The 144,179-nt window shown below is 38.6% G+C and overlaps 1 protein-coding gene across 1 annotated transcript; it reads left to right on the top strand.

Moving 5' to 3' along the window:
• The first annotated feature begins 42,262 nt into the window (after positions 1–42,262).
• On the top strand, positions 42,263–100,757 carry LOC134650932 (transcription initiation factor TFIID subunit 1). Its single transcript, XM_063505887.1, has 36 exons — positions 42,263–42,598; positions 43,021–43,088; positions 46,749–47,014; positions 47,806–47,932; positions 48,758–48,939; positions 51,069–51,240; positions 51,696–51,872; positions 53,985–54,109; positions 56,321–56,389; positions 61,370–61,545; positions 65,789–65,948; positions 67,009–67,243; positions 68,357–68,542; positions 69,415–69,587; positions 71,149–71,269; positions 71,774–71,931; positions 74,092–74,287; positions 75,966–76,229; positions 77,404–77,537; positions 77,982–78,150; positions 80,048–80,159; positions 81,514–81,713; positions 82,941–83,025; positions 84,075–84,211; positions 85,230–85,415; positions 86,086–86,322; positions 87,979–88,123; positions 88,883–89,013; positions 89,728–89,890; positions 90,847–90,989; positions 92,668–92,836; positions 93,857–93,913; positions 94,600–94,686; positions 95,604–95,734; positions 98,661–98,762; positions 100,634–100,757. Exons 1-36 carry the CDS (start codon positions 42,379–42,381, stop codon positions 100,706–100,708), a joined length of 5,538 nt encoding a protein of 1,845 aa, XP_063361957.1. The 5' UTR covers positions 42,263–42,378; the 3' UTR covers positions 100,709–100,757.
• The last annotated feature ends 43,422 nt before the right edge of the window (positions 100,758–144,179 follow it).

Here is a 144,179-nt window from a genome sequence, read left to right as displayed (position 1 = left end):
TTAATTTAAAATAAAATTTGAACTCCATACAAACTTTCAACCCCCTTTTAAATGAGGGGATGAATTTTACAAAACGCTGAAATAACCTTTCCTGTCTTCTAATAATATCCTCAAATACAAAGATTCAAGTCCCGCACTATCAAAAATATCTGATCTCCGTACAAAATTTCAACCCCGTTTTTACCACCTCGGGGGATGAAGTTTTAAAAACGCTGAAATTAGTTTTCTTGTTTTTTTTTAATTTAATACCTTTTTACGAAGTTTTAAGGTCCTAGCTTAAAATAAAATTTGCACCCCAGGTCAAAGTTTCATCCCCTTTTTTACCCCCTTAGGGGTTGAATTACCTAAAACGTCGCAATTCCTGTTTTTTGTCATCGGCTATTATGTCTTTCTAAGAAGTTTCAAAGCATTTGTAATGGATTCAAACTTTCAACCCCTTTTTAACCCTGTTAGGGGATGAATTTTCAAAAACGCTGAAATTACTTTTCCCGTCTTATAATAATATCCCCATATACAAAGTTTCAAGCCCAACACTCACAAAAATATTTGATCTCCATACAAACTTTCAACCCCTTTTCACCACCTTGGGGGATGAATTTTCAAAAACGCTGAAATTACTTTTCCCGTCTTATAATAATATCCCCATATACAAAGTTTCAAGTCCAACACTCACAAAAATATTTGATCTCCATACAAACTTTCAACCCCTTTTTCACCACCTTGGGGGATGAATTTTCAAAAACGCTGAAATTACTTTTCCCGTCTTATAATAATATCCCCATATACAAAGTTTCAAGTCCAACACTCACAAAAATATTTGATCTCCATACAAACTTTCAACCCCTTTTCACCACCTTGGGGGATGAATTTTCAAAAACGCTGAAATTACTTTTCCCGTCTTATAATAATATCCCCATATACAAAGTTTCAAGTCCAACACTCACAAAAATATTTGATCTCCATACAAACTTTCAACCCCTTTTTCACCACCTTGGGGGATGAATTTTCAAAAACGCTGAAATTACTTTTCCCGTCTTATAATAATATCCCCATATACAAAGTTTCAAGTCCAACACTCACAAAAATATTTGATCTCCATACAAACTTTCAACCCCTTATTCACCACCTTGGGGGATGAATTTTCGAAAACGCAGAAATTAGTTTTCTTGTTTTTTAATTTAATACCTTTTTACGAAGTTTCAAGGTCCTAGCTTAAAATAAAATTTGCACCCCAGGACAAAGTTTCATCCCCTTTTTACCCCCTTAGGGGTTGAATTACCTAAAACGTCGCAATTCCTTTTTTTTTGTCATCGGCTATTATGTCTTTCTAAGAAGTTTCAAAGCATTTGTAATGGATTCAAACTTTCAACCCCTTTTTAACCCTGTTAGGGGATGAATTTTCAAAAACGCTGAAATTTTTTCCCGTCTTATAATAATATCCCCATATACAAAGTTTCAAGTCCAACACTCACAAAAATATTTGATCTCCATACAAACTTTCAACCCCTTTTTCACCACCTTGGGGGATGAATTTTCAAAAACGCTGAAATTACTTTTCCCGTCTTATAATAATATCCCCATATACAAAGTTTCAAGTCAAGTTTTTTGTCATCGGCTATTATGTCTTTCTAAGAAGTTTCAAAGCATTTGTAATGGATTCAAACTTTCAACCCCTTTTTAACCCTGTTAGGGGATGAATTTTCAAAAACGCTGAAATTACTTTTCCCGTCTTATAATAATATCCCCATATACAAAGTTTCAAGTCCAACACTTACAAAAATATTTGATCTCCATACAAACTTTCAACCCCTTATTCAGCACCTTGGGGGATGAATTTTCGAAAACGCAGAAATTAGTTGTCTTGTTTTTTAATTTAATACCTTTTTACGAAGTTTCAAGGTCCTAGCTTAAAATAAAATTTGCACCCCAGGACAAAGTTTCATCCCCTTTTTACCCCCTTAGGGGTTGAATTACCTAAAACGTCGCAATTCCTTTTTTTTTGTCATCGGCTATTATGTCTTTCTAAGAAGTTTCAAAGCATTTGTAATGGATTCAAACTTTCAACCCCTTTTGAACCCTGTTAGGGGATGAATTTTCAAAAACGCTGAAATTACTTTTCCCGTCTTATAATAATATCCCCATATACAAAGTTTCAAGTCCAACACTCACAAAAATATTTGATCTCCATACAAACTTTCAACCCCTTTTTCAGCACCTTGGGGGATGAATTTTCAAAAACGCTGAAATTACTTTTCCCGTCTTATAATAATATCCCCATATACAAAGTTTCAAGTCCAACACTCACAAAAATATTTGATCTCCATACAAACTTTCAACCCCTTTTTCACCACCTTGGGGGATGAATTTTCAAAAACGCTGAAATTACTTTTCCCGTCTTATAATAATATCCCCATATACAAAGTTTCAAGTCCAACACTCACAAAAATATTTGATCTCCATACAAACTTTCAACCCCTTATTCACCACCTTGGGGGATGAATTTTCGAAAACGCAGAAATTAGTTTTCTTGTTTTTTAATTTAATACCTTTTTACGAAGTTTCAAGGTCCTAGCTTAAAATAAAATTTGCACCCCGGGACAAAGTTTCATCCCCTTTTTACCCCCTTAGGGGTTGAATTACCTAAAACGTCGCAATTCCTTTTTTTTTGTCATCGGCTATTATGTCTTTCTAAGAAGTTTCAAAGCATTTGTAATGGATTCAAACTTTCAACCCCTTTTTAACCCTGTTAGGGGATGAATTTTCAAAAACGCTGAAATTACTTTTCCCGTCTTATAATAATATCCCCATATACAAAGTTTCAAGTCCAACACTCACAAAAATATTTGATCCCCATACAAACTTTCAACCCCTTTTTCACCACCTTGGGGGATGAATTTTCGAAAACGCAGAAATTAGTTTTCTTGTTTTTTAATATAGTACATTTTTACAAAGTTTCAAATTCCTAGCTTAAAATAAAACTTGCACCCCATACAACCTTTCATCCCCTTTTTAACCCCCTTAGGGGTTGAATTTTTCAAAATCGCTTCTTATCTCTTGTACACTTTATAAATTCAACCTAGTGTGCAAATTTCAACTTTCTAGCTTTTGTAGTTTCGGCTCTGCGTTGATGAATCAGTCAGTCAGTCAGTCAGTCAGTCAGTCAGTCAGGACACTTGCATTTATATATATAGATTATGTATGAATTTTACTTTGACAACAAAGGCTCACAATAAATACACTGAAACAGTGTTATTTCTCTAGAGTTAATTGGACCAAGCTAAGTCGGCAGCGATTTTGACAACCTAGTAGACTGTACAAATGTATTAAAAACGTCAAACTTCTATGAAATTATGACGTTTTAAATAACACTTGCACAGTCTGGGATATCAAAATCGCTGCCAACTTAGATCTATCCTCCGTTCCGTTCCGTTCTATCCTCCTAAGGATACAAACGAAACATCCAAAATATGCCACTGAAATTTGAACCTAAATAGTAGGAAATAGAGTTGATTTTGCGTTGTTTGAAAATTGAACGAAACAGCAAAAGTGACTGTTCTAATTGTACATGGTTTAAATTACATCGAGTAGGTACTATAGGTAGGACCTTGGGCCTTAGGAGGCTATCTAAAGTCTATTTATTGTCTCCACTAAAGTGTAATTCTATAGAACTTGCTAACTATGTAAACAATAAGTCCCTAGTAAATTGACATTTAGAGACAATTTTAATGTGGCGGTTTGTTTACATAGTTAGCAAGTTCCATAGAATTACACTTTATACAACATTGCGTGTTAATACTTTCAATAAAAAGATAAACCGATGTTTCGAGGCATTACGCGCACATCCTTATTTGACTTTCTTCTTGTTTAATTCGTTTTGGAGACGAACTTAATTTCACTTCAGTCAGTTACAAACTTTACTCGCGTGACCTTGTTTATCCTTTAGTACACTCATATCGAAGTTTTGCTCGCTAGGGAGTATTTACAACGTTATTTAATACCATACAAGTCTGCCTGTCGGGTTTTAATGTAGGGTTTTGTTTTATAAGCATCCATACCTCATTTTTAAGGCTAGGTTCACACGGAGTAAATTTTTCCCGTATACCGTATAGGGGATTTTATCGAATACCGTAGTGACAGCAAAATTTGTATGGCAACTTTCAAAATCGTTTACACGGCGTCTATGCGGAAAAGCCGTTAACGTATTAACGCCGTCTGAACTTGGTCTAATAAGTGCAATGGTCTGCCTCCAGAGGCATCACTAGCACAAACCGTAAACCATAGAGTAACTTTTTTTTTAGAATTACCCTATAATTCTTCTGAGTAACTTTTGTTCTACTGTATTCCAGTAACCAGAGGGTCTACCGCAAACCAAGTTCGACGTGTTGCCTCTCTGTCGCATTTGTAAATTCGTACGTAAGTGTGACAAGGAGGCAACACGTCGAACGTGGTTCACGGTAGGCCCTCTGTAGTCCCTTTATGTACAGAGTACGATTACAATGCTACTCAGTGCTATATTTGTCTATCGTTCTTCATCAATTCTCATCTACTCAAAGGTTAACTGGAAGAAATCCCTTAAACGGATAAGTTCGCCTTTGTACTGCCTATCCTGTGCCATATATTTGTGTTCTGTGTTTTGTACAATAAGGAGTTTATACATACATATCTACATACATACAATGGCAAGGCTCGTTAACCGCCGCAGCTAACTTAAATATTCAAGAGGTAAGGGCTTTTTGCACGAGAAATTATTTACAAATCCCGGAATAGACAATGCCTTCTAGTATTCTAGCTTTTGAAGTTTCTTCTGTGTCGGATGAACTTGGAATAAGCAGTGTTTTTAATTGGTTGCTAAAGTTTAACCCTTTAACGGGCAAGACTGACTATCTTCCGCTGTAAGTTAAGTTTAATTTCCTTCTTATTTCCCGACTTTACGCCCACTTTTTGTCATAATTTGCGTCAACAAATAATACATTGGCTAGGATAATTTTATTAGGCTGTGGCGTGCATTAGTCCCATTTTTGAGCGCCGTGTGTAGGTATATAATATTACAGCGCAGTCCGTCTGATTTATTCATACGGAGACCGCCGGGCCCGTGCTCACTCAGCGTGAAAGAATACACTGCTGTAGACGCGACATGTTTTAAATATCTACTAATAACCATTCATTTATTCAACTAAACTATTGTGTATCCTAGGGCACCCGGGAGGAGCATAGGGCCTCCACAAGATCCTTCCACGCCTTCCTGTCTTGAGCAACCGTCTTAGCCTCGTTCCAGCCATAGAGAAATAAAGACAAGAGTGCTCACTCCATACATCAGTTCAGACTATTAATTTCAGTGTCTACATCTAGCATCGAGTAGCGGAACTATCAGTACTGCTACTTGACAATAGATGGTAGCACCGACCGGAAAGTCTTATGCTGTTGAGTACTAATAGTTCCGCTACTCGATGCTAGATGCTAATAGTCTTTTTGTTACTAAAACTGATGTATGGTGTGAGCACTCTATGTATTTTTTTCTCTATGTTCCAGCTCAGTCCTTACGGCTGTCAGCTCGTTCTCTATGCTGCGCCTGTGTGCACAGGGCGTTTGCGGGCTCGCTTCCCGCTCTGAGGCCGCCACTCGAACGCGATACTGGCGTTGTTCGCATCTCCTCTTCGCAGGGTATGACCGATCCACCTCCACTTCCGCAACGCTACTTCTTGGGCGATCGGAGGTTGTCGGCACATACTCCACAAATCCTCATTTCTTATAGTCTTCGGCCAGAATACGCGGAGGATCGACCGGAGGAACTTATTTTATTAGTCAACTAAACTACTCAACCGCAAGTCTTCTAGAAAAAATCTGAATTGCGACCTGTAGGTGATATCCGGACATACACCGTGTCGACGAAATAATTCTAAGCTTGTAAGAGTTTTATTATTGTATGTATGTTAGTTTGTAAGGTAGATACATACCTTGGGCCTTAGTTGCCTAATAATAAATGATATGATAATAACCATGGTAACTCCAGGTCTAACATGTTAACCCCGGGTTAGTGAATGATGCAAGTGGCCCTAAGGCACCAACGCTTGACGTTATAATTTATAATATGGCTTTTTTCTTAAACTGTCAAAATGGCTTCTTTAAAGCATGACTCACCACTGTATCAAACTGTCGTTGATAATCATTTGTCCCTTTCCGTCATTTTGACAACTGTCTCTGTTAGAAAGAGATAAAATTTGACATAGGTGCGCTACTTTTTGTGGTTACCTACTATTTAGTTTCGCATCTGAAAATTCTTAATCTTGTGATAGCGGATCCCCACCTGAGGTAGGAAAACTTGTATATTAAATCTGTGACGAATCCAGGCTTCGAGGGATTCTCCGGGTTGGACGCAGCTCTCAGTCGACATTTAAAATGTATATTCTATATTTGGTACTCAGAATAATCTCAAGGCCTGTTAGAACAAGTACCAACGTAGTATAGGTACGTTAAAAATAACTTTCTGAACAAAAAAATTGACAGTTATACATACAAACTGAAATACCCAAGATAGTAATTTTTCCACTTTTAAATTTATTCTAAGCTTAATAGCATAGTTCGCAGACGTTTCTGCTTGTTAAAAATTAAAACTTAAATAAATGTCATATACTAAGAAAAAGTGACCAAGGCCTCCAGTGCCCAAGGCTGGAATGGAACCAGCGTCCTCTGCTATCGCGGCAGGTGCCTGAGCCATTCGGCCACCTGGGTCACGGCGGCATATTAGGTCGAATTTGTCCCTTCAGAATTTTTGGCCTTCAGTAAGAATAAGAAATGCAAAGAAATGCATATACCTAAAAAAAACGACCTATGCCCCCGTGACCCAGCTTTATCCGGGTTTAATTTAAACCCAGGTTCAGGGAGGACCCACTGTTTTGTATTTCTAACTAAACTAAACTAAACGAAGGCGACTAAAGCGGCCATTACCTTCAAAATCGTATCGTAAACTGTCTAAACAAGCCGTAAACAAAGAAAGTCATCATCACGGTATGCGTGTCGCGTGCGGCCAGTTAGTTTCGCTAATGTGTGTTGCCAACATTTTTATAGCGTATAACTGCCATAAATATCCGAACGTTGCCGCCTTCGGCCCGTAACGCCGAGGAGGGCTTACCGCTGACGTATATGGTGCCTTCGGTCTTACTATAGCACAGATATATTTTATAGTAGACCTTCTCAAGGCACAAAACATTACGGTGTAGTATCCTCATCCTCACAAACAGAAGCTCAATAGGCTCTTCGCTTGGGCTGCGATGTTTTGCTTATCGGTGTACTTCCGTTTGGCCCAAATACATTTCGCCAAATTTCACTTCCCAACAAACTTATCGCAATAGTTTCATTTCCCAAAGGAACCTTTAGCAAAGTTACACTTCGCATATAACTTATTTGGTTAAATTATCATTTGGCATGATTTTACTTTTTCAAATGTTATTAGGACAAAAACTTATTTAGCAAACGTTTTTTATTGGCTAATATTATATTCCAAAAAGATGTTTGCTCAAATTGTCACTTCGCAAATTTGGCAAATAGGCATCTCTATTTAAATTTGAACCTAATTTCATTCTGTTAGAATTTTGAATTGATATAATATTTCTACTCAGAATCAGTAGCTTTCTCCATTCTAACTGAGAAAAAATGTCCACAAGTTTTTGGTGAATTTGTATGAAATTTTGGGGACACTTTTTTTCTCGTATTAGGGTCGAAAGAGCTCGTGATTCTGACTGGAAATAATACAAAAAAATCACAGTTCTGTGAAATGCAGATTGGGGGTAATCTTCATAAATTAAGTTATAGTAGGTACAATGCAGTACCAAAAAAACCACTATGTTTTTTAAATTTTTAATCATCAAAATGTCAAAATCAAGTCAATCTCACTTCTGATCAAATCGATCGATTTGATCATCCCGTCTGGATACCGCTTTACCAGTTACACTACACTGAATAGGATTGGCAACTGTCAATGGTTTGCATAGATGGCACCATCATAGCTTGCCGGGGCTTGCCCCTTCTCTAGTTGAGTTCTGTGAGATTTGGCTTAAAGGGCTGGCATCTAGGGCATAAAATTCTATATAAAAAACAAGAATTTGACACAATTCTAGGGATTGACAGAGCAATCTATGCTGACGCCATCTGCTAAATACTTTGTCCGGCCAATCCCATTGATTACCGAATCTTAATTACTTAATTTTTATTTTAGGTCCTTATATAATTCTAGAAAATATTATTGCAGAAATATTTGAAACAGATTCCAATTAAAAACTTCAGTTTGTATTACTTAAAACAATTTAATTCTAATGCAATATGTATCGATACAATGAAACATGACAATTCCAAAATCAGTAGTGAAAAAACTTCAGCCTAACTTTTTAAACATTCCAAATTGGCGCCAAAGCAAACCGACTTTTTTTTAAAAAGTTAAACAGTTCTCGCTGGCAATAAAATAGCATAAGAAATAACAAACTTATAATAAAATTAAATCCACTGAAATAATAATATTAACAGTATTTTATACATTCTAACATTTAAGTATATCTATATTATTTAGTCAATCAATTAAATATTTTCAATTGTAACTTTTTTTTAAAGTCATACCATCATTGGCATAGACCAGAATATTGAGATTCTGCCGAAAAAAACATTGATTTCTATTTCCATGACATTAAGGTTGTTTTCACTTTGATAACAATAATGCTGTAATAAGTTGGTCGTTACTCGAATATAATATTAATTATATATATTTAATTGACAAAACATGCTATTTCATACATCAATAACATAAATTCCACCAATTTTTAACATATTATTTTTATGAATCTTACATATTATTGTTCATGGTTCAACAAATTACATCCGTTTGCGTAAAACATAACCAAAATGATAAAGTATTTCAAATGAAAGCAAAAATAAAAATACTGCAGGCCCTCTATTGGTATGTAAATGGTATGCCATGTAATATTTTGGGACATGTAAGTTATGCTTAATGATACATTTGACTAAATAATACTTGGTAAAATGAAACTTGACCAAGTAATTATTTGCTAAACAATAACTTGCCAAAAAAGACTATTGCTAACTGAAATATTGCGATAAGTTCTTTTGCCAAACATTTTTTTGGGAAATGATAATTTGGGAAACATAGTTTGGGATGTGATACTTTGGGAAACGTTTTTGGCCCATTCATTAGTAAACCTGCTTATCTCACAAATGCATCTGCGGCTCCACGGTGGAAGCTAATGGCCATCACGCATTGAGTTGCTGTCCCTGCTCAGGAAGATTTCCCAGACACCACGCGCTTAATGACATCGTCCGGAGGGCCCTCATATCCGCGAAAATACCGTGTGTTCTAGAGCCACCGGGCCTCTGTCGCACCGATGGCAAACGGCCGGACGGGTGTTAACCTTGGTGCCATGGCAGAAGGGGTGCCTCCTGTGGGACGCACGTGTGTCAGCACTTTCGCCGGCTCACACCTCAGCCGGACAGTGAAGACACCCGACGCTGCGGGAGAATCGGCAGCGTTGAGAAAGAGGGCAAAATATATATTCTTTCCTCGAGGATAATTATTATTTTGTACCCCTTGAGATGCTTGGTTTTCACACAACTGACGATTGCGGTACATGCGGCATCTATTAAGAATCATGTCTATGTCTCACTCGCCTAGAACAAGATTTCTAAACAAATAGCCCCAATGGGAATAGTTTTGGTTCGACGCTTTGCAAACGAAGTACCTAATCGGTCTAACTCTTGGTAGCACGTTCGCACTTATGTCTATGTTGTTCGTGTCGGTCCGTCAATGCGTGCTCCCGATGATGCTTCTCGGTGTGAATCATGTCGAGCAATTTTCACTTATAATGACCCGTAGCAATATTTAATCTATTCTCTGTTTTGATAAGACTGTATTTACGCCTCGGCATTTTACGAGTGAGCGTTTCTAACAGACATTTTATTAGTTTTCCGTTTACCGTCCACTGGGAATATTTGGGAAAAGGAAACGATCCAATGGAGACCGCCAATTCTCCACGTGAAATGTTATTGAAACATTTTCCAAAGTTTCGTTTGAGACGATAGTTTTCGTGCATCAAAAGAGAGTGCCACATTTGAACATGCCAAAAGAAAGGAAGAGAAATTTCGTAACATTGACCTATCTCTATTGCTCGCGCATAATTAAGTTATTAGGTATATCGCTGTCTCGCCCATGACGCCGGTGGTCGATGACGCTGTGCGAGCGAGGTAGCAATAGGTATAATGTGCGTGCGATAGAGATAGGAACAAACGGGTTAATGTAAGAAATTCCACGTGCTAAGCGTCCTTGTTTAGTGAACGTGTGAGCAAGCGCGGGGAGATCGGGCTCATTTTATTTATAGGTAAAAATGTACACCACTTCATTAATTTGGATTTTTTTTTATATTATGTCTACATAATAATCACCTTGTTTCTCATCGACGTCAATATTAAAAGTCGCATATTTAATACCGATTTTTTCACGTACCTACCTAAATAACCCCTCAAAATAAAATCATTTACAAAATCGTATATTCTAAGGCAATCTAAGGGATCCTCGCCATAATAATGTAAAAACACTTGTGTTTCTGTTTACCTGGATGTTTTGAGAGGATGATGGAGTTTTGTTATTATAATTAATTAACGTAATACTAAGCCGAATTCAGGGGTCCCAAAGTTGATGCAAGGTCGGTTTTGATAGAAAATATTTTTAAGTATAAACTTTTCGGCAAATTTAACTTTGCTGGTTAAAAATTAAGGGGTGAAGCGCTTAGTTAGGTGCCGTAAAACAAAAACTCTTATCTATGGAAATTATGGTCCAAATTTAACAAGAATAAAATCGTTCGTGGCAAGATATTTATACACAATGAAAGAAATAACTCGGACAAATCCAAAAAATGCAATATCTACTACTTATTTACAATCAAATAGAGCAAAAGCTGTTTGCACTGCTTTTTTACTATATTATTTTATATAGGTACAGTTTACAACATTAACATAGTTATTTTTAATCTCGAGGGACAGTTCCCCGAAGCTCCTCGGACTACATTAACCGGCGAAGTTAGGAAAAATTCGCAGAGTTCCGAATAATTAAAAGAGTTCGACTAAACAGTTTCCCGGCAGTAGCCATGTTTATCGTAAATTAATACATAACTTGCTTTAACAGGCCAATTCGAGTTTTAGTTAGGTATTCGATCTATTTCCGATATGATACTAATCATTCATTCAGTCTTTTAAAATTATGGCTTCAGCCCAGTGGGGCAATTCCACCAGTATCAAGGTCGTAGGAACAAGGTAATACGACTAAAATTGTACCGTTAATACAAGACAGTGTACGGTGATTTTATTAGCTCTTGTAAAGCGATAAGCTCGGTCTTTACAAGTAGCACGTGGACTGTGGACTACCGGCCGTTGACTCCAAAATGGTGGTTAATTGAACGCACTTCAAGATTAATTCTCCATTCACTGCACACCACCACATTAGTTAACTGTGTAATAAGCTATCGGTATTACAAATAATATTAATGAGCAAAAAACAAAGTAATTAATCACGAGGCTAACTAGAAGATCTGTCAGGGTCAAAAGTGACGTTTTTGTTTGAAGAAATGTCACTTTTGACACTGACAGATCAGTATGTATCATATCGGAAATAGATCGAATAACCAAAAGACGAATTGGCCTGTTAGTCTCGTTTTAGCTGGAGGCTCTTTTGCTATGTTAATTTAATGCATATCAGCTTAGTTATAAACTGAAGTGGATGTCACATAGACTAAAGGAAAGGTGATTAAGCCCTCCAGTAGAGGCCAATCCATCTATTACATTTATTTCTGTTTATAATTTATATACGCCGTGGGCCCGAATAGCCCGACAGTTTTTTTTGGATATTTTTTTTTATTCTTGACCGCATTTGCTTTTCTATATGATCTCAGGAATGCGAGGTAAAAATCTGTTGGGTTACTCGCGCCCACTGTGTATAGTAATAGTAATGAGACGACTTCAAAACACACAAAAAAAAATTGTTCCCTAAGTAGCATATATTTAAAACTTATCCTAACTAAATCGCCCATAGGCTTCAGTAACCGCTTCCCATCAGGCGAGCAACTTTGGCAAAAGGCAAAAAGATAAAAAAGTATCACGTATGTTGGTGATGACTTTGAACACTTTGTTACATATTTAATCACTATAGGTACACACCTAGTATAAAACAAAGCTTCCCGCTGTCTGTCTGTCCATATGTATCTTTAAAACTACGCAACGGATTTTGATGCGGATTTTAATAGATAGTGATTGATCAATTGATCATACACACATAAAGAGGAAGGTTTATGTATAATTTGTTAACCCGTGCGAAGCCGGGGCGGGTCGCTAGTACAAACTAAACGACGTGATTAAACTGCGAATAAGTCAACTCAACGACATAAAAGAAATAAAAGGCGAGATACAAAGGGAGCAAAGTGAGTAAACTCGCTTCATATAACACAAAGTATAAAACAAAGACTAATAAATAATAGACTGTCAATCATTTCCTACGCTTGACACTTTTGCTAGTTGCAAACGCCTGTAGGGTACACGGTATTTAAGGAGCCGTGTGCTTGTTTTTTCATAAAAAAATTGTTTATGTGTAAATATTTAAATATTAAATATCGTGTATCTTTGTCGTCGTCATGATATGAAAGTGTGAATTGGGGTGAACGTTGTCCTTGTTTGTGAAATATGGTCATCTTTGTAATCGTGTAAAAATACATGCAGCGATCGAAAGACTCATAAACAGAACTAGGTTTTTACAAGTGGCAGCAGGGTGAAACCAGTACATTGTATACTAGCGACCCGCCCCGGCTTCGCACGGGATACACAAAATCTTAACAAATTATACACCTACACAAAAATCATTATATTGATAGGTGAAACCGCATGAAAATGCGTTCAGTCGTTTTTGAGTTTATCGCGAACATACAGTTTAGGTACATATAGAAAGACGCGGCGGGGGACTTTGTTTTATATGTATAATGTAGTGATATTATGTTGACACAAAAAAATGGTATTAATGTTACATTCGGATGATGACTGCAGGAAAATTATTGACAGTTGAGTGATATCGTCATAATCTCCACGGTGTTAAGTTATAACGCCTTCAAAACTCCAAGGTACTGATTATGACGAACACTCAACAAAAGCGAGGTGCGTTTTTCTACGAACACCGTCTCTGTTAACAACTTGTCTCTGTACAAACTTTCCTAATGTTGCCCGAGCACGCAGTTAACCTCTCGAAACGATGTTTTCTCATAAAATATCCTAGCTCTGCGCCCTAGAGTATTTGCTATACACGCTACGTGCCACGCAATATTAGACTTGAAATAATAGAAGCTAGAATAGTATGTTCCTGTCGCAAGTTGTATTAAATTTTGTTATTAAAACAGAATTTTGTAATTTCAACGTATTAATTCAAGAGCAGAGAATTTAGGGAACGCAAATTTATATTATAAGTACCATTATTTAACTCGGATGACTATTTCATTGATATTGAGAGAACTCACCCTCTGCTAGCCCAACCCAATGCTTGTTTGCCACCGATGTAGTATAAAAAAGTCGTCATTTTTTTAATAATAATTATAATCTACACAATCGCACACCTGAGGATGCCGAAGACCGGGCGAAGTGGAGAAGATTGAGCAGGTGAGATGGACCCTGGCGCTAGGTCGGGAAAACGCTAGGATATCACAAATCTGTCATCCTAATTCAATTAATCTTAATTTTTTAGGTCATTCCAGATCAAACTATAGGTAAATTATCGTACGGCTTTAGGTATAGTTTTAAGCTATAATGCGTTAAAATGGCAAAAATATCTGAACTTAAAAAAAATCTTCACGTCATGCAATACTAGTAACAGTAGACTTAAAATAAGAGCAAGTACTAAGTAATTAAATTAAATTATTAAAACAGAGGATTGTGTGAATTCCACGTATGAAAGTTAGTTAATTTACCTCGACTATTTAACTTCCCTTAAAATATAAGGTCGTATATAAAAACACACGCTTTAGAACGAAAGTACGAGTAGGTAGTATGTATTACCTACTCGTACTTTCGTTCTAAAGCTTTACATACCTACTTTGTGACTGTACATTGTTTGTATTAAAATGTGGCTATTATAAAACAGACCGTTTTGTGAATTCAACGTATTTGTTCAAGCGGTGTATTCACTGCGCTATGCAATGCAAATATTTTACCGTTTTTGTCTAACTTGGACTACATAGCTATATTGCACAGCTGAACGAGATTAGTAAACTGTGGTTTGGAAGATTTTGAGTTTTGTGGAATATATGGGATTGTTTATAGATCAAAATTATTACCTACTCAAAACCAGTCAAAACAAAGTAATTCACACAAATCAATCTTTCAATCTCGTTCGAGATCTCGAAAACATTAATCGAGATCTCGACCGAGATTGCAAAAATCGAGATTTCCTGTCAACGTGATTGAATCTCGAAAACTCGTGCCGAGATCGAGATTGCATTCCCTTATAATGACCACAGAAAAGACTCATCGTCATCGCATAGGCAATACTAATTCATACTACCAAAAACTTTTTGACCAAACATAACTTTAGTTAGGCCTGAGATACACTTGTAAGTTTTACTTACGTAAGTAGGGACAAAGCTATTTGTTAGAATGAGATAACGATATTCATATATCTCTCATTCTGTAGTATAGCTGTGTCCCTACTTACGTAAGTAAAACTTACAAGTGTATCTTGGGCCTAAATACTGAAAACAACTGTCTAAACTTAATTAAATGGATTAATCAACTTTTTCTTGTCACACGTTGCTATGGTTACGGTCTCCTGAGTCACTCTTAAAATTCTAGGTTTTTCGTATTTGAATGAACCAAACTTGCATTTTATGGTAGTTATAAGACCTTTCCATAATGGGACATCTACTGAGCATGTTAGTAGAACATGGTACAGCAGTTCTTCTAACAATCTATGCTACTATTGTCTCCTCGCTGATGGGACAGAATAACAACAAGAAATAGTTGACTGACCCAAATCTCATATACTAAGAAAAAGTGACCAAGGCCTCTAGTGCTCCAGGCTGGACTGGAGGCCTTGGTCACTTTTTAGGGTTCCGTAGCCAAATGGCAAAAAACGGAACCCTTATGGATTCGTCATGTCTGTCTGTCTGTCTGTCCGTGTATGTCACAGCCACTTATTTTCCAAAACTATAAGAACTATACTGTTGAAACTTGGTAAGTAGATGTATTCTGTGAACCGCATTAAGATTTTCACACAAAAAAAAAAACAATCAATTTTGGAGGTTCAAATAACTTAATTTGTTCTAATACTTCTAACAACTGGCTACTTCCAAAGTACAGTTAGCAAAAACAACGCACAGCGCAGTTAATTAGAACATCCACCCCAGGGGTTGACACGTGACGAGTTGAACTGCACACTCTTAATGAATATGTCCCGTACAGGGAGATTGCCTCGACAATGTGTTTCTCGTGTTGAGTAAGTATAATAATGTTGGGAAAGACAGGAGTCACCTTTTTAGACTAGTATTAAAATTGTATGTATGTATGTGTATGCATGTTTGTATATATTTAAGTTTATATTGCTATTATTGTTATATGTGTAAGTGTATAATTAGAATATTGTTTAGAATACTTAACCTGATTTGTGTTTCATATTTCTTCTCTTTGTCTACAATCCTGCACTAAGTATAAGTTTTCTGTTTGACCCATTGGTTGATTGGTAGAGAATGCCTTAAGGCATTAAGTCCGCCATTTGTACAATTTTTATCGTGCAATAAAGTTTAAATAAATAAAATAAAATAAAACTATTAAATAAGGGCATTTTTACACAGTCTGATCTAGTCCCATCGTAAGCTTAATAAACGCCTTGCACCCCACTAACCCGGGGTTAACCGGTTAAACCGTTAACCCAGTGTCAAATTGTACTGGTAACTAAAGGTTTCACTGGTTAACCCCGGGTTAGTTGATGCTTGTGGCCCTAAGAGTTGTGTTGTGGGCAGTGCCGGCCCGAGCCCTTGATCAGGGTAGAGCGAACCCGGGTTTTGGCGCCCTTCGTTGAAGTTTTCCACCGTATTTTCCACCCCCCCCCCTCGCCACACTCGCATCTTTTAAAACTTTTCTTTTCTCATGTGCCATTTTGGCGCCCCCCTTGCCATCCGGCGCCTAGAGCGGCCGCTCCACTCGCTCTACCCTAGATCCGGCCCTGGTTGTGGGCCATACGAGTATAAAACTAACTTAGAAAAAAATATTTGTGATAAACACACAAATGCCCTTCCAATGATTCGAACCCGGGACCTGTAGCTCCGTAGGTAGGGTCACCATCGACTAGGCTAAGAGGCCGTCCGAACAAAACCAATGCAACAAAAAAAAAGGTTTATAAAACAAATCCTACGTAGGTACACAAAAATATTCCTGAAACTCTCTCCGTATCTTGTATTTCATGGAGTGGAAACGCTTGTTGTTTTTTGTGTCAAAATTTGTTCGGACGTAGGTATCTTGTGCCAAAAACCAACTTTTTTCGACGCCGGGAAAAATGCTTGTAAAAATTACAGGGAAGAGTTGAGATTTCTTTGAAGCGTTTTTGTAGCTTCATTTTACTGCCATAACGTAGCAGGTGCGTTGGGGTTATTGCGTAAACAGGATAATTTAAAAAGTAGGCACCATTTAATGGCTCTATGAGCTGTAGACCTCGCGAGAATAACTGAAAACTGAAAACATGTAGGTATAAAAATATTACTTATGCGAAACGAAATTTTGCGCAGTAATATTATGTGATTCGATAAAAAAAAAATTAATCATCGAACCTGCTCACAACATTTTAGGAGAATCGGTTGAGAATTGCGACCCGTCCAAATCAACTCAACGTGCATATATAAAAGCCTATCGGAATAACCCCGACGCACCACTTGCAAAAACAAAGCTGCATTTTGGAAAAGCAATGGATTTTGGAACAAAGTCGGTGCTAATTAGTAACCGGCTGAGCCAGCAAGTTTGCTCATTGGGCCTCAGATCACTTCTACTAGATGGGCCACGTTAATAAATGTACCAGTTTTCAGTGTTGCCCTTGAGTCATCCTATAGAATATTGCTTTTTGTGAAGGGCCATCTTTTGGGGACGACCGTCTGCCAGAAATAAAATTGCATACCATTTTATTAGGCATGCGTCCTGTTTTATATTCCATAGCTCAGTATTTAGATTTAGTCCATCGCTTTTACTCAATAGCTTAGTTCATTTTTTAAAATTACATCAATTTTACACCCAGGCGGGTGCTGCTTTTGCGTGCGTTTCATGACACGAGCGAGGGCAGCATCCGATTTCTGTGTAAAATGTCATTCTATGGAACTTGCGAACTATGTAAACAAAAGTTACTAGTAAATTGACATTTAGTGTCAATTTTAGTATGGCGGTTTGTTTACATAGTTAGCAAGTTCTATTGAATGACACTTTACCCCTTAATTACCCCATTAAAGTGTCAAAAGAGCCTTTACGTGTCAAAGATTTTCTTTCTTAAGATTACGAAGATAATAATACAAAAAAAACGTCATAACTTACAACATAAACTATAATGAAGAAAAAGAAGAAAGCATTTATTAGCATAATAACATAACCTTAAAATTAACAAAGAGTACACATAATGAGAGGTTGTGCTAAATGGTCCTCACTCAGCTAGGTGTCACGGTATGAGCAACAAGGCACATTCCGCGACGCTGATTTTCAGTAAGGCCCAGTGGATGGATAGAGTTTATGTTGTAATGCGCAGTCTATTAAAGTAGTCTATAACGGAATCACACAACTTCGCTCTGGCTTACCGACATTTAATTTTGCTGAGATTTCCGAGTGCAATTAATGATAACAAACTTCTAAAGTTAAAGCAGACAGGATTATGAAATATTCAAGCAATTGTTTCTATAATTATTTAACCAGAGTAATTGACATAGATCAGAGTAAAAAGGGTGGCAGTTGTAGGTAAAGTCAGACCAAGATAAGTCTGCAACAATTTTAATAGCACAAGCAGTGCAAGTGTTATTTTAAACATGCGTACAGTCAACAGCAGAAGTTGCTTAGCGGACCAGGTGTTCAAAATGATCTTGACGCGACTTTATTGTTAAGATAATAAGAGCGTGTCAAGGTAATTATGAACACCTTGCCCGCTTAGCAACTTCTGCTGCTGACTGTACCTACGTAATATTTGACTATTCTTTGTAATGATATAAAGCGAATTTATCCTATGGACGCAATTTCCCCGGTTAACTCATTAAGCTTCTGCATCAAACCATTAAAATAGTAAACTAAGGGATAAAGATAAGCTTTGAAATGTGCCCGTAATGAGCTCCCACGGCCTAACTACGAGGCGTATTCAGACTTTCAAAATAGATCCTGACCGAATTATAATTTTTTTTTTGCGTTGTTTTCCAAAACGATTTTTCTGATTATAAACCCTAATCGAGGTTTGTTTTGAACCCACCATTACTCACCACCACACACCAGTCACACCACGCACATTGAAAGATTAATCCTTTAACCGCCAGAGTCTGATATAATAAGACATCTTACATATCTAGCTCATTTCGCCACAGTCTGATAAATAAGACAAAGATCTGTCGCCACAGTCTGATAAATAAGGCGGTTAAAAGGTTAAAAGAGAGGGAGGTAGGGTTATTCGCCAGTAACTGGCCACATTTAGTAACTGCCCGCCCTAAACTAAAAATGAATTCTATTTACCTATAAACAGAATTCATTTTAGTACCTATAAGACGGCTAGTTATTGAAGGCTGGCCAGTTATTGAAACCTTATACTAAAATGAATTCTGTTTATTGGTGAATAGAATTCATTTGGTGGCCAATTACTAATAGTGGCGAGTTACTGGCGAATTACCTTACATCCCTCTCTTTTAATATTTCAATGTGTGTGGTGTGACTGGACTATTACCCTATACTGTATAATTTAACAAAAAACCTTAGTTTACAAAGCCTTTTAAAAGTTTTGCATTGTTAAATCCGAATGCGCCCCCAGTAGTATATTTAAAGGGATTTTTATTTTGTGTTTCAGCATTACGGATAATGAACTTACTCTCATTTGCATTGTGTTGTTAAATTCGTTAATATTAAGTAAACGACAAAAGCTTTTGCCGTATATTGTGATTCCACACTAACGTTGTTGCCTCTCTGTCACACTAACGTACAAATTCACAGGTGCAACAGAGAGGCAACACGTCGAACGTGGCTCGCGGTAGGCCTTCTGTTTTGGCAACATATGTATACGACTGTTAACTGGCAAATTAAAACCTTATTCCATTGACATAAGGTACACCGATGGTCATTTAAGTGTTGCTATTAGGTACGAAAGTAGACCCAAACCCGCTTTTTTAATACAAAAGTGCTTCCCATTTTCCTCTCAGAATATTATCATACGTTTGTTGTTAACATCCAGAGAGGAAAATGAGGACTACGTTTGTATAGAGAAGCACTCGTCCCCTTTCCTCATAAACCCATTTATGTACAGTCGGCATTAATGATAAAATTAAATGTAATGTAAAGTTTGTTAATTACATAATTAAATGAGATTTAGTTAGCTTTATCTATCGAATCATAACTAAATTACGTACAAAAATAAACACATATAATAAGGTTTTTTCTGTCTAACCAGTAATTTCAGTCCGTTTAGTACTAAGAGGAAAACTACTGCGCTAAAACCTCACGTTTCAATCCAGCAATAAGTAATAACTTCCATTTGACGTATGGCACGTGAGCGGGCATTTCTCAAAACCTAGCAATCCTCCATTAAATCACATAACTCTAAGATTAAACATCAGGTTGGTATAACTATGTAGAAATTATAAGAAAAGAAAAGAGATAAAATGAGAAATATTTACTTATGTGCATAAACAAAATTACACAGTGTACAAATTAGTACACTATTTAAAGGAACAGAGAATTTAACAAGAAATTGATGATATTGTCATCATTTTCTACGTGTCTTTTTAGTACCTACCTACTCGTACTTACATAACATATTGAAATCCGTTTTAATTGAAAACAAGTGTCTTATGAAAACGTTTCTATTACTCTGGATTCCAATTGCAGTATTGCTTGTTAGTATTTAACAATTTTAAACTTTCCCACAATTTCTGTAACTAAACCGAAAGCTCTTTCTATCTATTAAGCTTTGTTGAGCTTCCTCATTGTGTTCAGAAACTAAATCTCCAGTACTTAAAAAGACAATATCTACAGTACCTATACTTTACGCTGGAAGAAGTCACGATTTACTGCAGTGGATGTCACTGCGTTTGATATCGTTGAATTTATTTACTTTGTTCTGCTCTTTTCCTTGAATTTATAAACGAAAATGTGGAATTTTATTAAATTTTTCTCTGTGAATACTTTTCTTTTTACACGACTGCCCAAACAAAAGGAGTGTATTGTTTTCAGCGTTCATGTTTGTATGTATATATTTAAGTATTTATGTGAGTTTCTTTATTCAATATATAAATGTTCCGTCGTAACTTCGCAATGTATAAGCCTTATTGCATTGAACGTAATGGTCTGCGGATAATTAGTTAAAAGGAGTGCGTTGATGAACTTCGAATTGCAAACGTGCGAAGAACAATTGTACGACAGATTAGGTAGATTAAATACCTATTAGATAATAGTTTCACCGGTATCATACAGCCAAAAGGTTCTTTTAAAACTAGGTAACATTATTAAGACAGAGGAGTAATTCTAATTAAAGTACAAATACGTCTAATTTAATAATTAAAGGTATTAATTAATTCTACATGACATTAAAGCTCTCCAAGAGGCATCTACGTGTTAGATCTATATCCCCCGTAAGCCTATCAAAAGACCTGGATTTATAGGCCCGTGAAATCCAAGAATGTAATAATAATTAAGATTCAAAATAATCCTACACTACGATATTTCAATAAAAATGGAACTAAATTTTCCGACAGAACGAATAAAGATAATTTAGTTATTAATGCACCCAACTTCTTTTATTCAATTTATTTCAATTAAAACAGTACCTATGGTAAGTTCGCGCAAGTTGAGCGTCGGGGGAAGTTTGTGGAAAGGATTTATTCCTTTTGAGCAAAGTATTCCTGAACTTTGCTATATTCAAATCTTACACAATCTCGCTGCAATAAACCTAATGCTAAGATAGAACGATAGCTGGCGCTAAATTGATTTAAATATGAGGTGAACTGTACCCCTATTGTAAATTTCATTCGTAAGCGTAACGTGACGTTAAGTCTCATTTTGTATGGGATTTTGAGTTTCTAAAACGTAACTTGCGCGCTGTTCAAAATCCCATACAAAATGAGAATTAACGCAAACTCGTAAGTAACGGGAATTGATTCTATTCTGTGTCGAACTGTCGAATCAACCCTTGATTCGAATTAACTTTAAAAGTAAATTCTACGAAGTCGTACAAAATAAGGTCCAAATTAGGTTGGCTCTGGACACCTACCCCCGTCGGAATCAATAAGTAACGAAATAACAAAATACTTAGTTTAGTCCAGTTGATGGAATTAGTAGTAACTTACTTTAGAGGGTCGATGAAACGTGAGAACAGAGAAATTTAATTTTCTAGTTCATTTTATCAATGACAGATTACTTACGTTATAGATGAAACAAACACGACTGGCGGTTACCGCACATTGGCGCTCTCATACTAATAAAATTATCAGTTGCGCCCTCATTGCACTTGATGAGCATTAGGTAGATAATTAGGGTAATCATAAACTCTTACACTATGACAGCCTCCTTACCTAGTTCTTGGTTGGAAAATTGTAACTAACAAACCGATTTCACATGCTGTGAAGTATGTTCAACCTAAACATACTTTAGAAGACTAATCCTCTATGGCGTTCGTTGCCATGGTGGCAATCTTCTTAAAAACATACGTGTCAAATAAAAACGTGAATATACTCTCAATATATTTATTGTACTAAGACTTATTAAAAACAAATATAAAATGCTTCAGCGTTTCTATTACAAAATAAAGTTCTAACACACACGCCATCGTCATAGCTATGTTTGAGAACTTCACACATGCACACATATTCACTTATCGGTTGCCATTCACCGATAGCCGGCGATTTGTGAATGTGTCGTGCGTAAACATTAGTACATTACGATACAAGTGCGAAAAGTAAGAAATTCGCAACGAGTGGCGATAAATTTTAAATCAACACTAGTTAGTTGCGAATTACCTTTTCGCACGTGCATTGTACGTTTTACAGTACATGAATTTTCGACATAGGCACGTATTGTGCTAGTTACCGCACTAGGGCGGTAAAGTAAAACCAATTTTCGAAACACCAAAGTGAAATTTGCGCAATACTCGCTTTATTACTGGCGAAGCCAAGACTTTACTGCGTTTCCAAAGCAGAGGGGCTACCGCGAAAACTGAATTTCGCAAATTGCGGGGATCTTTCTCTTTTACTCCAATGAAGGCGAAATTAGAGTGACAGAGAAAAATGCCCGCAATTTGTGAAATTCGGTTTTCGCGGTAGCCCCTTAGATTTACGTCCTGTTATTATTGCTGAACTTTCCTCGCGTCTCGCGGTCCGAGTGAAAACTGTACGAATGCAATTTTATTATTTATGCGAGTTAGTTTTGTTTTAATGTGACTGTTCTGAGATAGAGTGGTTTGAAATTTTGTTAAAGGGTAAATTTTTGAAGAGGGTGTTTTTCGACATTTGTATGGCAATTTAATTTTGTGGCATTTGTAAGACCCTGACGACACTTGTATGACGCCTTTTCGACATTTGTATGGCACTATGTCGACATTTGTATGCCACAATCGACATCTGTACGGTCAAAATAGCCGTACAAATGTCGCTAATAATATTTTTTGGCGAAATTTCTTACACTATATAACCGATTCAGTTATTTATTTTAGTATATATTTTAACAATATATTTGAAACCATTATTATGAAATACACATTTTTATTTCGACTGTGTACCAACATATGAAGCGTCCAATACAAATGTCATTGTAGTCGTACCAAAATATATCGAATGAGATTCTTGCCTGTTTTTACATAAATAAAACTGTTTCCGCGTTCAAACTTAATGGTGATAGACGCCCAACTAACCGCACTATTGCGTCATAAAGTTAATCTAATCGTTATTCAATAGACCGAAGATGATTTTGGGGGGTATCTTTAAGTCATAACAAAACAAGTGCCGCGCGGGACAACGATAAAAAGGCTTCCCTTGTTTTATTAAATAACGCATTAAATTATCGAAATGATTAAATAAATTCTCTAGAAAATGCTCTTTATAAAAATATAAAGCTATAAATAATACGTTGCCTACATCCAAAGTTATACGAATTTTTTTATTGGGCTATGACGCCACTGGGACACGCGAAAAACGGCAAATTTCGCCGTTTTTGGACCTTCAAATGCGATTTTGTCAGAAACTAATAATATTTAAGGTACAGTTGTACATTATTTTTAAATTTTATAATACACTGAATGAAAATATATACATAATATATCTAGTCTAGTCTTTAAGTCCTATCGACTTCGAGTTTTAGCCGTGGGACAGCAAAAAATGCCTATTTGAAAATTTACCCTAAAATACTAGGTTAGACTTCACTTAGACTAGAGCAAATAAATATTTCTTATAGTTTCGCCATGTTCCTCTGTCTGTCTGCTGGTTTGTCAATCTAACCTTCTGCAGCTTTGCTCCGTAATTTTTAGAGCTAGAAAGCTGCAAATACACAATAGATACCTACATATAACAGGGTGTCCCAAGAAGTAGTGATATACTGAAGCTGGGAGGTAGAGGACCTAGAGGGCTATCTGAATCACCCCCATGTATGTTCGGCGATTTTTCGTATTTTCGGAGTTATGATTTTTTTTGTATCTTTCTTGGCATTAATTTTTTTTTTAATTCCATTCAAAGATCTACCGATAGTAAATGTTACCATACTGAATTGGCCTATCTATCAGCGTAGCACACAAAAAAAATCAAGCATCTACCGCAATAATTCACATCACCATAAATAAAAATCTCATCGTACTCGGCGATAGGTGAAAAATTAAAAAAAATCATAACTCCGAAAATACGAAAAATCGCGGAACATACATGGGGGTGATTCAGATAGCCCTCTAGGTCCTCTACCTCCCAGCTTCAGTATATCACTACTTCTTGGGACACCCTGTATATAACAAACAAGCAAAAGAAAAACAAGTATTAAAATAAAATATCATTTCATAGACATAGGTGTGGAGCGGGTTTTTGATGGCCTGCTAGAACGCGCTGTTGGTGCAGACAAGGCTAGGCTGATTGCGGTGTCTAGGCCTGAGGCTGGGGCATGGTTGCGTGCACTTCCCTCTCCACACATGGGTACCCTTCTCGACGACAACTCCATGCGGGTGGCTGTCGCTCTTCGCCTGGGCTGCGATGTTTGCGAACCTCACATATGCATCATGCGTTGAGTTGTTGTCGGTGTGTGGGGAGGTTTCCACGCCACCATGCCCTGAATGATATTGTGCGGAGGGCACTTTTATCAGCAAATGTGCCTTGCATGTTGGAACCTCCAGGCCTTAGTCGGTCCGACGGTAAAAGACCTGACGGGTTGACGCTTATTCCGTGGGAGAAGGGTAAGTATCTAATTTGGGATGCCACGTGTGTTAGCACTTTTGCCGCCTCGCACATTGGCCGAACGGCCCGGACGGCAGGAGCGGCGGCTGAATTTGCGACACTTCGGAAGCGCGATAAGTACTCGGCGCTGATAACCAAGTATATTTTTGTCCCGTTGGCAGTGGAGACGTCCGGGTGTTGGTGTGCTGAGGCCAAAATTTTCTTGGGTGAATTGGGCCAGCGTTTAAAGGAGAGAGGTGATGACCCTCGTTCCGGGTCTTTCCTGATGCAGAGGCTATCCATCGCGGTTCAGCGTGGCAATGCGGCGAGCGTGATGGGCACCTTTGCGTCTGGAAGGGCGCGGGACGAGTTGTTTGACTGAGTTATGGCCTTGTTGAGTTTAGTTTTAATTTAGTTTATAGTTAACTTTAATGTATTTTTAATGTAAATTTGTTAATTTTCTTTTCACCTCAGCAGCTCGAACAAGGGTACTTTGATTCTTAAAAACAGTGAGCAAAATGCGATTTTGCTCACTGAGTGAGACAAAATGACATTCAACTGACCTTTATAGTCAAATGTCATTTCAACATGCGGGGTCTAATAAAAGTTCGAAATACTTGGGTTCTATTATCTCTGTCCCTTTCACACTGTCACAAAAAGAAACAGACAAAAAAAGTTAAAACGACATTCAACAGTATATTCACGGTTTACAATAGACCCCCGAAAAACTTCAGACCGCATCGTTCCAAACCACGTACGAGTATGAATTCTTAATAATTAATAAATAAAAATAAAGTTTAAGATTTCATAAAAACTGATAAAATACTATATTTTAGGTATTTTATTGTACAATTAAAATAACGAACTCAAAAAATACACAGATCATCACGCAAAATTAATTATTTTACTTTTAAGAATTTCTACCATAGTTGACAAATAGTACGTATCCGCAATTCGGACCGTATCTTACAAAGATTTTTTTTGTTGTCAAAGTTAGTCAGTCAGTTAATGTTTGTTATTTCTATATTATTTTACTGGAATTTATTATTACGTTTTGTTTTTGTGTTCCATTGCGGTAATTAAACGTAATTGTTTGTAGGGGAAACTGGGGAGGGTTGATCACCCCTTTTGTTTTTAGCATACATTTTCTTAACTATTTGTAGTATTGAATAACTTTATAGACCATACGACTCAGAATTTATCTCTTCATTAATAGTTTGAATTAGAACAGATTTGTGCAATAAATTAGATCATTATTTAATGAAAACCCATACTGTTGACTTTTACCATGTGTCCCCTATGTAAGGGAGACTTGTTTACCCCTAGCCGGGAGCCTTGATCCTAGGGGGATCAAGTGACCCTGGTTCTTGGGACACATGGTAAACATATTTTTAGCATGTCTCCCCATACCAGATTCTCATTGATTATATAACTCTGATTGCTATTAGCAATGCATCTATAATTTGTAAAATACACAGCAAACATATATATATTGCATCTTCCATGCTTTGAAGTTGTATTTCCGGTAATCAGATGTCTAAGCCGAAGGGATCAAGTCTTCCAGATTTGGGGACACTTGGTAAAAAGATTTTAAGTGGCAATGTCATATTTCGAGGGTAGTATCTACATTAATTTATTCACTTTATCTACAGAAAATTAATATATGAAGATATCAAACACATATTAATCCATAATCTTATACTTTTAAAAAACAATGTAATCGTATTATCCATAAAACAACATAAAATAGGGAATCAATTTTTGTACCAAAAAAAAAAACAAAATCTAAGTTATTAACATAAAATTTCTTGTAACAAGCTAATTTTTTTAAAGTTCTTATGTAGGTATTTTTAGCGTCAGATACCTACAGCAATTTTATTTTTTTTACCCATCACTGGTAGTTATTGTTTAATATAATAAATAAGTTTAGAAATTTACTGCTCACGTTTCGAGGACGGTGTTTGAGCTGCATAATCCTAAAATGCTTTCTATGGACCGTCGGTTCTATAGTACATGAGGTCGGAAAGCCATTGAAATAGCCTTTCATCCATAAAAACAAATATCGCCGGTTGAAAACCAAATATCGTTATAAGTGTTTTTTGTCGACCGAGTAACATCCCCTGTGTGTAAAACGTTTAACTTGATAAAAAAGACCAAGTACGGGTAGTTCGTAAAATGTTGATGTCAACTTTAGTCAGTCTTCAAAGGCCACGGGGATAATTCCGTTTTCGGAGTCGGTTGTATAATTAAAAACTGAATTATACGCCATTAAATTCCGTTTTAATAAACAATAATGAGTCAAAAACCTTGAAAGTTTAAATCAGTGTTTCTCTGGTCGTACTTTCGCGGCATGATTTACTAAAGAAAAGAAAATATTTATGATAGCTCTATGAATCATTTTGTAAGTAAATTTATTATAATGTATACTTGATCGCTTTGGGGGTGACATGATCCCGGAATCATATCTCCCCTGAAGAAAAAGACAAAGTCTCCCCATACATAGTAAGATTATAAAACGTGCCGTACTCGAAACATGTGTTCGCGTATATCAATGTAATCTAAGTTAATCATCACCTCAATAAACAACAAATAAAATAAGCACACTCACTAACATCATTTCCATCTCATATTATAAAATAAATCCAGTTAAAGCTTACCGAAAATTGAATATAGTACGCAGAAAATCTTTCACCGTCCGCCATTTTTGAACCACTGACTTTTCCGATACAGTGCCATGACAGAACGTGAAGTTAGGAACGAATGAATGAGTGTTACCAGCGCAAAAAATTGTATCTCGTTTGGTTTGATTAAAAATGAAGTTTACCAAGTGTCCCCTAGGGATCGACCCTCCCCACCCTCACCTATATCTTAAGAAAACATGAGTGCAGGTATTAAGTGATGAAGAAGGATTACATTTTTCAAGTTGTCTAATAGGTATGTTCTCACTGCGCTGAGGTGAAAAATGTTGTGTACTACACGAGATCAAAGTTATTTACATCTCGTGCGCTTTTGAGTCCCTTACTACGCTCAAGATTCTAAATTAGATTCACTCGCTACGCTCGTGAATCTATTATAGAATCTTTCGCTTGCACGGGACTCAAAATAAGCACTCGAAGAAATATCAAACTTTGATCACTTGTTGTACAAATAACTATATTATATAATATAAATCAACCAAAAGAAAAGTAGGTATAATACGTCTATGTTTGAAAGCAAGTATAGTATGTGAGACGTAAATTGGGAATGTTTTTTTTAACATTATACTATGCTGTGTGGTGTTTGCTTATGTGATTATATCCAAGGCAGCCTATTGTGACAGAAAGGTAACTACGGCTACAGGACACTACGCTACACTGAGCATGGCTCAACATGATCTTGGCTAGTTTTTATATTCAATAAATAAATAAATGTTATAGGACATCAAACAACAAACACACAAACAAACAACATAGAAACAAAGAAAACATTTAGAGGACTTAGTTTAATAAAAGTAAACGTACCCCTAGTCTTTCAGAATTCCAAGCAGAACCGAACTGAAAGAACATTTGTTATCGCTTAGCTGAAATATTTTCGTGGTTTAACCAAAGAATTGCGGATGCTACGAACATTGTAGCGGTCGTAGATCAATCGTGCTGCTACGCCAGGCGTACGCTTGTTACGGGCAGATACGTAGCACGAACAAAATAAAATAAATAAAAAACCGGCCAAGTGCGAGTCGGACTCGCGCACGGAGGGTTCCGCACCATCAACAAAAAATAGAGCAAAACAAGCAAAAAACAAGCAAAAAAAATGGTCACCCATCCAAGTACTGACCCCGCCCGACGTTGCTTAACTTCGGTCAAAAATCACGTTTGTTGTATGGGAGCCCCACTTAAATCTTTATTTTATTCTGTTTTTAGTATTTGGACGGACGGACGGACGGACGGACAGCGGAGTCTTAGTAATAGGGTCCCGTTTTTACCCTTTGGGTAACCCTAAAAATATCTTGCACTTATAAGCAAGGACGTTTAAGGAGGCTTATAAGGAAGGCGTATTCTGATTATAATAACAGGTTATAAATTTAATATTTAATAAAATAATAATTAATAAAAACCTGGCTTTGTTTTGGTTACGGTTTATTTTGTTAGTATCAAAAGTGACTTTTCTTAGGTATTTCTCAAAATCTATACTTTACATTTGTAGCTCGTAATCTCTGACAATAAAATTTCTAATCCCATAAAAATGTTTCACCTACTTCACGTTAATGAATCCGTGACAAAACATAAACTTTTTACGTCCAAAGTTTCCCCATATGAATATTAAGGGTCCCATATTGCCGCTGAAAGCTTCAGCTTTTATTACCCATTTGTAGCTTGTTTTATGGCTTCTGACAAATCAGTTATAACTTCAGCCTTTTCAATATCTTTTTATTATTATTTCAATAGTTTTTGTAGGGTTTTTACGTTGGTTGAATTTATTTAGAGGTTTTACGTAGCTAGTTTATGATTGGCAGATGTTTTATCACAATAAAAAGATAGTAAAGCACCTTTCTTTCTTTTACAAATACTTTCAAAATAGATATTTACATAAATTTCATTAAATATTTAAATTCAATCATTCTTTATTAAATTCGAACTCAATCGGCCCAATAGTTTTGAGGTAAGTAAATTGACTGTGAGAGATAGACATACAAAGAGACACACGAATAATCTCGTACAGGTTCCGTTTTTTTCCTCTTGAAATATAAAACTCTAAAGAGAATTTTTATAAGGTCCATACGGGCACAGAATAAATAATAGTACTAAGTACAGAAGACTCACTCTCTAACAAAACGCGTCTGTTACGATCAGCACAGATATGGCCGCTAGGTGGCGACAGCGCCTCGCGCGGCTTATGGCTTTCCCCAAAATTGGGGCCGAACGGATGTAGGTACTTTTAGCTACCTGTAGCAAAGCGACGAAATCGCGGGGTGAGACACGCCTGATACGGGCAAATATCGCTGGCCTTGGCATTGGGGCCTGTTTACCTATCCATTGATTAGTGCTTATTGCGAGTTCACATTTGCAATTAAGTAACAAATGTGAACTCATAGTATAAAACAAATTAAGTCGCTTCCCGCTGTCTGTCCCTTATGTATGCTTAGATCTTTAAAACTACGCAACGGATTTTGATGCGGTTTTTTTTAATAGATACAGTGATTTTAAGAGGAAGGTTTATGTTTAATTTGTTAACCCGTCGTGCAAAGCCGGGGCGGGTCGCTAGTCTCATAAATCTCATAATAAACACTAATCAATGTGTAAACAGGCCTTATTAATGTGAAAACCAGCCACAACTATCCCGCAACTATATACAGGATGCTTTCTGTAACAGGAGCAATAAATTAAACTGTAGGCTGTACTCCTCAAACTGACCAACATTTATTTGTTCAGCAACTTTTGAAAATAACTCATGTTTTGATTTTTATTACACTTCAAAGTTTATTACACTTCTAAGACGCAATGTATTGCAAATTTTGTTATGTTTAAAGCGTCGTCAAGCAACAAGCAACGTCAAACACACTGATGTCAGCGTACATTGAAGGCAATATTTATTTTGTATGAAAAAGAGGAAGTCTAAGGATTCATAATTTTTAAAAGTTGCTGAACAAATGTTGGTCAGTTTGAGGAGTACAGCCTTTAGTTAATTTATGGCTCCTGTTACAGGAAGCACCCTGTATACACCTTTTTAATAAGAAACATAGTAGTAGATATGTCACCCATAAAGTAACACAAAACACAAAGCTTTAAGATGAGACAAAAAGCTAATGAAACACAGAAAATAAAGTAGAGAAGTCAGTGGCGTCACTTAATGTTGCTATTTACTTTTATAGAGGGCGAGGTACACCTACAAATTATGTGAGAGAGATACGGAGAGATCTCGTAAAAGTTAATAACTTTTTGTTGTACGACTTGGGACAATTCATAGAAGGTAGGATCATATAGAAGTGGTATACGCGTGCGTCCGTGAGGGACAAAACATACGCAATGCGACACTACGATTGGTCGAATTTATTTGTTGCCCACCATAATCCATACTAATTTATGGTGGGGAATAAAAAAATATATGAGACTGTGACAAGGACAAACAATAATAGCGATTTCGCTGCTACTCCTACTGAAAGATACATAAGACTATCCCGTTCGGTCATTTCCCCCCACCCCTCATGCCCGATCCAGTTAAAATAGGTACTAGATTCATGGGACAATTTCAGTTTGTGGCCTAAAGGTACCTAGAGTCACTTGCAAAAATATGTTACACAACAAAGGTCACAAAAATATCTGACACGATCTTATTCGGAGAGCCATAAGAGCGTGTCACATATTTTTGCGGACTTCGAAGAGTAACATATTATTGCAGGTGACTGTACCGTCCGATTCTACGCCAGCATTACGCAGTATTGCAGTGCGACTTTACTGCTGACTGCATTGAACTGCATATATCAAAGTTCCGGGCAGCTACACTGATTTTGAATTTTGTATTAATTTCTTCATTTTGAGCATTTTTTAAGGTTACACGATACATATTATCATTTTACTTTAATTAATCAAAAAATTGCTAGAAACAGATTAGGTAGGTGCCTGACCAACGCTTGTCTGAGCGTCTATAAGAAATCGAAATCTAATAACCCAAAAACTGATTACAATTTATTATTAAGCTGACAGTAAAATTATTTTAACCCACATACCTACATAAATATATTATCAACTCGTAAAAACACCTCTGCAGATATATGCAAGTACCTTGGAATGAAAGTTGCGAAGTAAAATTAAAAAGTTTCAGAGAACCGACTCGCTTCCAGAGTTCACTTTGTCATCGTACTTTAGTCTGCTTACGTTGCATGCTTGGAAGGATTAACATACTTACCAGCTTGTATTTTCACTTACGTTTTGTTATGCTCAGTTAAAAATTAGCTTTTGCTATGGGGATGTAAGCTATATGGTATGGATTAGATCTGTTTGTGTCAAAAGTGACGTTACTTTAACCAGCAACGTCACTTTTTTTGACACTGCACTGACATACCGTATGCATATGAATATCAGATCAAATTTATCACCAATCAGAATACGCCTTCTGGTCCATAAATAAGGCTCCGACCAGGAATAAAAGAGACAAATTGACAAATTAAAATTTACTGTGTTGATGACTTGCTTAAAAGTTTGGATAACTTATTTAGAAGTGACTTTCTTAGATACAATATGTCAAGTCACATACTTATTAAAAGTCGTAATACCTGCATAGTATAATAAATTATTCTTAAAATTTTATTTTACACATTTTAACTGCTTGTCAAAAATAACGATATAAAATAAGTGTAGGAACTATTGTAGCAGGAAGGCCTCATTCGCACGAGCGCTTTTCCAACGCGCGTTAAAAAAGCGTTTGAATGACACAAATGGATACATGTGTATTTATTCACACGATGGCGTTGGCGGTTTTTACCAAGCGGTGTTAGATTTTCGACTTTAAGCCTTGGTCATTAAATTGAATTCAGCGTGCAGACAGATTCAAGCGTTTTTTTAAGCGTTGAAAAAGCGCTCGTGTGATGGGGCCTTAAAGGTGATTAAATCCAAAGTTATTATTATGTATGAGACTCACTCTAATCACAATTACACCGCTTTCATCTCCAAAAGGGTCAAGGGAGTGCCCCAGGAATCCTTGCACCGCTCTTACAGCTATTAATATGTTAATTAAGTTCTTTTTGTACGTGAGTGACGCTGGATTTTTCATTATAAAGGATTTGCATAATTGCGCTGACATCAAAACTTTTACATACATCACATGATACTGGAACTAGATATAAATATGGAAGCGCTGGTAGCTTAGCGGTAAGAGCGTGCAACTTTCAATCCGGTGGTCGCAGGTTAAAACTTCAAACCCAGGTTCGTAACCAAGTTTTTTGGAACTTATTTATTATTTATTTATTTGAAATTTAAATAGTCAGGTTATATCAGGACTTGATACTGGAACTACATGTAGATAAATGTGGGAGCGATGGTTGCCTAGCGGTGAGAGCGTGCGACTTTCAATCCGGAGGTCGCAGGTTCAAACTTCAAACCCCGCTTCGTAAGTAGGTACCGACTTTATTAGAACTTGTAAATGCTGTGAGAGATAGATAAATCATGTCCGCTGTCGTCGCTGAATGCAAGACAAATGCCTCGAAATGAAAGAGAGAGAAGTAAAATGATAATAATTTTAAGCACACCAACATCAATCAGAATTAAAGGACTACAATTTCATTTCTGCGGTGGACAATGAGCGTAATAATATTGTCGCGAAAATTATTGTACTGTCCGGGAGTAGAGCTTAATTAATGGTTTTCTTGGCTTGCCTGGTGTACTTAGTTTATGTTTAATATTGCAATAATAGTTAAGTTAAATGTGTACATAGAAGAGTATTCTAAAATGTATACCTACTAAATAATATGATGTCGATTAAGTAGGTACCTACATTAATCATTATATTTTCGATTTACTCTGGAATGCTGAGAGAATGCCTTCTGAGAAAGATGGACTACTCTATATAAATTGACTCTGTTTAAGTGCATTCATGTGTAAGTATACAATTACGATGGTATATTCAATTAGCATACATTAGCACAGCATGTCGCAGTTGTGCGCTCGATTGTCACGTGTCATGGTTAGGTACTCGTAAGTATATGACGATTCACATGGAAGTTGTTTCTAATCAGACTTATCATGGTCTAACTCTAATCTCCTACGAGCCTATCGGTCAATAAACTCCCTCCTTCTAGAGCGTAGCAAACATAGATACAAAACCAAACCTAAGCTTCAAAATAGACTGTGAGCACTTTATAATCACAGTCACGTTATACGGAAGCTCAACGGGATTGCTCTGTGTCGACATGAAACTAGCAGACATAATCTCCTACGAGCCCCCAGTGTTATTATTGTGGATTACGCGAACGGTCCGATAGGGCATCGTGTTGTGGGGAAGTTTCAACACTTTCAACATTACAGTAATGCATTTTGAGATTATAACTGCTATACTGTATGAAGTGTGTGTGCAGTAAACATTAAGATTTTTAAGGTCGTAACATGCGGAAAGAGTGACCAATGAAGCCGTCCTGAACAGAGTGAATGAAAAGAGAAGTTTAATGAACATTATTAAAAATAGAAGAGGAAAAGTGATCGGCCACCTGCTACGACACGACCACTTCATCAGAAACATCATAGAAGGGAACATAAATGGAAGGAGAAAGAGGGGAAGACCAAGAAAAAGTTATATGAGCCAAGTGAAGGAGCATGTAGGAGCCGTGTCGTACCAGGACACTAAAGGGCTGGCTTCGGATCGACCAAGGTGGAGACAACTTCATCACGCTGCACCGACAAGAGCCCAGCTCTTAAATTGAATGATGATGAACATGCGGTTACTGAACAAATCATTAGAGAGTGTTAATATGTGGGTAGATAAAACATCTGTAACTGTATATACATATGTAATTATGTATTAGGTTAGGTACATTTATTCTGTTATCTAATTCAATAAACTATTTCTGTCCTCAGCTCAGACAACTTGACAGCTTGGAATGTTTGAAAGAAATCGAAAACACACAATTAGAATCAAGTCAAGAGTTGAAAATGGAAGTTCCACGAAGTTCAAATTTCAAATTATCAGAAAAAACCTTGTAAGTAACTGACAAAAATCTTCAAAGAAAAGAAGTGATTGTTAATAACACAAAACACATTTTCTATACCTCAATACACACTTTTACTTTTTCTTTCTCCGCCTATTTACACTTTTCACAAAAGCCATTTGTGCCTATTGTCATATACAAAAAGGGGCTTAAAGTGTTTCGGCAAAGTTTTCCGTAAGTTTAGCGAGTTAGGGAGGGTGTGAATTTTCACGACTGAGTATTTAGCGAACATAAGGCCATACGCATGGCAGCGAGACGCGAAAAAGCTTGCATACCATTCAAGTTGCCGAAATGAAGATGCTGAGATGGATGTGCGGCTATACTAGGCTCGACAAAATACGCAACGAGTACCTACGTGCGAGGCAGCCTGTGCGTGCGCGACATTCGCCGACAAAATGCGGGAGAGTAGGCTGCGATGGTATGGCCACGTAAAGAGGAGACCACCAGACTACGTTGGAAATTTAGCACTACGGTTTTCCATCGGTAAAAGAGGCAGAGCTAAACAGAAAACAAGATGCGAGGACGTAGTGCTAAAAGATATGATTGAGTGCAAAGTATCCGAAAGCGACGTCGAGGATAGGGCGAAATGGAAGCGAAAGACACGGAAAGCTGACCCCATCACCATATGGGATACATATATGTATCCCACATGGTGACTTGGAAAGGAGAGAGAGAGAGTATTAAATTTAGTGAATAATTAAATGTTTAGGCATGTACGAGTTGCGTGCCGTTGGCGTGTTGCTTTGCTATAAGTGTGTCACTAGTAGGTACATTCTCTAAAATGTTTTACCCTTTCTTGACATACATTGAGTAAATTACAAATTATCCATTGATAATCAAGACGTGTGCTCAAGCGTCGAAACTATAATACGTCTACATCAATTAAACAGCTCATCCAACTGCGCCGAGAACAATTTAACCCGGTACACGTCGATAATAGCGTAATCCGATTAGTGAAATTAGTTTCAAGTTTGCCGGCCTGGCCATGGATTCTTGGCGCTTAGCGAGAATTCGATTTGCATAGTCAATTTTAAGTGATCTCTAATGACTGTAACTGATCAGTATCATATCCGAAATAGATCTAATAACTACCTACTAAGGGCGGGAACAACTATGCCGCAACGGTAATACAGCTGTTATCCGTAGTTACCATCGAATGTCACCTGGGGATAGGGTTGCCAACTATTTTTTGGTAGAATATAGTATTTTCCAGAATAGGGCATCAAAAATATAGTACATTTCAAAAAAATATGGTACTTTTAGATAAAATACTAAACATAAGTGTAACATACGTTTAATCGGAAATATAGTATTATAGCGTACTATATATTTTTCCAAAAGTATATAGTACAGAGAGCCAAAATATAGTACAATACTATATAATATAGTACGGTTGGCAACCCTACCTGGGGAATGTAACCGCGAACATCAAAGTGTTCGAGCAACTACCTCTGTCACTCTAATTACGCTTTCATTGGAGTAAAAGAAAGATTTTGTGAACTTCGATGTTAGCGGTAGGTCCTGTGAAAATTTGTGAGCGTTGATAATAGCAATCATGCCCCGAACTCTTGCCAGACGTGTCGGCCTAATAGTTATACCTACATATATGTAGGTAAATGTAGGTAAACTATATTGATTCCTATGGTTACGTGTGTGGGGTTTCACATTGTTATTTTGAGGTATCAACTATCGACATTTTATATGCAAATACATTTTCGAACTGAATGCAGTGAATAAAGGGGACTTTTCCAGTTAACCTTTGAGTAGAGGAGAGGAGAAAGTGAAAGGTGACAAATACAGCAACATATACGCGACTTTATTGTTAAGAGAATAAGAGCGCGTCAAGGTAATTTTGATCATCTCGCCCGCTTAGCAACTTCTGCTGCTGCCTGAGAAAGCCAAGAGATATATGTACAATACATACGTAATTTATAGGATAAACATGTATTACACAAAGAGGAATGGGGAAAATACATTAAAACTTAGAAAGAAGTAGAAACATATAAGACAACTAAGTAGGTACACAAGAGAAATATAGGCCGAGGTTATTCATACACGTATTCTTCTGATTCTTCACACTTTGAAAAACTTAACCAACACATGTTACAAATCAAATACATGCAGATCACGTCAGCGCGCACTTAGCAAGGGATTTCAAAAGATATGCAAATCAGAATACGGTTCCGGAACTTCTTTCGGAGCTAACAGCGCGATTAATGTGGCTTGAAACTGATGCTATGACGTTTTATAAGAATTTTCCCTAAGTTGAAATTATGTAAGCATCAGCAATTCACTATAAAAATACTTGATACGCCCTAGAAATCAAACAAAAAAGTTATTATAGTAGTTTATGTGACTGTTAGCGTGGGCTTATGAAACAAGCTGAAAGCGAGTTTCATAACAACAAACAAAAGAAAGACTTTTTGTTAAGCTATTAGAGAAAGATAGCCTGATGCATCCATTACTTTTGATACTGACTGTACCTATAACCAGCAGTAGTGTTAAACAGCCGAATACGCAACACTACTTTTTAAAATAAGAGTGTACGATCATGTTGAATATACGAGTATTAAAGCAATTTCTGCTCCCGACTGTACCTAAAACGAAGTAGCTTTTAACATGCTCTTATTCTGCCTAAAATGCTGGATTTTCGCTGGTCTGTTATTCTGAACCCTACCCGAGTCGACCTCAATTAAGTATACCTACAAAAGTTATTTACGATACAAGTGCGGAAAAGAGGAAATTCGAAACGAGTTGCGAATTGCCTATTCGCACGTGTATCGTACAACGTTTTACAGTACACATGGCCCTTTAAACTTTTGACATACACACGAAAAGCGCACTAGTGCGGGAAAATAGGGCCATATGTTACTGTAAACCAATTTATTTGTCACCAAAAACCTGGAATAAAATATACGGCTCAAACCTAAGCTAAGCTTAGCACAGACCAATGGTGCCATTGTGGACGGGGAGGATTTCGTACTGGTGTCAAGAAAGAAGACCCACACGTTGCCTCAAGACTAAGTGTGGTACTTACCACCGAACCGGCTATTTCTGGCTTGCGGATTGCTACACCGAGTAAAGGATGACTAAGCTCACTGTAGACCGGGCCAGGGCCGGGCAGGAGTTTCCGGCGGTTCGTTTTCTATGGAAAGCAACGTGATCACCGATCAGCCGTCATAGAAAATTACATGTCGGACGCCTTGGGACGCCCGGGCCCGGCCTGGTTTAGAGTGAGTCATCCTTAAAGCGCTATAGGTATGACTGTGTCATACCTGCATTGCACCGCCACGGCTGCTGAAGCGGAGTATTGTAAGTATAGGTACACCAGAAACACGCTGAGGGTATTTCAGCTTCAATTACGCCACTACGTGCACCTCACGCCCATGATACTGCCGGTAAATGCCACCATGCGAGCGAGATAGCAATATAATTATGCGCGTGCGATAGGGAAAGGTGAAAGGTACGAAATGTATCGTGCTTGGTGTCCTTACTTTAGTCGCCTTAGGGCCTACCGCGAACCACGTTCGACGTGTTGCCTCCCTGTCACACTTACCTACGTACGAATTTACAAGTGCGACAGAGAGCCAACACGTCGAACGTGGTTCGCGGTAGGCCCTCTTATCTGTCGTTCGACTCACTAGTAGATACAATTGGAATAGCTCAAACACTTCTTGGACGCTCGTAGTTGTAGACTTGTAGTGTAATCATTATTTATTACCTAAGTACTTCATAATAGAATCTTGCTAGCATGCAGGTTCTCGCCTCTTTAATGTTCAAGTTTGTTCATAATTAATGGAATATGCAGCGAAGAGAGGATTTACGAGAAAACTAATTTAGTTAGGATAGAGTGAAGATTAATTTTGAGTTAAGTAGTTCATCTCTTCAGACTACTTAGGGTCCTTAGGACCAGATGATTTATACGTCCTATTGCTGGGCACAGGCCTCTCATGAGGGGGTTTGGGCTATAATACCCACGCTACCCAAATGAATATTGGGGACTTAAAACACAACCACAGAATAAGTAATAGTATTATCATACAGAACGGCCACGCACCACCCCGCCCCGACTCGCATTACCTCGCCCCGCGACCATCCCGCGACATGAATCTGGCGGACTTCTGGCGTGCTCTCAGTAAAGCGACTTACCCACACATACACAATGACGCGTGTACAGACGTGCCGTGCACACATATAAACGCAAATGATTTTTGATGTATGGCGTGTCCGCCCTGTGACACAACTTTGAACTTTTTTGCAGATGTAGGTACCTAATAGTACGTTTTCCTAACGACTGCACGCCAACTGCAACATAGGCGTGCAGTTCCCATTCAAGTTGCAGTCGGGTTGCAGTCCGTCTGTACCGGCCCTAAAGACGCGACGAGTTATTTTTAATGTGGTGCCACCACCATTATCTTCCCAGTAGGTAGGTACCTAATCGCTTCGAGTAACTTCATCCATCTTAGGGCATTCCCGCGCAGATTTAGATAAGAGTAAAACACTCAAAATTTAAATTGGGAATACTATTACTCACAGTGCCTCAATATAACTCGATTATCTCCTGCTAGCTGCTGCTAACTTACATTTGGACTATTTACATTCCGGCAACTATATTTGGCGCTTCGCTTTTGAAAGGTGACTTATTATTCATAGATACAGAAAATTATCTTTTTATTAAATCGTTATGACCTAGGTACTTATTAGATTACCGTAATCCCATAATAATCAAATTATATCACATATGCTACTGAACAATCGCGTATTTGTACCAGCCTAAAGTGGTATCCAGACAAGACAATTTTTCGCCAATCTGATGAAATTCTCCGATCGAATCAGCAGGTGCGGACACATAAATGTCGTCAACTTTCATAGTAATTATCTATGGAATGCAAATTTCCTGATCAAATCAACTGATTTGATCAGTCCCGTCTGGATACCACTTAACTTGTGCGTTGCGCGCTACTAAAGGGGCCCACTGATTAACACAGTCCGCCGGATGGAATCGGCCTGTCAGTTTTTCGAAACTGTCAAAATTTTGTTCTAACTGACAGGCTGATACCGTCCGGCGGACTGTTAATCAGTGCCCTTAAATGACAATTTACGGGCTTAATTTTTAAAAACACACTATTATTATACATATATAGCTGGTCAAGCAAATCTTGTTAGTAAAAAAAGGCGCGAAATTCAAATTTTCTATGAGACGATATCCCTTCGCGCCTACATTTTTCAAATTTGCCGCCTTGTTCTACTGACAAGATCTGCTTGACCAAGTTTAAACCAACTGACGAATAGAAAGAAAAACTGGCAGGTTTATTGCCAAACGCATTTCATGCCACAAATGAAACATTTCAAACAATGCAGACAGAGCTTGTCTCTGGTGTACGGGCCCGGTACTATTATTCCATTTTCAGAAACTAAGGCTCTCATTGAAGGGCGCTTTAAATGCAACGGCGACGTTTTTCACTGCCAGCTTTCAGCGAGTTTCATAAACTCACACTCGTATTTTAATTCCTTTCATTATGTAAGTCACTACTATTAGCAAATTGATATTTTTCAGTAAAAGAAAAACAATAAAGTACCTACAGGAAAATTTCAAGCTTTGAATGTGCCTTTAGGGCATTCACCGCTCGTCACAAAAAAGGCTCCGGAATGAGTTTTCAAATATCTCCCGATCGATAGAATAGCGATTAGGGAAGCACAATGAACATCGGAGAGAAACACTGTACAATGGGACATCTAAAAACGAGGGGTTTAGAAATATCTTTCAATTCATTGCCATTTAAATCCTCGTGCCGTGAAACCATCCATTTTCGCTCTAGAGCGCAGAATAGGTAATACTAATACTACTCGTGTTTGTAAGTACTATGTAAGTGCCTAGAGGGTAAATTTAACACTTAAATGGTCACTCTATTAAATCACAGGATTTTTATAATTTAAATATAAGTTTGACATTGATTTAGACATTATTTATATAAATTTTACTTAGAAATAAATCTCGCTCTGAGATTATAATAGGTATATTATCTTCGGTAATCAGGTAAAAGATATCCCATCAAAAACATTACATGTAAAAAGGTGCAAGTCTCGCAACGCTTCTACTACAAAAAAGTTTTGAGACGTAATGTGAAACCAAGTCGGTTATTTTAATCAGTGCCAGGGGGTGTTAAAACTGTATCAAATATATATCTTTAATTTGTAATACGTATAATGACATGCCCCCCCCCCCCCCTCTAAAATGATCCAAATATCATGCTTCGAATGACCCCGTTTCTCCTACGTCATGCTACCATCATCCGATGTCCAGACCCAAAATTTGAAATGACGTAATTTATGAATAGGTAGCCCCTAGGCATCCTGTGGGTCGCTAGAAGCCCACATGACTTTCCGCTACAGAAATTAAAAGTTGCTGATCGTTGCCACATTGTTTCACACGTCGTACTCGTACGATATAAAACGGACGCCTTAAACAGCACACAATTAAGCGGCCGGCTAACTACTGAGAACCATTCCCTTTACCACAACCCCACAACGGAACTTGTGAGTTTAGACAGGGGATTACTATAGGTACGTGGGCGGGTACTTAAACTACTTAATAAAGTAATAGTGCTAAACACTTATGAGAAAGGGGTGCGGCCGTTACGGATAAGCGACAAACAACCTTGCCTAATAAATTACTTATTAATAAACTATAGCTGGTCAACCAAGTCTTGTCAGTAAAAAAAGGCGCGAAATTCAAATTTTCTATGGGACGATTGCCTTCGCGCCTACATTTTTCAAATTTGCCGCCTTTTTCTACTGTCAAGATCTGGTTGACCAAGTATAATTAAGGATGATTCCACCAGCTTCAAAAGTGTGCTCGTAGTGAATAGCCACGATGGATTGCCGGGTGTTGACTAAAACACTAAAGAATGACTGACTGATGATGACGGGTTTCAAAACTATACTGGGTCAACCAAATCTTGTCAGTAAATAGGAACAAAAAAAACTATACTCATCCTTTTCTTTTGGGTGCTAGTACTAGTGTTAGACAAAGATAGTATGATTCTCTTTGTCTATGTTTGAAATCAAACAGACCTTTGACACACTATATCATTAGTTAGCTCTACAAACTTCAACTATAAATAGTTTACTGCATTAATAAGCTATACTTGGTCAACGAGATCATGACAGTAGAAAAAAGCGGCAAATTTGAAAAATGTAGGCGCGAAGGGATATCGTCCCATAGAAAATTTGAATTTCGCGCCTTTTTTTACTGACAAGATTTGGTTGACCAGCTATATTAATATTACACTTTAAACTACTTTAATGAACAAATAATAAAAACAAATCATCTTGAGAAGACTTCGTAATTTTGAAGTTCAACCGTAAACTCCTAGTGCGCCAGTCCGCGCGGTCGCCATTTTATACATTGGGTTGCCAGGTAAAAATATGTTTTTTGTTTATTGATTTGTGTTTTCTTTATTTCTTACCAAATAACCTAAAAAAAATATTTTATCAATAATAGACGTAAAGCTTAAATATGGAAAACGATTGCCATAATATAGATGGTTAAGCAAATCTTGTCAGTAGAAAAAGGCGCGAAATACTAATTTTCTATGGGACGATATCCCTTCGCGCCTACATTTTTCAAATTTGCCGCCTTTTTCTATTGACAAAATCTGCTTGACCATCTATACTTGGTCAACCAGATCTTGATAGTAGAAAAAGGCGGCAAATTTGAAAAATGTAGGCGCGAAGGGATATTGTCCCATAGAAAATTTGAATTTCGCGCCTTTTTTACTGACAACATTTGGTTGACCAGCTATATAATTATTTTTTTCGACACTTTTTAAATCATGCCTCAAACAGCATACTTCAAAACTGACGGATGATGACATGACCATTCATTTCATTCGTTCGTCAAACGTCAAATCGCCATTCACTCGACGCAATGAGAAGAGAAATGGAAGAGAAGCTTGACTGATAAAATCATATTTATTTGGTTTTGCACTGTTATTTCACATTATTTTCGTGTTCCATCTACAAATGATGTGTAAAAGTGTACTATAAATTGTTGTTTACGTAACCATGTGCGACAGCGACGACCCCGCCGACCAAGACCGTGGTGGCGTCGACTTGACCGGGTTTCTGTTTGGCAACATAGATGAATCGGGTCAGTTGGAAGACGATGGACTGCTCGACGGGGACTCCAAACGGATGCTGTCCTCACTCAGTCGGCTGGGGCTTGGCTCTATGCTGTCCGAGGTGCTGGATAACGAAGAGAAAGTGAAAGAGGAAGAGGAAAAAGGTTTGTGATTTTTTTGGAATGTTTCAATGAGAAACTCTAGAAACAGTCTCATTCTAAGCTAGGTTTTTACTTGAACAGTCAGATTCGGAGTAAAAGGAAACTGTGACCCACACACACACAGTTGAATTTTGAACCCTTAGTTACACAGTAAAAGGTCAAAATAGATTGTGTAAATTGTGTAAAGTCCAGCAATGAATCCCGAAGAAATCCCGCTACGCGAGAAGAAAATCTCACTTTCTGGCCAAGGCAAGACATAAAACTTTATACATACCACGCGGTAATTCGTAAAGCCCCAGATCGCATATTTATGGCCCTCACCACTAACACCTGTGATCTGGAGCATTTACGAATTCACCTCCCTAGGTATGTAATGTACTATTTTGACTGATTGTATGTTCAATATTAGTTTTTTTAAATTTCAGATTATACAATCAAAAGTCCTTCTGCTGTCGACTTTTTTGATATAGATGATGCTGCCGAGGATACTCAAGTAAGGCAAAATTATCAAAGCTGTGCTTACATAGCTGCAACATACTCATTACTAATACTTTCATCTGATTTAAAACTTATCGATGGGTCAATCAACTATTTCTTGTTGTTATTCTGTCCCATCATCGAGGAGACAATATATTACTACTATAGTAGCATAGATTGTTAGAAGAACTGCCATACCATGTTCTACTAACATGCTCAGTAGATGTCCCATTATGGAAAGGTCTTATATATATCTACCATAAAATGCAAGTTTGGTTCATCATCATCAACCTAGAGTTTTAAGAGTGACTCAGGAGACCACCAGGCAGGCAGGAGAGAACCATAGCAACGTGTGACAAGAAAAAGTTGATTAACCCTGATAACTAGTTTTTAGTTCACCTAGCAATCTATTGGTAGCAGTAAAGTAAACAAAAAATTAAGACCAGCACAATCCTCTGCTGCCGCCATACAGTCAAAGATACACACTCATTTTAAAACTACAGTCTGAAATAAGATGAGTACTTGAGTAGTAGTTTTACATGTTAAACTTCAACTCACTCTATTTTTAATAAAAAAAAAAATTAGCATCAGAAACTAGTAAGTTTCTTGTAATTTAAGCATATGTTGCCAACAAAGAGATGACTGCCGAAACAATGACCGTTGTCCTCCTCAACAATCTAATTATGACAATCGGTCAGAAGCTGAACCTATACCATGCAAATTCAAACCACCGTCTCATAAAAGAGATTCTTTAAGACAGGATAAGTTCCCTGCAAAACGACCCTAAGTCTCGCTGAGTGCTGAAAGAAATACGGGATAAAATGGATAAAGGGTTCTATTTTGGTTGCAGAGACACTTCGGTTTGGTTGTGGTGAATTTTTCTATTCAAAAGTCGGCACCAGTAGTGCCCGTGACCACCCGGGCAGTGGGGTTCTATACCCAGTGGTTGTTTAAGAAGATCTACGAACTATATGGTCGTCGCCCAGGCCGTATTCCTGAATGTACACCCTATGCCTTCTACAGAGTGACGCTTGCCCAATTTGAATACAGACTTCTGCGTACTCAGTATACTCCGATTAACATGAACAGTCTGGTTAATCAGATGTTTTACCAACCTCGACTAACTTTGGAAGAACGCGATTTCGTTAAGTCGATGGTTGTTACGTTCTCTCCGCTTGCTAATTTGCTTGCTGGGATAGGGTGCTTCTGGTTCGAGAACGATACATATTGCACAAGATGCCCCAGGGATGACATCCTTGGTATATTATATTCCAACCTTCCACAGGTTGTTGAAGCAATGGCCAATCCTGCCACGCCACTTACAGAGCGCACTGCTTTCTACAATCAGTGCCCCTTGCCTTTCGCTGAATGGAACCAGCCTCAGCGAACTGGAATCCCTGGACATCCGATTCTACTAAATCCAAATGATTACATGCCTCCGGGATACGGCATTGAGGACTTTGAGTTAGATGTCCATCGCGTGAAGAACTTCATCTCCTTTGTGTCACGTAAGGAGAGTAAGATGGTGTGTAATCGAGCGAAGATTGACTATGATGCTCCGGGGCATCGACGCATCTTCGTTAGCAATGATGCACAAGGATTACGTAATCCTGACAGGCTATTCCGAGATCAGTGGGCTGATGAAGACTTGCCACATGGAGATCTTGGTTCATTTTGGACTCCTTTAAACATATCATCCCAAGATTTCTTTATGGGAGTGATGAACCTTGTGGGTGAACGTCGTTCCGGAGTTGGCGATGCGTTTGCGTTCCGATCTCCGCTAATTGCCCATGGTCTGACCAAAATCCGCTGGACATGAGTTAGATGTCCATCGCGTGAAGAACTTCATCTCCTTTGTGTCACGTAAGGAGAGTAAGATGGTGTGTAATCGAGCGAAGATTGACTATGATGCTCCGGGGCATCAACGCATCTTCGTTAGCAATGATGCACAAGGATTACGTAATCCTGACAGGCTATTCCGAGGTCAATGGGCTGATGAACACTTGCCACATGGAAATCTTGGTTCATTTTGGACTCCTGTAAACATATCATCCGAAGATTTCTTTATGGGAGTGATGAACCTTGTGGGTGAACGTCGTTCCGGAGTTGGCGATGCGTTTGCGTTCCGATCCCCGCTAATTGCCCATGGTCTGACCAAAATCCGCTGGACAACGCTCATTGACAACATGATTTCCTAGTGTCTGACTACCTCCCCATATTCCAAAAAATAGGAGAGATGGCGCTGCCGTCACGTAAACATACACTCCGCGTATTAAATCCCATTAAAACAGCATTAGCAACAGGAAACTTAGTGATATGGACTAGAAAGTGACTACATGTGAAAAAACTACAACAATTATCAAACACGAGGATTCTAATCACATTGTAAAAATACAAGGAGTCGACATAAGAAGTGTTTCAACTACGGACGTACCAAACAACCAATGTTGTCAATAGAACTCAATTCTTACCTAGTAAAAATAAACAACTATAACCAATTTTAACCACCATTAAAAATAAAGAAACGGAGATACAAAACGCGTGACCATAAACAGCAAATAATTAATAATAATTCTTAATTGTCAAGGAAAAACAAATAAATAAATAAAAGATTACTTGGACATGTGATGTTTTGTAATAATGTGAATAAATGATTTTGATTTAAGCATGTTGTTTTAAAATGAGTGTGTAACTTTAATTTTATGGGAACAAAAAGTAAAGCTGCTCGGGTTTGTGTGATATAAGACAGAAACTGCATAAGTAGTATCACTTCCCCAACATTTTAATTTTCATGTTTTCCACCCTTAAAAATTGGATTTGGATTTGTTAAAGAATTTGTTGCACATTCTCCTAGGCGAACACCTGTCACTTGAATAAAAAACTGACGGTTGGCAGAATTATATTACGTCTGCAAATTTTAATGTATTTTTATGTGGTTGGTTTTGTTTACTTGTAAAAAAACCTGTAGTTGCATGGGTTAAAAAAAGTTATACTTGAACTTATTTACTCTATTGGCATTACTTAGTTACCATTTCAGGCTCTAAATAGTGACATGGACAGCCAAATGGTTACATTATTACAGAAATTTAGATTATTTACCTCGACCTAAGAAAAATAACTGACGCCGAGGCTACAGCCCAAAATCAACCTTCATGCATTCCGACAAGGTTCACAATAACGCACCGCACACTAATATAAGTAGGCATGGCGTTCAAAGGGTTTAAAATAGTCTCTTGTACTATAGGTGTATATGTTAAATGTGACTGTTCTTGGGCAGGGTTCGAAAGGATAATTATTAATGATAGTTATCATCATAATTATCGCGATTTTTATGCCTGATAATTATCGATTTGATAATAACCTAAAATTTCAAACCTAATAAAATATAAAAAAACGCCCAAATCATTATTTTTTACTATCAAAGAATTCAAAGAAAATAAATATAGCACCATCCATGCTTGGGATAATTATCAAAGACTATAATTATCTGGATAATTTCGAACTCTGTTCTTGGGTGACGTTTTCACTCTTTTATCACTTCATCACACCTTCCACCTTCATGACATCTATCAACTATCCATTTCATCCTCATCTTCTGCCACTAACAAACAGCTAATCGCTACACTTTATATCCTACAACCACAATTGTTCTAACATACGTTTGTGTTAACATTAGGAAGACACTAGTACTAATCGGGAAGCACCGGACACACGCACACGAACAGAAGTTAAAGATGAGATGGATATAGACACCGTGTCAGTAGGTGTTAAAGATGACACCGTGTCAGTAGGTGTTAAAGGTGATTGTCCACAGAGCGAAGCGAATGAGAATTGGAAAGACAAAGAGATTTTTCAGCAGGAGGAGCAGAGGGCGGGCGATGATGGATATGAAGGGGACCTGGAGGGGGATGGGGGGCTTATGCCACCGCCTTCGACTATTCCGTAAGTTTTTTTGTTATAGTGCGTCAAAGGTCTCTTTGATTTCAAACATAGACAGAGAGAATCATACTATCTTTGTCTAACACTAGTACTAGCACCCAAAAGAAAAGGATGAGTATAGTTTTTTTTGTTCCTATTTACTGACAAGATTTGGTTGACCCAGTATAGTTACCTATTAGTCCTATTACTAAGCTGCATGCAGCATCACTACGTATACATGCATAGTATAAAACAATGTCGCTTCCCGCTGTCTGTATGTATGTTTAGATCTTTAAAACTACGCAACGGATTTTGATGCGGTTTTTTTTAATAGATAGAGTGATTCAAGAGGAAGGTTTATGTATAATTTGTTAACCCGTGCGAAGCCGGGGCGGGTCGCTAGTTTCTATATAAATGAAATAATGTTGTGTGAAGTAAAACCAAATTATTTTTAGGGTTACGGAACCTCAAAAAAACGGAACCCTTTTAGGGTTCCGTACCTCAAAAGGAAATAAAAGGAACTCATAGGATCACTCGAGCGTCTGTCTGTCCGACCATTCCCCCCCTATCTCCGAAACTACTGGAACTAAAATTAAAAAAAATATACAAATTAGTTCTTTACCTATAGATGACAGGAAAACCTATTAGAAATATGCAGTCGAGCGCGAGTCGGACTTAATGTACGGAACCCTTGGAACGCGAGTCCGACTCGCACTTGGCCGGTTGTTTAGGTATATTAATATGTGTCTTTGAATATTTAGTCGGTTTTTTATTAATTTATTTTGAATTCACATTTTAATTAGACTTTTTTACAGGGACAGAACGTTAAAGACTCAGATATCAGAAAATAAGAAACTTGAAACACCACTAGCTGCAATGTTACCTTCGAAATATGCCAACACCGATGTTACAGAACTCTTCCCAGACTTTAGACCTGATAAAGTAAGTTCACATTTTGAGAAAGTAACAAAATAATAACAATATGGATGAAGTGTAGCAAGTCCGAAAAGAAGGTGAATAAACGTTAAAAATCACCGAATTGGTGAATAAAAGCAAAGCTTTAAAAATCCTTTCCATGCAGTTTATTAGTTTCCGCTGTTGGCCTAGCGGTAAGAGCGGAGGTTGCGGGTTCAAACCCAGGCTCGTACCAATGAGTTTTGCGGAACTTGTGTACGAAATATCATTTGATATTTACCAGTCGCTTTTTGGTGAAGGAAAAACATCGTGAGGACTAATCTCAATAAGGCCTGAGTTGGAAGGTCAGATGGCAATCGCTTTCCTAAAAACTAGTGTATACGCCAATTCTTGGGATTAGCTGCCAAGCGGACCCCGGCTCCCATGAGCCGTGGCAAAATGCCGGGACAACGCAAGGAAGATCATGACATGCAGTTTGTTAGTTTGGAATATGACAGCGTGAAGTGAATATCTCCTAAAAGCTGCATATTTGTCAGTTGAAATGGATCGCGCTCTGATTCCATATATTGTGAATAGGCTAGACACATTTTCATTTATGGTATGAATCAATCAGGTTTGTTTTTAGGATCAAATGTGTATATGGGACCCATTGCATTAAAGCAATACAAAAGTCAAAGTCCGACAGTCGTACTTCACTCGCGAAACGCCCCGAACAAAACGCTATGTGAACGATATCTACAATATTGTGATAAATTGCTCATTTGCTATCTATTTTACTAGATTTTGTTATAAAATTCAACATGTGTCATCATCCCTATTTAAGCTGTTACTCATCCTCAAAACACTTTCCAGGTTCTTCTTTTCTCAAGACTCTTCGGACCTGGAAAATTATCAAGTCTCCCCCAAATATGGCGCTACGTGAAGAAACGAAGGAGGCGCCGTCGTAGCGGCAGCACTAGTAGCGACACTCCCGCGCAACCGCCAGAAAACTATGAACCTCAGTACGCAAGCGACGATGAGGATAAACTACTTAGGTAATGTAGACCTTATCTCAATGCTGTAGGGTTTAAATTAAACTGACAAGTCTGCGCGCTACACGAAGAAAACAACTGCCTGAGAACTATGCAATACGCGAGCGACGACTAAATACGTAGGTATACAAGCGATAGTAGACTTTATATCAGTGCAGTTAGGTCTAAAGTCAATATACAGCAGAAACGAAGGAGGCGCCGTCGTAGCGGCAGCACTAGTAGCGACACTCCCGCGCAACCGCCAGAAAACTATGAACCTCAGTATGCAAGCGACGATGAGGATAAACTACTTAGGTAATGTAGACCTTACCTCTATGCAGTTAGGGTTTAAATTCAACTGACATGTCTGCGCGCTACACAAAGAAAAAACAACTGCCTGAGAACTATGCAATACGCGAGCGACGACTAAATACGTAGGTATACAAGCGATAGTAGACTTTATATCAGTGCAGTTAGGTTTAAAGTCAATAAACAGCAGAAACGAAGGCGGCGCCGTCGTAGCGGCAGCACTAGTAGCGACACTCCCGCGCAACCGCCAGAAAACTATGAACCTCAGTATGCAAGCGACGATGAGGATAAACTACTTAGGTAATGTAGACCTTACCTCTATGCAGTTAGGGTTTAAATTCAACTGCCATGTCTACGCGCTACACGAAGAAAACAACTGCCTGAGAACTATGCAATACGCGAGCGACGACTAAATACGTAGGTATACAAGCGATAGTAGACTTTATATCAGTGCAGTTAGGTCTAAAGTCAATATACAGCAGAAACGAAGGAGGCGCCGTCGTAGCGGCAGCACTAGTAGCGACACTCCCGCGCAACCGCCAGAAAACTATGAACCTCAGTATGCAAGCGACGATGAGGATAAACTACTTAGGTAATGTAGACCTTACCTCTATGCAGTTAGGGTTTAAATTCAACTGACATGTCTGCGCGCTACACAAAGAAAAAACAACTGCCTGAGAACTATGCAATACGCGAGCGACGACTAAATACGTAGGTATACAAGCGATAGTAGACTTTATATCAGTGCAGTTAGGTTTAAAGTCAATAAACAGCAGAAACGAAGGCGGCGCCGTCGTAGCGGCAGCACTAGTAGCGACACTCCCGCGCAACCGCCAGAAAACTATGAACCTCAGTACGCAAGCGACGATGAGGATAAACTACTTAGGTAATGTAGACCTTACCTCTATGCAGTTAGGGTTTAAATTCAACTGCCATGTCTACGCGCTACACGAAGAAAACAACTGCCTGAGAACTATGCAATACGCGAGCGACGACTAAATACGTAGGTATGCAGGCGATAGTAGACTTTATATCAGTGCAGTTAGGTTTAAAGTCAATAAACAGCAGAAACGAAGGCGGCGCCGTCGTAGCGGCAGCACTAGTAGCGACACTCCCGCGCAACCGCCAGAAAACTATGAACCTCAGTACGCAAGCGACGATGAGGATAAACTACTTAGGTAATGTAGACCTTACCTCTATGCAGTTAGGGTTTAAATTCAACTGCCAAGTCTGCGCGCTACACGAAGAAAACAACTGCCTGAGAACTATGCAATACGCGAGCGACGACTAAATACGTAGGTATGCAGGCGATAGTAGACTTTATATCAGTGCAGTTAGGTCTAAAGTCAATATACAGCAGAAACGAAGGAGGCGCCGTCGTAGCGGCAGCACTAGTAGCGACACTCCCGCGCAACCGCCAGAAAACTATGAACCTCAGTATGCAAGCGACGATGAGGATAAACTACTTAGGTAATGTAGACCTTACCTCTATGCTGTAGGGTTTAAATTAAACTGACAAGTCTGCGCGCTACACGAAGAAAACAACTGCCTGAGAACTATGCAATACGCGAGCGACGACTAAATACGTAGGTATACAAGCGATAGTAGACTTTATATCAGTGCAGTTAGGTCTAAAGTCAATATACAGCAGAAACGAAGGAGGCGCCGTCGTAGCGGCAGCACTATAGTAGCGACACACCCGTAACTTTTGACAATTCAGTGACCACTAAAAATATGACACTATGCAGTGCCAACTCTTTCGGCTGTCAAACTAGGAGCCACGTTTTTTTCTTAGACCTAACCCTTCAATTTTAAACTATTGTTATAATTATTCCTTCCTACAGGCCAATGGAAGAAAACCAGCAATCGAACAACGATAGCAACAACGCTCAGTCTGGCGACAAGTCTCAACGCCCTACGCCCGCGCATTGGCGATTCGGTCCGGCCCAAGTGTGGTACGATATGCTGAACGTACCTGAGACGGGAGAGGGATTCGATTACGGGTTCAAAGTCAAGGTATGTCTGTCTCACTCGCTAGCGAACTTGTAACATTGTCTGTTACACTCGTCAATAAGGTGGTACGATGTACCGTACTAGAGAAGGCTTAGATAAGTCTACCTATAGCTTGAGTGGGCCTTGTATACTTCCCATACGGAAGGAGGCATATATTTTGACAAAGCAACTAGTAAAGCTGCAAAAATTGCCGTTAGATAGTATATTAAATCAGAGTTATTACCACAATCTCATGAAATATCTATACACAACTATCTTCATAGGTATACAGTCAGCAGCAGAAGTTGCTAAGCGGGCGACGTGTCCAAAATTACCTTGACGCGCTCTTATTCCCTTAACAATAAAGTCGCGTCATGATCATTTTGAACACCTCGCCCGCTTAGAAACTTCTGCTGCTGACTGTACAACACCTAAACAACAACAATATAAAATGGACCTAAAACCTGCCCTATTTCCAGGCCCAATCACCAGACCGCGAGACCGAAACAAAGGAGAGGCCAGAAGAAGAGACCAAAACCGAACAGGAGGCCGCTGACAGTCCCGACAGTGGGTTTCCTGAGGATTCCTTCCTTATGGTATCGCAGTTGCAATGGGAAGATGACGTTATATGGGATGGTAGCGAGATTAAACATAAGGTGCGTACGGTCTTGTCTCTATTCGTGGCCGGGTCGCCATGTAAGGTTGGGTTTTAATGGAGAACGCTCGCTTTGAAGTAGAAAAGAGGCCGGAAGAGACCAAAACCGAACAGGAGGCCGCCGAGTCCCGACAGTGGGTTTCCTGAGGACTCCTTCCTTATGGTATCGCAGTTGCAATGGGAAGATGACGTTATATGGGATGGAAGCGAGATTAAACATAAGGTGCGTACGGTCTTGTCTCTTATTAGTGGCCGGGTCGCCATGTAAGGTTGGGTATTAATGGAGAACGCTCGCTTTGAAGTAGAAAAGAGGCCGGAAGAGACCAAAACCGAACAGGAGGCCGCTGACAGTCCCGACAGTGGGTTTCCTGAGGATTCCTTCCTTATGGTATCGCAGTTGCAATGGGAAGATGACGTTATATGGGATGGTAGCGAGATTAAACATAAGGTGCGTACGGTCTTGTCTCTATTCGTGGCCGGGTCGCCATGTAAGGTTGGGTTTTAATGGAGAACGCTCGCTTTGAAGTAGAAAAGAGGCCGGAAGAGACCAAAACCGAACAGGAGGCCGCCGAGTCCCGACAGTGGGTTTCCTGAGGACTCCTTCCTTATGGTATCGCAGTTGCAATGGGAAGATGACGTTATATGGGATGGAAGCGAGATTAAACATAAGGTGCGTACGGTCTTGTCTCTTATTAGTGGCCGGGTCGCCATGTAAGGTTGGGTATTAATGGAGAACGCTCGCTTTGAAGTAGAAAAGAGGCCGGAAGAGACCAAAACCGAACAGGAGGCCGCTGACAGTCCCGACAGTGGGTTTCCTGAGGATTCCTTCCTTATGGTATCGCAGTTGCAATGGGAAGATGATGTTATATGGGATGGTAGCGAGATTAAACATAAGGTGCGTACGGTCTTGTCTCTATTCGTGGCCGGGTCGCCATGTAAGGTTGGGTTTTAATGGAGAACGCTCGCTTTGAAGTAGAAAAGAGGCCGGAAGAGACCAAAACCGAACAGGAGGCCGCTGACAGTCCCGACAGTGGGTTTCCTGAGGATTCCTTCCTTATGGTATCGCAGTTGCAATGGGAAGATGATGTTATATGGGATGGTAGCGAGATTAAACATAAGGTGGGTACGCTCTTGTCTCTATTCGTGGCCGGGTCGCCATGTAAGGTTGGGTATTAATGGAGAACGCTCGCTTTGAAGTAGAAAAGAGGCCGGAAGAGACCAAAACCGAACAGCAGGCCGCCGACAGTCCCGACAGTGGGTTTCCTGAGGACTCCTTCCTTATGGTATCGCAGTTGCAATGGGAAGATGATGTTATATGGGATGGTAGCGAGATTAAACATAAGGTGCGTACGGTCTTGTCTCTTATTAGTGGTCGGGTCGCCATGTAAGGTTGGGTATTAATGGAGAACGCTCGCTTTGAAGTAGAAAATATAGGCCGGAAGAGACCAAAACCGAACAGGAGGCCGCCGAGTCCCGACAGTGGGTTTCCTGAGGACTCCTTCCTTATGGTATCGCAGTTGCAATGGGAAGATGATGTTATATGGGATGGTAGCGAGATTAAATATAAGGTGCGTACGGTCTTGTCTCTTATTAGTGGCCGGGTCGCCATGTAAGGTTGGGTATTAATGGAGAACGCTCGCTTTGAAGTAGAAAATATAGGCCGGAAGAGACCAAAACCAAACAGGAGGCCGCCGAGAGTCCCGAGCGTGTTTTTCCTGCGGATTCCTTCCTTATGGTATCGCAGTTACATTAAATATAAGGTGGGTACGGTTTAATCTTGTATTGGTCTTATTTTGGCAGCGTCGATATGTAATATTGGAGGTTAAATAAAGGAGAGACCTCAATTTCCCATTATTATATAAACCAGGGAGAAAATGGGACTTCTTCCTCTCCTGGTCCCATTATTTGGGGTCGGGTCTCCTCACTGCGCCAAGTCCTAAGATCTTGGGTTGTCTGTTGGGGCATCTCGGCTTTCTTGAGGTCTCTTTCTATGTATATTTGTCCATCAGGCATATGTCGGGCTGCCGATTCTGGTAGATTGAGGGCTACTTGTACTACGTGTTCGTTTGTTTGTAATTCGTGTATGATGTGGGTGATCATGTATTTTCCGCAGGTGCTAGCACGGCTGAACAGCAAGAGTAACGCAGCAGGCTGGGTGCCGACCTCGGTGAGCAGGACGGCGCAACAGTTCTCTCACCCGCGCCCGCAGCCCGCTCCGCTGCCCACCAAGCCCACCACGTACGTTTGCCATCTAAGCTCATAGTATCCAGCAAAGAGAATAAGAATGTATAGTCCGTAGATTGGAAACTGGCCCCGAACGGATAATCCTTTGTCGATTGTGTTAAGTACACTCCCAAATCACGTACATCACCAGCTACCTTAATACACACAACCACAGTAACATCAACAGATGAGACTCATAAGCAGTTAGAATCACACGATATGCTAACCATTTGACTGTGATATTGTAATATGCATAGTTTTTTAGATTATTGCTATTTCATAATTACTCATAATTTTTACATTACTTTTGTTTCTAATATAAGTAGAATGCGTAACGGCTCAGGAAAGATCAACATGTACTCCGTCAGACCTTCAACAAAAAGGGACCAAACTGAAAACCAGCGCTGGACGCCAGTCTAGCACATGCTGAGCTTTGGTACCCACGGCCAACATGTCTTGCTAAATTTGATTACCTATTAGATTAGACAATAAGTTAATACTTAACCTAGAATAAGTTAGTACATCCTAACCTAGAATTTAGGTATTGTTTGTATTGATATCTTTTTGTACCATCAACTATCATCTATCATGTTTTGGCAATAAAGTGATTTCATTTCATTTCATTTCAAGTAAACCGCACGTGCCGCTACCTGTGAAAAACGGGGTAAAGCTTTGGTTTCCTCCGAAAGCGGTGCCGTCATATAGCGGCCGTAATATAGCGGTGAATGACGTCACTAGAACGGTGTCTATGTAAACCAAATGGCGCGGTTTCCTAGAGGGCGGTGATTGACACCGTAACGTCAAAAAGCGGTGCCGCCATGTGCATGACGGCCGTCATGACGGTGTCGATAGTTTCGTGAACGTTTTATTTGATAGCGGTGAAGCCGGTTTGTACTAAAATCTCAAATGCACCTTCTGTACCACGAAATTTGAATAAATGACTTCCGTACTACGGTTATTTTCCTCTTCTGATGATATTTCATCTTCCAAGTAAATTATTAAAGCTAAATCAAGGTCGTCCATTTTCTCTCCTCGATACGTTTCGTTTGACCTTGGCGGCACTCAGTAACCGTAGTTCTTGGGTGGTCCCTGCCACACAAGAAATGGCAAATTATTTTTCCATTTGTCCATTTTGAATCTTATTGCAATTTCCATAGGAGTTGTAATTCAATAACCGGTTAAAGTGATTGAACCATTTTTTATGCAGGGAGTGGCACGTGCCTATTTACTTAACAATAGACAAAGGATAAGCCGTTGGGGCCAGCTTCAAATCGACATATTATACAGAGAGTTACTGCCATGGTAAATTATGTAGCCACAGTAAATTCACCGCCATCTTTATACAGAAAATTAAAACTGTTAGAACGCCATTTGACTTTGATCCTTATTCTTTCACTGATATGTGTTAATTTGTTAAATATTGAAATTAACGCCATCTGCTCGACAGTAGGCCAGAGGTTATGGCGCCATCGCTCGAAAAGATTGACCATATCTCTAAGTAACTCTCTATCACTCTATTCTCTTTGATTTTACTTTATTGTAATCGGTAATAGGGATGTTGACAATTTTTTGGAACTGGTTTCATTTTGTAGATAGACACGTAATAGTTACAGAAAAAAATATTAAAAAAATATATTCATTAATTTTGAATAAAAAAACATGTATAATAAGTTTCGTGTTTAAATTTCGCGCCTAAACGCTCCAAACTGTCACGTGACCTTGATGACGTAACGGCGTTTTAAACAAACTGCTGTCAGTCATTTATTTAAATTCTTTATATGGCAACTGACAATTTTTTTTAAAGCCTTAACACACTACCGCATCGGACAGCGACCTTCTTTCTCGCTCTAACTTATAGCTGCGTCCTTAACGCACCACCTTACACACTATCGATTCGTGCGCCGCACCGCACCAAGATCGCGTTTCGGTACGATAATCTGTAGACATTTAGGCAGGTTTTATAACTTGTCTTTGGTGATTCCACTGTGATTACGTCACGCGCTCCGATTGGCGTTTGCAGTCACGTGATACTGGGCATTATTTTAAATACTTTTGATTATTTTTAATTAATTTATTATGCATATTTACACTTGCAAAATATGATTTTCCGCGTTCTAATATTCCCTGCTATGGTAAAAACATAACATGTTATATATTCGCGATTCATGTCAACATCCCTATTATTATGTCGAATATCAACCAAGAAATTTTACTGTCTTTTTTCAGTTCGTCGACATCAACCTCAAACACTCAACCGTCCGCGTCTGCCGACGGTGAAGACAACACTTGGTACAGGTGTGTATCTTACACCTAACGAGCAATAGGGTATTTTCCTACTAGTCAAATCAGTTTCTTTTTTAGAACTGTCAAAACGTTTTGCTAATATGGAATTTATATGAAACATTACATCGTGACGTCACAGTCAACTCACCTACTTTTTATATTTACTATATCCGATTTATTAAATAACAATTGTGCATAAAATTAACTACTATCTATGTTTTTCTCATAATTATCTGGTACTTTATTTCATGCATGGTGTGGAATAATTTATTTTAAATACCCTATTCTTGTTTATATATTTCGAGGATCTCATAAACTCTTCTAACGATTTCGATGAAATTTTCTATATGGGGGTTTTCGGGGGACAAAAATTTATCTAGCTAGGTCTTATCTCTGGGAAAACGTTTTATGTCTCCCAGATATTGTATTGATTAATATAAGTAATACTGTGTACTATAAAAAAAAACAAAAGACAACAATTCATGTTTTAAATTTGAGTGCTGAGGTAGATGGCGCTTGAGCCGTACAGCGGTTTATAACTATGGTTGTCAAAAGTTAACATTTGATAAATTGATAATCCAGTGACAACAAAACATCTTGCAGTATAAAGCCATATACATACCTGTCGCACTAGGCGGCACAAATTTTCTCTCTTTTTACACGACTGCCCAAAAAAAGGAGTGTATTGTTTTCAGCGTTCATGTTTGTGGGTATGTAAGTTTCTTTGTTCCACCCTACCAGCTAAATGCCTGAACCGATTTAGATGTATGATGTATCATTAGAATCCTTACGTCATCCCGAGTGACATAGGCTATATGACGTCATTATAAAAACAATATGGCGGACTAAATACGCCATATTGCGCAACATTTAGAAAAAAATATCTTGCAAACCCATCGAGTAGGGCATCAAAATGAAGCGCTTTGAAAGACGATCAATAATATATATACAATATGAGGTTTTAAGTCTAATTTCGAGAAAGTAAGAATTCACAAAATATGTTAAGAAAAGCTAATCTTATAAAACCAAATATTATCCTATTGTGAGGATATTCAAAGGAAGTGGCTTGACCGCTGATCATAAAAAAAATTATACATAGGTAGGTATTATATTAATCATATTTTACTTGTTTTGAAACCAAGCCAATATGTTCTAAATTGCGCTAAAGGAATAGAAAAGTGTAAATGTTCTTTGTAGAGAGTCTGAGATTGTAGAGTCCGTCTTCAGATATAACTCTGCACCCACTTTGACGGAACAAGGTGTGAAAGTGTCAGAACCGAAGGCCGAGCTCTACGTAGGGATGACGGCCCGGAGCGTACGGCAGATGGGCTCTTCCTGCAACTTCCCCGAGTATTCAAATTGCAAAGGTCGAAAGCCGAGCTCCGCGTAGGGTTGAAGGCCCGGAGCATAAGACAGGCTCGGTGTGCGCTTCCAAATTTCCCAAGAATATTAATTACGAAGGCCGAGCTCCGCGTAGGGGGCAAAAACTGGGAGCTTGAGATAGATGGGCTCTTCCTGCAACTTACCCGAGTTTTTTAATTACGAAGGCCGAAGGCCGAACTCCGCATATGGCCGACGGTTCGAAGCGTAAGGCAGGTGCGTGCTTCCTGTAGCTTCCCCAAGATTCCCAATCGCGAAGGCCGAAGGCCCAGCTTCGCGTAGGGCCGAAGGCCCGGAGCGTAAGAAAGGTGCATGATTTTTGCAGCTTCCCCAAGTTCCTTAATTGCGAAGGCCGAAGGCCGAGCTTCGCGTAGGGTCAAAGGCCCGGAGCGTAAGAAAGGTGCACGGTTTTTGCAGCTTTCCCAAGTATCTTAATTGCGAAGGCTGAAGGCCGAGTTTCGCGTAGGGCCGAAGACCCGGAGCGTAAGAAAGGTACACGCTTTATGTAACTTCCCCAAGTTCCTCAATCGCGAAGACCGAAGGCCGAGCTTCGCGTAGGGCCGAAGGCCCGGAGCGTAAGAAAGGTGCATGCTCTCTGTAGCTTCCCCAAGTGTCCCAACCGCGAAGGCCGAAGCCGAGCTTCGCGTAGGGCCGAAGGCCCGGAGCGTAAGAAAGGTGCATGCTTTCTGCAGCTTCCCCAAGTATCTTAATTGCGAAGGCCGAAGGCCGAGCTTCGCGTAGGGCCGAAGGCCTGGAGCGTAAGAAAGGTGCACGCTCTCTGTAGCTTCCCCAAGTGTCCCAACCGCGAAGGCCGAAGCCGAGCTTCGCGTAGGGCCGAAGGCCCGGAGCGTAAGAAAGGTGCATGCTTTCTGCAGCTTCCCCAAGTATCTTAATTGCGAAGGCCGAAGGCCGAGCTTCGCGTAGGGCCGAAGGCCTGGAGCGTAAGAAAGGTGCACGCTCTCTGTAGCTTTCCCAAGTGTCCCAACCGCGAAGGCCGAAAGCCGAGCTTCGCGTAGGGCCGAAGGCCCGGAGCGTAAGAAAGGTGCATGGTTTTTGCACATTCCCCAAGTTCCTTAATTGCGAAGGCCGAAGGCCGAGCTTCGCGTAGGGTCAAAGGCCGGGAGCGTAAGAAAGGTGCACGGTTTTTGCAGCTTTCCCAAGTATCTTAATTGCGAAGGCCGAATGCCGAGCTTCACGTAGGGCTGAAGACCCGGAGTATAAGAAAGGTGCACGCTTTATGTAACTTCCCCAAGTTTCTCAATCGCGAAGGCCGAAGGCCGAGCTTCGCGTAGGGCCGAAGGCCCGGAGCGTAAGAAAGGTGCATGCTTTCTGCAGCTTCCCCAAGTATCTTAATTGCGAAGGCCGAAGGCCGAGCTTCGCGTAGGGCCGAAGACCCGGAGCGTAAGAAAGGTGCACCCTTTATGTAACTTCCCCAAGTTTCTCAATCGCGAAGGCCGAAGGCCGAGCTTCGCGTAGGGCCGAAGGCCCGGAGCGTAAGAAAGGTGCATGCTTTCTGCAGCTTCCCCAAGTATCTTAACTGCGAAGGCCGAAGGCCGAGCTTCGCGTAGGGCCGAAGGCCCGGAGCGTAAGAAAGGTGCACGCATTCTGCAGCTTCCTCAAGTATCTTAATTGCGAAGGCCGAAAGCCAACTAATAGGAAATAATTATGTAGTTACAGAGATATTAAGCCATAGCACTTTTCAATACGTCTGGTTTTTGGGTCCGACCTATTTAGGGTTTTAAGCACGTTTTATGCTAACATATCAAAGATCAACATGATGAAAGCTCCTTGAAGCAACTAAATTTCCTTAAATCATAAAAAATGTGGTTGGATTGTATGGTCACTAAAATCTATAAAATAAAATAAATTAATTAAAAATTAAAAAACACGACTGCAGTTTAAAATCGAACTGAAAAGCTAAAAATAAGTTTTAGTTATGTTAGGTACTCAACTTAATGAATGTAAAATAGAATATAAGTGTTCAGTCCGGGTCATAAACAGCAAACGGAAAAGTTTAGGCTCATTTAGGATCGTGACTGTACCTGTATATTTTATTTCGATTGCAGTCGGGGACCTGTGAATGGGAAAATTTCAATATATCAACGTCCCCGACTGCAATAGAAATAAAATATGCAGGTACAGTCACGGTCCTAAATGAGCCTAAACTTTTCCGTTTGCTGTTTATGACCCGGACTGAACACTTATATTCTATTTTACATTCATTAAGTTGAGTACCTAACATAACTAAAACTTATTTTTAGCTTTTCAGTTCGATTTTAAACTGCAGTCGTGTTTTTTAATTTTTAATTAATTTATTTTATAATCCCTTTTAAATCAATAACTCTTTGATATTACACTTCCTTCCATCGTTGAAAAGTAAAAGCCAGTTGTAGGTACCTAAATACAACAAATTAAATTATATAAAATATAATTTGATATTAAAATTTTAAGTATGAGCACAGATATTTGTTCCTGAGTCATGGTTGTTTTCTATGTATTTAAGTATTTGTATATTATATATATCGTTGTCTGAGTACCCACAACACAAGCTTTCTTGAGCTTACCGTGGGGCTTAGTCAATTTGTGTAATAATGTCCTATAATATTTATTTATTTATTTATTTATTTATTATTTATAATAAAACGTAGGTATATATTATAGGTACATAACACTAAAGGACAATGAGTAATTTTGGTCCATATCCTCAATACTTATGAAACCTATGCCAAATGATAGCTTCAATGCTATCATTTATTTCATACTATGGCCGCCAAGTCGAAATCGCGGGCCAACATGGTCTGTTTTATATAAATAGAACCCAGTACGGCAACGGTTTCACCATAGTATGTTTTATTATAATAGAAAGAAAACGAAACGTTATGCATTTTATTACAATTGTATTTATATTAGTCAAAAAATAACATAGGTATCTACCTACCTACAATATTAAATATCTACAATTAAATCGTCTAGATGAAGTGCCGGTGGATTCAAACCCACTAGTCTACCTCGACCTAAGAACCACAATATAGAAATAACATGAGCACAGCTTCCTATCGTGCGTCTACCCGTAAGGCATGTGCAATAGTATTGCAATATCGCTTCTAGGCAGCTTCTAGGCCCATTTGGTCACGGTTTATTAAGACATATGTATAATATGTCTTTGCTCGTTTATAGATATTTAATATTGTAGGTAGGTAGATACCTATATAATACCTATGTTATTTTTTGATTAATATAAATACAATGATAATAAAATGCATAACGTGTCGTTTTCTTTCTATTATAATAAAACATACTATGGTGAATCCGTTGCCGTACTGGGTTCTATTTATATAAAAAAGACCATGTTGGCCCGCGACTTCGACTTAACTGTCATAGTATGAAATAAATGATAGCATTGAAGCTATCATTTGGCATAGGTTTCATAAGTATTGAGGATATGGACCAGACTCCATACTAAAGTGCCCATGGTCCTCTGATACTTCAATTATTATTTTTGTATATTATTAGGCAAAAAAATTCGTTGCGACGAAGTTGAAACGAAATTAATTACCAGGATTGTATAAGTAAATAACTTAACCATATTCTAAATAATAATCTTCATTCCAGTATATTCCCCGTCGAGAACGAAGAACTAGTGTACGGAACCTGGGAAGATGAAGTTATCTGGGACGCAGAGAACATGTCCAAGATACCGAAACCGAAAATACTTACGTTGGACCCTAACGATGAGAACATTATACTGGGGATACCGGATGATGTGGACCCGTCCAAGATTACTAGAGGTACCTAACTATAAAATATCGCTACTAATGTTATAAATTCGAAAGTAACGGTATCTTTTTACCTTTTCACGTTTAAACCGCCGAACCTATTTTGTTGAAATTTGTATGATAGTTCCAGAGAAGGACATAAGGTTTTTATAACGGAATTAATTCCATGCAGCGTTTTTGGAAAAAATTCCAAGGCCCTTTTTTATTCTACAGTTCATGGATCAACAGCGAATTTTTTTTACAAAAATGTAAATTTTTCTGACAAAATGTTTTTTTATATGTCGAAGACTTAAGCGAACACTTTTCTAAAACTATCGAGTTATTATCATTAAAACTCGATGACTGGAGTTATTAGCGACTATACATTTAGGCCCCGTGCGTGAACTATAGGCGGCAGCACAGGAGCTGTCAGATTTTTGGCGCGAGGCGTAAATGTATTGTTTATGCTTCCGATGTAGCCCATGGTATAATAATATACTCCGCCTGGTACTCTCTTCCGAGATTCGCGAATGACCTAACTGGCACTTGCCTACGTCATCATGCTGTTTACAGGTTCTCAAACTTTAAAATGTGGGAGAATTTTAACCAACAGTGAAAATTATTTTAACGGCATTAATTTTAAGTTATTCATGTAGAAACATAGTAAAATAAAACAAATCTATACTGCACTTTTCACTCCTACTCTTACAGTTCCGAATAGAGCAGCCAACCATTTTCGTAACAAAACATTAATTACGAAGCTTACGACGTGAAAAGTTTGGAAAACACTGCGACTGCTGACACTGAGCGAGAAGGAAATAACAATTAACACGCGTTCGACACGGACGGTCGGACAGGGACAAAATGGCGGATTGTCAAATGTGACAGCGCTATCCTGTGTTGCCAGTAGTGTAAACAGAATTACCCGAACGTCTGAAATTTCTTTCGTGAATCGGAAGATATTGCTAACGAATAATTAAAAATGACGTGTTATTGTAAAATTTAAGATAAAATACATATAAATGAAAATTATTAAATTATAAAGAAATAAATTAACTTATTAACCATAGATAATTGTACCCATGTAACATGTTATGTTGAAATAAAGTGGCAATGTTATTGTGACGTAGGCAAGTGACACTCTGGGAAGAGAAGACCATGTTTTATTAGACCATCAAGCTGCTGATGGCCAAGCGAGATCGAGCTCGAGTAAAATTCCGACAAAATCCCTCAGATAGTAATCGCCAGAAGTATATGTCATTACGTAACCGCTGCAACAAGGTCTGTAGGGAGTCAAAGCGCCGCTACATACACCAGTCCATTGAGGAATGTCCCCCTGCTAAGTTGTGGAAGTTTTTAAAAACACTAGGGGTTGGCAAATCTCAATCGTCTGGTTCTAGTTTGATTGACGTAGATGGTATAAATCAATTCTTTAGTACTTCGCCGGTTACTCTTGATCCTTTTACTAAACGCTCTACCCTATCGCTTCTTGCTGCTACTACAACCAACTCTAATTTAGCTCCCTTTGAGTTAGGCGTTATTTCTTCACAAGAGACACTTAAAATATTGAAATCTATTAAAACGAAGGCCGTCGGTGATGATAACCTCAGTGTGGATATGCTTATGCTCGTGGCGGATTTCATATCACCCATCATCTCAGACATCATTAATTTTTCTCTATCCACTGGCACGTTTCCGGCATCCTGGAAGTATGCCCATGTCATTCCTCTCCCAAAAACCTCCAATCCTGCATCTTTCGCCCAATACCGTCCTATCTCCATTCTCCCAATATTATCCAAAATTATTGAACATTATGTTAACCGTCGTCTCCTATCTCATCTTAATAAAAATTCCTTATTTAATCCCCTCCAATCTGGATTTCGCCCCGGGCATAGCACAGTTACCGCTCTGGTTAAAGTCACCGACGATATTCGGTTTAATATAGAATCCAAAAAGCTTACGGTCCTTGTCCTCCTTGATTTTAGTAGTGCCTTCAACACGGTAGACTTTGAGATCCTTCTAGGCACACTCAACACACTTAACATTTCCCAAACTTCATTATCTTGGTTCCGTAGTTACCTTTCTGGCAGACGCCAGCGTGTTAGAGTAGATGACAAACTGTCCGACTGGTGTGAGCTCACCGCTGGCGTCCCGCAAGGAGGGGTGCTTTCTCCACTCCTGTTCTCTATTTTTATTAATGGTATCACCACATCGCTTACGTCATCATACCATCTTTATGCAGACGACCTACAAATTTATGCAGCGGCTAGTATAGACGATCTTCCCTCATTGATTTCTCAGATTAATTACGACTTAGAGTCCATACGGGATTGGGCGTGCAAATTTGGTTTAAAAATTAATGCTCAGAAGTCGCAGGCGATTGTCATTGGCAGTCCTTACTATGTAGACAAGCTCTCGGACATGGTGGTACCTGACATTTTGTTTGATAGGATTACTATCCCTCTTTCCTCTACTGTCCGAAATCTGGGTATCATCATGGATCAGACGCTTTCTTGGTCTCCTCACGTAGCCGAGGTGAGCAAAAATATTTTTGGATCTTTCCACTCTCTTCGACGACTACAGAATTTCCTCCCTCTTCACACCAAACTAACTCTTGCTCGTTCTCTATTGCTCCCTCTTCTTGACTATGGTGACGTTGCGTTTTTAGATCTTACTGAGGAATTGCTGGATAAACTTGAGCGTTTACAAAATGTTTGTATCAGGTACATATTTGGCCTCCGTAAGTACGATCACATTTCTGAATCCCGCTCTCAGCTCGGGTGGTTACCGATCCGCCAACGCCGAAATGTGCGTGTCCTGTCGTTGCTTTTCAACGTGCTCTTTAACCCCTGCTCTCCATCTTACCTTACCGAGAGATTTAATTATCTGGCTGAAGGCAGTGAACACCGCTTACGTTCAAGTGCTAATCTTACGCTTGCTATTCCCCCGAATAAGACACGATCGTATGCGAATTCGTTCACGGTACGCGCTGTGAAGTTGTGGAACGAGTTGCCCCTGTCGCTCAAACAGTCCCAGTCTGTAGCGTCATTCAAGGCTAATTTGAAGAAACTTATGCTTTCCAACCAAGCGTGATTTGGTTAAGTACTGATGTCTATATATATATATATATATATATGTAATATATGTTTAGTATTTATGTATGTAGCATGTATTTTATTTTATAATAATATTTATGTATTTTATTTACTTTTGGACATTTAGGTTAGTTTACTTTTAAAGTGTTACTGTACATTCCGTAAGTTTGTCTATCTAATTTGAATTCTCCCCTCATCTACTCGAAGGTTAGCTGGAAGAGATCCCTTACAGGGATAAGTTCGCCTTTGTACCTTTATTTCTGTAAACATTATGTAAACCTGTGTTGTGTACAATAAAGTGATTACTACTACTACTACTACTACCATGATGTAGCCCACAAGATGGCAGAACCTAATATGCACAAGGAAACATAACGACGAGGCCGGTAGATGGTAGCACTTGCTTTGGCAATGTACAGTATGTGCACATATGTTTCCGATTCAGGCCACAAGGTGGCAGACCCTCCATCGCGCACGGTCTCTATACTCGTATCTGACCCTGTGTTAGCAACTGCTTCTTAACCATCTTGCGCCTTGTAATGTAAATGTCCCAGTGCATGACATGTCCCAATAGTTGCCACGATCTTAATTCCAAGCAATAGAGGTGGGGCTGTTAACTATAAAAACCGGCCAAGTGCGAGTCAGACTCGCGTACGGAGGGTTCCGCACCATCAACAAAAAATACAGCAAAACAAGCTAAAAAACGGTCACCCATCCAAGTACTGACCCCGCCCGACGTTGCTTAACTGCGGTCAAAAAACACGTTTGTTGTATGGGAGCCCCACTTAAATCTTTATTTTATTCTGTTTTTAGTATTTGTTGTTATAGCGGCAACAGAAATACATCATCTGTGAAATTTTCAACTGTCTAGCTATCACGGTTCGTCAGCCTGGTGACAGACGGACGGACGGACGGACAGCGGAGTCTTAGTAATAGGGTCCCGTTTTTACCCTTTGGGTACGGAACCCTAAAAATTAGGCTGTCAAACACCTGTACGGATATGATGGTCGTTCTTGTCTACGTGACAGCGTGATAAAACGGTGTCCGTCACTTTCTTTCCCACGGTGTTAAACAGTGACAGTTATTTTATCACGTGGATAAAGATGGATAAAGCTATCCATAATAGGCTGGCTGGTCCTTTACCTTACTCATATAATAAAACCGAATCTTTACGTTGACAGAACGAGGCCCACAACCCAAAGTGAAGATCCCGCACCCTCACGTGAAGAAATCCAAGATCCTACTTGGAAAAGCTGGTGTCATTAACGTATTGCAAGAGGATGCACCACCACCTCCACCCAAGTCTCCTGATCGGGATCCCTTCAATATCTCCAATGACGTGTAAGTTATATTCATCTGGGGGCACGGTAGTGCCCCCGCCAAGACGAGCAAAGCGAAGGGCGCTACCTACCTTTTCTCGAAGCGCTTCGTCGTTTTTTTTGAACCCCCATAACTTGGGTTTGGATTATACCAGATAAACAAAATTCTCGGGATATGATGTCAATAGTGGACTTATTATTAAGCATAAAAAATTCAATTACATAGCTCTTATACTTTAGATTTTATTCATATCTAAAAAAAAAACGATTTCGTCACTGACTCACTCATTCACTCACTGATGATCATCAAAACCTTTAGGGTACTTCCTGAAGTCCTCGAAAGCTGAAATTTGGTATGTAAGATACTCGTAGTACTCTTAGTCCACAAACAACAAAAAATTCAAAAACCTTACTACAAGAATTAATGTACAATAAAAAATAATGAATAGAATAAATTTTTCACCTTACGCCCATGTGACGGTAGCGAAACGGCCAAGGCACATATTTTGACTAAGGTGTAGAGTTTGTGAAATTCGGGCTTGTAGAGTTAGAAGTTTGGCTCTACAAGAGATCTGATAACTTTTTGACAGTGCGCTGGTTTAGTCTTGGCAACATGTTACATGAAAATGTTTTTGGTGGGATGCCTACCAGGGATGTTGCGGATGCGGATTTTTAGAGGCTCACATCCGCGGATGCGGATGCGGATGTCAAGATAGTACCATAAAAAACGTCAAATATTACATTTTAGTAATTTTTATTTAAAAAAACCGGCCAAGGGTTCCGTACATTAAGTCCCACTCACGCTTGACTGCTCATTTCTAATAGTTTTTTTTTGGTTAATGACTAAATTGCCTAGCAGTCTAGCACTTACGCCGATGCTAAGACGTTCCTGTACCGACCTGTTCCACATCCGCATCCGCATTAAATCCGCATCTATTTTATGCGGATGCGGATGTTGAAAATAATGCGGAAGTTCCGCGGATGCGGATGCGGATATTCGCAACATCCCTGATGCCTACATATTACTTTAAATCTCTATGCGTCCAGTGTATTATGGAATTATAAATATTATTTGGTTCCAGCTTCTACCAGCCCAAATCCCAAAACCCGCGCCTCAAAGTCGGTGGCGGCCAACTCATCCAACACAGCACGCCGGTCGTCGAACTCCGAGCGCCCTTCATACAAACACATATGGGTCCGGCGCGACTCCGGGCCTTCCATAGACCAGCCCTGAGGAAACTGTCGTACGGACAGCTGGCCAACCCCGGCCCGCATCCCGTGCAACCCCTGATCAAACACATCAGGAAAAAGGCTAAGGTACAACTTATAGGCACAGATATCTCTTCCTCGCGTTATCCCGGCATTTTTGCCACGGCTGAAAAGCCTGGGGTCCGCTTGACGAGTAATCCCAGGAATTGGCGTAGGCACTCGTTTTTACGAAAGCGACCGAATCCAGAGGGTAAACTAGGCCTTATCGGGATTAATCCGGTTTCCTCACGATGTTTTCCTTCAGCGAAAGGCGCATGGTAAATATCAAATGCTATTTCGCACATAAAACTCATTGGTACCATACCTTCATATTGAAAGTTGCATGCTTTTACCGCTAGGCCACCAGCGCTCTTACAGGTACAGATATACCTATGTATGTTTGTTAGCTGTTTGTATTTCCCTTTGACCGTCAGCAGCCCATCAGGAACTGGCTCTCAGCGACCCTGTCGTTCCAGAGGTTCCAATCCCGGTTTGCTTTCTGCGACACCTTAAGCATTCTATCTTAAGCATTAAACCAGGCTTGCTCGCATAGCCTTATCCCCTCCACAACACGCTTGCGCCATCCATCACGGTCTTCAGCTAAGGCTTCCCAGGCATGGTGGTCGATTTCATACGCTGACATGTCTCGTTTAACACAGGCTTTAACACGTTACTATAGGGATGATGACACATGTTGAATTTTATAACAAAATCTAGTGAAATAGATAGGTAGCAAATGAGCAATTTATCACAATATTGTGGATATTAAAAAAAATATATGGAAATAATACAAAAATACAGAGCCTGTAAGTTTCAAAATTTAAGTTTTTTTTAAGCTTTCTAAAACGGAATGAGTAAGGATACCATTCGATTCCTCACATTTTATCCAAAAAAGATTGTATAGCAACTATATACATAAACGCAATATTTCACCGACAAAAATGCAATTTTCTTGTTTTGTTCATACTTCAAGATGCGATCTCAGTGACCTTGACGTCACGTTCACATAGCGATTTGTTAGAGGCGTTTCGCGAGTGAAGTACGACTGTCGGACTTTCACTATCATTTCTGACTTTTGTTTTACTTTAATGCAATGGGTCCCACATAGACATTTGATCCTAAAAATAAACCTCATTGATTGATACCATAAATGAAAATTTGTCATCTAGCCTATTGTTTCAGCAACGCGAAGCGGAACGTTTGGCCTCAGGAGGCGGAGACGTGTTCTTCATGAGAACACCAGAAGACCTGAGCGGTCGTGACGGGGAGATGGTGCTGGTCGAGTTTTGCGAGGAACACCCACCGCTGATCAGCCAAGTGGGCATGTGTACCAAGATCAAGAATTATTACAAACGAAGCGCTACCAAGGTATGTAGTAACTGTACACTTCCTGACTAGATTGGCACAAAGATCAAAAAAAAAATTGAACACATTTAAAACTGAGTGTCGAAATGAGATACCATCTTGGACCTAAGTCGGCGAGTTGGCAAATACCCAACGCTAATACCCTAGTCCAGCGGTCGGCAACCTGCGGCCCGTGAACCTGCCACTTGCGGCCCGCGAGCCTCCCTGGCTATTTTGTATGTTATATTGACAAACGACAATGTCTGTTAAAGTCATGCATATTAACAAAGTGTGGCCCGCGTCAACTTCGTTAACTATGTGGCCCTTGGCTGCTAAAAGGTTGCCGACCGCTGCCCTTGTCGATATGATTTGATAAATGCCAGCTACCTAAAGGCGCATATAAGGGCGCATCTCTTCAAATCAGTAGCTGTGGTTGATATTTCAACCACAGCTACTGCCCGGACAACGTCATCTTTTTAGGGTTCCGTACCCAAAGGGTAAAAACAGGACCCTATTACTAAGACTCCGCTGTCCGTCCGTCCGTCCGTCCGTCTGTCACCAGGCTGTATCTCACGAACCGTGATAGCTAGACAGTTGAAATTTTCACAGATGATGTATTTCTGTTGCCTCTATAACAACAAATACAAAAAAACAGAATAAAATAAAGATTTAAGTGGGGCTCCCATACAACAAATGTGATTTTTGACCGAAGTTAAGCAACGTCGGGCGGGGTCAGTACTTGGATGGGTGACCGTTTTTTGCTTGTTTTGCTCTATTTTTTGTTAATGGTGCGGAACCCTCCGTGCGCGAGTCCGACTCGCACTTGGCCGGTTTTTTATGGCACTGTCTCCGTGATTTTCATATAGAAATCTAGATAGCCAATATTTTTATTTCAGGACAGCGGCCCGAAACCTCTGAAATACGGCGAAGTGGCGTACGCACACACTTCGCCGTTCCTCGGTATACTACCCCCCGGCGCCACGCAACCCGTGGTAGAGAACAACATGTACAGAGCGCCTATATACGAACACAATATACCACATTCGGACTTCCTCGTCATACGCACAAGGTATGATTACATTAGTTTATTTTATATTGTGTATTTTTTCCCTTATTTTCTCGTAATGCATGTTAATTATAAGATGTAATTATTTTTGAAAAGATGTGTCCCGCCGAGTTTGTTGCCGGTCCCATATTGGGATACCCTCCTCCAATTGAGGGGGGATTTAAATCTTCTCGGGGCAGAGGTGTAGGGTTGGAGCCGGTCTACCTAGCTTTATTTGACGTTCATAAGCGCATTGTAATTATGCCTACTTGAATAAACTATCTTTTATTTTTATCTTTTATTTTCATAACATACTGTAGTTTAGCCAAGCTAATCTCAGGCTAACTTTTTCATTCCCTCAAACCGAAAAATTTACCACTAAGCGCCACGTGCACTATCCTACTAACCCGGGGTTGACCGGTTAAACCTAGGTTACCTTTCGTCATACCGCGTCATCATGGTCATAGTACCCTGGTATGTAGTTAGCTTGCTGACATGGACCAGTTTATTCGTCCCAATACGGAAGAGGATTGCTTTGTGTAAGAGGATTTTTGAAGTGAAAACTTCTTTAGCGGCGCTGGGCACTTTTTGAGGTGGGGAAAAAATGATAAACTCGAGACAGCATAAGGCGATCACGTGACCGTAAGGGTCGTAAGGCGATCACGTGACCGTATGTTCAAATAATTTGACGTTGTCATGGCAGTATGTAAATAAACATGTCAATGAAAAATTGTGATCTTATTTGAGAATGAAAATAATATATAATAAATAAATAGAATACCTTCGCTAAACGTATGTATCGTGTTACCGGGCGTCGGTTACATAGTGAGGTGAGTTTTCACTTCTATCGGCACTCCCGGAGTGCAACCGTTGTTGCTTGTTTTATCCATCGTAATAAATTTAAGAGATAAAAATTATTTATTAAAATTTAGGGCTCATTTAGACGGTGCAAGACCTCGCATGCGAGTTTCATTACATTGCGTTATTTGACCGGAGTTGATGTAACCTCAATGGTCCGCAATGTAACTAAAACGCATGCTAGTTCGCGCACCGTCTAAATGAGCCCTTATAATAGGCTACATGACTAATTTTCATTTATGGTATCAATCGATCGGGTTTGTTTTTAGGATCAAATGTCTATATGGGACCCATTGCATTAAAGTAACACAAAAGTCAGAAATTGTAGTCAAAGGCCGACAGTCGCACTTCACTCGCGAAACGCCCTATACAAAACGGCCAGAGGCCGTGACGTCAAGGTCTCTGGGAGCCCATCTTGTAGTATGGACAAAACAAGAAAATTGCGTTTTTGTCGGTGAAATATTGCGTTTATGTATATAGTAGCTATACAATATTTTTTTGGATGAAATGTAAGGAATCGAATGGTACCCTTACTTTTATCGTTTTTGGAAGTTAAAAAAAACTTAAATTTTGAAACTTTCGGGTCCTGTATTTTTGTAATTTTTCAATATTTTATTTCAATATCCACATTATTGTGATAAATTGCTCGTTTGCTATCTATTTTACTAGATTTTGTTATAAAATTCAACATGTGTCATCATCCCTAATAAGAAGTTATTTTTTGCAGACAAGCCTACTACATCCGTGAAATCGACGCATTATACGTGGCAGGCCAGGAATGTCCCCTTTATGAGGTGCCTGGACCTAACTCGAAAAGGGCCAACAACTTCGTTAGAGATTTCCTACAGGTATGTATGTTGTTGTTGCGTGTTTTTTACGGCAGTTGTGTTTTCTTAGGCCTTAAATATATATAAAATACTCTGCTGAAACATTGCAGCGTTTATTAAAAACTAGCGACCCGCCCCGCACGGGTAGTTCAACGAATTTATACAAAACCTTTACAAATTATATACACCAAAACCTTCCTCAAGAATCACTCTATTAATAGGTGAAAACCGCATGAAAATGTTGTTATTGAGTTTATCGTGAACATACAGACAGACAGACTTTGTTTTATAATATGTATTGACGATGTTATTTGAAATTAATCTAAATGTTCCATAATATTTCTTTACAGTACATATGGTACTACTTTACCGCACTAGTGCGATAATTAGCACACTACGTAACTATGTCGAAAATTTTAAAAGGCCATAATTGTGTAGGCACTGTAAAACGTTGTACGATACATGTGCGAATATTCTTCTTTTTCGCACTTGTATCGTAATCTATTATGAAACATTGCTTTTCAGGTTTACATTTATCGCCTATTCTGGAAATCCCGTGACAACCCACGCCGTATCAAAATGGATGATATTAAGAGAGCCTTCCCGTCTCACTCTGAAAGCTCAATAAGAAAACGTCTGAAGCTTTGCGCTGATTTCAAGCGTACTGGGTTAGATTCAAATTGGTGAGTACTGCCATTTTACAATACAATACAATACAAATACTCCTTAAGCACACCTCAATATATATATATTTTAATTTATTTATCGCAAAAATCTTACTTGGTATTTACATATTTATATTCCGCCAATCTGAGGACAGTTTGTTGGCGGATAAAACAATACAATACAATACAACACTAAAAGAAAACAATACAAAAGAAAACAGAAAGCAGAGGTAAACAAGAGGAGGATTTTATTCTGTAATAACTATAACAATTTTTGAATAAGCACAAGCTATAGTCCGTCAACCAAATCTTGTCAGTAGCAATGTAAAGCAAACTAAAGTAGGGCAACACTCAAAGAGCAGTATTGCGCTAAGAAAAGCAGCAATGTACATCGAACCAAAAGATTTTTTTCCGCTGAGCGCGCTCTGCGTACGTCAATTCAAATTGTCACTCGCGGTTTATTGAAAAAAATTTAAATATGGACGGACAATTTAAAAGCGATGTTAAAACAATGTTAATCAAAATGATGAACAAATTTGAAGATATCAAAAACAACTCCCTATCGTAGTGCTTATATTCTCTTTGTTCCCTATCTATGTCTTCTAAGTTTACTAAAATAAAATCATATCAAAATGCAGATAATTGGATAGTGCATATATTTGTTATTTACAATATAATATATAATATGCCACTTGTTAATGTAAATTAGTGTACTCTTCTGGATGAATATGACATACCTGTGTAATTTTTTTGATTGGTATATATTGTACAAAATACATATTAAAAATAAAACAACTGATATTTGGGTGTTTATTTAATTTAAAGGTAAATAAGATAAGGGTCACTTTTCGACTTGGTTGCGTTGTACACGTACATAAACCGCCATAGGTAAGTATTGTCTGAAGAGATACTACCTACTTCCAGTATCTACGAAACGCCTTATATTGGGCAAGATTTAATCCTGCAACAAACATGTATGGATTAGGTAGATATTGCGAAAGAACGGCGATATAATCAAGGCTCTTAATACTGTTTAAAAGGTTTACCTTTGTAAATAGTCACAACTGATTGCTGAAAATATTAGACATGTGGGCCTATGGACGGTTTCCAGGACACAATTTATGGTCTTGTTGGATAGATTTAGGCATACGTTTTAATTTTATTTATGCCTTTTAACCCTAAAACAAAAAAAACTGAGCATAATATTAAAAGTTCGAAAGAGTTCTTCCAGTACTTGTCATAACCTCAATTTTTAGTAATGTTTACCATCAACGAGCATGATTGTACATTGTAGGCCCCTTAGCTTTGCTTATTCTTATTTAATGTATTGGGGACAGCAGAAATATCTCTTGAAACAGAAACGATTCAGAATGAAAACCAAATGAAAACAAATAAGGTGACGGCTGTCATTCACGATCCACATTCCACAGATAAAACACAGATGACACGCGTTTTGGAATTATTTGAACACAGTGTTGCTAACCCGCGATTTTTCAAATTTGCCGCCTTTTACTACTGACAAGATTTGGTTGACGGACTTTAAATAAGAATTACTCACATCTGTTTATCAGCTCTATAGGTAGGTGTGTGGTTTCAAGCAAAAATTCCCACTTTGTCGCTTGCCGTAAGGACGCTTTGACAGGATAAGTGTTGGAACAACATCCCACCTCCTATTAGAAACCTGCAAAGCATTCACAGTTTTAAATGAACTTTAAAAAAGTTTATGCTCAAACATTAATTAAACGAAGAATGCCTCAAACTTGAGACAAGCTACATTTAAGTACTCCAGACGCGTACCTAAGTACTTACTGCCTGTTCTCTCTTCCACAACCGCCACTCACTTTAATTTTTATTTAACATTATTGTAGTTATTAAGTTTTTTTGTAGTTTAGTTAAGTCGTTAACAACGACCCACGTTTTGTTGTGTTTTGTTAATGTTATAATAATCGTGAGTCTTTTAATTTTTCTTTTTTATAATGTGTGTTTTTTTCTATAACTTCGTGCTGTAAAAGACCATGGGCCCGACGGAAGACCAGCGCTAGCCTAGCCAGGCTAGCACCATGCTGAGTCGGGGCCATTTCGTGACTATTATGTTGTGTTACTTGTCGTTTTCTTTTATTTTTTTGTCACGAATAAACGCTCTCTATTCTATTCTCTATTCTATATAAATATCCTCAGGTGGGTAATAAAACCCGAATTCCGTCTGCCTTCCGAAGAGGAGATTCGCGCAATGGTGTCCCCCGAGCAATGCTGCGCGTACTTCAGCATGGCGTCGGCCGAACAGCGGCTGAAAGACGCGGGCTACGGAGAGAAGTTCATCTTCACCCCCCAGGAGGATGATGACGAGGAACTGCAACTGAAGATGGACGACGAGGTATAGTTTGTAGCTTTCTAATAGACCCCGAAGGCTAATCCTATTGTCTATTGTTAAGAAAAACCGCTCGTGCCACGTGCCACAACCACCTGCATAAAAAATCGGTACTTCGGTTACTGAGTGCCGGCGAGTCGAACGCTACAGAACCAGTCTAAAATGTGTCATCGAGATGCGTAACAAAGGCGCGTTATCGGAGAGCGCACCTACACTGGTTTTTTGAGCGTCGGACTAGCCCGCGCTCAGGTGCCAAATAGAATAATTAGGACCCTGTTTTGCAGGTAAGTAGCACGTGCGGTTTTACTGAACAATAGACAATAGGATTAGCCTTCGGGGTCTATTAGAAAGCTACAAACTATAACATAAACCCCTCGGCACAGAATAAATAATAGTACTAGATAGATAGATAAACCATTTATTAGCTTGCCACAATACACATATATTGACAGAAAAAAACAGAAACAATATGCTAAAACTAAAATCAGGAACAAAAAGTATCAATACATGTGCTGTGTGCGTTGCAGCTGGATATCCATGCCAGGAACGCATATGCGTTCACTGGTTGCAGCAAAACAAAAGGGTTCTGGCTCAGTAATACGCTCCACTCTTTCGGGTGAAGCACTGATAATTCTGCTAGAACTAGGTACAGAAGATTCGCTCTTTAACAAAACGCGTCTATTACGACAGATATGCCAAGCGCGAGCAGGCGTCCCCGTTCCGTAACGGTGCGCGGCAACTATGGCTAGACACCAAAATTGGTGTGGGCCGCTACTTGTAGGTACTTGTAGCGACGCGACGAAATCGCAGACGCCATGCGTAGCCTCGGCCACGAAAAGCATACTTATAGCATTAACTGGTGGTTCGATGAGCCTTAGATCTCGCGAACACCTATGTCTCCGCTATTTTGAAAAAAAAATATCGACAAAAACTCATTGCTCTCAAAATTTGATCAGAATCGGTTGAGAAATTCAACCTGTCGAGGAGAACATCTGGACATACTTACTTGTAATGTAATGATGTGTTGCCTGAATCAATATTTTTCTATTCTATTCTATTCTACATACGAAGGCAGTTTTGCCCAAGCTGACCTTCGTGTAAGCTCGGTCAAAAATGATATGATGGTCGAATATGTGTTAATTTATTTACACAAGGCTTTCTATTATTAATGTGATTTGAACTACAAAGGAGTTTGTTTCCATTCCTTCCTTATTTTGAATGGTATTAAACTGTTCTAGTTTCTGTTTTTCCAGGTCTAAACACTTTATTTTATAACTAGCGACCCGTCCTGGCTTCGCACGATTTAACAAATTATACTTAAACCTTCCTCTTGAATCACTCTATCTATCTAAAACCGTATCAAAATCCGTTGCGAAGATTTAAAGATCTAAGCATACATAGGGAAGGGACTTTGTTTTACAACATGTACTATGTAGTGATGATACATACCTCACTTATCTATGTATAATACATGAAGCTCTGTTTAGTTCTATCAGAGGTCTACCTGCATTAGTAGCGTACTACTAAAGGTTTATAAAGTCCAGCAATCGGTTCAATAAGAGCTTATCACCGCCTTTTATTGTGATAAACTGCGAACCTAACCTAACCTTTTCTATGTAGTGACAATACCATGATACAACCAACACCCAGATTCCCCTATTTCACCATCTAATTTTTGCCACAGGTGAAAGTGGCCCCTTGGAACACGACGCGTGCTTACATTCAGGCCATGCGCGGCAAGTGCCTCTTGCAGCTCACGGGACCCGCCGACCCGACCGGCTGTGGCGAGGGTTTCTCCTACGTGCGAGTACCCAATAAGCCCACTCAGCAGCCTACTGACGAGGCTCAGCCTAAGAGGACTGTTACTGGGACGGATGCGGATTTGAGGAGGCTTAGCTTGAACAATGCCAAGGCGCTGTTGAGGAAATTTGGAGTTCCTGAGGAAGAGGTTCGTATAAAGTTTGAGTATGTAGTGCTATAAATGTCAACTGATCGGACCGGGTGCGATGGCTTCGACGTGCGCGTACCTAATAAGCCCACTCAGCAGCCTACTGATGAACAGTCTAAGAGGACTGTTACTGGGACGGATGCGGATTTGAGGAGGCTTAGCTTGAACAATGCTAAGGCCTTGTTGAGGAAATTTGGAGTTCCCGAGGAAGAGGTTCGTAAAAAGTTTGAGTATGTAGTGCTATAAATGTCAACTGATCGGACCGGGTGCGATGGCTTCGACATGCGCGTACCTAATAAGCCCACTCAGCAGTCTACTGATGAAGCCCAGCCTGAGAGGACTGTTACTGGAACGGATGCGGATTTGAGGAGGCTTAGCTTGAACAATGCTAAGGCGTTGTTAAGGAAATTTGGAGTTCCTGAGGAGGAGGTTCGTATAAAGTTTGAGTATGTAGTGCTATAAATGTCAACTGATCGGACCGGGTGCGATGGCTTCGACGTGCGCGTACCTAATAAGCCCACTCAGCAGCCGACTGATGAACAGTCTAAGAGGACTGTTACTGGGACGGATGCGGATTTGAGGAGGCTTAGCTTGAACAATACTAAGGCGCTGTTGAGGAAGTTTGGTGTTCCTGAGGAAGAGGTTCGTATAAAGTTTGAGTATGTAGTGCTATAAATGTCAACTGATCGGACCGGGTGCGATGGCTTCGACGTGCGCGTACCTAATAAGGCCACTCAGCAGCCTACTGACGAGGCTCAGCCTAAGAGGACTGTTACTGGGACGGATGCGGATTTGAGGAGGCTTAGCTTGAACAATGCTAAGGCGCTGTTGAGGAAATTTGGAGTTCCTGAGGAAGAGGTTTGTCACTGAAATTTGCCACTGAAATTTGAACCTAAATTGTAGGAAATATAGCTGATTTTGCGTTATTTCAAAATTGAACGAAACAAAGCAAAAGCGCCTCTGTTCCAATTGAACATGGTTTAAATTACATCGAACTAAATAGGTACTGTAGGTCCAGACCTACAGTACCTATTTAGTTCGATGCCCAGGCCTTAGGAGGATAAATATATCCAGTCAAATGTCTTTTACAACTGACCGGAGTCGATCATAAGCATTACATTAACAAACCTGTATCCTTTTGTATATACTTATTTGAGCCCATCTTTATTGACAGATCAAGAAACTATCTCGATGGGAAGTCATAGACGTAGTCAGAACGCTATCTACCGAGAAGGCAAAGGCGGGTGAGGAAGGCATGACAAAGTTCTCCAGAGGAAATCGCTTCTCCATTGCAGAACATCAAGAAAGGTAAAAAAAAAAAATATTATTGAAGATTATTTACACAAATTGACTATAAGTCCCACAGTAAGCTCAATAAGGCTTGTGTTGTGTTATCTTTTACTAAATTATAACTCAAATCATCATCATCATCTTCCTCGCGGTGTCCCGGCATTTTGCCACGGCTCATGAGAGCCTGGGGTCCGCTTGGCAACTAATCCCAGGAATTGGCGTGGGCATAATTTCAGACACATTTTATGATAAATTAGGCGATTTTTCTTTTACAATAAATACTTCCTAGGCTATAATGGGAGCCTTATGTTTTGCCGCATAAAATCATATATCAGAATAACTACAAGCCTAACATGAAAACCTACTTTATTATTGATTTATTTATCGTATGGCGGTTACACACTGGTTAAAAAATAATAATATTACATCAAGTATTCTTAAAATTTACAATACTCATTACAGATATAAAGAAGAATGCCAGCGTATATTCGAGCTGCAAAACCGAGTCCTAGCGAGCGCCGAGGTGCTTAGTACGGACGAGGCCGAGAGTTCTGTCAGTGAAGAATCAGACATGGAAGAAATGGGCAAAAATCTCGAAAACATGCTGGCTAATAAGAAAACTACGGAACAGGTTGGTGCCTTCTTACATTACGTTTAAAACAAAGAAACATGTAGTCGGATGGCAATCAAAACCGGGTGCTGGCGAGTGCTGAGGTGCTTAGTACGGACGAGGCCGAAAGTTCTGTCAGTGAAGAATCAGATATGGAAGAAATGGGCAAGAATCTCGAAAACATGCTGGCTAACAAGAAAACTACGGAACAGGTTGGTGCCTTCTTACATTACGTTTCAAACAAAGAAGCATGTAGTCGGATGGCAATCAAAACCGGGTGCTGGCGAGTGCCGAGGTGCTTAGTACGGACGAGGCCGAGAGTTCTGTCAGTGAAGAATCAGATATGGAAGAAATGGGCATGAATCTCGAAAACATGCTGGCTAACAAGAAAACTACGGAACAGGTTGGTGCCTTCTTACATTACGTTTAAAACGAAGAAACATGTAGTCAGATAGTAATCAAAATCGGGTGCTGGCGAGTGCCGAGGTGCTTAGTACGGACGAGGCCGAGAGTTCTGTCAGTGAAGAATCAGATATGGAAGAAATGGGCAAGAATCTCGAAAACATGCTGGCTAACAAGAAAACTACGGAACAGGTTGGTGTGTTGGAAAATTGTTCGTCGATCCCGTTTTTGGAAATTTTCAAAAATGGAGGAGTGTGATACCTCGCGCTTAAACAAATAGTCGTATCGACATCATAAGAGTATTTTCTTTTTGAGACATATTTACATAGTAAATGGCAAAAAATGCAGAAAAATTGTATTCCTGGTTTAGGCGGTATTTAGATATTTAGTTTGTACTCGAGAATGAGTAGCCGAATTTCGTCAGGTCGTCGTGTGCCTTCTTACATTACGTTTAAAACGAAGAAACATGTAGTCAGATAGTAATCAAAATCGGGTGCTGGCGAGTGCCGAGGTGCTTAGTACGGACGAGGCCGAGAGTTCTGTCAGTGAAGAATCAGATATGGAAGAAATGGGCAAGAATCTCGAAAACATGCTCGCTAATAAGAAAACAACAGAGCAGGTTGGTCACTTTCTTTATTCCGCATCGGAAGTTAAAAAAACCTGTAGGTTTGCAAATGCCGTGTAAAGTAATCTATGTATGCCCGCGCGAGATAATATGCTGTGCGAATCTCTTATCTTGTTTCAGGAGATTTGTGTTGTGATGATTATGTAAATTCTACACAATTTTTCAAAAATTAATTGTTGCGTGTTGTTGCGGTTCAGACCCATGACTGCTGCTAGGCGAAGCGCTCACGACATTCTCCTTTACCTACGAACGACTGGTATAGTTATTTGTACAACAAGAGATCAAAGTTTGATATTTCATCGAGTACTTATTTTGAGTCCCGTGCAAGCTAATTTAGAATCTTGAGCGTAGTAAGGGACTCAAAAGCGCACGAGATGTAAATAACTTTGATCTCGTGTAGTTCACAAAACTTTTCACCTCAGCAGTGAGAACATATTAGAGATCCCGAAAAATGTATTCCTTCTTCATCACTTACCTCTATTCACTCATGTTTTCTTAAGATATACCAACAATTAAATGTTCACCTCAGCATTTCGAACAAATACTTTGGTACTTAAAAACAGTGAGCAAAATCGCATTTTGCTCACTGAGTGAGCAAAATCGCATTTTGCTCATTTTGTCTCACTCAGTGAGCAAAATGCGATTTTGCTCACTGTTTTTAAGTAGCAAAGTACCCTTGTTCGAGTTGCTGAGGTGAAAAATTCACTCACGAATCCACTTTACGGATCCTTGGTGGAAAATCGCACGCTCTGAGGGCCTACCGCGAACCACGTTCGACGTGTTGCCTCCCTGTCACACTTACGTACGAATTCGCGGTAGGCCCTCTGTTATCGCTAGGCTACCAAGGCTTCCACCTTACCTACTAATACTAATCCGACATTAATGTTGTAGTTGTCTATGGAAAGGGAGGAAGCTGAAAGAGCCGAGCTGAGGAAGATGATTCTCGGCCAAGACAAGAAGCCTCAGATCAACCAACAGGATCAGCAGCAGACTTCCAGTCAAGGTATAGATAAGATAAAAGGTGGTATATCATCGTCAAATAAAGCTACACCGGTATAGTTTTCAATTTATCATTTAGGCCATGTCAAGCCGTAAATTAATCAATTGTCAGTTGTCAATAAGGCACTACACTAATTGAGTATTATTTTACAACGTAAAGAGAAATATTTTTGGACGTTTTCATTTGTTTTATACTTTTAACGGCCGATTAGAGGTCAATTATAAAACTGGCGGTTAAATGTCAATCACGTTTTAGGACCAGGGCACAAAATAGGTATTCCAAACCGATATTTGACAGCGAACGTTATACCAGACGTAGAACCCACTGCGATTAATTTCTTGCGGTTTCAGAACCTCAAAAAGTGTAACGTGCGGCATGCTTCATAGTGCACGCACTTGCAAGACTGAAACCGCAAAAAATTGATCGCAGTGCGTTCTAAGCCGCACTCGCTCCGCTCCGTGAGATAGCTAGCCCAATATATGTTCGCACCTATCACGGTTCAAACGCACCCACGTACCGAGCAATAGAATTACTAAACAACTTCATAGCTACAGTCCAAAACGCAGACATATTCGCAGACAAGTGGCCGTCCCTACAACGTACTATCAGGATTTTTTTAAACCTATGTTACTTAATATCAGATTTTTTTTAATCTCTATGTAACTTAGTAATACTTACTATGTACTTAACTATGTTTAATTCTAGAGATAGTTCGAAAAGTGTATAATGTGTGTAATACAAGTGTACTAATTTTATCATACTGACTACATATCTATTAACAGTATAAGTGTCTTGGCTATAGCTGTAAACTTATACTTAGTGTTTGCCTGAATAAAGAATATACATGACGCTAATAACGCGTTCCCTTTCTCGCTTACTACTCTTACTAGACCGTGCGATTCATGAAGGACTTACATGACTCGGGACAGCCGTGTATCATATACAATGTGTGTCAATAACACTGCCTAGGATAACATCAAACTATTATCCAGATAATAATATTGTATACGCCTTGAGATACCCCTTTTTTTACAAGCTTTTATTTAGTTTCACCTGTCTGTCTGTAATCAAATCTTGCAAGTTAAATTGGATCCACTTCCCGGTTTCCGATTGAGCTGAAATTTTGCATGCATGTATATTTATACAAAAACGCAATATTATTATGAAATAGAGCTGATCTGATGATGGAGACAGGAGGTGGCCATAGGAACTCTGAGATGAAACAACGCAACCTAATCGTGTTAGGGGTTTTTAGAATTGTGCCGATGAGTATTAGTTGCCTGTGGAAAGAAAAGTCCAGTCAGCGATAAAAGCTTGTACCAAAAATGAAATTTTTGCCATAAACTTATTTTCCCAGGTCGAGTCCTCCGAATAGTCCGGACATTCCGCAACGCGTCCGGCCAACGTTACACCCGCGTCGAGTTCGTACGGAAGGCCGCCGTTATAGAGGCTTACACCAAAATCCGGTCAACTAAAGATGACGCTTTCATCCGACAGTTCGCTACTATGGATGAAACTCAGAAGGAGGAGATGAAACGAGAGAAGAGGAGAATTCAGGTAGGCTTTTAACTATAAAACTATAAACTGAAATATATGTCATATATTAAAGAAAAAAGCGGCCAAGTGCGAGTCGGACTCGCCCATGAAGGGTTCCGTATTTAGGCGATTTATGACGTATAAAAAAAAAACTACTTACTAGATCTCGTTCAAACCAATTTTCGGTGGAAGTTTACATGGTAATGTACATCATATATTTTTTTTTAGTTTTATCATTCTCTTATTTTAGAAGTTACAGGGGGGGGGACACACATTTTACCACTTTGGAAGTGTCTCTCGCGCAAACTATTCAGTTTAGAAAAAAATTATATTAGAAACCTCAATATCATTTTTGAAGACCTATCCATAGATACCCCACACGTATGGGTTTGATGAAAAAAAAAATTTTGAGTTTCAGTTCGAAGTATGGGGAACCCCAAAAATCTATTGTTTTTTTTTTCTGTGTTATTTTTGTGTGAAAATCTTAATGCGGTTCACAGAATACATCTACTTACCAAGTTTCAACAGTATAGTTCTTATAGTTTCGGAGAAAAGTGGCTGTGACATACGGACGGACAGACAAACGGACAGACGGACAGACAGACAGACAGACAGACAGACAGACATGACGAATCTATAAGGGTTCCGTTTTTTTGCCATTTGGCTACGGAACCCTAAAAAGTCCGGTTCAGTGGTGAAGGCCAGATTCGAACCGGCATTTTCAGCTATCCGGGCTAACGCCATGAAAGCAATTGTTTCTACTATACAACCTGAAATAAATAAATAATTTGAGCTATTGTTTTGTTTCGTCCTCTTGACCGCGGCGAGCTGTGATTGGTCAGTTTGATTATAGTTGACTAAACCGTTTCGAAATGAATATTGTAGTTGAGCCCATACACGAAATGTACCCAATTAGAGTTTGGTATACGAAATGTTAATTCAATCATTACAGTCGACGAGTAGAAAATTAATGTAGTTTATCGTTTGGCGTCACTGATTTTGAATTTCGTATGTCGATTATTTTTTGTACTATGGGGCTGTCCATAAATTACGTCATCTATTTTTGACGATTTTTGCCCCCCCTCCCCCCCCCCTCCCCCTCTAAAATCATCCAAAAATCATGCTTCGAATGACCCCGTTTCCTCCTACGTCATGCTACCATCATCCGATGTCCAGACCCCCCCCCCTAATTTGATATGACGTAATTTATGAATAGCCACCATGCTATGTACTCGTATTTTGTTTTAGGAACAACTGAGGCGTATCAAACGAAATCAGGAGAGAGAAAGACTGGCCGGCAATGTCACGACACCTGGCGTATTCAATACTGACAGTGAGTGTATTTTCAAGAGAGCTTTTTTCAACTAAATTTAAAGATTTAATTTAGTAAGACTCAATAAAGACTTTTTCTTAAACTTTGCATCTCGTCTACAATCAATATCTTCTTGCTGAATATACAAAGTATACAAAAACCTTTCGTCCAAAGTCCAATTCGATACATTACATTACGTATTACAACAAATGTCATTTTTTACAAGCATTTAACTATAACTAGTGTAAGTATTTATTTCAATTTGATTTATATATGATTATTTATTTGTGGTGGGTCCCTCATCGGGTGAAGGCCTTCCTGAATATATGTCCAATAAAATATTTTTTTCACCTCAGCAGCTCGAACAAGGGTACTTTGCTACTTAAAAACAGTGAGCAAAATCGCATTTTGCTCACTGTTTTTAAGTAGCAAAGTACCCTTGTTCGAGCTGCTGAGGTGAAAACTTAATTGTTGGTAATATCTTAAGAAAACAGGAGTGAATAGAGGTAAGTGATGAAGAAGGAATACATTTTTCGGGTTCTCTAATATGTTCTCACTGCTGAGGTGAAAAGTTTTATGAACTACACGAGATCAAAGTTATTTACATCTCATGCGCTTTTGAGTCCCTTACTACGCTCAAGATTCTAAATTAGATTCACTCGCTACGCTCGTGAATCTACTATAGAATCTTTCGCTTGCACGGGACTCAAAATAAGCACTCGAAGAAATATCAAACTTTGATCTCTTGTTGTACAAATAACTATTGTGGTGGGTCCCTCATCGGGTGAAGGCCTTTCTGAATATATGTGCAATAAAATATTTTACAGTACATATGAGGCTACTTTTCCGCACTAGTGCGTAAAATAGCACTTTCCGTGCGTATGTCGAAACTTTAAAGTGCCATATGTACTGTAAAACGTTGTTCGATACACGTGCGAATAGGTAATTCGCAACTCGTGTCGATTTAAAACACTCCCTTCGGTCGTGTTTTAATTTATCGCCACTCGTTTCGATTTTTTTCTTTTTCGCACTTGTATCGAAAATAACTATTTTGTCTTATGTCGTAACAGGCATGAGTATGTCGTCATCAAACGACTTCGGATCGGCGTCACCGGGACTCATACCTTTAGGTCAGATCAAACAGGAACCGGACCTGCACACCCCATCACGACGGCGCGCTAAACTGAAACCCGACTTGAAGCTTAAGGTAATAGTCATACGGTTCATTTTCGTAAAACACTTACTAATTGAACGATGGCAGACGTTATTTCGATGCCGCAAGGCTTACAAATGATCAGTGAATAGGGTATTTGACTGTAAGTATTTAAAATAATTTATTTTACACCATGCAGGAAATAAAGCATCAGAAGATTAACAGAGAAACGTAGATAGCAGTTATTTTTAGACACAATTTCTATTTTAAAACCCGTATAAAACTATAAAGAGTAGGTAATTTGATTGTGACGTCACATGTTAGTGTTTCATATATAGACGGTCAAGCAGATCTTGTCAGTAGAAAAAGGCGGCAAATTTGAAAAATGTAGGCGCGAAGGAATATCATATAAGGTTTTAATTATTTACTTGGGTAATAATTGAACCATAATTTGCTTTTCAGTACATGTGTTCGTTTGTCTGTCATTTTAATTTGTCTACTCTCAATTGCTCAAAGGTTCACTGGAAGAGATCCCTTATAGGGATAAGTTCGCCTTTGTACATTGTATACTTTCTTTTAATTGTATCTTAACCTGTCTTATGTACAATAAAGTGTTTACATACATACATACATACATACCCTATTGAAGTGAACTATTATCTATTTGTTTTTAGGGTTCCGTACCCAAAGGGTAAAAACGGGACCCTATTACTAAGACTCCGCTGTCCGTCCGTCCGTCCGTCTGTCACCAGGCTGTATCTCACGAACCGTGATAGCTAGACAGTTGAAATTTTCATATATATATATATATATATATACATATATATATATATATAGATAATGTATTTCTGTTGCCGCTATAACAACAAATACTAAAAACAGAATAAAATAAAGATTAAGTGGGGCTCCCATACAACAAACGTGATTTTTGACCGAAGTTAAGCAACGTCGGGCGGGGTCAGTACTTGGATGGGTGACCGTTTTTTTGCTTGTTTTGCTCTATTTTTTGTTGATGGTGCGGAACCCTCCGTGCGCGAGTCCGACTCGCACTTGGCCGGTTTTTTATTCCCAGTGCGGTGCATGCGGGCAAGTAGGGCACATGCGTACGAACAAAGCGTGCCCTCTGTACACCGGGTCCATGGGAGGGGGCCCCTCATCCCCCCCGGAAACGGACGTCGAGCCCATTCCGGAACCGGATGAAGAAGACACCGGATACGTCGACGGGGTTAAACTCACCCTGCCCAGTAAGGTTATGAAGGTAAGCACAAATATTTAGGCTGCTCCTTACTTTGCAAAATTGGCCATAACGACCGTGGCAATAAGGGCCAGTTTGCACCAACCACATTTGACAGACTGATTAACGTCAGCCGGCGCACCCCGGCGCTTTACTATGAAACTTTCCATACATAAAAATTTAGCGAACTCTTTAACGATACGAACAGTTTGGTGTAATCGACCCTAAGTCGGAATGGCTTACGTTACGTATGTCGGAAAGAGAGTTGAGCTTAATGATTACACACAGTTACAATATATGATAGAAAATAAACGAACGATAAAGATGGTATTTAAGTGCACGATATTCAAGCAAATATCTTTAAGAGATTTTAAATCAGTTTGCAATCGATTGTTGAACTTACTGTCCCTGCGAAAAAAGGAGACAATTCCGAAATTCCATTGTCATTATATGATACACATGTTGTATGCGTAACCTCAACTCGGGCGCTGTACTTATACAAACGCGTTCTTTATGAATTGCATTTCATAAGTTGGCTAACAAGACAAGTGAACTTGTATGATTGCGGACGATAAAAAACTGAATTGATAATGATGAATGATGATGTATTGAGATTTGATGATATGTAACATAGACATGAATCATTGAACCTGTGTCTATTTATCGGTTGATTTATGTTTTATTGTGTCCTTAGCAATCCGCCGAGGAACTGAAACGCCGCGGCGGCGGCCGCCGCAGCGAGAATCGCCCGGGCGGTCGCAAGCAGCGCCGCGGCACGCTCAGCGAGTCCTGCGACTACTTTGTTAAACGACCAGCTGAACGAAGGAGGACTGACCCACTGGTCACTCTGTCCTCGCTTCTGGAGGATGTGCTGAGTCACATGCGGCATCTACCTGATGTTCAACCCTTCTTGTTACCTGTCAATCCTAAGGTAAGTTTGATTTAAGAAGACACCCTGCGACTACATCCTGAAGAGACCAGCTGACCGAAGAAGAATTGACCCACTGGTCACTCTGTCCTCGCTTCTGGAGGATGTGCTGAGCCACATGCGACATCTACCTGATGTTCAACCCTTCTTGTTACCTGTCAATCCTAAGGTAAGTTTGATTTAAGAAGACACCCTGCGACTACATCGTGAAGAGACCAGCTGAACGAAGGAGGACTGACCCACTGGTCACTCTGTCCTAGCTTCTGGAGGATGTGCTGAGCCACATGCGGCATCTACCTAATGTTCAACCCTTCTTGTTACCTGTCAATCCTAAGGTAAGTTTGATTTAAGAACACATCGAGCTAAAACGACGGTCGCAGCAGCGCCGCGGCACGCTCAGCGAGTCCTGCGACTACTTCGTTAAACGACCAGCTGAACGAAGGAGGACTGACCCACTGGTCACTCTGTCCTCGCTTCTGGAGGATGTGCTGAGCCACATGCGGCATCTACCTGATGTTCAACCCTTCTTGTTACCTGTCAATCCTAAGGTAAGTTTGATTTAAGAACACATCGAGCTAAAACGACGGTCGCAGCAGCGCCGCGGCACACTCAGCGAGTCCTGCGACTACTTCGTTAAACGACCAGCTGAACGAAGGAGGACTGACCCACTGGTCACTCTGTCCTCGCTTCTGGAGGATGTGCTGAGCCACATGCGGCATCTGCCTGATGTTCAACCCTTCTTGTTACCTGTCAATCCTAAGGTAAGTCTAATTTTGAAAGACTACTGGATATCCCTCAGTTTACTACCCAATATTCCAACTTTATTGTGTAACACAATATCGAGTCTTGTGACTACTTCGTTAAACGACCAGCTGAACGAAGGAGGACTGACCCACTGGTCACTCTGTCCGCGCTTCTGGAGGATGTGCTGAGCCACATGCGGCATCTGCCTGATGTTCAACCCTTCTTGTTACCTGTCAATCCTAAGGTAAGTCTAATTTTGAAAGACTACTGGATATCCCTCAGTTTACTACCCAATATTCCAACTTTATTGTGTAACACAATATCGAGTCTTGTGACTACTTCGTTAAACGACCAGCTGAACGAAGGAGGACTGACCCACTGGTCACTCTGTCCTCGCTTCTGGAGGATGTGCTGAGTCACATGCGGCATCTACCTGATGTTCAACCCTTCTTGTTACCTGTCAATCCTAAGGTAAGTTTAATTTTTGAAGACTTGTGACGCATAATTAATTCTTGTGACTACTTCGTGATACGACTTGCCGAGTGACGAATAACTGATCCTTTGGTTACTTTATCATCGCTATTAGAAGATGTGCTCAGGCATATGCGAGATTTACCTGACGTGCAACCTTTTCTATTACACTTTAATAAAAAAGAACAGAGTCCTGATCACTCTGGTCGCTGTTAAAAGAAGACGTGCTTAGCTATAGTTGGTCGAACCAAATTGTCAGTAAATAAGAACAAAAAAACTATACTCATCCTTTTCTTGTGTGCTAGTACTAGTGTAAGAGAAAGATTAGTATGATTCTCTCTGTCTATGTTTGAAATGAGACAGTATATGCAGCATCTACCTTTTTTTAACTGACTATGTAATGTATATTTATTGACATTTATTTATATATTTTTATTTTTCTAGTTGGTAGCGGACTACTACCACATCATATCTCGCCCGATGGACTTGCAGACGATCCGTGACAATCTGCGCCAAAAGCACTACCATAGCCGAGAGGATTTCCTCGCCGACGTCAACCAGATTGTGGAAAACTCGACCTTGTACAACGGTAATACGGCTCACTTTACAATATGCTACCGCGACCTTATGGTTGGTTGTTGAACTTGCTATCGGTTTGCAAAAGGAACACTTAATTCAAAGTCCTTGTTGTTGCGTGTGTAATCTTAGATCAGACCCTTGGAGTCCGACCAAGCTAAATCTGCATGGTATTTGCAATGACAAGTGTGACCATGTCAATATTAGAGGGTTTTCCAAAAAAAATGTACATTTCATTCATGTCTTCAAAATATTGACTTTTTGGGCTCATTTTACTCAGAATCATTTGTACGCCTCATACATGAAAAAACGTGTCCCAAAATTTTGTATGAAAAAATATATTTCCTGTGCGTCACGTTCATACAAATAAAAAAAATATTCATACAAAAATGAGACGATCTGGGAAGGAAATCTTGGGACACATTTATTCATGTATGAGGGGTAGGGGTATTCATGTACAAATGATTCTGAGTAAAATGAGCCCAAGAAGTCAATATTTTGAAGACATGAATGAAATGTATTTTTTTATTGGAAAACGCTCATTAATGTAAAATTTCTATGAAAACATGACTAGCGGTAGGGTCATCAATTCCTAGGGGGTCTGGTGCTAGGCTAGGCACCTATTAGTACTTGTCCTCTAGCCACCCAGACGTTAAAGCTTGCCAATGAAAATTCAACTTTGACTTGTCAAAAATAAGGTTCAAATTAGAATGGAACAGGTGACCTTTTTATAGGTCTCTGGGCGGCTAGAGGTTAAACTTGTCTGCCCTAGGTGCGACCAGTAGTTTGACGGTGGCGGCGCAACGGATGCTGCAGAGATGCGTGGAGAAACTGGCAGAGAAAGAGGAACAGCTGATGAAATTGGAAAAACAAATCAATCCGCTGCTCGACGACAATGATCAGGTAATGGAACTTATGCTAACGTAATAAAGCTGTGTTTTGCTTGGCTCTACTTGAAGAAAGTATATTATGATTTTTTTTATTAGTCTTCTTTGAGTCTTGAATATTTTTTTTTGTTAGACCACATACAGTTATATATATTCGCCAGTAACTGGCCACCCTAAACTAAAAATGAATTCTATTCACCTATAAACAGAATTCATTTTAGTATAGTGGCTAGTTATTGAAGGATGGCCACTTATTGTAACCTTATCTTATACTAAAATGAATTCTGTTCATAGGTGAATAGAATCCATTTTTAGTTTAGGGTTGCCAGTTATTGGCTGATGGCCAGTTACTGGCGAATTACCCTATTTGGGCCTCTTTTTGCCTCATGCTTTTCATATTGACGCGTTCTCGGGTGGAAATTAAAATGACGCTCTATGCTACATACTAATTGACTTTAGTATTTACTAGCGACCCGCCCCGGCTTCGCACGGGTTAACAAATTATACATAAACCTTCCTCTTGAATCACTCTATCTATTAAAAAAACCGCATCATAATCCGTTGCGTAGTTTTAAAGATCTAAGCATACATAGGGACAGACAGCGGGAAGCGACTTTGTTTTATACTATGTAGTAACGAGCCCGGGTCTGCTTTTAACAACTAATCACAAGAATTTGCTCAGGCACGTGCGTCTTTTTAAGTGCGGTGGTTGACAAACATTTTCCTGCAGGTGGCGCTGTCGTTCATTCTGGAAAACTTACTGACTACCAAGCTCAAGGTGATGCCGGAAGCCTGGCCGTTCCTCAAGCCGGTCAATAAGAAACAAGTCAAGGACTACTACAACGTTATTAAGAAGCCCATAGACATGGAGACTATGGGGAAGAAGATACAAGGTTAGTGTTTGATGGGTGTCATTCTGAATCCCTAACAACGTTTGTCCTAAAGTCACTGCTCTAACTGGTTTGTCCTAATGGGCACATGCCCTAACGTTCAATTGTCATAACGATTATTTTCCATAATGTAAGGTTCTGAAAAATGGTTAGGTTTTAGAACTTGCTGCCACAAAAGTGGGTTAGGTTAGGGTTAGAACTGCGACCCTCGCAAAAAACAAAATATGCTTAATAACATTAGGATAAGCAATCAATAATTAGGGAAACCAAAATTAGGGTTTTTAGTGTTAGGACAACTGATCATTATGACAAACAATATTAGGGAATGCAAAGAGAGGAGAAAAGACTTTAGGGATTCAGATATAAATCCGTGTTTGATGAACGCTGGGGGTCGTCCAGAAATCATGTGATCATATTTGGCCATTCGTTTTTGATAGCAATGGCGGATGATTGAGGCAACGTCTCATAGCTCCCGCAAATTGTGACAGTTCTTGTTTTTGCCGTTTTCAGTTTTTGGCTTTCCCGCTTTGAAAAAAAAAATACACGTGATATCTTCTCTAACCCAATCGTGATCTTTCGTGATATTTTTCTTACCCCCCACCTCCCCACTAAACGATCACATGATTTCTGGACGACCCCTTGTTGCTGAACTTGAATTTTGAACAAGAACGTGACATCAATGTTAGGCCGAAGCAAACAGAATAGAGTGTATAGAGATTTACTGTCATGGTAAAAGTGGTTACATAGCCACAGTAAATTTACTTCCATTCGACAGAATATTAAAACTGTTAGAACGCCATTTGACTTTGATCCTTATTTTTTTCACTGATATATGTTAATTTGTTAAATATCAAAAATTAACGTCATATTTTCGAGCGATGGCGTCATACCCTTGGCCTACTGTCGAGTCGACAACTTGACTATGACGCTTAGATGTATAAAGTTTGTTCCGTTCACAGCTCACAAGTACCACAGCCGAGCGGAGTTCTTGCGAGACATTCAGCTTATTGTGGACAACTGTAAGGCCTATAACGGACTTAACTCGCAGTTCACGAGGCAGGCTGAGGCCATCCTCAAGGTCACACAAGAGGCGCTTGAACAGGTCAGTTTTGAGTAAAGTATCAAGTACGCGACATTCAGCTTATTGTGGACAACTGTAAGGCCTACAACGGACTCGACTCGCAGTTCACGAGGCAGGCTGAGGCCATTCTCAAGGTCACACAAGAGGCACTTGAACAGGTCAGTTTTGAGTATAGTATCAAGTACGCGACATTCAGCTTATTGTGGACAACTGCAAGGCCTATAACGGACTCAACTCGCAGTTCACGAGGCAGGCTGAGGCCATTCTCAAGGTCACACAAGAGGCGCTTGAACAGGTCAGTTTTGAGTATAGTATCAAGTACGCGACATTCAGCTTATTGTGGACAACTGTAAGGCCTATAACGGACTCAACTCGCAGTTCACGAGGCAGGCTGAGGCCATTCTCAAGGTCACACAAGAGGCGCTTGAACAGGTCAGTTTTGAGTGTAGTATCAAGTACGCGACATTCAGCTTATTGTGGACAACTGTAAGGCCTATAACGGACTCAACTCGCAGTTCACGAGGCAGGCTGAGGCCATTCTCAAGGTCACACAAGAGGCGCTTGAACAGGTCAGTTTTGAGTATAGTATCAAGTACGCGACATTCAGCTTATTGTGGATGTAAGGCCTATAACGGACTCAACTCGCAGTTCACGAGGCAGGCTGAGGCCATTCTCAAGGTCACACAAGAGGCGCTTGAACAGGTCAGTTTTGAGTATAGTATCAAGTACGCGACATTCAGCTTATTGTGGACAACTGTAAGGCCTATAACGGACTCAACTCGCAGTTCACGAGGCAGGCTGAGGCCATTCTCAAGGTCACACAAGAGGCGCTTGAACAGGTCAGTTTTGAGTGTAGTATCAAGTACGCGACATTCAGCTTATTGTGGACAACTGTAAGGCCTATAACGGACTCAACTCGCAGTTCACGAGGCAGGCTGAGGCCATTCTCAAGGTCACACAGGAGGCGCTTGAACAGGTCAGTTTTGAGTATAGTATCAAGTATGCGACATTCAGCTTATTGTGGACAACTGTAAGGCCTATAACGGACTCAACTCGCAGTTCACGAGGCAGGCCGAGGCCATTCTCAAGGTCACACAAGAGGCGCTTGAACAGGTCAGTGTTTTGTGGTTGTTATTATTTTATTTTAATACCTCCTTGCCATTGAACTTCAATCAATTCCCTCTCTTGAGCTTTATTATTAGCATAAACTACTGTTTGTTGGTAGTGTTGGTTGGTGCGTTGTAATGTTATGTGTAAGTTTGGGGTCTCTATTGTTTCCCAAACAGTTTTAATCCATAATGTAGGTATTGTTTGCCCGAATTTTCGTTAGTCATAATTCATTTGGTTCAGAAACGCGTCACTTTTCAGGATTTAAAACAAACCTAACCTATCTAGGTATAGGATAACCTAACGAAAATCCTGAAATGTTAAAAGTTTCAGTTTTATGACTAATGATAATATGACAAACAATACATTATGACTTAAAACTTTATGGGAAACAACGGGACCCCGTAAGTTTGTTTTTTGTTTCCCTTTTTTTACCTGTTTTTGCCACGAATAAACAATTTCTATTTCTATAAACAATTGAAAATAAACACTTTACAGGTATATGGACGATTTCGATATGGATGTTTTCCGTGCTGAAGACTTTTTTTAACCCTTAGTATAAACATTAAAGCGCCCATAATTTTCTCAACAGTTCGGTGAGAACGTGAGTCAACTGGAGGCGAACATAGCTCGCGTGCAACAGAAGATGTTAGAAGAGGCGGAACAGTCCGACGAACCTGAAGAACCACCTCCCCCAAGCGACGAGAAACGCGGCCGCGGACGCCCGAGGAAATACAAGCCACCCAGGACATCAGCTGATGGTAACTATCTGTCTCTGTCTCACGCGAATAGAACGAGTGCAACAGATATTAGAAGCAGAACAGTCCGACGAGCCTGAGGAACCACCTCCCCCAAGCGACGAGAAACGCGGCCGCGGACGCCCGAGGAAGTACAAGCCACCGTGACATCAGTTGATGGTAACTATCTGTCTCTGTCTCACGCGAATAGAACGAGTGCAACAGATATTAGAAGCAGAACAGTCCGACGAGCCTGAGGAACCACCTCCCCCAAGCGACGAGAAACGTGGCCGCGGACGCCCGAGGAAGTACAAGCCACCCAGGACATCAGCTGATGGTATAATATTGCTTATTTACAGCAAAGCTTACACCAAATATACAGTTTTTTTCCGTATTTAGATTTTTTTCCTTTGCATGTTCGTTAAGTTATTTATTTATTTATTTATTGATCAAATAAGTAACACAGCATTACAGTATAAAACCAAGGCACTGTGAAACTACAAGTATAAAAGAAAAGATACAAGGAAAAACAATATATATAAAAATTAAATTAACTAAATATTAGATTTCGGCGACGACGTAACAGCCATATTACACGTAACAGGAGTTATATTTCCATGCCGAATTCCAAGGTCTGTAAGTGCCTTAGATTTTGATGATGATGAGTCAGTATAGAGAAGAAAAGAGTACGCCACCCGAGAGTCTATAATACAGAAAGCGCACCGTCCGAAAAAGTCACCAGAGCCCTTACCATGAGTCATTGGCAGTGTCAAAACTGACAAACGCTTTCGAGAACGTAATTTACTTTATATACATCTCGCTTGCCCTAATATGCGAGTACGAGCGAGATGCATAGAAAGTAAATTACGTTCTCGATGGCGTTTATGTCAGAGTCAAACTGGTGGTAGTGATACAGATGACACTTTTGACTTTAAAAGATGGCATGTGTCTGCCGTTGTCTAACAGCGATCCGTAAACCCTGTGATAGGCGACTCAGTATATTGTCTCTAATGAAAAAGTCATGCTAATTTTGTTTTTTCTCAGGTGCTACGCCAAGGAAGCGGGGTCGACCAAGGAAAGACCAAAATAGCTTGGAAGAAGGTAAACAACGAAGTTTACAAAATCTTATATATTTACATTATTGTCGTGTCTTGTCTATTAAAAAAAAACTACTATGTTTTTATAGTTTTACCCCCTTATCCATAAAACTTTACAAGTCTCAATTAGTTTATTTTTGTTTTACCCCTTTCTAATAACTTACTACGGGCTTTATATCTCATATATGTATTAATAATATTAAAATGCTGTATATGATTAAGAAACATTCGGGAGATACGCCGCTTCGAGTATTTTATTTGACCCCCACTTGTTTCTGTGAATTTCTGCTAGTATAAGGAAAAATACCATGTGATTTTCAATCAGAAATAAATCTATCTATAATTTACTTTTGGTATATTAGCTCCTTAAAGGACTGCGTTTTTTAATCACTACATAGTATAAAATAAAGCCGCTTCCCGCTGTCTGTCCCTATGTATGCTTAGATCTTTAAAACTACGCAACGGATTTTGATGCGGTTTTTTTAATAGATACAGTGATTTAAGGGGAAGGTTTATCTATAATTTGTTAACTCGTGCGAATTCGGGGTGGATTGCTAGTTTGATATACATTAGGGTGAAACTACCCATCATCACAAAGGTAAACAGGTAGGCAGGTAATCATAACAAGCAACGATATCGTATCTACAATAGTATTCTTCTATAACTTTATTGTGGTGTCTCTTGACGCAGATCTTCAATACTCGGATAGCGGCAGCTCGGGACTAGAGGAGGTGGAGACTAACGACGACACCATGGTTCAGCTGTCTGTGCGCCCAGGTAATTTTAAATATTTTTCTTATCTTATCTGACTTTTATCTCCATACCAGGGATGTTGCGCATCCGCATCCGCAACCGCGGAACTTCCGCATTATTTTCAACATCCGCATCTGCATCCGCATCCGCATAAAATCGATGCGGAGCTTATGCGGATGCGGATGTCGAACAAGTCGGTACAGGAACGTCTTAGCGGCGGCGTAAGTGCTAGGTAATTTCGTCATTACCTATTAAACGAAATCGTCTAGATCCAGAAAAGTTGGCCAAGTTACTGTTTATTAAATATAACGCACCTATATTCTTGCTCAAATACTAAACGTTTCGGTTTTTTTTAATAAAAAATACTAAAAATGTAATATTTGACGTTTTTTAAGTACCTAATCTTGACATCCGCATCCGCATCGGCATCCGCGGATGTGAGCCTTTAAATATCCGCGTCCGCGGATGTCAAATAATCTGCATCCGCAACATCCCTGCTCAACTGAAGCGCTGGTGGCCTAGCGGTAAGAGCGTGCGACTTGCAATCCGGAGGTCGCGGGTTCGAACCCCGGCTCGTACAGTCAGCCGCAATAGTTGCTAAGCGGGCGAGGTGTTCAAAATAATCTTGACGCGACTTTATTGTTAAGAGAATAAGAGCGCGTCAAGGTAATTTTGAACACCTCGCCCGCTTAGCATCTTCTGCTGCTGACTGTACCAATGAGTTTTTCGGAACTTATGTACGAAATATCATTTGATATTTACCAGTCGCTTTTTGGTGAAGGAAAACATCGTGAGGAAACCGGACTAATCCCAATACGGGCCTAGTTTACCCTCTGGGTTGGAAGGTCAGATGCAAGTTAGACGTAATATATACCTAAAAATCAATTTTTTCCATTATGTTATCAAGTTAGGTATAACTTATTGAATTGTTATTACCACAGAAGACGACTCAATGGTAGAGCCGTTCGACACATCGGAGTTCCTAATAAAGCGAGAGCCCGTCGAGCCACAGCAAGACTTCGTCGACCTCGACCAGCATTCGTCGCAGTACACCTTCCCCACTGTCATCAAGGTATGTCGACAGACGACAGCTGTTCGGTTCATAGTTCCTAATAAAGCGAGCCCGTCGAGCCGCAGCAAGGCTTCGTCGACCTCGACCAGCATTCGTCGCAGTACACCTTCCCCACTGTCATCAAGGTATGTCGACAGACGACAGCCGTTCGGTTCATAGTTCCTAATAAAGCGAGCCCGTCGAGCCGCAGCAAGACTTCGTCGACCTCGACCAGCATTCGTCGCAGTACACCTTCCCCACTGTCATCAAGGTATGTCGACAGACGACAGCCGTTCGGTTCATAGTTCCTAATAAAGCGAGCCCGTCGAGCCGCAGCAAGGCTTCGTCGACCTCGACCAGCATTCGTCGCAGTACACCTTCCCTACTGTCATCAAGGTATGTCGACAGACGATAGCCGTTCGGTTCATAGTTCCTAATAAAGCGAGCCCGTCGAGCCGCAGCAAGGCTTCGTCGACCTCGACCAGCATTCGTCGCAGTACACCTTCCCTACTGTCATCAAGGTATGTCGACAGACGATAGCCGTTCAGTACATAGTTCCTAATAAAGCGAGCCCGTCGAGCCGCAGCAAGACTTCGTCGACCTCGACCAGCATTCGTCGCAGTACACCTTCCCCACTGTCATCAAGGTATGTCGACAGACGATAGCCGTTCGGTTCATAGTTCCTAATAAAGCGAGCCCGTCGAGCCGCAGCAAGACTTCGTCGACCTCGACCAGCATTCGTCGCAGTACACCTTCCCTACTGTCATCAAGGTATGTCGACAGACGACAGCCGTTCGGTTCATAGTTCCTAATGAAGCGAGCCCGTCCAGCCGCAGCAAGACTTCGTTGACCTCGACCAGTATTCGTCGCAGTACACCATACCCAAATCCCCACTGTCACCAAGGTTTGTCGACAGACAACCGTTCGGTACAGAGTTCCTAATAAAGCGAGCCCGTCGAACCCCAACAAGACTTCGTCGACCTCGACCAGCATTCGTCGCAGTACACCTTCCCTACTGTCATCAAGGTATGTCGACAGACGACAGCCGTTCGGTACATAGTTCGGTTCGGCCAATTTTCAAACTGAGGCGCTGCGGGGTGACGTTATTCCATTTGGGTCGGGGTTGAGTGTAGTTATTTTCTGTGAAATACAAACTCAAACACCTTTCCCATTCTAAGGGCATTCAGAGCCTAGCTAAGATGACAAGATGATACCAAACGTCACGTCACTATTTCCATACAATATTTAAGTTTCGATTGTCGATTGTTATTACAAGCTTTTATTTACTTTCACCTGTCCCGTTGTCTGTACCTAATCAAATTTTGCAAGTTAAATTTGATCCACTTCCCGGTTTCTGACTGAGCTGAAATTTTGCATGCATGTATAAATCGGCTGACAATGCAATATTATGGTACCATCGAGCTGATCTGATGATGGAGACAGGTGGCCATAGGAACTCTGTGATGAAACAACGCAACCTAATTGTGTTAGGGGTTTTTAGAACTGTCTCGATGAGTATTAGTTGTCTGTCGTAATAAAAGTACAGTCAGCGATAAAAGCTTGTACCAAAAATTGCCAAAAACTTATATTGGCTAGGCCCCAGGGTGCGTAGCCAACATACCAATCGTTTACGCTCCTTAGCGCACGAAACGTACCTATCATTGTCGCACTAATATGGAAGACTAATAGAGAGACACAAAGTGTTTCGTTATCGTAGCGCAGGCGATTGTCATCTTGGTTAGGCACCCTGGAGTAGCATTTTATTTTTTTCCCTTCCACCAACAAAATAAAGTAAATATTTGGCGATTCATAAAATATTTGTTGACACCATAGTCGTTTTACTTAGCAAATATTTGTAATACCTACGTATCTTTTTGTTGGCGTACTCAAAAAAAGTGTTACAGAATAATATTTTGCAAATATTGAGACAAGTAAAGTGCTACTTACGATGTGTTGATTCAGTCGCATCGACATTATATATGCAATTTATATAGTTCAAATACGTTACGATAGGTATAGATAATAGTTCTTATAGTTCGATGATGTTAAAGATATAGGTTTAACAATTTTAGAAAAGGCAAACGGAATTTATGACTAATGAATGAAATTACAGGATAGAATTACGCATTTTCTTAATCTGACGGTTACAAGTTTGAACAGGCGTGGCTCACTGCGCCATTTTGTCGCGTCACAACAAGTACCTACAAGTACATCTGTCCCACACCAATTTTGGTGGCTAGCTTATGCCGCGCGTGGCGCTTGCGCCACCTAGCGGTCATATCTGTCGTAATCGTAACAGACGCGTTTTGTTTGAGTGTGAATTTTCTGTACCTAGTACTATTATTTATTCTGTGGTTCGAAACACATTATTCGTCGGATTCCTCCTCTTGGGCTCCTACTTAAGAGCCAACAGGAGCTAAGATTTAAATATTTTAGGTAAATATACCCGTCTCGCTAACGGAAGCGGCTCCTAAAACTAGTGCGATAAGGACAAGGCGACATATCATGCGTAAAAATATCAAAAATCGAGGTTTCGTACTCGACTGTTTCCTCCTCCAAAACTTAACCAATCGTAACCAAATTTGGAAATCTAAATGATTATGACATTATCTGTGTCGGACCGTTTTGATTTTTTGACTAATTGATGTCAGTTTTGAATAGCACGCCTCTCATTGCGGCATAGTCAATTAGGCCATTTTGGCCATTTTTGAAGGGCTCTAGCGCCTTAAAAAACAAAAATATCAAAAAAAGCAAAACGGTCCGACACAGATATTGACAATATTAATCTGTGTTGAAAAAATCATTGCTCTAGCTTCAAAACCCACGGAGGAAACAGTCGAGTACGTTTGTATGGAGAAATGACCACTCCTGTTGGCTCTTAAAGGTACACTGGGAATTATGGGGTTAAAAGGAAACTGTGTTGCATTCTAATGGTCTCTGTATACAGGAGGAGCCAATGGAATCGGACATACACATGGAACCACCCATGATGGAGGGTGCTTCTATAGACCCGCCGCAGTTCAAAGAGGAACCGCCTGAAAACTGGCAGGTTAGTATCGGTGTACACTAGTAACTGGCAGGTTGGTATCGGTGTACAGTATCAATGGAACCGGACATACACATGGAACCACCCATGAAGGAGGGTGCTTCTATAGACCCGCCGCAGTTCAAAGAGGAACCGCCTGAAAACTGGCAGGTTAGTATCGGTGTACACTAGTAACTGGCAGGTTGGTATCGGTGTACAGTATCAATGGAACCGGACATACACATGGAACCACCCATGATGGAGGGTGCTTCTATAGACCCGCCGCAGTTCAAAGAGGAACCGCCTGAAAACTGGCAGGTTAGTATCGGTGTACACTAGTAACTGGCAGGCTGGTATCGGTGTACAGTATCAATGGAGCCGGACTTGCACATGGAGGCGCCCATGATGGAGGGTGCTTCTATAGACCCGCCGCAGTTCAAAGAGGAGCCGCCTGAAAACTGGCAGGTTAGTATCGGTGTACACTAGTAACTGGCAGGTTGGTATCGGTGTACAGTATCAATGGAACCGGACATACACATGGAACCACCCATGATGGAGGGTGCTTCTATAGACCCGCCGCAGTTCAAAGAGGAACCGCCTGAGAACTGGCAGGTTAGTATCGGTGTACACTAGTAACTGGCAGGTGGGTATCGGTGTACAGTATCAATGGAGCCGGACTTGCACATGGAGGCGCCCATGATGGAGGGTGCTTCTATAGAGCCACCGCAGTTCAAAGAGGTGCCGCCTGAGAACTGGCAGGTTAGTATCGGTGTACACTAGTAACTGGCAGGTTGGTATCGGTGTACAGTATCAATGGAGCCAGACTTGCACATGGAGGCGCCCATGATGGAGGGTGCTTCTATAGACCCGCCGCAGTTCAAAGAGGAACCGCCTGAGAACTGGCAGGTTAGTATCGGTGTACACTAGTAACTGGCAGGTTGGTATCGGTGTACAGTATCAATGGAGCCGGACTTGCACATGGAGGCGCCCATGATGGAGGGTGCTTCTATAGACCCGCCGCAGTTCAAAGAGGAACCGCCTGAGAACTGGCAGGTTAGTATCGGTGTACACTAGTAACTGGCAGGCTGGTATCGGTGTACAGTATCAATGGAGCCGGACTTGCACATGGAGGCGCCCATGATGGAGGGTGCTTCTATAGACCCGCCGCAGTTCAAAGAGGAACCGCCTGATAACTGGCAGGTTAGTATCTGTGTACACTAGTAACTGGCAGGTTGGTATCGGTGTACAGTATCAATGGAACCGGACATACACATGGAACCACCCATGATGGAGGGTGCTTCTATAGACCCGCCGCAGTTCAAAGAGGAGCCGCCTGAAAACTGGCAGGTTAGTATCGGTGTACACTAGTAACTGGCAGGCTGGTATCGGTGTACAGCATCAATGGAGCCGGACTTGCACATGGAGGCGCCCATGATGGAGGGTGCTTCTATAGACCCGCCGCAGTTCAAAGAGGAGCCGCCTGAAAACTGGCAGGTTAGTATCGGTGTACACTAGTAACTGGCAGGTTAACATCAGTATACACCCGTAACTGGCAGGTTAATACCGGTATACACTCGTAACTGGCATTTTAGTATCAGTAACGTCCATTAATCACGTCATACTGAAAAAAAAACGAATGATCACTGATGATGGGGAGTATGGACGTTAACACGAAGAATTTCGCGCATTGACCCACCCCACTTCCTATCTCCATCTCACGCGCATAATCTGATTGCTGTCCCACTCGCACAGTGCGACCGTCGGCACATGGGCGCAACAGCAATATAGTGCAATAGCGTGTGCAACAGAGATAGGAACAGACGGGTCGATGTATGAAATTCTTCGTGCTTAGAGTCCTTACTTTACATGAAAGCTGATTTTATTTTATTTTTTAGCCTGATCCTGCTATACAGGATGATCTCCAAGTTACAGACAGCGAAGAAGAGACCGAAGACGGGTTATGGTTTTAAATTAAAATATAACTTACATTTACTGGAATCTAAAATACAAGATAGATAGATAGATAAAGCATTTATTGCCACAACAACAAGGATTTTACATTACAACTATTGGACACACGATTATATACATAACTTATAGCTGGTCAACCAAATCTTGTCAGTAAAAAAAGGCGCGAAATTCAAATTTTCTATGGGACGATATCCCTTAAGATCGGTTTTCCTAGGATAGCGGTGCCGTCATATAGCGGCCGTCTCCATACTAAATAATACGGCTAAATATGGATGTCGTAGTATTTGTATGGAGACGGCCGCTATATGACGGCACCGCTATCGGAGGAAACCAAAGCTTTAGCGCCTACATTTTTCAAATTTGCCGCCTTTTTCTACTGTCAAGATCTGGTTGACCAAGTATAGTATTGACCAATGATTTATATTATAGTATATAAGAATACACTTATAAGCAATGTTTGACATGTATACATAATCTAAGTTTTTATTGTTACTGTGACACGCAAATATTAGATACATAATTAAAGAATATTTGAAATTAAACTTGTTTTTAATCTTCAAGTCATAAAGGGGCCCACTAATAAACAGTCCGCCGGACGGTATCGACCTGTCAGTTGTACGGAACTGTCAACTATTTGTTCTAACTGACAGGCCGGTACCGTCCGGCGGACTATTAATCAGTGAGCCCCTTAAGGTGTGAAAAATACAGGGTCATTAAGTCCTTATAGCCCCTAGAACAAAAAAAAAATACAATAGGTAATTATAATGGAAGCAAATATCTTTAAAACCGTTTCAAAAAAATCTATGGATGATTCAAAAATAAATGGCTTTGCCAGCGCATCGCAACTATAATAATGAAATCCGAACCTAACGAATATGCATAATATGGCATCGTCCGCGGCTAAATCAGTGTGATGCATCCCTAATCAGTCTAAAAGCCGACACGTACCTACGATGGGGATTCATATAGACGATATTTGAAATTGCAATCGCTGTACACAGTAGGAAATAATTTATCAGTCGTGCATTCTGTAGGTATACAGTCAGAAACGCGTCACTTTTCAGAATTGCCAATTTGCCATAAAACAAGCCTAACCTAACCTTTCTATAGGATAACCTAACAAAAATCCTGAACATTTAAAGGTTTCAGTGTTATGACTAATGATAATATGACAAACAGTACATTATGACTTAAAACTTTATGGGAAACAAAGGGACCCCACAGTAGGCATCAAGGAAGTTGTGCACCCTACACCGTAATCATGAAGATTACATTAAAAAACCCGGGCAAAATTAAAACCAGATGACGATATGGGAGGTCATGATATTAGGTATGTAAATACCACAGAACATATTAAAGAGGTTAGAACGGCTATCGCGCGCAGTTAGTATCGGAACCGGTGTCGCCGCTCGTTCCTCTCCACATTTCCACATTTCTCGCGCAACGGTAGTAAAAACTTGCGTGCCTGGTGAATGGATACGCCTCCTTTAGACAGATTTGATGTCTGGCTTCTTAATCTGAACGTTATTGTGGCGCAAAAGGCATGTTTACGTTTTTCGGTCAGCGCGGGTGAGTACTAGCATGCGAGCGTTTGCTCATAACCGGCGGCGACACGTACCCTGCTCGCATCGCCATTCTACTTGTTCTGTGGTAAATACCCACGTGATCGAGAAATTAGTTTAATGACCCCTATTATGATGCGCATAAGGCTAAAACTACACCCTTAAGGAAAATACATAGGTACCTAACTATTAATAGTACATTATTGTCGAGGTTCGGAAGTAGCTACTTGCAGGCTGAGGATTCGTTTTAAACGGACGACCTTGGGAGTCCGTTTAATTGAATCCGAAGCCAGCAAGTAGCCTTCCAGCCGAGTCATATATAGTGCTTTTCTCAAAAATGGTGCAAGAAATAGAAATATTTTACAGAAGCAACGTTCAAATTTTCACAGAAAAAGGTAAAACCATTAAAAAGATTTGCTTGCCGCCATTAAAAAAAAAGAAGTGTATTTTCTGCTGAAAATACGCCAACCTATTTGAGACACCTAAATAGTCGCGGTACCAACATTAAGCCTGTAACAGACTATCGCACCGCACCGTGACCTTGGAGCGTCGCACCCGTAAGTGAGAGCGAGAAAGAGATATCTGTTTCTCGCTCTCACTTATGAGTGCGACGCTCCAAGGTCGCGGTGCGGTGCGATAGTCTGTTACAGGCTTTATAATAATAAGTGCTGATCATCTGTTTGGCTGTTTAAAGGGACCTATGCCTTCATTTGATATGGCCATTTAAAGTTTTAAAAAGTTTGGAACTCGTTAAATAATGGAATTTGTATGCGACATTGCAGTCCCGAAATCGAGACTGCAATGTTTTTAACTTTTTAATTTTTTGAATGACCATAAACAACGCACTTCGCGACCTATTTTTTAATCGGCAACGTCGACTTTGCCGTCCATTTTTGAGAAAAAGACTATTAAAAGTTACGTGCCCACGTATAGCAAATGGTGACAATTTTTAAAGGGACTTTTGCACCCTCGTTATACTTTCCCTTCCAGACCCTATCGTCATGGTTACGGCACGCATGGTGCGGGAATATCTTCGCACGAACAGTTTATTGTGTTGGGGAGATTAGTCCAGTTTGGGGTAAAGTTGGACATGTCGACTTTGTGTGTTTTGTTATTGAATTATTTGTGAGATGTCACATCGCTTGCGTTGCTTACTCGTCACGTAATACGTGGGAATATAATAAATCCCAATATAAGTACATTATAGCTGGCGTGAGAAGAGTGAATTTTATAAGACTTTTTTCTTTATATCCAACATAAGTACTAACAGTTTAATTACCCAGCCTGCCCAATCCAACTGTTATTTTAGAACAAAACCAAACTTGAGTACCTAGTACAGTCAGCATCAAATAGACAGATAGAGGTCAAAGTGGCCAAATATATCGTAACACACTTTTGTTATCATAGTTATAAGTAGGGCTCCCGGTATCCGTGTTACACGCCGAAACGAATACCCGTGTTCTTAAGCCCGGCGGTGCTAAGAACACGGTTTACACGAAACCGCCGGGATCCGGATACGTCTCCAATAAACGTTCCCAAGACACGTTTCTCAGATACGTATCTCCGTTTACACGGGTACTTAACACCGGCCCGAACGGATCCGAAACAGGTTGACCCAATCTATGCTCTAGGTCTGGGTATGTAAGGTCTAATATTGAATGTTGACTTCAGATGAACTCGTTTGGTGTACGATTTTTTTTTTAATTATTTATAACTGTGTTGATATAACATATTTAGCCAACTATACAATATATTAATCGAAGTAGGTGTCCCTATCCTATATTGACTACTATTTTTAATTTTAAACCTACTCGTCCCTAGTTGAAATTAAAACCTTCATTTTTAGGGTTCCGTACCCAAAGGGTAAAAACGGGACCCTATTACTAAGACTCCGCTGTCCGTCCGTCCGTCCGTCTGTCACCAGGCTGTATCTCACGAACCGTGATAGCTAGACAGTTGAAATTTTCACAGATGATGTATTTCTGTTGGCGCTATAGCAACAAATACTAAAAAACGTGATTTTTGACTGAAGTTAAGCAACGTCGGGCGGGGTCAGTACTTGGATGGGTGACCGTTTTTTTGCTTGTTTTGCTCTATTTTTTGTTGATGGTGCGGAACCCTCCGTGCGCGAGTCCGACTCGCACTTGGCCGGTTTTTTTACTATTATTGCTTTTAAGTAGAGATGCCACGAATATTCGGCAACTATTCGGTATTCGGCCTATTCGGCCACTTTGCCGAATATTCGGTATTCGGCCGAATGTTGCCTACTATTCGGCCGAATACCGAATATCTGTTGCCCCTAACTAAAAAGAAAAATTACACAAAAAAAATACCAAAAATTAGGTATGTAGTATATTTAATATTTAAAAAGTATTATTGGAAAGTTGTTAAAAAGGGAGACCCTTTTTTTAAGCATTTGTTGATTATGGAATATTTTCATTTTATCATGGGTCTGATTTGATTGACTCTATTTATTAGTTCTGTTTTACAAAAAATATATCTTAGCAAACGTTGGCTTTGTTGGCGAACATTTTGGCGAAGTTTTCATAATAATTGTGACTCACAATGTTCGCATCTCATGCCGAATATTCGGTATCGGCCGAGAGGGTGGCTGAATATTCGGTATTCGGCCAAAACCACTATTCGGGGCATCTTTACTTTTAAGCTAACATATTCATCATTAATTACATAATTAATATAATTATATTTCAATCAAAGAAATACATTTTATACATGTATAATTGTGTAAGTAAGTAATATAGTTTCGTGAAGAATAGATGTGCAGACAAAAACTACCTATATTAGTTAAAAATAACAGATAATAACAGGTAATAAGTATGAATTACTTCGTGGTTATTTCTTATTATTATCAATTTACTGCTGAGCGAAAACAGCAAATCTGCCAACGACGCAAAAAAAAGTACACACAAGCGGCATTCGAAACGAAGAATTTCACGCGAGAACCTTAAAAAAATAAAAACCCATGCTACTTTGGTTAGTACCTAGCGATTATTATTGTTAAGAATATTAAGATAGATCTCAAAATTGGTAATCATTCATGTTCACTTGGGTCACTTTCACACGAGTGTTCAGGTAATAAATGCCGGCCGGCGCGGTGGTGTTCCATTCATTAGAACGTGTTGTTTTCCAATACCCTTTTGTCTGATATCGCCGAAAACAAGTTGGTTCCCAAACCATTATCAGAACTGCCACAACCAATTATAAGCTTTATGTCGGTGTAATAAGGTGAACACGTCTACATAAGAAATTGTAACAAATGCAGCGGCAGGTTCACATGATTATTTATCAATTTTTACATGGTTTACTATAATACTTAATACCTAGATGCCTGGCTTTCGTAAGTTAAAAAATAATACGATTAAAAAATATACATTTCTTATTGACAGAATATTTATTCGATAAAATATACCTATTCGAGAAAACTCACACATACATTGTAGGTAATATCAGTAATATGATTGACAATTGATTGAATTTTAATTATAATTATACTTATAGGACTTATATCTACAGATTATTAAAAATATAAGAGCTGTTTAATAATGTGCAATTGTTAAGAATATTGTATGTATACCTACCAGATCATGCATGGCCAGTTTTTATAGTACAGTCTTCTCTTTATACTCTTTATTGCTTTTATTTTTTATTACTAGCACTTTATATTTATTGCTTTCAAATTATATAATAAACCATAAAGTATTAGTATTTGAAGTCTTATACTAAATACTATTTTGATAGTAGCATGTAGGTATACCTACTGTATTTCTAATTTTCTACTCGTATCGCAACGTTGCAAGCAAAAACTACCTGCTCAGAAAAGGGTTTTGTAAACCGTTTATTGAATTTCGACTCTAATAACCACGAAATAAGGTTAAATATGACAGAAACTCCTCATGAATCTTTTGTCTATTCATTTGTAGCTCTTAAGTACCTACGCCGGTTCGTTCCTTCGCTACTCGTCAAGGACGTCTCCGGAGCCACGGGTAAATAAGATCCGTTTCTTCGAATACCCGTTTATCCGTGGGAACGGATCTTAATTACACGTTTCTTAATTACACGTGCGGAACGGGCCAGAAAACCGTGTACGTGTTATTCGAAAACGGGTATTCGAAACGTGTAAACGAAACACGGACTCGACCGCGAGCCCTAGTTATAAGGGTGTGTCACGATATATTTGGCCACTTTGGCCGTCTCTATGAATGAATGAATGTTTCTTTATTCTGGCAATAGACCCATTACATATATATTTTAAAATACAAAATACATTTAAAATAAATAAAAAATAAATATTTAAATAAATTTAAAAGTTAAAAAGATGTACCTATTTGATGCTTACTGTACCAGTGTACATATTTTGGGCAATAGAACTGTAATTTTAGTATCTGGCTTTTTAGTCAAATTATACACACAGGCAACTGTGTTAATGTGTGTATAATATAAGCCCTATTAGCCCTAGGTATATATTCCAAATTGTCATGTGGAAGCTGCCCCTCTGATTACGCAGTTCCCACTGTGAGACAAGTTGGTCCGATCAAATCGAATTGGCACTAGAGTGCATAGAATATGAATGAAGGTAACAGTTTAAGTAAACTCCGCAGCCTGAGCGGCTACCGCGAAAACCGAATTTCGCAAACTGCAGGCATTTTTCTGTCACTCTAATTACGCCTTCATTGGAGTAAAAGAGAAAGATCCCCGCAATTTGAGAAATCTCTCTCTGTACTCTGTATCAATTTGGTGCTCGGGTGCTATTCACTGATTTGAACTTTTACGGTTTTTACACATTTACGAAAAAGGGACTTGGGTGAATCATTCTAGGAAGCTACGGAGCAATGCCGTCCTCGAAACGTCGGAGGTAATTTTAAAACTTAATTACCTACCTATATGTAGTCTAGGTACGCGATTAAGTCCCGTTTATGTAAATAATATTGGGTGCTATTGTGAGAGCTATCACATCTCACATGGTACGAGAAGAGATAAGTTGAGGTCCGTCGTTCCGTACAAAGACTACTCAGTTGGTTCCGTAGCTCATAGGAAAACGTGGTCTTTACACCCTTAGTAATATGACCAAATATTGAATATGAGGGCACTTTTAGGAGGTAAATAAGAAAGTTAAAAAAAAATCGATAATTATCTCTATCCGCCCCAAAAGCACCTACGCTATACCTAAAAAAATCTTATATGTATAGTTCGTTTTTTTAGCATTAGAAAGAACTTGAAAGAAGGTAAGCGATTTTGACATGTCTTTTAATTGAAAAACACTTTTTAAAAATCAATAACTATTACTTATGAAAGCAGAAGACTATAAAAGATCGTATTAGATTCATATTTGTTACATATTTACCGTAAATTATTTTTAAAATGTGTTTTTCAATTAAGACACATCAAGATTGTTTACCAAATTTCTAATGCTAAAAGAACGAAGTATAGGCCAACCTACCTATAGGTACCTACCTAGCCAAAATTTTGTTTAGGTATGTGAGTTGCGTTAATACGTGAGCGTGAGGTACAGGGCAGAAAAACCGCATTTACAAAACCGGAACATTTTCCGCCTCACCATGACGTATAGCAACCCTAACTTAGAAACAATATTCACCCTCTGCATAGCGTTAGAATATTCATGTACGTATCTACGCTCGCGATCCGATTAGGTAGTTTTTGCACCTGCGTGTACGGACGTGCCTCCTCCAAAATTCACGATGTAGGGTAAAGGCACCAGTAGTCAGCCTTATAACTACTTTTTTAAGTTTGAACGTTCGGCATTTCTACAGGATTAGTCGGACAATTAAACAAATGACATGGTTAGATCAATTGTTTATCATAGTTTTAAAACAAAATATTTAAAAAAATAACAATCCTCTTTATAATATCTCTAATTAAGTTTAAACAAAAAGTGGCACTTTTCTCCAGTAGTCAGCCTCCAAAATCCAGTAAGCAGCCTCTGTGTACCCAGTACTCAGCCTATATAAACTATTCATAATAATTAGATTAAAATCACTAATATTTATATCAAAATCAACGATATTATAATATATATTTTTTTATAATTTTTGTTATCGTTATTGTAGTTAGTTGTATTTTGTAATTTTAGTTTATATTTTTTTGCATATATGTATTACTTACCTACTTGTTTACTTATTTAATAAAAAAAAATCTTATAGGTACATACAATTCTTATGACACGAAATTTGTTGGCCATAGGTACTTAATTAATTAACATTATTCTTGCAAACTAAGAATCGCAATATTTATTTTCTAATAATTAATCCGTCAAAAATTAACGAGGTAAATCAGGTAATATATAATTTTGTTCCTAGTAGGTATTCGGTAAAAAATAATTAATCGAGTCTATGCAGATCTAACCTATCATTAATAAACAAAGTCATATACTGACCAGGAAAAAGCAAAATGATAGTTATGTATAGTTAACGTCAAAAATATGTATACACTTTTGAACCTTATTTCAATGAGATAGTGTTTAAAAATGTGGACATATTTTTGGCGGACACGTACCAAGCAAGGTCAATGGCTGAGTACTGGATCCGCGAAACCCAGTGCTCAGCCGCATTAAAACGTTATTTCAAATGCGGCTGACTACTGGATTTTACTTTAAATTGACTAGGGCATGCCTAACTAAATTTGAAAATGTAAATTTAACGGTCCTAACGGTCGCATTGGCTCGAAAATAATAAAATAAACGAATAACCCAAAGGTCAGCCGTGGGGGGCTGGGCACTGGATTCTTTGGAAAAAAGTGTTATCCAGTGGCCAGCCCCCTCAATTTATAAGTAAAATATTGATATTTTCATTCAAATATAATGCAATTTAATAGATAAACTAATAAATAAACCAATCATTAACAAAAACAATAACTTTTAACATTAAAACATAGTTTTTCTTGCCTGTTAAGAGAACACCACGTGCAGTAAAAAATATGGCGGACATGACACTATTGCACTCGTGGACAAACAGCACCTGTATGAACGAGTATATTTCTTCCCCCCGTTCCCTCACCGCACCTGTCGTGTGACGTATTAACCAATAAGGAATCATAGCTCCTATTTGAGTACTCGCGATTCGTTTAAACGAATATACCAGATATTTATGACCAATAAACGACTCAAAAGGCTGACCACTGGTACCTGGCTGGCCACTGGTGCCGTTACCCTATAGGTACGTTTCTCTTCGCTAGCGGCGTATTCCGATACCTGAACATTCGTACCAATTTCTTAAGTCGAGTAGAGTCTGTGCGGAAAGAGAAGAGTCGTAGATTGTATTGGGCCTAGGGCTTGCAAATATTCGAAACTTTCAGATATTCGAATATTCGACTTTTTCTGACGACGTATTCGAATATTATAAAAAATAAGAAAAGGAACGAGAAATCGGTTTATTATCGTTTTATTTAAAAGCTTTTTTCACATATTGCTAAAACTAAGGATATTTGGCAGAAATCCACTTAGTTGACTAGATTTTATCATCCTACTATTTATAAGATGCCCACATTTATAAAAACAAGTAAAACGCCAAAATTAGACGTATTTAATATTTCTAGATAAAACTTATTATAAATGCGTCGTTGCGTGAAATAATATAACTTTAACCATCCAAACACCTAGGTATGTAAGATATTTTTTTTTGTAGATTATTTTCCGATTTAAATTAACTTGTAATCACTCAGAGGCCTGTAAAAAGGCCTTTAATTTCATTGTATTTTGAATCTTTATTGACTTTATTTGTTTTGGCAAGTTATTATTCCTAATGGTCGGCTAATTATATAATATTGGAATATTTAAGGGAAAAAGTTAGTTGAGTACTGGGTGGATTATTCGTCAGCTAAAGGTGCATGGTTAGATTACCAAGTTGGGCAGGTTTGGTATGATTAAATTTGAGAATTGCGATAAGTGGCAAAGTTTAGACTTCAAAAATTCGCTTAACGTACGCTTGTACTGAATAAACAGAATGACCCTTTAACTTAAAACTTACGCACCGTAAAAATAACATACTTTTTTATTTCGTTTTCTTTTAAATTGAGTTAGGTTTCACTGTATTCACGAAGTCTATCGAGAGGAATACAGTAAAAATATTATTTCCTTCGTATTTGGGTACCTACCGTTCCTCATTCACTGTAAATACCCGTAAAACACACAGAAACTGTAACTACAGCGGATGACATAGATTTTTTTATAGTAATAAAAAATATTCGAATATTCGAAACCTGAGCGGCCGAATATTCGAATATCAAAACAGGTCGAATATTCGACAAATTCGAATATTCGAATTGCAAGCCCTAATTGGGCCCACAGAACAAGTTAGAATGGCGATGCGAGCAGGGTACGTGTCGCCGCCGGTTTTGAGCAAACGCTCGCATGCTACTCGCCCGCGCTGACCGAAAAACGAAGTAAACATGCCTTTTGCGCCACAATAACCTTCAGATTAAGAAGCCAGACATCAAATCTGTCTAAAGGCGGCGTGTCCATTCACCACGCACACAAGTTTTTACTACCGTTGCGCGAGTGTCAGTAAATGTGGAAAGGAACGAGCGGCGACACCGGTTCCGATACTAACTGCGCGCGATAGCCATTCTAACCTTTTTAATATGTTCTGTGATTGGGCCCCATACATTCCACGACTCTTTCCGCACAGACTCTATGAATAATACAGTACCTACTTAGCCATGTTCTATCACTTCATCGAGTCAAAGTACTCTAAACCGTGAGTTAAAAATGTTAAAACGTAAAATTAGCTTAAGGTTAGTATGTCTCACGACAGTTTAAATTCGATTACTCTAGACCGCTTAAAATATCCAATGAGAAATCAATATGAGAATTTGAATACCTAGGCCTACACGTACTTAGATATCCAAGTGTAAGGCCTGAGTGCACGCTCATGTTGAGATGTCTCATGACGTTTCATGAGACAACAAGGTCGACACACGTACGTCAACTGTACGTCATTGTCAACCTTAGCGATCGTTAGATCTCGCAGAAACTTTTGTCAAAACTGGTAGACCAATTTCTTGACCCACTGTACCTATGTATGAGTAGTCCTTATATATTTCTACTTATTACGAAGTCATGTAATCTCATGAGATCCCTGATGAAAATGCCTGATTTCATTAATGACATGGTTTCATTAATGGCATGAATGTGAGAGATAATGAATGAGATTTTGTAAAATAATTATTTTAACTAAGTGGGATGACGCGCCTCGTACGTATCGACAATCAGCAAATGCGTTCATAATCAGATTAAAAGCTATTGTATGAAGGGTTCGTATTTAAGTTAACTTCGTATTTTTACTATAAAATTACTTTTAAATATACCTAACCAAGGCTCAGAAAAACGCCCGTCATTTTGAAAAATTACCCTGTTCCGTACAACACAAACATCTTTATTACCAAATGTCAACGATTAAATATACCCCAATGACATCCGTAAACCGTAAACGAACATTTTCAACTCGTAAATGGATCCTAAATTATGATTTGTTTTCAAAATGACGGGCATTTTTCCGAGCCTTGAATATAACATTATCTTACACTTAGAGGCAACGCACAGCTGTGAATATGTTAAAAAAACCTGTTTTGTACGCACACATACCCACATTGAAAAAAGTCCAAAAATCATCAGCATTCCGCAGTCGTTATTACTTATTACTACGTATTATACCACGCTACATACGCTACGGTGCTACCTACGTGTGTTGTGTGAGGGTTCTAGAAATTGCACAGCTGTTAACCGCGTTTCTCAAACAGAGACGTCTGCGTTGGCTAGGGCATGTGCACAGGATGGAACCCTCTCGACTACCCCGCCGTGTTCTTCTTGGTGCAGTAGCGAATGCAAAACGTAGCGTTGGGAGGCCATTGCTTCGCTTTAAAGATTGCGCAAAGAGGTGTTTCTCCGGCGTTACACCATAAATCGTCTGGAATAGACGCAAAGGCCAATGATGATGATGATGACGTGTTATACCTACTTACTTTATTAGGTACTTAAACAAAGCTTAATACCTACTTGTATCATAATGAAAGAAAATAATTATCTTTCCTGAAAAATAAAAATAACAAAACCTAATCTCGAGTCCATGTTAACCAGAGATGCGAAAAATACTTTATAAAAAGTATTTAAATACAAAATACAAATACTTCCTTGATAATACTATTTCAAATGCAAAATACAAAATAGTTTTTGAATTTGTATTTAAATACAAAATACGAAATAGGTATTTTCAAAATACTTTTTTAAAATACAAATACTTTTCAATAAAAGGTATTCTGAGTAGTGAATACCTAGTCTGAATTAAGAAGTATTACTCGGAATTTCCGAGTTGAAAAGACTCTCTTTATTCTTTGAAGTCAATCCCATATCTAAAGTGCAAATTTCTAGTTGCTCATATTAACCGGTAGGATGTAGGTATGAATGATGTTTTATATCGGCCAACTTTTAAAAGCATTACTTTGTAATGTTTCACAGCTAGTATAATGCCTCTCGTTAGTGTGATGAAAACGTCTCGATTGTGTTTCACCAGGGCAGAAAAGTTTGTTCTCCTCTCGTGCCTTGAAACCCTCCCAACACTCAAGATTACACTTTATGTGCGACGTTACTAAACAGATTCAACAGTTCCATGTTAAAAGAATGAGAGAGTTGCCAGGATTGTAACATCAGAAGAGATTGTAACTCCTACCTACATTACCTACCTACTATAAAGTATTTTGTATTTTGAAAATAGAAAATAGGTCCCAAAACTATTTCAAATAAAATACAAAATAGTTTTCTTCAAAAGGTATTTAAATACAAAATACAAAATAGGTATTTTGCATTTTGTATTTACATTTTAAATACAAGTATTTCAAATAAGTCACATCTCTGATGTTAACAATAGACAATACACTTACCTAAGTCCCATTTGGCTTATAAACATCGCGATACTGAGGACTTTTTATATAGATATAGATACTTACATTTGTCCTGTTTCCGTCCCTTTGTGAGGTTTCTATTATGAAAGTCTGTTTGGTGAGCGTATTACTGAGGCCCATCTCGCAACCTCACAACACAGACATATATTTTATTTAGACAACATTGACTTGTATTTTGTGTGGCAGTGGGATACTTACTTAAATAAATACGCCAATAAATAAATAAAAAATTGTTTAGTATAAAGTACACGTACACTGGTTGACTGGGAGACACTGCCTTTTGGCATTAAGTCCGCCATTTCTATGTTTCTTTATTTGTGCAATATAGTTTAAATAATGTATTTATTAAAACCATAAACATAATTAATAACAAACTTACAATAAAAAGTAACCTAAAATTAAAACTACCTACAAAACTAAAAATTAAATACCTACCTAAACTAATATTTATTTATTTATTTATTATTATATATAATTTCAAAAGTAATTCGGTCATTATTCAAACGTCACATAGCCTATATCACCCGGGATGACGTAAGGATTCTAATGATATATCACATATCTAAATCGGTTAAGGCATTTAGAAGTTATTGTGCAATAAAGAAACTCACATAATACGTACAAACATGAACGCTGAAAAAAACAATACACCCTTTTTTTTGGGCAGTCGTGTAAAAATGGGTCCATACAAGCGCGGTGGTTAAACGCTCGAATTTGATAACACGAAAACATACTTGTAAGGTCAGGGACTATAGAACGTCTAGGTGTTTACACATACATGTCTGTGCCCAGAAGGCCGCAATATGAAGCCGGGAATCTTCTTTGCCGTCGGGGCAAGTAAGCCTTTCACGGCAGAATTTTAGAGAAGCTGGAACAACATTCTCGGGTTAAGTGTAAAATAGGGTCTACATTGGAGTGCAGCGCCTTTGTGCCAATATGTGCCTGTGTGGCTGGTGCATAGTGAGGGTGTTAAGTGAAATGACCTTTTTTTGCTTGATTAAAGCATTAAACTTGGCACAGTTGTTCCTTATATCAAAATAAGCCGATTAAGATCGGTAGCCCGAGGGACCCCCCGCTTAAGCCCGAGAGGGGGGGGGCTCAAGTAGCGCCCCGCCCGGCTTCATTCTAAAAATTCTAACAGGCCCCGTTTAGCTAATAGGTCATATTTGGTATCAATTTCGGATAAATCAATAACGTAGAATTCATTTCTGGTATAAAAAATTGCAATTTGTTGAAAAAAATAATAAAAAAACACAAAAAATCTAATTTTTCAAGTGTAATTTTTGTTTTTTATTTATTGTCAAAATTAAACTGCTTGGTTTTTCTACATTCAAAAAATATGACAATAAAGCCTATTTAATGCAGATTTTAAAAACATAACTTTTACTAACCTTTATTAAAAGAAAATTGCATAAAAAAAACTTATATCGTCTCGCGCCGGTGAATATCTTTTTACCGACATCGGCATCGATATATACAACATCCGAAGTGCACACTCTGGAGACCGATTAAATGTATTGTTTATTGTTGTAGATTCTATTATAAAGATAGAAAAGCGTACAATTTTTTTTAATGTGTCGTTCAATGAAAAAGGGACCTTAAAAAAATTATCACAGCCAGCCTCGTGTTTGTATAGAAGCATACTCGTATTTAGTTAGTGCCAACCACGCCATGGACTCCATGGTCCCTGTTCTCAATTAATAAGAAGTAAACTGTAAGTATTCTTTAATATACTTGCTTATTACATTATACCACACTTTAATTTTGCGTCTTGTGTTTTAATACAGTTCCTTCCCCCGACACATGAATGGGTACATTTCGTCATTCACGTATATATGTCAGTTTCAACCATATTCTGGCCACAGCAGGGTTGTCAGAACAGTTTGGAAACAGTCGTCTGCTCCTTGCTTTCATTCCCAAGAAGACGGACTGAGCAAGTTTAAAGAGGAACTAAAGTCTGACCCCAAACATATAATCCTATCCTGATAAGGCTGCTTCTATTTAAGTAGTCGATTCATGTAAAGAATTATTTCGGGCATTTTTTAATTATTTAGCAACGGCTTTATCTGTAAGTATCACTTTACTTTGCTTTACAAGGTTATTTCACCTATCATCATATAAAGGTATAATAAAGTTTTGGCGAATGCTATTTATTTACTGCTATTGCTCCATCCTGTAGGAGCTTGAATCCTTGTATCGGCAGAGGCTAAAAAGGGTCCATGCTTAGATCTCACTTTTATACACCTTATATTAAATGGGGAACCCGGGTTCAAATTCTAGAAGGCATTTATTTGTCTGTTTATCGTGAATACTTGTCCCTGAATTACCTATGGATGTTTTGAGGGTATGTATCAAATATATATGATATATATCATGTAGTACCCACATCACAAGTCTTATTGAGCTTACAGTATTACAAGGTCGATCGAGAGAATGCTTGGAATACGAGTACGACTCCTGGTTTTTCAGGGCCCGATGAAATAAATTAGAGTTTAATTTACCATGACTGTAAGCTTCACTTATAACCACTGATCTTTTAGTGAAACTCATTTTTTTACCACTAGGTAAATCATTTTGAGACACTGTGTTGACAAAACTTCGAAGAGTTAAAAGTCCTTATTTATGCCATCGCGAAATTGTGTAGAGAAACATGTCACAAGTAATGTTCCTCGTGAGATTCCGAATACTCCAAGAACCATGAAAAGTCCGATTCATTTAATATGATGGCCCTAGTTGCAGATGCTGTAAAACAGTCATTGCAAGGTATTGATACGCACAGTAGACACGAACGTAGTCATAGCAGCTAGACTAGATTCATGCGTACGAATATTTCCCCAACTACAGGAATTGTGGGCTCACGTTGACACAGTGGAAAACACAATTATATCACATGACACACAATTGCATCCAGGTCAGGGAATTATATTTTAAGCTAATAAAATTATCTATTCTATAAGCTAAGTAAACTATCTTTTATTTACCCTAAAAGAGCGGAAGTCTTACCCCTGTTTCGAGCATTCAGTGGAAAGGGGAGAAAAAGTGAATTCGAAGCATGGAATCTGTTCAGAGTTCAACCAAACCACTACAAGGATTCAAGCTCTTACAAGATGGAGCAATAGCAGTGGCTAAAAGCATTCCCCTAAAATACTAAAATGTTATTATATGATCGGTAATAAGTGCAATATTGAAGAAGGCAAGTTATACCGGGATATTGAAATGAAGAGTTGTATAATGTTATATCTGTTCTATGAGATGAAGTCACTGCTAAATTATTTTATTATTAATTTCCATAATGTATACCTACTTCTAACAAAAGGGAGCCATATAAATGCCCTATTACGCGCAGTGTACCGAGGGGTTGATGTTTAGGTTCAGACGTTAGTTCGTCGTCAAACTTGCTCAGTCCGTCAGACTTCTTGGGAATGGAAGCAAGAAGCAGACGACGGGTTCCACACTGGTCTGACACCTGCTTTGGTCAGAATATGGTTGAAACTGACCAGAAGTAAATGCAAACCGGAATAAAAAACGCGATGCAACTACATGAATGATGAAATGTACGCATTTATGTGTATGGGGAAGAAACTGTATTACGACACAAGACGCAAAATTAAAGTGTGGTAGGGTAATTCGCCAGTAACTGGCCACTTTTAGTAACTGGCCACCCAAAACCAAAAATTCATTTTAGGCTAGCCAGTGGCCAGTTATTGAAAGCTGGCCAGTTTTTGGAACCTTATACTAAAATGAATTCTGTTTATAGGTGAATAGAATTCATTTTTAGTTTAGAGCGGCTAGTTATTAAAGCGGCCAGTTACTGGCAAATTATTCTATAATGTAATAAGTAAGTAGATTAAATAATACTTCCAGTTTACTTCTTATTCATTGAGAACAGGGACCATGGAGTGCATGGAGTGGTTGAAATTAACTATGCTTCTATACAAAAGAGAGGCTCTATGATAAATTTTTCCAAGGTCCCTTTTTTCACTGAACGACACATTTTTTTTCTAATCAAATATTATGTACGGCTTTCTATCTTTAATATATGATCTACAATAATAAACAACACATTTGGAATTTGGAATTTGGAACATTTAGTCGGTCTCCAGAGTGTGTACTTCGGATGTTGTCTATATCGATGCCTATGTCGGTAACAAGATATTCACCGGCGCGGGACGATATATGTTTTTTTAATGCAATTTCTTTTTCATAAAGGTAAGTAAAAGTTATGTTTGTAAAATCTGCATTAAATAGGCTTTATTGTCATATTTTTTGAATGTAGAAAAACCAAGCAGTTTAATTTTGACAATAAATAAAAAACAAAAATTACACTTGAAAAATTAGATTTTTTGTGTTTTTTTATTATTTTTTTCAACAAATTGCAATTTTTTATACCAGAAATGAATTCTACGTTATTGATTTATCCGAAATTGATACCAAATATGACCTATTAGCTAAACGGGGCCTGTTAGAATTTTTAGAATGAAGCCGGGCGGGGCGCTACTTGAGCCCCCCCCCTCTCGGGCTTAAGCGGGGGGTCCCTCGGGCTACCGATCTTAATCGGCTTATTTTGATATAAGGAACAACTGTGCCAAGTTTCATGCTTTAATCAAGCAAAAAAAGGTTCGACCTTTTTTTGTTACTTAAAACCTTAACTAGCATAGGTGAGGTGTTTCATAAGACCTAGATGTATCCATTAGCAACTACAAAGTAGAAAGTGCTTCTAGTTACCCCAATGCAAAAAAAAAAAAAAAATGTGTTCGAGCAATTTGCGGCCTCCCACCTTGGGAAAGTTGTAAACCTATTTTTGATGAACTTGGCTTACTACCGCTACCCGCACTTTATATATACGAAATATGTATGTTTGTCAGCAAAAATAAGCATCTCTTTAAAAAGGCAGCTGACCTGAACCAGCGTCCTCGTAGAGACCCTAACAGGCTCGTATTAGATGTTACTCCAAAACTAGCACTCTACAGTAAAAGCTGACTCAAAATGTGTGTTAAGCTTTATAACAAATTGCCTGATCACCTTAAAGAGTTGAATGCCAAAGCACTAAAACCAAGGCTCTATAAATTGTTGATTATATTGTTTAAAATAAACTGCATCTTCTTATTATATATAGTTTTATTTAATCTTCTTCTTACACACACAGTATCTTTAGATTTATTATAAAGCCTAAAAAATTTCCACAGCTTGTCATTGTGATGCAATCTCAAGTGCCACAGACTATATATATTATAGAGTAAATAAGGTAAAGGGGATGTACAGACATTGTACTTCAACACTCTCCCTCAATGTTTGTACATCCTTTTAACATTTGAACAAATTAAGTAAATTACACAGTTTTAAAAAATTTTCACCTGATAAAGGTTTAGTTAGTATATCAGCTATCTGATCTGTTGTAGTTACATATTCAATGGTAATTAAGCCTTCTTCAACCTTTTCTTTTATAAAATTACATTTCACATCAACATGTTTCAAGCGTTTCTGATCAGGATTTTGAACAACTCTTATAGTACTCTGATTATCTTCAAATATAACAACATTATTAATTTGAATGTTAAAATCTGTCATTAGCTTAATTAGCCAACAGGCTTCAACAGATGCTTCACATAAGGCAACTAGTTCGGCCTCCGTAGTACTCAAAGCGACTGTACTTTGCTTCTTTGACTTCCATGTCACAGTATTACCAAACAATTGAAACAAATATCCACTTGTGGATTTTCTGTCACTATCACGTGCAAAGTCTGCATCTGCAAAACCTATTAGGCTTTCATTTTTACATTTACAAAATATAAGATTATAGTTAACAGTTTGTTTAACATATCTCAATACACGCTTTAAGGCTTGCCATAACTTTAAAGTTGGTTGTGTTTGGAATCTACTCAAATATGACACAGCTGTTGCTAAGTCTGGTCTGGTGCTTACCATAGCATACATTAAAGAGCCAATAAGTGATCTACACTTGTGTTCTAATGTCAAGTCAATTTCACTCAAGTCAAAGTCCAGTTTGAAATTAGGGTCCATAGGTGAATTGACACCTCTGCAATTCTCCATATTATAAGATTGAACTACTTTCTGTAAATAGTTTGTCTGGTTAAGATAAATACCGTCATGTTTCCTTTGAATATTAATGCCTAAATACATGAGTTTTTCATTACCTAAGTCTTTCATATGAAATTTTGAATTTAGAAATTTCTTAACACTCTCTATTTCAGTCACACTAGGCCCTACAATCAACATGTCATCAACATACAAAATCAAGTATAATTCCCCTTTACTATAAAGACAGTAGTCATTTTGCGAACGGGTAAATCCATATTCAGTGACAACTTCAGTGAATTTCTCATACCAATACTTAGGACTCTTTTTTAAACCATATAAGGATTTTTGTAGTTTTAAAACATGGCCATCAGGAACTGTCAGACCTTGTGGGGGTTTTAAGTATACTGCTTCATCAATTCTTCCATACAAGAAAGCACCTTTGACATCCATTTGGTGTATTTCATAATCTTTCTGAGCTGCAACTGATAAAAGAACTCTTAATGTTTGTAACTTCAAAACCGGTGAGTATATATTTTCTAATTTTTCTTTTTGTTGGTAACCTTTCACAACTAATCTTGCTTTACATATTTCTTCTTTTCCTATATTCTTCTTTGTAAGGACCCATCTGCTATCCAGTAATTTTTCATTCTTTGGTACAGGTACAAATTTCCATGTTTCATTTTCTTTTAAAGTCTTTAATTCTTCATTGATTGCCTTTTTCCATTCATTTTCATCTCTTCTTCCTTTAATGTCATCATAATTTGTAGGAGCATCCTGATAACCTGTTAGTAATGCATATAATGCTGAATCATCCTTGTCCAGGTCCATTTCGTAATCCCGTTGCCATACTGGTTTTCTTACTTCTCTCCTTGCTCTCCCTCTTTCTGAGCTTTCTGTCTTCTCTGTTACAGTCTTCATCTGGTTTTTGTCATCTTGATTTTTACTCTCTTCATTTTCTTTGTTCTTTATCTTCTCTATTTTCTTTTCCTCATTATTTGTTAGTTCATTTTCTTCTTCGGTTACCTTTTCAATTTCTTGTCCATCTTTACTCACTTCCTTCTCTGTCTCTTCTGTCTTGTCCAGTACATATTTTGTATATTTGTCACAATCTGGTTTTGTCTCATCAAAGATCACGTTCCGTGCCAATATAATTTTCTTTGTTTCAGGATCGTAAAGTTTATATCCGGTGGTATAATATCCAATGAAAATCAGTTTTTTACCGGAGTTGTCCAGTTTATGTCTTAATTCTTTAGGTACATGATTGTACGCTGTACATCCGAACACTCGCATATTAGATACATTTGGTTTCCTACCTTCCCATAGCTCTGCTGGCGTTTTCTGTTTCCCTTCAGTCGGGCTCCTATTTGTGACGTACGCTGAAAATAATACTGCATGGCCCCAAAACTCCTTCCTAAGTTGTGAGTCAATTAAAATAGTCTTAGCTTTTTCCATTAAGGTCCGGTTCATACGTTCCGAAACTCCGTTCATTTCTGGGTTATACGGGACTGTATACTGCATCTGTATCCCCTTACTGTAACAAAAGTTCTGAAATTCTTTAGAAATATACTCTCCTCCGTTATCTGATCTTAACTTCAACATGTTAGCATTAAAATGGTTTGTCACATAGAAATAGTACTGTTTAAATTTGTCAAACACTTCACTCTTATTGGTTAGTAGGTATACCCATACAAAATGAGTATAGTCGTCAATAAACGTCACAAAATACTTATATCCTTCTTCAGTCATTGGGGTAATTGGTCCGCAGACGTCAGTGTGTACTAATTCAAGGGGTCTAGTCGCTCTACGTCCAGGTCTGTTAAAAGGTTGTCTTGTCATCTTACCTAACAAGCATGGCTCACAAACAGGAATATTATTTTTAAATTTAGTTAAGTCATCCATACCATTTACCATTTGTTGTGATGATAATAAGTTCAAATTTTTTACACCTAGATGAGCATACCGTCGATGCCACAGCTGTCTCACATTTTTGTCACAGTTATTACTATAATTACATTGTTTTTCAATTAATGTTTCCATTTGAATGGTATATAATGACCCTACACGATTGCCTATCATGGTCAAACAATTATGTTTGTAGATTCTGACTTTTCCTGTATTAAATTCAATTTTGTAACCATAATCTTCAATCTTTGAAACTGACAATAAATTATTCTTTAAATCAGGCACATAGAATACATTTATTATGTTTAAAATAACTGGCCGCTTACCTATGAATGCCCTTGCCCGAATGTTTCCAACACCTATTGCCATTAAATTCACTCCTTTCTTCGCTACCGAGATGGGCTTAGGCTGGCTGAGTTCAATATATTCTGAGAAATATCTCTTATCATTAACATAATGGTCCGAACACCCTGAGTCTATATACCACATTAAGTCACACTTATCTTCTTTGTCATATCCTTGGGTTTCAGTCTCCGCAAGAAAAACATGCTCAACTTCACTGTCAATTGATGCCACATACGAATGTCCACGTCCATAGTCGTTCCCATAAGATCCTCGTCCTCGGTTTGAAAAGCCTCGTCCTCTGTTAGTAAAACCTCGTCCTCTTGATGAAAAGCTCCGTCCTCTTGATGAAAAACCTCGTCCACTTGATGAAAAACCTCGTTCACTTGATGAAGATCCTCGTTCTGAGTAACCTGTCTGTCCTTGATATCCTCTTCCACTTGATGAGCTGTGCTGCAGCTGATGGGCACCTCGAGCGCTATGATAATTTTGTCTTTCTCTACATTCATATTTCTTATGTCCCTCTTTGCCACAACTAAAACATAGAAAAGCTGATTTGTTGTACTCAGGTGCGCGTGGCATACTCTTATTTCTCTTCTCTTCTTCACCCAGCAGTCTATCCTTGACTATATCAACTGTGAGGTTAGGTATCGACTCGATCGTTGTCACTATAATTTCATAAGTGTCTGGCATGGATAATAAAATAAAGTTTATCTTCTCTTCATCTGACAGTGCACTCCCGGCATCCTTTAATTGTCCAAATATTTTCGATAATGTCACAAAATGTTCTGACAATGGCGTACCTTCTTTGTATTTTATGTCGTTAAGTTGGCGTCTTAAAAACAGTTTACTGCGTGTACCTTTCTTCATAAATTGTTTCTCTAGTTTTTGCATCATATTGTACGCCGTCTCTTCCTCCTGTATATAATCAATGTGACTGTCGGCGACGCCATTTATAATGATAGTTTGTGCTTTCGCCTCTGCACTCTTGTTTTCGGGCACGCTCGCGAAACCCGCTGTCTCAATTGCTTTTATGCAGTCATGTGCTCTTAAAATGCTGCATATTCTAAATTTCCATATTGCGAAGTCTTCTCCCGCAAATTGTTTTATTTTTATTGAATTAAAACTTGTTTCTGACGACGCCATTTTGCCGGCTTACGTTGCGTACTTTAATATTTTCCCGAACTACGTTGGAACCACGCTCTGCTACCACTGTTGATTATATTGTTTAAAATAAACTGCATCTTCTTATTATATATAGTTTTATTTAATCTTCTTCTTACACACACAGTATCTTTAGATTTATTATAAAGCCTAAAAAATTTCCACAGCTTGTCATTGTGATGCAATCTCAAGTGCCACAGACTATATATATTATAGAGTAAATAAGGTAAAGGGGATGTACAGACATTGTACTTCAACATAAATGGCTACATGAAAAAACTTTGTATAATATTAATGAAATTTTAAATTGACGGTTCCTTTAATTAATTAAATTTCTTAGCTTTAGCATTGACATTTGAACTATGTTGTATATAACTGTCTATTTTGATTAATGTGTTGTATGTCCTAGAGTTTAAGGTGTAAATTTGCATGCTACTATGTAGTTAATCATGTGTTACCTAATAACAATAGCATAAGAACCACTGTACAATGTTTATTGCAAATAAATGAAATGAAATGAAATAAATGCACTTTATTGGAGACAACAAGTATACAGTGTGGAAAAAAAAGGTCCCTGGAGGGAAAGTACCTTAAAACCTTAAGTTATTTAGCTCATAGCAGTGTAGTAGTAATATTAGTAAAACACTTTATTCTACAAAAAGAAACAAAAACATGAAAAAGCACACATCATTTGTGCGACGAACTTATCTCTTTCAGGGATCTCTTCCAGTTAACCTTTGAGCAATAGAGGGATCTCATTTTACTAAAAGTTATATATATATATATATATATATATCAAAGGTTAACTGGTTATATATATATATATATATACTAGCTGTTGCCCGCGACTTCGTACGCGTGGATTTGTATATTGGTGGTTATATATTCTACATTAGCTTAGAACATTATGCAGCAAGAGATTGCGGTAGGACGGTTAATCATTTGTTAATTATTAATATTATACAACGCATGAGACTTGTCTTTCACAACCTACGAAGTTTCAAGCCCCTAACTGAATAAAATTGTCCTCGATATAATCCCTCTAAACCCCCTTAGAAGATTTTCATGTCCTCTATTTAATAAAACCTACTACCTAACTACCTATTTACGAAGTTTGAAGTTCCTAGCTTTAAATAAAATTTGAACCCTATACAACTTTCAACCCCTTTTTAACCATTTTAGGGGATGAATTTTTCAAAAGCTTAAATTATTTTTCTTGTATTCTAATAATATGCCTTTATACAACGATTCAAGTCCCGCACTCAAAAAAATGTTTGGCCTCCATACAAATTTTCAACCCCTTTTTCACCACCTCGGGGAATGAATTATCAAAATCTCTGAAATAAGTTTTCTTCTCTTTTGATAAAATACATTTTTATGGAGTTTGAAGTTTGTAGCTTTAAATAAAATTTGAACCAAACTTTCAACCCCCTTTCGACCCTTTAAGAGATGAATTTTTATAAACGCTGAAATTACTTTTCCCGTATTTAAATAATATACCATTTTACAAAGATTCAAGCCCCGCACTCACAAAAATGTTTGATCTCCATACAAAATTTTAACCCTTTTTCACCACCTTGAGGGATGAATTTTCAAAAACACTAAATGAGACTTCTTCTCTTTTAATAAATACCTTTTTATGAAGTCTCGAGTTCCTAGCTTAAAATAAAATTTGAACCCCATACAAACTTTCAACCCCTTTTTAACCCTTTTAAAGGATGAATGTTTAAAAACGCTGAAATTACTTTTCTAATATACTAATAATATGCCTCTGCACAAAGATTCAAGCCCCGCACTCATAAAAATGTTTGATCTCCATACAAATTTTCAACCCTTTTTCACCACCTTGAGATATGAATTTTCAAAAACGCTGAAATTAGTTTATTTCCCGTTTAAAATAATACCTTTCTACGAAGTTTCAAGTTCCTAGCTTAAAATAAAATTTGAGCCCCATACAAACTTACAACTCCTTTTTAACCCTGTAAGGGGATGAATTCTACAAAACGCTGAAATAACTTTTCCTGTCTTCTAATAATATCCCCAAATAGAAAGATTCATGTCACGCGTTCGAAAAAAATTTTGATATCCATACAAACTTTCAACCTTTTTTCACCACCTTAGGGGATGAATTTTCAAAAACGCTGAAATTAGTTTTCTTGTATCTTAATTTAATACCTTTTTGCAAAGTTTCAAGTTCCTAGCTTAAAATAAAATTTGCACACTATAGACAAACTTTCATCCCCTTTTTAACCCCCTTAGGGGTTGAATTTCCAAAAACGTTGCAATTACTTTTTTTTGTAATCGGCTATTATACCTTTCTAAGAAGTTTCAAAGCATTTGTAATGGATTCAAACTTTCAACTCCCTTTTAACCCTGTTGGGGGATGAATTTTACAAAACGCTGAAATTACTTTTCCTGTATTTTAATAATATCCCGAAATACAAAGATTCAAGTCCCGCGTTGGAAAAAATGTTTAATATCCATACAAACTTTCAACCCCTATTTTACCACCTTAGAGGATGAATATTCAAAAACGCTGAAATTATTTTTCTTGTATTTTAATAACATATATTTTTACGAAGTTTCAAGTTCCTAGCTTAAAATAAAATTTGAACTCCATAGCAACTTTCAACCCCTTTTTAACCCTGTTAGGGGATGAAATTTACAAAACGCTGAAATAACTTTTCCTGTCTTCTAATTATATCCCCAAATACAAAGATTCAAGTCCCGCACTCTCAAAAATATTTGATCTCCGTACAAACTTTCAACCCCTTTTTTACCACCTCGGGGGATGAATTTTTAAAAACGCTGAAATTAGTGTTCTTGTTTTTTAATTTAATACCTGTTTACGAAGTTTTAAGGTCCTAGCTTAAAATAAATTTTCCACCCCAGGACAAAGTTTCATCCCCTTTTTTACCCCCTTAGGGGTTGAATTACCTAAAACGTCGCAATTACTTTTTTTTGTCATCGGCTATTATGCTGTTCTAAGAAGTTTCAAAGCATTTGTAATGGATTCAAATTTTCAACCACGTTTTTAACCCTGTTAGGGGATGAATTTTCAAAAACGCTGAAACTACTTTTCCTGTATTTTAATTATATCCCCATATACAAAGTGTCAAGTCCAACACTCACAAAAATATTTGATCTCCATACAAACTTTCAACCCCTTTTTCACCACCTTGGGGGATGAATTTTCGAAAACGCAGAAGTCAAAATATTTGATCTCCATACAAACTTTCAACCCCTTTTTCACCACCTTGGGGGATGAATTTTCGAAAACGCAGAAATTACTTTTCTTGTTTTTTAATATAGTACATTTTTACAAAGTTTCAAATCCCTAGCTTAAAATAAAACTTACACCCCATACAACCTTTCATCCCCTTTTTAACCCCCTTAGGGGTTGAATTTTTCAAAATAGCTTCTTATCTCTTGTACACTTTATAAATTCAACCTAGTGTGCAAATTTCAACTTTCTAGCTTTTGTAGTTTCGGCTCTGCGTTGATGAATCAGTCAGTCAGTCAGTCAGGACACTTGCATTTATATATATAGATAGGTATATAAAGTGCATATACTTTAGGACACTTGCATTTATATATATAGATAGGTATATAAAGTGCATATACTGTCAAGTCAAGCCAAAAATAACAACCCTCAGTTCCACTACATCAAAGTTTATTAGTTTTGGTAGTTTACAAATAGAGACAGAGTAACATGATGATAAATATGATAAAGTTTAGATAGGCCTGCGGGCTTGAAATGGTGTCTCTTGGGACAAAGTGTGTTAATTTTAACCCCGAATTCAAACTAAGAACATTCAGTGAACTCGTCAAAACCGATTAGGTGGCATGTTGTGCTGCGTTATGAATTCTGACATCATTCGCCTGTGCGTTTCGCTCGTACCAATGCAAGTACGAACAATAAGTACGAGTAGGTACGAGTAAAATGAACGTGCGAATGATAACAATTGTGATATCAAAATGTAAATTAGAATTGGTCTTCTCGTCTAGTGATTGATAGTGTTTTTTCATTACTTGTCTCTGTTCAAGGACAGCCGACCTAAAATAACTAAACGTAATAGTCGTAGTCTCGCTGAATTAAAGTCTCTTTTAGCGAGATGGGAATTCCAAAGACTCATTTCGGTACAAACGAAATGGGATGTTTTTCCAGGCTTACAGAAAGGGATTTTGCTGTGTCATTATTATATTAAAAATCCTGGAGCTTTCCTTGTCTAAGTACTTTGTGCACGTGAATTTTTGTAAAATAAGTAAACAGACTCGTACCGACGGCACTATTGAATTAGGTACTTAATATAAAATCGTATCGTATGTACCTAATTGGAATAATGCAATGTAAAGACAACCAGTTTTTGAAGTGTTTTAAATTGACTGAATTCTGTAGAAGCATTTAATTCACAAACTAGCACTAAACTGACTTATAAATTAAATTAAATTCATTAATTTCAGGACCATCAGGGATAATTTTTGTTAGTACTTACGACTACGCCTTATAAAATATTGTTAGTATTATGTCCTAAAAACTTATGACTTATGGCTGTTTGTAAAGGATAATAACATATTAATGCGATTAAATTTGTAATTTGTAATACATTGCGGCATTATTTTCGATCGATCGAATTCTTTGCCGGCAATAATCTGGACTCGCATGCCATTTGTTGCAAAATCCGTAGAATCCTTTAGGTACTTATGCAGAAATTTATGTATTTATTACTACCTGTCAAAATAATAAACTAGGTGCTGTATATTAACTAGTTTATTTAAGTAATAATATCATGTCTGGCTGAACTTTAAATTGCAGACCGGTGGTGATTTTAGTTCGCCTATTAAAAGTTATAATTGGTCAGTCTGGCCCCCTCTCTCTATCTAGTTTGTGTTGTTATTCATTGCTCGATGTTCTTTTGATGAAGTTTAGATGTGGTTTCGAATATTGGCTCACACCAATGAGTTTTCAATGGACTGGATGTGCCTGTCTTCTCTATTTTTTTGAAAATTAGATCTCGTTTCTTCAAATGCTGTGCTGTGGATACAGCAATTCTTTTACAACCGGGATGTAACCTACCTAGTATACCTTTCGCGCCTTTCGGCAGGAAACCTGCGCTTGCGTAGTTAGGCAGCCTTTCCACCAAAGCTATTTGTTGGTTATCTATCTGATATATATTTCTGCTCTGTTATATATCTGCGCTTACCTAAGCCTCAGTGTAAAGGCAGCCGAACAGGGTGTCGATGCCGCAAATGTATCCCTAACGTAGCATTTATTCTCACAATATAACTCCAAAATGCCTTTAATACGATACAAATAATCTACTAATATGTTGTTCCCTGCGGCACACTTAACTTTGGAAACATAATGGTCCAACCATGCCTAAACTTACTAATATATGTTAGCAAACTGTCGTTTTGGTCTGTTGTTTGCTAAAGTTTCTGTAATACGTTTTATGTGTTGAATTGTAATAGTAATTTCGTCTAACAATCCCTGAAACTGGTATGGACTGGACAGAACTAGTTGCTACATTACTTAGTTGCGGCATAATTTCAGTCTACGTTAAATGATAAAGGGTGTTTATTTGTAACTACAAAATATAGTTTCTAAACTAGCGGTAAAATTTGGTATGTATTTTGTTGATATGCAAAGAGGTCTTAGTCTACACGCGAATAGGGTTGCCATAATCAGGAGTTCCCCTGACATGTCAGGTTTTTTGGCCCTTTATGTAGGTTTATGTAGGTAGGTAGGTATTTATGTAGGTAAGTATATCTCATCTTCTATATAGAGGTCACGTCACGTCACATCACTTGACCGACATTTTCAGGGAGTGACACTGCAAATTGTTTCTTGAGAACACTTCAGGCTTTATTATTCAAGCACGGGACCCACCTTTCTTAAAGGTATCCGTTGTTACCTGAATTAGAAACGTGTATTTAATAATCTAAAGAAAAGGCGATATATTTATCTATATATAATTCTTAATTTGTGCAGAGTCGCTCCTGTTAGTGAATGTGACATGACTATGAATGTGCTGTGTCAATAACATATCATGGTCTTGTTTTAACACGATCAAACCGTAACATATTGTTAATCAGAATATTCAGAATCTGCCTCTAAAGTCACCACAAATAATATCTTTATACTTACTAATTACACAAATAAAATAATATTAGAGTTTATACGAAAGAGAAGAGTCGTGGAATGTATGGGCCCCAATACATTTCACGACTCATCTCTTTCTGAACAGACTCGAATAACTATATATCTACTTTATATCATCACGAAATAACAATAAACATCTCGGTATGACCTAAAATCAAGAATAAGAATAATCCCTGTCCATCACAGTCATTTTATTGTAAAACGACAAATTGAAAAATCGATTTCGCGGGTTAATTTAAAATGGTTAAAATAAACACAACTGCAATCAAAATCATTCATGCATCGTTCGCTTCGTCGAGCTACAGCGATTGAAACCTTTCAGAGCTGGCAAATATCGGATGTCGTTAAAAGTGGGGCTTTTCATCACTTACATTACGCAGAAATTGAATGGGAAGTTGTTAACGATATAAATAATATAAATTTAAAAATATATTTACTTACCAATCCAATCAATGCAATCTCAGAAATGGATAGTTACTACAGTCACTGGTCCTTTTACTTTCTGACTTTTAGTAACTGCAATGCACAGTCAGCTGCAGGGCTATAACCGCGAAAATCGATGTTCGCAAATTGCGAGCATTTTTCTCTGTCACTCTAATTACGCCTTCATTGGAGTAAAAGAGAAAAATCCCCGCAATTTGGGAATTTCGGTTTTCGTGGTAACCCCTCAGAGATAGTTGACACCCCTTGCAAATAAATGAAGAAATGGTTAACTTAAGAGATTACGTAAGAGATACTTACGTAATATTTATCTCAGTGGCATCGCAGGCTCGCGCATTTTCACAAAAATTGCCCTATACAGTGTGGAAAGATAAGTCGGGCCCTGGAGGGAAACTACCTTAAGTCCTTAAGCTGGCTCATTTTACTTAATGGAGACATTCCTTTATTTTTAAAAAGAAACAAAACTGCATTCAAAGTATTTTTCTTTTTTCTTCAATTTGGCTTGTCTAAAAAAATCTTGAGTACTAAATATTAGATTTTATGGATATTTTGTACGACAGACGAGTTTAAGACCTAATGTTTCTTGGAGAATTGTTATCATTAACATTAACTGTATCGACTAGTAGAATAAAATTGCGAGTTTTTATTTTTGGAATTTTTAGCCGGTTCGAGACCTGGGCGAAGCAAGCGAGTTTTAGAAAATCTTGGAATGCAGTTTTGTTTCTTTTTTAAAATAAAGGAATGTCTCCTTTAAGTAAAATGAGCCAGCTTAAGGATTTAAGGTAGTTTCCCTCCAGGGCCCGACTTATCTTTCCACACTGTATACAGCCGGTGTCACTAGCTATCTTTTAAACTATCTGGATTGCGTGTAGATTCACAGCGCGCCACGCTTTGTGTCTGTGGACAGTAAAACATTTTCAATTTTGTCAAGTGCCGGTCTGCATGTGTAGCAGGTTTTTGATTGCTTCGCTACTCTATTTGAGATAGGTATGCTCCGATATAGTGTCGCTTCAATATTTTTTACCTGAGCGTTGAGTGTCGAATGCAAATATTGTGCCACGTATTATCCGGGTAAAAAAAAATCTCTGTCTGACGAGAATAGGCCATAATACAAACCTAACCTAACCTATTTATAGGATAACCTTACGAAAATCCTGAAAAGTTAACGGTTTCAGTTTTATGACTAATGATAATATGACAAACAATACATTATGACTTAAAACTTTATGGGAAACAAAGGGACCCCCTTTTCCACTTCCCCTTTTTCACAGGGAATCCCCCTAATCGGAACCTGGAAAAACCATCTTAAATACTTAAATCTTAAATACTTAGATTAGAAGTTAAGGGAACTGTCACCTCAGGAGCCGGGGTTGCAGAGATAAATGATGGCCTTGATTGATTCGCGGGGAAATATTAGCATAATAAGGGCCACTTGCACCATTCACTAACCCGGGGTTAACTGGTTAAATCTGGAGTTACCATGGTTACCAGTGCAATTTAACGGTTTAACCGGTTAATGCCGGGTTAGTGGGATGGTGCAAGATGGCGCTAAGAGCAAGTACCCACAGATATAATCCAACAGAAAACGTACACGCATAAACGCAGTAAAGATAATCTATCTAATCTATCTATCTATCTAATACCTTTAAACGAGTAATTCTTGCATATTTATTTATTTATATGTATATACTAGCTGTTGCCAGCGACTTCGTCCGCGTGGATTTGTATGTTGGTGGTAATATATTCTACATGAGCATAGAGCATTAATGCGGCAAAATATAGTAGTCTTCTTCTTCTTCTTTAATTGCCATGCCCTAACGGATGTCGGCGACCACCTAAAGAAGATAGCAGTAGGGACTGTTAATAATTTGTTATTAATAATTATACAAAGCATGAGATTTGTCTGTCACGAACTACCTACTCATGAAGTTTCAAGGCCCTAACTGAAAAAAAAAATCTCGATAGAATCCCTCTTGCGTGGCCCTTAGAAGATTTTCAAGTCCACTATTTAAAAAAAAATCGCGCCCGATGCATACTTTCAACCCTTTTTCACCACCTTGAGGGATGAATTTTCAAAAACGCTGAAATGAGTTTTCTTCTCTTTTAATTAAATACCTTTATACGAAGTTTCAAGTTCCTAGCTTAAAATAAAATTTGAACCCCATACAAATTTTCAACCCCTTTTTAACTCTTTTATAGGATTATTTTTATAAAACGCTGAAATTACTTTTCTTGTATTCTAATAATATGCCTTTGTACAAAGATTCAAGCCCCGCACTCACAAAAATGTTTGTTCTCCATACAAAATCTCAACCTCTTTTTCACCACCTTGAGAGATGAATTTTCAAAAACGCTGAAATTACTTTTCTTGTATTCTAAAAATATGCCTTTATACAAAGATTCTTTAGACCCGCACTAAAAAAAATTTTTGATCTCCATACAAACGTTCAACCCCTTTTTAACCCTTTTAAGGGATGAATTTTTAAAAACGCTAAAATTACTTTTCTTGTCTTCTTATAATATGCTCTTGTATAAAGATTCAAGTCCCGCACTCAAAAAAATATTCGATGTACATATAAACTATCAACCCCTTTTTCACCACCTTAGGGGATGAATTTTTAAAAACGCTGAAATTGGTTTTCTTGTATTTAAATTTAATACCTTTTTGCAAAGTTTCAAGTTCCTAGCTTAAAATAAAATTTGCACCCCAAGACGAACTTTCATCCCCTTTTTAACTCCCTTAGGGGTTGAATTTCAAAAAACGTTGCAATTACTTTTTTTGTAATCGGCTATTATGCCTTTCTAAGAAGTTTCAAAGCATTTGTAATGGATTCAAACTTTCAACCCCTTTTTAACCCTGTTAGGGGATGAATTTTACAAAACGCTGAAATTACTTTTCCTGTCTTTTAATAATATCCCCAAATACAAAGATTCAAGTCCCGTGTTCGAAAAAATGTTTGATGTCCATACAAACTTTCAACCCCTTTTTCACCACCTTAGGGGATGATTTTTCAAAATCGCTGAAATTAGTTTTCTTGTTTTTTAATCTTATACCTTTTTACAAAGTTTTAAATTTCTAGCTTAAATTAAAACTTGCACCCCATACAACCTTTCATCCCCTTTTTAACCCCCTTAGGGGTTGAATTTCTCAAAACCGCTTCTTATCTCGTGTACACTTTACAAATGAAACCTGGTGTGCAAATTTCAACTTTCTATCTTTTGTAGTTTCGGCTCTGCGTTGATGAATCAGTCAGTCAGTCAGTCAGGACACTTGCATTTATATATATATATATAAGAAATATTTATATATTTCGGCGATCTCGGAAACGGCTCTAACGATTTCGATGAAATTTGGTATATGGGGGTTTCGGGGGCAAAAAATCGATCTAGCTAGGTCTTATCTCAAATTTTTGAAAAACGTTAATTTTTGAGTTTTTATGTTTACCGAGCAAAGCTCGGTCTCCCACATATTGATTATAATAATAGATTTTGTACACACTGAAAAATAAAATTAGTCATAATGATATCAATCTCTTGTTGATATCATGATATCATGCAGTCTTGTTTACAAATTCATTTACTTTAAAAGACACTTCACCTACTTAATCTTTCTGGTTTCACTCATTGGTTGACTGGACGTAGAGAATGCCTTAAGGCATTAAGTCCGCCATTTGTACCTTCATGTATTGTGCAATAAAGATTAAAATAAATACAATAAATGAAATAAATATAATAATTACTTATTATAAGTTATTTTTAACCATTAAAGCGACCCTAGCTGGTTGTTCTAGCAAAATTTTATTAAACCAGAAAAAGTTAAACCCGTTTATTTAAATGATACAAAGTTGAATTTGTAACATTTTATTTCCATGCGCTCGGCTATATCGTATGTCACTCTCAAAGTAAAGGACTTGGCAAAGGATTTGTCAAGTGCAGAGATAATATTATTTTATGGAAGCATTAAATATATCTCAGAACTGGATTTGACATTTTAAACTTTCTAACATTCAGTATATGTGCTCTTGGAAAAAGTTATTCATGTTTTATCGCATTTCATCGCTTTAAGGTGACAGTCCATTTCCAACCGCAGCTGCACTACTGTTCATTTTACCATGGAAATTTACAGTAACAGCGACGCATTCAGTACCAGTAGTGCAGCTGCGGTCAGAAATGGAATGTTACCCTTAATGTTAAATGTCCTTTGTCAAAACGTTTAGAGTCCGTCTATGCTAACTTAGCACAGACTTGAACAGGACAAAGTGAGGCGTGTCATTATATACGTCATATATATTTGTTTTCTTCGTTTTTTATTGTCGTTTCCGTATTAATTTACTGCGCCAGTTTTTATTTCAATAGAAAACTAATTAAAAAGTAACACCACAGCCCGTTTGTAAAGCTTTTATACCTTGTCTTTTAAAAAATATGCAATTAAAATATAAAACGAAGTTTCTTGAATTAAACCTTGACGACATTTTATTTGGCGTTCGCCATGTTGCGCACTTTCAGTGGCACTTATTTATTTTATAGTAGAAGAGCCGGCCGCAAAATTTCTAACCGACTTGATAGGGCAAACCTTGGCTTATCGGTGATACTTGGTAATTCGGTGATGATGCGTTGTTATCTTACGCTAAGCTTACAATGCTGAAATGTAAGCAATTAAATCGCTGCCAACCCAATTGCAAGCATCAAAACTAACAGCTGCCAACAATTTTATAGCTCGCATTTCCTCATGGTGAGAACTGTGTAAGATTATAACGCAGTATCACCGAATTACCAAGTATCACCGATAAGCCAAGGTTTGCCCTACCACGATGAAATGCACAATAGTGTTCCATAAAAGTGATTCTTTGATCAGACCTTGAGAGTCTTTAATAAAAATAAAAATAAAATATCATTTATCGATATTAAACTTTCGTGAGACATATTTTAAACTGTATAGTAAGTGCAGTGTGCGGACGTCAGTCGATACAGCCGCCCTACCAAACCTTCACGTGACAACACCGGATGCGGAGTGCACCGCGCCCCCCGCCCCCGCCCTGTCAGCGCGCGCGCAACGAGCGACGAGGCGGGCGGCGCGATCATCAGTGCACGAGTTGCAGTCGCCGCGAGCACTCGAGCCTGAAGATGGACCCCGGAAGGGCCCGAAACATGTCGCCAATAGCGACTAAAAATTCAAGTGAGAGAAACCGTTGTCGTATAAACAGTTTAAAATATCATTTATTTCAGACCATGTTTGAAAGAAGTTTCCAATAAACAAATGTACGCACAGGTTTGTCATACGGATATATTATGTAGGTAGGTAATCGTTTTTAGGTTTCCGCTGCCAACATTAATTAATATATTAATGAATAAAGCTTAAATACCGGTTGGGTCCAACCCACGTTTAAAGTCAAAGTTTTAGCAATTTCAAAAGGGATTAATATGGATACAAAATATAATGAGGCCGATTCTGATAACAATTTGATTGGATTTTCATCTCGTTTGATACGACCTTGAGTCATCTTAAACTAAAAAGAAAGAAAAAATGTATGTGGAAGACAGATGCTACAAAGTCACGTGACTATTTCCAGACATTATTTAAGTTTCAAATGCCATCGTTGTTACAAAATGCTAAATTTCAATTGGCATTTTCTAACGATTGACACCCTGGCCCCTATTTCACCACGGTGACAGGTGCGAAAATTGTCGACATCACTGTTACTGACGTCACAGGCCTCCGTAGACTACGGTAACCGCTTACCATCGGACGGGCGGTGTGCTTGTTTGCCACCAATATATTAGTTTTTTAAAAAAAAACTCCATTATATCGCCAATGACAATTGTCACAAGAAACACGACAATTATCACGAAATTCCGACACAGAACTCATTTCGTGTCAAGAATTACCGAAAGTTCTATTAAATCGTGTGACAATTGTCATCATCATCATCATAAACTTCGAAAGAGAAATACCTGTTTTTTACCGATATAATAAAGTTTTTTTAATAATAATACAATTATGGTGGCAAACAGGAATACGGCCCGCCCGATGGTAAGCGTTCCGTAGCCAATGGATGCCTGTGACGTCAGCAACAGTGACATTTGTCGGATTGTCGCACCTGTCGCCGTGGTGAAATAGGGGCCAGGGCTCAACGCCCTTTGCATTTCGCCATCACCAACTATCAGTAGCAGCTCACGCTGACTGAGTTCTGCGTGAGATCGCTAATGACACGACTCAAGGTTTTTTTTAACCGGTCGTCTACCAAATGTGGATACTACCTACCGACAAAAATAGTTATTTTCGATACAAGTGCGAAAAAGAGGAAATTCGAAACGAGTGGCGATAACTTAAAACACGACCGAAGGGAGTGTTTTAAATCGACACGAGTTGCGAATTACCTATTCGCACGTGTATCGAACGTTTTACTGTACATATGGCACTTTAAAGTTTCGACATCGCACGAAAAGTGCTATTTTACGCACTAGTGCGGATATGTACTGTAAAAAATGTTTTGACAGTTTGGTAGACGACATTACTGATTTAGAGGAGACAAAAAAGATTAATCACCTAATAGTAAGTAGTTACCATTGCTTGTCGTGCAAATGCACCACCTAAGTGATAAAGATGGAAATGTTGTGGCGTAAGGCGTAAATCAATGGCGAAAAGAAGGTCATATCAAAACCCGATAATCTTAACCAATTATTAAAACAGAAGCGGCCATGTATTTTCCACACTGACGCTTTTAATGGTTTTGCACAAATGTGTTCGATTAAGGAAGGGTAGGGTGGATAATCCGTTGCAGATTTATTTATGGAACTTGTTAAATAACGTTTTCGCTATAATTATGTAATTAAAAGTTTTGAAAACTCGTTACCGGTAAATATAATGCTTCACCTAGAACCTTCAACCGACATGCGGTTTAAAATTTATTTGTAACTGAAGTGTAGTTAAAATTATCGTTTAAATACTTTATTAAAATTATTTTGAAAAACCTGGGTGAACCCATTATTTTTGACCACCACACATTTTTTAATCGACTAAAAAACAGAATTTGTTACAAAAATTGTTTATGCTTATAGGTAGAGATAGGTATAGATCCAAACTATCAACTTTTAAAAAAGCCTTCGCTTTCCAAATTATCAGCGTTTAAAAAAGTGTCCCTTCGCTTTATATTAAACTTGTTAATCTTTTAACAAAGTAGGGTATAAATTGGGTAGGATATAAATCTTAAAATCGTATCCGCACGGACCCGGCGGACGCTTTACGGCAGTTTGAAGAGGATCTGAAATATTCCCATGTCCCTACATGTACAGAAAAGTACATAAGACCAACAATTATAAACGTTCGCTGTAGGTCAGTGTTTACTTGCGCCACATTCCCAAATTAACCTGAATCTTATCACGCTTTTACAATATAGAGTAAATAGTTTCCTTCACGATCTTTACATAAGGTAATAATAATTATTTATAAGACAGGTAGACCGCGGGCCAGGTAGGCAGGTACATAATAGGTACCGTAAGGTCGGGGTACTTTAGTCCTTAAAGGTTACTTTGCCCACCCATGAAAACCCATTTATTGAAATAAAATATTCTTAAAAACGACATTAAACGCTTCCACAAAAACAGATTAATCACATACTTATTTAATGCCATTTATAAGAATTTATCAATTCAACAAAATAGGTTTTCACGAGTGAACAAAGTAACCTTGGGGAGCTAAAGTACCCCGACTTTACGCTATATATGTTATCAATAGGTAATCTATTTGTAATATGGTCTTTGTTGCCTGATTCAAATTTTACATAAATAAATAAGCGTGAAAAAGTAAAAAAGACAGATAGATACGAGTATATTATCGGTTTTATTGTAATGTTAATGTTAAGTGATCTCACAATATTTACTTACTGGTTGTGGCGATCTTTGACTTGAAAGCTGTTGCAACACAATCTCTTGTCAACCCAACTCCAATATTGCGTATCGAGTACATCGTGACTTTTATTTATATTCAGTTTATATGTCGGGTCGGCTATCGTTTCGATTCGTTCTGACTTTCAATATTCACTTATTGTACTACTTATAGGTACCACTGAAATCTGGCGGTTAGTAAAAAGTTTCGATCGACCGATTTACACACAGAGTTCATTTCATGTAAAACGTTTCAGCGTTTTAACCGTAAAGAAGTAACAGACAGACAGACAGTTACTTTCACATTAGTTACGATTTGTAAACATTTAAAGTATTTTAGTCTCGAAACTAAGTAAACATATTAACACAACACCAACACAACATATTAACACAACATATTAACAATTAAACCAACGGCTACAGTTAAATTGTAGAAATATAAAATGAAAATCAAAACACCAAAGTCTCACGAAAATAAAGTCTCACTCGAAATCCTTACATTATAATCCACCTTTTCCACATAACGTAAATCCAACGTTCAAGGAAAAAACATCATAAATTGACTGGCGATAATAATCCCTCAAGTAAGCAAAACGGAATCAGAGCATTCTCGATTTCCTCCTGTTTGTTATTCCAAACATTTGACAATCACGAGCAAGATATTTAAGGCCGGGAACAAACCAGTATTGTTGAACTCACTGATCACGCGTTGTTGTTATTAGGGTTTAGGTATAGCGTATTTAGAGAAGCAGAACAAACTCGTTGTCGAAGACTGCTGAACTACCAACCACGAGCAACTCCTAGCAATTAAATACCAGCCGGATTACACATTATCGCATATAATTAAATTATTTCAATAAATATGTTTCAAAGAAAACTATACTATCAAAAAACGATTTTAAAAAAGCGGCCAAGTGCGAGTCGGACTCGCCCATGAAGGGTTCCGTATTTAGGCGATTTATGACGTATTAAAAAAAAACTACTTACTAGATCTCGTTCAAACCAATTTTCGGTGGAAGTTTACATGGTAATGTACATCGTATATTTTTTTTAGTTTTATCATTCTCTTATTTTAGAAGTTACAGGGGGGGGGGACACACATTTTACCACTTTGGAAGTGTCTCTCGCGCAAACTATTCAGTTTAGAAAAAAATGATATTAGAAACCTTAATATCATTTTTGAAGACCTATCCATAGATACCCCACACGTATGGGTTTGATGAAAAAAAAATTTTTGAGTTTCAGTTCGAAGTATGGGGAACCCCAAAAATTATTGTTTTTTTTCTATTTTTGTGTGAATATCTTAATGCGGTTCACAGAATACATCTACTTACCAAGTTTCAACGGTATAGTTCTTATAGTTTCGGAGAAAAGTGGCTGTGACATACGGACGGACAGACAGACGGACAGACAGACAGACAGACATGACGAATCTATAAGGGTTCCGTTTTTTGCCATTTGGCTACGGAACCCTAAAAACTAACAAAAAACAAAAACCGGAAATCAAAAGCCCCCAAGCCGGCCCCCGTCCCCGTCCGTAGATTCTGCGTGGAAAGAGAACAGTCGTGGGAATGTATGTACATTCCACGATTCTTCTCTTTCCGAACAGACTCTATAATTTTATTCCTAGTTGTACATCGAGTTCAAGTTACATTGGTGCTTGTATCCCGACTAACCCACACTCGCCTATCCAATCACAATGCACGGCCCTACAGCCCTTACATCAGGATCCTTTGATTCCAACTTCGCTAACAGGTGTCATATTTCAATGGAACTTTCTCGTTCATCTTGTAACGATTTGGCAAATGACTTGGCGACGGGCGAAAACGGGCGATAGCTTACAACCTTATTATGTGAAAGGTAAAGCCGACGTATAAATTTTTTTAGGGTTCTGTACACATAAGGTAAAAACGGGAACCTGTTACTAAGACTCCACTGTCCGTATGTCTATCACCAGGCTGTATCTCATGAACCGTGATAGCTAGACAGTTGAAATTTTCACAGATGATGTATTTCTGTTGCCGCTATAACAACAAATACTAAGAACAGAATAAAGGATAAGTTCATGCAAGACATTAAATGTCCTCAGCTACATAGTAACCTACATGAAATATTAAAAAGCAGTTTCCTGTCGGTAGCTTTCTGTACATAAATATGTCTAATATACATAGGTAGGTACATTCACAGGCAGGATGGTACAGTATTCAGATTTTAATATTTTATACTAATATTATTTAAATTTCAGTTCGTTTTTCACGAACGATCTAATTAAATTACTATCCGAGGAACCAGAGAGAGCTCTCTAGCAGGAGAATTATTCTGATTGTAGTAACAGATCAAGGACATAATCTGTTAGTGTCAAGAGTGACATTCTTGATTGAAAATAAATGTCACTTTTGACACTGACAGGTTGCGATAGGTAACCGTTTATCCTCATTGCTATCATATTTTTTGAACACGAATGTGTTTCAGAGGCAGGACGGTGTCTCCAATTTGGAGCAATTTCCGGACATTCCGCCGCCGATCGACGGAATTATGGAATATGCAGCCATTGATTCAGGTGCAAATTTATGGAAACAGGTTTTGTGCGCGAGGGAAAAGGCGTGTGAATTTCCATACTAGCTGAATTGGCTTTTTATAGCTGTGCTAGTTAAAATTTTATTTTCATGTTAAGTAAACATTTTAAAAACGTTGTATTTCTTTTTGTATAAAATGTGTTTTTTGAAAATCGGTAAATGGATGGACCAACTATTTTTTTTCGCTATTCTGTATCGCCAGCCAGGGGACAATTAGAAATATGCTTTGTTAGAACTTGTAAACCGCGGTTTTAATAACACGGTTAGTAGATGACCCTTTATAGAAGCGCTTTGGCTCATTATCGTTACTACCACAAAACGCAGCTTTAAGTGAATTTAAATGCTAAAAATCAGGGTTTAAATTAAAGAGTGACCCAGGAGACCGTTACTATGCCACGAGGGACAAAACAAGTGGATTCACCCAAATAAACCGACTACATGACTTCTCACTTATCAACACATATGTGAGTTAGAACCAGGTTAGAACATAAGTTAGAAGACGATATACTCACCTATACATATAAAAAAAAAATATGGTTGTCTGTAAAGTCGGTTTACGGACGATAATTTTGCGTGATAACGTCATAATAATGAGTCACCATAATGAGCATACCCATATAGGTCTCAAACCTATATGGGTATGCTCATTATGGTGACTTCTGTCATATGCAATAATACAAATAAACACAAATTAAATCTAATAAAAATACAAATGCAATACTATTTCTATAGCATGACTCTTTCAGCCATTAATTTTAGTCATATAATATATACTCAAAAACACCTTACTCAAGTCTCACTCGAACCGAATCAAAGTAATAAAGTGAAATCTCAAGTACCTATTAGCTATTTTGAATACCAAAGCAAACTGTGTTATAATTTTCACCTCCGCAAGTCCTTATGGATATCATTATTAGACTCTATTACATAATGTCAGTGCTGGACATAGCAGAAGATTTAGACTCGGTTTTAAATATTACTTGTCATGAGATGGACTCTCCTGAGGCGTGCACAGGTATACTTAAGCCTGCAAACTTTAAAATAATAACTTTTAACATTCGTAGCATAAGTAAAAACTTCGATCAATTTCTATTATCTTTACATCGATTTCAGTCGACTTTTGATGTTATCATTTTGACCGAGTGTCGGTTGCAACCGCTAACCGTAATAGAACCTATTCCGGGTTATGTCTCTTACTGTTCTAAGCGTAATATTAACCAAAATGGGGGGGTAGTAGCCTATATAAAAACCTCTTGGAACGCTACCGTGTGCGAACCTCCATTCAATGAAGCCTGCTGCCTCCAAATTGACATACCTAATTGTTTAACTGTTCTGGGCTTATATAGGTCTCCTTCCTTTAAGAATACTGCCAACTTCTTGCTCGCTCTGGATGAATTAATAAGCAATTCTAATAATACGAAGCAATTTATTATTGCTGGCGATATTAATATTGATATACTTTCAGATGATGTGCACAGAGCTAATGTTACAGAATACTTGTGTCTCATGAGCGAACATGGGTTGGCTTCAGCTATAAGTAAACCCACTAGAGAGCGCGCTTGCTTAGACCACATTTTTGTCAGATCGAAATTTATAGTAGTAGGTATGGTTTGCGAATCAGATATAACAGATCACAAGATGGTTGCCGTTGGTATCACCTTAACCCGACCCAGGCCAGTAGTCAAGAATAAGCTCCGATCACTTATCGACTTTGGTGGCATCGCTGCTGAACTTTCATTGGTCAACTGGGCCCCGGTCTTGGAGGCAAACGACATGAATCTGGCTCTTGATTTATTTATGTCAACCTTCAGATCTGCAGTTGCAAATAACACGCGGGAAGTAACTATAAGTAGAACGAAGTTTACATTAAAACCATGGATGACGCCAGGCCTGCTTCGATGTGCTCGGCATCGAGACAGATTACACCTAAAGGCAAGGCAAAATCCGAATGACGAAATTGCAAAAGTAACTTACAACCGGTACAAAAATTTCTTTAACAACCTTCTAAGGAAACTAAAGCACGAACACGAACAAAGCCTTCTCTTGACCCATAACAAAAACCCCAAGAAGCTGTGGAGTACGATAAGAAACATATGCAACATCCCAAAGAAACCGACTCAACACGCTGACTTAATTGATCCTAGTGACCCCAAGCAGTCTTTGAATAGGTGTAATAACTTCTTTTCGTCGGCGGGTAAAAAGCTTGCAGATACATTTTTGGCTCAAACTGGGGATTGTGAGAAGACTTTAGCCGCCAAGGTAAATATAAGAGAAAGTCCCTCCGAATCCTTCTTCATGCACCCTACAAATGTCAATGAAATCAGGAATATTATTTCGCAGCTTAAAAATAATAGTGCGCCGGGCCTGGATGGTCTCAGCGGCGATCTGATCAAATCTGTTGGCCACTTATTATTGCAACCATTAGTACATATTTATAACCTAAGTTTAAGTACGGGTCACTTTCCAGAACAGTGGAAAATAGCATCTATCACCCCCATATATAAGGACGGCCCTAAGAATGAACCTTGTAACTATAGACCTATATCCCTACTCAGTGTACTCTCGAAGATTCTGGAAAAACTGGTCAATAACAGACTCATCAGGTTCCTAGAAAGGAGTGGAGTACTGTCTGAGAGACAATTCGGCTTTAGGGCACATAGGTCCACTGAGGATGCCATCTCGCTCTTGGCCAATCTAATTTCTGCCAACTTGGACAATAACATAAACTGTATCGGCGTCTTCTTGGACCTGGCCAAGGCCTTTGACACTGTGTCTAGACCAATACTCCTTAAAAAGCTTGAAAAATTGGGGATACGGGGCGTGTCACTGGCCTGGTTCGAAAGCTATCTATTGGACAGAAGGCAACTGGTTAAAGTGGATTGCCACAAGAGCGAGCTGGATAAAGTGGAATTTGGGGTCCCACAGGGGAGCGTGCTTGGTCCTACATTATTCTTAATCTACATTAATGACATTCACAACATTTCCCTTTCCCAAGCTGAAATAATCTGCTATGCTGATGACACAGTGATCCTGTTTAAAGGTGATACTTGGGAGGGTGTTTTTGCTGCAGCAGAAAAGGGTATGAGTAACGTCGCCTGCTGGCTACGAGATAACCTTCTAACCCTAAATAGCAAAAAGACTAAATTCCTGTGTTTTCATAAATCTGCCGCTTCCAGCCCCTCTAAATCTAAACAATTAATCAAAATTCATAATTGCAATAATGTCAATAGCTTATTATCGTGTTCTTGTGAAGTAATATGTCGTACCGACTCTATCAAATATCTCGGCTTACTTATAGACGAAAACTTAAATTTCAAAGCCCAAATAAAATGTCTCTCTAACAGAATTAGGAAAACGATGTACATATTTAAGAAACTAAGACATTCCGCAGACTTGAGACTCTTAAAAAATATATATATCTCCCTATGTCAGTCTCTAATCACATACGCTATCTCAGTATGGGGCAGTGCCGCCAAGACGTCAATATTAATGGCTGAAAGAGCTCAACGTTCGGTCTTAAAGGTAATGCTCAAAAAGCCCTTCCGATATCCGACAAGCAGCCTCTACCAAGAAGCTAAAGTACTCACAGTCCGCCAGCTCTACATACATAAAGTCTGTCTTTCGATACATAAAAACGCGGCTAAGTCTGAAAATTATGCAGAATTACTTTCTAAACGCGTATTTAAATTACCTATCCCGAGGGTAAATTCCGCTTTTGGGAGACGATTTGGCGGCGTCCTTAGTTCTTTGATCTACAATACGGCCGTAAAGTTCCAGAGCGAATTAATTAATTGCACTGTGCATGTAGCTAAAAGGTTACTTTTTAATTGGTTATTATCACTTGATTATAATGAGACTGAGACATTACTTCTAAAAATTGTTTAACACAATTCTCGAATAAATGTAAAACTAACTAAACTAGACTAAAATTGTATAACTCTAAAAACTTTTTAACTGAAAACTTTAATAGATATAAAAATAACTGATTAGACTGAGATATTATAACTGATACTAAAGGTGAACCTAGAAACAAAAATTAGTAGTAATGTAATAACAGATAGACTTACATAGTTTACACAATTGTTAAAATTAGAATTAGGTATCTTTCTCCTCTTAAGTTAACTTGCATGACATACAATGTACATCTGGTCTCCCGCGATACAGGCCTAGCCTAGTGCGGGGACTCCTGGAATCTCGGCATGTCAATTTAGTTATGCACAACTCTTACCAGTAACTCGTGTTGTAACCACTGTTGTATCCTTTCCGTGCAATAAAATATATTTTTATCTTATCTTATCTTATCTTATCTTATAAGAAAACATTGATGAAAAATTGCATACTTTTATACGTTACCATGGAGATCTGTCCACGACGTTACTATGGAGATCTGTCCACAACGTGACACTTTTTCGTGCATGCTACCGGTGTTCATCGATTTATAACACGTTATCACGTCAAAAACAAATAT

Source organism: Cydia amplana, chromosome 9 (genome assembly GCF_948474715.1).
Source record: "Cydia amplana chromosome 9, ilCydAmpl1.1, whole genome shotgun sequence".
In the NCBI taxonomy this organism is placed as follows: domain Eukaryota; kingdom Metazoa; phylum Arthropoda; class Insecta; order Lepidoptera; family Tortricidae; genus Cydia; species Cydia amplana.
The sequence above is the reverse complement of the archived record's forward strand: the minus strand, read 5'-3'. Positions and strand labels throughout refer to the sequence as shown.

What these genes read in the sequence shown, in the direction of transcription:
- LOC134650932 (XM_063505887.1), top strand. Translation starts at nt 42,379, where the DNA reads ATGTGCGACAGCGACGACCCCGCCGACCAAGACCGTGGTGGCGTCGAC. An exon ending in CTGCCCACCAAGCCCACCAC is followed by an intron (nt 54,110 to 56,320) that starts GTACGTTTGCCA and finishes GTCTTTTTTCAG; the next exon opens with TTCGTCGACATCAACCTCAA. An exon ending in TTGGAGTTCCTGAGGAAGAG is followed by an intron (nt 76,230 to 77,403) that starts GTTCGTATAAAG and finishes CTTTATTGACAG; the next exon opens with ATCAAGAAACTATCTCGATG.